The sequence below is a fragment of the Oryza brachyantha genome, chromosome 8 (genome assembly GCF_000231095.2).
Source record: "Oryza brachyantha chromosome 8, ObraRS2, whole genome shotgun sequence".
Lineage (NCBI taxonomy): Eukaryota > Viridiplantae > Streptophyta > Magnoliopsida > Poales > Poaceae > Oryza > Oryza brachyantha.
In genome coordinates, this window is record NC_023170.2 from 17,308,246 (window position 1) to 17,426,846 (window position 118,601).

At 41.9% G+C, this 118,601-nt stretch overlaps 15 protein-coding genes, 1 long non-coding RNA gene and 1 pseudogene across 19 annotated transcripts; 5 read left to right on the plus strand and 12 right to left on the minus strand.

Annotated features, from left to right (window-relative positions):
• Positions 1–2,314: 2,314 nt before the first annotated feature.
• LOC102720454 (ABC transporter G family member 45) lies at positions 2,315–13,248 on the plus strand. The gene is made up of 22 exons (XM_015840457.2): positions 2,315–2,500; positions 2,646–2,766; positions 6,097–6,185; positions 6,415–6,499; positions 6,599–6,758; positions 6,970–7,046; positions 7,131–7,181; positions 7,257–7,347; positions 7,816–8,117; positions 8,305–8,900; positions 9,003–9,163; positions 9,277–9,380; positions 9,487–9,646; positions 9,734–9,897; positions 10,010–10,342; positions 10,442–10,732; positions 11,083–11,166; positions 11,239–11,372; positions 11,478–11,705; positions 11,796–11,967; positions 12,061–12,315; positions 12,550–13,248. The coding sequence occupies exons 1-22, from the start codon at positions 2,376–2,378 to the stop codon at positions 12,817–12,819; spliced, it is 4,053 nt and encodes a 1,350-aa protein (XP_015695943.2). The 5' UTR covers positions 2,315–2,375; the 3' UTR covers positions 12,820–13,248.
• LOC107304828 lies at positions 4,166–12,599 on the minus strand. Of its 2 annotated transcripts, XR_005812327.1 has the most exons (7): positions 12,524–12,599; positions 9,256–9,325; positions 8,400–8,920; positions 7,785–8,138; positions 6,377–6,456; positions 5,044–5,555; positions 4,166–4,868 (listed from the first exon to the last, which is right to left on the minus strand). It is a non-coding gene; the product is annotated as an uncharacterized LOC107304828 (long non-coding RNA). The 2 variants fall into 2 exon arrangements; XR_001550878.2 differs by having other exon boundaries at positions 8,400–9,325.
• Positions 13,249–13,263: 15 nt separating the features above from the next.
• Positions 13,264–25,812, minus strand: LOC102709104 (probable protein NAP1). The gene is made up of 24 exons (XM_006659588.3): positions 25,659–25,812; positions 24,634–25,020; positions 24,482–24,556; positions 23,354–23,434; positions 23,188–23,268; positions 23,000–23,082; positions 22,481–22,565; positions 21,648–21,773; positions 21,410–21,517; positions 21,198–21,242; positions 20,971–21,113; positions 20,330–20,462; positions 19,883–19,987; positions 19,723–19,801; positions 19,145–19,338; positions 18,544–18,689; positions 18,039–18,120; positions 17,828–17,938; positions 17,192–17,317; positions 17,005–17,120; positions 16,825–16,921; positions 15,454–16,451; positions 14,646–14,855; positions 13,264–14,058 (listed from the first exon to the last, which is right to left on the minus strand). Exons 2-24 carry the CDS (start codon positions 25,000–25,002, stop codon positions 13,578–13,580), a joined length of 4,074 nt encoding a protein of 1,357 aa, XP_006659651.1. The 5' UTR covers positions 25,003–25,020; positions 25,659–25,812; the 3' UTR covers positions 13,264–13,577.
• A 5,979-nt stretch (positions 25,813–31,791) lies between these two features.
• LOC102709392 (transcription factor PCF2) lies at positions 31,792–33,347 on the minus strand. Its single transcript, XM_006659589.3, has one exon. The coding sequence runs from the start codon at positions 33,252–33,254 to the stop codon at positions 32,139–32,141; it is 1,116 nt and encodes a 371-aa protein (XP_006659652.2). The 5' UTR covers positions 33,255–33,347; the 3' UTR covers positions 31,792–32,138.
• A 2,187-nt stretch (positions 33,348–35,534) lies between these two features.
• LOC102709671 (hydroxymethylglutaryl-CoA synthase-like) lies at positions 35,535–39,643 on the plus strand. Its single transcript, XM_006659590.2, has 12 exons — positions 35,535–35,790; positions 36,386–36,492; positions 36,670–36,802; positions 37,026–37,169; positions 37,271–37,429; positions 37,565–37,638; positions 37,730–37,805; positions 37,923–37,978; positions 38,151–38,238; positions 38,320–38,460; positions 38,541–38,690; positions 39,206–39,643. Exons 1-12 carry the CDS (start codon positions 35,722–35,724, stop codon positions 39,410–39,412), a joined length of 1,404 nt encoding a protein of 467 aa, XP_006659653.1. The 5' UTR covers positions 35,535–35,721; the 3' UTR covers positions 39,413–39,643.
• A 152-nt stretch (positions 39,644–39,795) lies between these two features.
• On the minus strand, positions 39,796–42,446 carry LOC102720733 (molybdenum cofactor sulfurase). Its single transcript, XM_040526587.1, has one exon. The coding sequence runs from the start codon at positions 42,120–42,122 to the stop codon at positions 40,116–40,118; it is 2,007 nt and encodes a 668-aa protein (XP_040382521.1). The 5' UTR covers positions 42,123–42,446; the 3' UTR covers positions 39,796–40,115.
• A 6,383-nt stretch (positions 42,447–48,829) lies between these two features.
• Positions 48,830–51,139, plus strand: LOC102721014 (sorbitol dehydrogenase). The gene is made up of 4 exons (XM_040526900.1): positions 48,830–49,069; positions 49,783–49,850; positions 49,953–50,189; positions 50,274–51,139. The coding sequence occupies exons 1-4, from the start codon at positions 48,943–48,945 to the stop codon at positions 50,943–50,945; spliced, it is 1,104 nt and encodes a 367-aa protein (XP_040382834.1). The 5' UTR covers positions 48,830–48,942; the 3' UTR covers positions 50,946–51,139.
• A 2,309-nt stretch (positions 51,140–53,448) lies between these two features.
• LOC121055217 (dehydration-responsive element-binding protein 1J-like) lies at positions 53,449–54,165 on the minus strand. The gene has a single exon (XM_040527194.1). It carries the CDS (start codon positions 54,163–54,165, stop codon positions 53,449–53,451), a length of 717 nt encoding a protein of 238 aa, XP_040383128.1.
• A 3,328-nt stretch (positions 54,166–57,493) lies between these two features.
• LOC121055180 (dehydration-responsive element-binding protein 1I-like) lies at positions 57,494–58,521 on the minus strand. Its single transcript, XM_040527047.1, has one exon. It carries the CDS (start codon positions 58,519–58,521, stop codon positions 57,772–57,774), a length of 750 nt encoding a protein of 249 aa, XP_040382981.1. The 3' UTR covers positions 57,494–57,771.
• A 4,084-nt stretch (positions 58,522–62,605) lies between these two features.
• LOC102721301 (traB domain-containing protein) lies at positions 62,606–64,728 on the plus strand. Of its 2 annotated transcripts, none has more exons than XM_040526993.1 (7): positions 62,606–63,010; positions 63,093–63,220; positions 63,313–63,401; positions 63,499–63,573; positions 63,673–63,765; positions 63,871–63,966; positions 64,140–64,728. In XM_040526993.1, exons 1-7 carry the CDS (start codon positions 62,664–62,666, stop codon positions 64,392–64,394), a joined length of 1,083 nt encoding a protein of 360 aa, XP_040382927.1. In that variant the 5' UTR covers positions 62,606–62,663; the 3' UTR covers positions 64,395–64,728. The 2 variants fall into 2 exon arrangements, with proteins under 2 accessions (XP_040382927.1, XP_006660355.2); XM_006660292.3 differs by having other exon boundaries at positions 62,609–63,010; positions 63,868–63,966.
• Positions 64,729–75,790: 11,062 nt separating this feature from the next.
• LOC102721577 (protein DETOXIFICATION 49-like) lies at positions 75,791–77,880 on the minus strand. Its single transcript, XM_040527123.1, has one exon. The coding sequence runs from the start codon at positions 77,772–77,774 to the stop codon at positions 76,179–76,181; it is 1,596 nt and encodes a 531-aa protein (XP_040383057.1). The 5' UTR covers positions 77,775–77,880; the 3' UTR covers positions 75,791–76,178.
• Positions 77,881–90,364: 12,484 nt separating this feature from the next.
• On the minus strand, positions 90,365–91,725 carry LOC102721860 (BAG family molecular chaperone regulator 3). The gene is made up of 2 exons (XM_040527005.1): positions 91,214–91,725; positions 90,365–91,125 (listed from the first exon to the last, which is right to left on the minus strand). The coding sequence occupies exons 1-2, from the start codon at positions 91,703–91,705 to the stop codon at positions 90,643–90,645; spliced, it is 975 nt and encodes a 324-aa protein (XP_040382939.1). The 5' UTR covers positions 91,706–91,725; the 3' UTR covers positions 90,365–90,642.
• A 4,665-nt stretch (positions 91,726–96,390) lies between these two features.
• LOC102722142 (non-specific lipid-transfer protein C4) lies at positions 96,391–97,063 on the plus strand. The gene is made up of 2 exons (XM_006660294.3): positions 96,391–96,745; positions 96,849–97,063. Exons 1-2 carry the CDS (start codon positions 96,463–96,465, stop codon positions 96,854–96,856), a joined length of 291 nt encoding a protein of 96 aa, XP_006660357.2. The 5' UTR covers positions 96,391–96,462; the 3' UTR covers positions 96,857–97,063.
• Positions 97,064–97,187: 124 nt separating this feature from the next.
• Positions 97,188–101,870, minus strand: LOC102709952 (plant UBX domain-containing protein 8-like). 2 transcript variants are annotated; one of them, XM_006659591.3, is made up of 11 exons: positions 101,527–101,796; positions 100,607–100,668; positions 100,033–100,504; positions 99,871–99,951; positions 99,691–99,797; positions 99,136–99,376; positions 98,855–99,043; positions 98,603–98,767; positions 98,333–98,476; positions 98,197–98,253; positions 97,188–97,527 (listed from the first exon to the last, which is right to left on the minus strand). In XM_006659591.3, the coding sequence occupies exons 1-11, from the start codon at positions 101,608–101,610 to the stop codon at positions 97,414–97,416; spliced, it is 1,716 nt and encodes a 571-aa protein (XP_006659654.1). In that variant the 5' UTR covers positions 101,611–101,796; the 3' UTR covers positions 97,188–97,413. The 2 variants fall into 2 exon arrangements, with proteins under 2 accessions (XP_006659654.1, XP_015696188.1); XM_015840702.2 differs by lacking the exons at positions 97,188–97,527; positions 98,197–98,253 and having other exon boundaries at positions 98,394–98,485; positions 101,527–101,870.
• A 948-nt stretch (positions 101,871–102,818) lies between these two features.
• LOC102710231 (RHOMBOID-like protein 2) lies at positions 102,819–105,841 on the minus strand. Its single transcript, XM_006659592.3, has 5 exons — positions 105,437–105,841; positions 104,516–104,679; positions 103,839–104,005; positions 103,343–103,590; positions 102,819–103,142 (listed from the first exon to the last, which is right to left on the minus strand). The coding sequence occupies exons 1-5, from the start codon at positions 105,724–105,726 to the stop codon at positions 103,031–103,033; spliced, it is 981 nt and encodes a 326-aa protein (XP_006659655.1). The 5' UTR covers positions 105,727–105,841; the 3' UTR covers positions 102,819–103,030.
• Positions 105,842–106,559: 718 nt separating this feature from the next.
• LOC121055218 lies at positions 106,560–108,683 on the minus strand (annotated as a pseudogene).
• A 2,018-nt stretch (positions 108,684–110,701) lies between these two features.
• On the minus strand, positions 110,702–112,438 carry LOC102710519 (heat stress transcription factor B-2b-like). Its single transcript, XM_006659593.3, has 2 exons — positions 111,907–112,438; positions 110,702–111,825 (listed from the first exon to the last, which is right to left on the minus strand). Exons 1-2 carry the CDS (start codon positions 112,201–112,203, stop codon positions 111,007–111,009), a joined length of 1,116 nt encoding a protein of 371 aa, XP_006659656.1. The 5' UTR covers positions 112,204–112,438; the 3' UTR covers positions 110,702–111,006.
• Between the last annotated feature and the right edge of the window lie 6,163 nt (positions 112,439–118,601).

A 118,601-nucleotide genomic window follows, 5' to 3' on the forward strand; every position in this document is an offset into this window, starting at 1 on the left:
TCTAAGTTGATCGACCGTCTGTACAGTATAAAGTTAGAAAAAAGAAAGAGAAGAAAATAAATAAGATAAGGATTGTTTTCTTTTTATAACATAGTAACACTGGTATTGTGTCCGTGCTAATGCTACGGTATTATAATATGTTTGATAATATATTATAGAAGAATAATGCTTAAGGTATTATTTTTAAATACAAAGTGATCAATTATGAAATATAATTTAGCATGAATAACTCGTAAAACAGTACATGAGTGATTATTAGCAAGAGTAACACAAATAACTATCTAGTTGTGATAATGAAAAATATGATAGCTATAATCTTATTTTCTACTAAACAATATATGTCATGAGATGCCACAATTATTTATAATATACTATAATCATCGGATTTATAACAAATATCACTCACTTATTTATAACATACTATAATAATCAGATTTATAATAAATGTAACAAACGTGACCATATGTTTCAGATAACTCAAACTTTCCTAAATATCAAGTATATTTAATTTTAAAATAATATTAAATATTAAATTCACATAAGTCACCTGTTTTTCTAACATCAACTTTTAATTTGAGTTCCAGACAAAAAAAAAGTAAGCAAGTACATGTTTAGAAAAAAACAATGAAATTATATTATGAATTTGGAGTTATCTTTTACCAATTTTAAATCAATGAAGATATGATTGGTAATCCACTGTTGTGGTTGTTACATCAACAATAGTTCAAGAATTTATCTATTCGCTGGCTTGGCCTTGTTGCAACTACAGTCGTCCTATCGGGTGCTTTCTACGGCTGAGTAAGAGATCAATATGATTTTAGATGGAAGCGTTAGTCACGATCCAATTAGACTTAAAACGGACATGTACTCTAATACATGAACTGGACGATCAATAAATTCCAATTAGACTTCTAAAGCGGGAATGGACTCTAATACACGAACTGCATGATCAATAATTAGACTTATTTACTTTTCTTTTATATAACAAATCTAGACTAGAAGACTCCAGTTTGTTTCCATGGGCTAGAAAATCCTATATTAATCAAGAGAAAATAAAAAAATACAGTAGGACTTGAAAACAAACATTTTTTTTTTTGGAAAAGAATCAAAAGAAGTCAGGACTCTCCGACCGGAGATTGTTAGGTGCATGATCACATCCCACAGGTCCAAAAAATCATGTTCTAATATCCTCGTAGTGATCGGACGAAAGCAGAGCCGATTAAAAAAATTGATTTTTTCCTTTTCCTTATCCGATTGTAAAAAAATATTATCTTTCCTTTTTCATCTCTTATTTACTTTCGATTGCTCTATAAAAAAACTGATTTTTTCTCTTTCCTTTGATGGCAGTAGCGCCAATTCAAAAAAAACCTGATTTTTTACCTTACCTAATCTGATTAAAAAACATTATTTTTATCTCTTATTTTCACTCGATCAAAAAAACCGTTTTTTTTCTTTCCTGGTCTGATCTAAAATAAATCATTATCTTTTTTTTATTCAAAAAAATAAATGATTGGATTCATATGAAAACATTTGTTTTGTACCGAATAAATTATAGCGTGCATGTTAGCATGTAGGGGGTGTGTTTGTTTGTTCCTTTTCACAGTGATGATTAATCTGTTTGAAGCCGATGCAATGGGATCCGGAATTGAGTAACTCGGATTGTATTGGATTCCAACACTAGCTTGCTCTTGCCTTGCATTACTTGTGCTCGACCCGGTCGCATGCACGGGCAAAATCAGCGACGATATCTCGTTTAGGATTCTGATATTAGCCCACAAGGCCCTGATTTTTTTCCTTTCAGTGTCCGAAAAAAACATTATCTTTTTTTCTATTATTTTCTCTCGATTAATGAGAATTTCTAGCCCGTGAGAGACAACGTGGAGACTTTTTTTCTATTATATAGATAGGAAAAGTCTATATATAAATATAATTTAGACATATCTAAAATTTTGGTTAAAATAGGAAAAAATTAAGAGAAAGAGTAAACATACAAATACAATTTAGAAGTATCTAAAATCTGAATTACAAATTAAATATTATGTATAAAAGAGTTGATATACAAGTACATTACAGTTTTAAATAAGGTTCCATATAAAAATATATAATTCAAATTGACAATTAAAAAGTAATTATTATCGAGATAAATGACTATATAAATAAAATTTATGACAATGCTTACGGAGGGACTCCACTATATATACATCATATCTCTGCCATCCCTGCCCACGTTCTCTTGAGCTCTTGAGCTCTTGGTAGATATATATATATATATAACCTCCTTCTTCACTTTTTCTTGTACTAGACAAGTTGATAGCCGAACGGATAGTGTTTTGCCGTCCGTCTTCCAAGTCGACAGTCGACGTCGCCGGTCGGCGATGGCGGCGGTGGAGCTCACCGGCGATGGAGGCGCCACGGCGGCGGAGACGAGGTGGCAGTCGCCGCCGCTCACCCACGACGACAACCGTGGCTTCCTCCAGATGCTCCGGGAGAAGAAGGAAAGGTAATTAACATATATATGATCTATGGGATTAGTATCAATACAACTATATGTATATATACACAAAGAATCAAATCAATTATTAAGATGATGATGAGGAGGAGACTGATGAATCAATGGCAAAATTTGTGTGTCGATCTAAATCAAGGTTGGGAGTTGGGGCGGCGAAGGTGGAGGTGAGGATGGAGAAGCTGACGGTGGAGGCGGACGTGCGAGTCGGCCGCCGCACCGTGCCGACGCTGCTCAACTGCGCCGTCAACGCCGCTCAGGTACGCCACAAATCCAGACAGACACCTTTAACCTAATTTCTACCTTAAAACATATCAACATACTGTCTTTTTCTGGCCATAATCTGCAATTTGCTAAGTAGTAATCAGATGTTTCTTTGTTCCAACTGAAAGCTAGCCTGAAAGGGCTTTCTTCTCTTTCTTCTTCCTCCTTTTCTTTGGTTCTTGCATGCGTGGATGACATGGAATGCATTGCTAATTAGCCTCGAAAGTGTCGAGAGAGATGTTGAAAGTTAGAGATGTGATCGAAGGGTTTGTTTGTGGTCGATCCGTAGATCAGTTGAACTCTGAATGAGTGTGCTTGGGCATTAGAGTGTGTGCCTCCTAATTTTGGGTGGTTTGTTCATCCGGAAAACCAGCTAGTGGTTAATACATAGCCTCCTACTGGCAACCTAGTGGTAGCACAACACATGCATGCAAATGGATCACTAGGAGTATTCTATCGCTTGCATGTGTTTAGTTATACATACTTGTTGAAAGTCGATTGAGATGGTGACTACCAAGAGTATTCTAGTATACTTAGAACAAGGACAGTAGGGTGGCTCTCAAACACATATTTTATTTCAAGAATAACTATGCCATAAATCGGCATAAACCTGTCCTACACAAAACCACAGGCTACCGTTTACTGAAAGCTACAGCTAGTTTATCATGTTGAAATCCCAGTGTAGATTTTGGAAATCTTTCAATTGCACATATATTTTTCCAAGTACCTTAGCTAAGACAAACAAATCTTTGGACATTTTGAATATAAGAAAACAATCCTTAATTATCAAAAATATATCTCTTTCTATTTATAAGGCACTTCGTAATACACCAATATAGGAGTGACAATGGGCCAAGACCATTGAGTTCTTTCACAATCATATTTAATTCTTAAAAATTTTTAGCTCATAACTCAATTTTATTTTTAGCTTATTTTAGACTCAACCCTTAAATTTTATAGAAAAAAAAGTTAGGTCCATTACCACCTGCTGGATTAAAATATATATTGGCCCATGATTTAGGCCAGTCTTATTCTATAACCTACTCCCTCTATCCCAAATTAACAATATTTCTAGATTCCCAAGAAACAGTATTGGTGAGTATGTGCATCCGGCGAACTAAAGGGATAAATCTCCCCAATTTAATGATAGGTAAGAAGTTAGAAATTAGCTCCTTTTGGAACAAAATTTAAACTACCAATTTTTTTTCTGAAACAGAGAAAATAGTATATACGTGAGCATTTTTTTATCCTTAAGAAGTACCTTGATATATCAAAAATTTTAGCAAATTCAAATAACTTAAGGTATATTATATTAAATTTTTATACTGAAGAATATAGTAGCTCATGATATTTTTTAAGGAGGATAAAAAAAGCTCTATATACTATTTTGGCTATGACCTTCTCCATTACAATGTTCTCATACGCAGGAATACCCCCGTTAGCCGGCTTTTGTAGCAAATTCTATTTGTTCTTCGCCGCTTTGGGTTGTGGGGCTTACTTCCTAGCCCCAGTGGGAGTAGTGACTAGCGTTATAGGTCGTTGGGCGGCCGGAAGGTTGCCATGAGTAAGGTTGGGAGACCGAAGGCAGTTTTCCGTGCACCGGACACGTAGCTTACCGAATCAGTTGCAACACAGATGGGAATGCATGCTACGAAAGACAGGGTCGAGTCTGATACATCAACCGTCGACTCCATATCCTTGTACGAGTCCACAATCACTACACGAGATGAACCTGGGTTTGGTGAATGGAAGTTGGCCTTAGGTGTAATAGGACTCCCAGTTACTGCGCGCCGTTATATCCACACCATCATGTCTGCAATACCATGGACTATTTTCTCCCAACCGGCAACAGATCATTCAAAACCTGATGATATTCCCAGTATTTAAGCCAGCAGGCACTGCGCTACACAGGTCAATGCACGGTAATAAATTCAGAGGTAGCAGTACCACAGATCCAACCTGGCATTTCCTCGAGCTACAGCTCCAGCAGCCTGAACAGTGGCGTCGATGACGGCAGCGGCGGGGACGACGATGGTATCTGCATTAATTGTAAGCTTGTCCGTTCTCCGTTGCCCCGGGCTGCTGCTTGTTCCTTTCCCTGACGAGAGAAAAAAAAAAACAGATCAGAAAACTGGCCATGCACGCCTCTTGGATCATCATCCATAAATTCCAAGTTCAAATACATCAGATTCCTATGGTGCTGTACAATAGCTACAGCTACCTACTACCAGCATATACTCCATCTAAGAAAAGAGATCATAAGGAGTACTAACCTAGTAACCAGAACTGTTGGAGACTCTTTCCTGTTTGCAATCGTACCAAGTTCTCGCTGTGGTGTTGTGAGTGTTGGCAAACACCCAAAATACAGAGAACAGACCAGATGTCCTAGATACTTGGAGGCATAAAAGTTTTTAGTACTGTCACATCTTTGATCATATCTGTGGACATTCTGGCAAGCATGGCAAGCTTTGACTTCAGGCCTGTTCAGCTGCTCTGCTTATTCTTTTCTCCGCATGCATAAAGACCACCTCCTTATCAGCAGCTGATCCTGTTCAGCTGCTTATTCTTCTCCTTACATGCATTTCACACCACCTCCTTATCAGCGGATCAGCAGTTGATCATTTATGTGATCCTTCTGGCGGTTTGGCAGGTCAATTTTCTTCCGTTTTCAGAAAGTACAGCACTGGCCAACGTGTCCAGCATATCCCACGAAAGCTCGCAACACGTGTGTGCATGCGAGCCTGAACATCACGAGCCTAACACAGCCAAAATAATCCCAGATTACCTGCACATTAGGTCAGAAGTTTGGCAAAATGTGATGAAAAACGACAAATAGACGAATTACGTGCAAGCCACAGCATAAGGCAATTGGAAAAATATCGAAAACCTACCGTAGTCCATAACTACAAGTGCAGAACTACATGTGGAAAAATAAAAGCTAGTCGACACAGCAGGTCTGTATCTGAGCACAGTAAAAATTAAATGCACGCGAAATCTCTTTCCAGGACAAAAACTGATGGCGTCATTTGCTATGCATATTAGGGGTGATAGGAAATTAGGAATAAGTCAAACGGTATATTTGCAAATAAAAAATAATTTTGTAAATAAAAATTTTTATATACTTGATCTTAGTTATCTAAAACTTAAAGCTGTAAAATAAACTACGGTAAATAACTCCAAAATCTACTGCAAATTTAATGTTAAAAATTTAAATTTTAGCTCGTAAGCATAATTAAAAGCAAAAAAGGTGGGGCTGTTACTCTGTCGTGAGTCAATTTAAAAGTCAGAACCATCTTTCTAAAAGAACATTTCAATTTGATGTGCAGGAATTAGCAGCATGTGCGCACATGTGCACCACAAGGAAAAGGCCCATGAAAATTATAAACGAAGCAAGCGGGACGATTCGACCATCAAGGTAAGGCTCTACTATTTACTACCACGAGAGTGAAGACAGAGTATTTTATCTGAAAATTAACTCCTATCAAATATTTACTATTAAACTTGCATATATTCTTAAAGTACACAAATAACAAGTTCATTATTAACAAATTTTAAATAAAAAGGAATTATGATCCATCGTTTTAATTATTGCACTAATTGTCTTACCTGAGCTAATGAAATCTTGCAACCCGTTCTGCAATCAGGATGACACTTCTTCTTGGAGCACCAGGTTCAGGGAAGACAACCTTATTAAAAGCATTGGCGGGAAAGTTAGATCCTTCGTTGAAGGTAAAGTGAACTGTGTGCATTCCATTGGAAGCACTTAATATAATTTGCAGCATTGACTAACAAAAGAATGCATTTTCCTTCACAACAACATCTCAATAGATGAAAGGAAAGGTCACATATAATGGAGAAGGAGTGAATTCCTCGACACCTCAGTATCTGCATGCTTATGTCAGCCAGTATGATCTTCACCATGCTGAAATGACAGTAAGAGAAACTATTGACTTCTCATCCAAGATGTTGGGAACCAATAATGAATTTGGTAAGAGACCCTCTTATATATGGTATGGTATCTTATTCAATTCACACATAAGATATGGCTTTTGTGTAGCGTATTTTAATGCACAACTTAAGAACATTGGATGCTGCATTGCTGTAACTCATGAAATAAGTTTCATGGGCATACTTAAGGTCATTTTAATTTTTGTATGACATGAAGACTAACTCATTCCTGTTTCGAATGACCACCTTAGAGATGCTGGGAGAAGCAATTAGAAGAAAAAAAGGTGTCATCAATAGAGTGGACCAAGAACTTGACTCATTTATTAAGGTGGTTAAACTTGTTTCGATTTTTCTCACAGAACCCATTTTCTTATTTTAGTTATTTAATCACTTAAAGAGCTATTTTACACAGGCTACAACCTTTGGAGAAGGAAGCAACCTTACAACAAACTATATTATCAAGGTTAGTTTGATGTTTCTTCAATTCATTGTTGTTTTGATGCAGAGCCATAACAATCGAGTGATTGAGTGCATGCAGATACTTGGTCTATCCGAATGTGCTGACACCCTAGTGGGAGACGAGATGCGAAGAGGCATATCAGGAGGACAAAAGAAAAGAGCTACGATCGGTAAGCATTGTCTTTATTTTGTTTGCCTCATCATCCTCCATTATCTAAGTAATTTTATCTTTTTCCTGCTCCGAATTCTGCTCCTATCATACTCTTCTACTATCACTTCTTACAGTACAATCAATCATTATTTCTCTTTTAGTTTTTGTGGATTTCCCTTCCCTGTTTCCTCCCTCCCCCCGTACCCTGTTCTTTTGTTTTGCTGAGCTTTATTCCTCTTAATACAAAAATACGCGAGTCTGGCGCATATTCCAGAAAAAAGATTACAATCAATCAGTATGGAATAGGAAAGCAAAATTATTGCATGAAAGAAAATTAAATACCTTAACATCACAGAAATTTGCATGGTGCAATGCTTCTAGGTTCTAGCTATCGAGCCAGATGGCAGAAAGTAGTTATAGAAAGAGCAGGACCAGAGTAAAGACAGACTTGCTTACTGGGGAACTAAGCTGTACTTCCTTGATGCAGGCGAGATGCTAGTTGGTCTTGCAAGATGCTTCTTTATGGATGATATATCAACTGGTCTAGATAGCTCCACCACATTTGAGATCATGAAGTTTCTGCAACAAATGGCTCATTTGATGGATCTCACAATGGTTATTTCATTGCTACAACCACCACCTGAGACATTGGAGTTATTTGATGACATAATCCTTTTATGTGAGGGCCAGATTGTATATCATGGTCCTCGAGAAAATGCAACAGATTTCTTTCAAACTATGGGATTCAAATGCCCCAACAGGAAGAATGTAGCAGATTTCCTTCAAGAGGTACTCCGTTATCAATTACTCCTATCATAAAGAGAAACTTTCAAATAAAACAACATTGCTAGAAGCTGACCTCCTTAAAGAGTACTTGTGTGTTTTTGTGGTTCTCTGAATCGATTATTCTGTAATATGTACTTGTGCATAAGAGTAACAACAGAACATAATAACGGTAACTTTCTTATTTGTTCAGGTGACCTCGAAAATGGACCAAAAACAATACTGGATAGGAGACACAAATAAGTATCAATACCATTCAGTAGAAAAATTTGCAGAGTCCTTCCGTACCTCGTATCTCCCTCGACTCGTCGAAAATGATCAGTTGAAGTCAACAAATGCTGGAAGGAGCAAGGAGGTAAAAACAAGCACAAGTCGCAGGATCTCCAGGTGGAATATTTTCAAGGCATGCTTTTCAAGGGAAGTGCTGCTTTTAAAAAGAAACTCTCCAGTGCATTTATTCAAGACCATACAGATAACTGTTCTCGCTTTAGTGATTTCAACTCTTTTTCTTCGGACAAACATGAGTCACGATACTGTACTTGATGGCAATAAGTACATGGGAGCACTCTTTATGGCTGTTGTGATAGTAAACTTCAATGGTATGACTGAAATTGCGATGACAATAAAGCGGCTCCCAATATTTTACAAGCAAAGAGAAGTACTAGCATTGCCAGGATGGGCACTCCTTTCTTCAGTATTCCTCATTAGTCTGCCAATGTCACTTGTAGAGACAGGTCTATGGACCAGCTTAACGTACTATGTGATCGGCTACGCACCTTCCCCTGTCAGGTACCTCCTCCACACAAGTTCTGTATTTAAACAATAAGTATAAGGATTGTCTTACTTGAATAGATCGAAGTAATGGAAAGAATTTTCTCTTGCTTCTGACAGATTTATCCAGCAGTTCGTGGTGCTTTTTGCCATGCATCAAATGTCAATGGCTCTGTATCGCTTCTTGGCAGCCATAGGAAGGACACAAGTAATGGCTAACATGCTGGGGACTGCAGCTCTTATAGCAATCTACATACTTGGAGGTTTTGTCATATCAAAAGGTTAGATGATTTTGTTCAGACTAACTTTGGAAGTATGGCAACTCTGTAGTACAGGAAACAACTTAAGACTTATGTGCAGCAATGATACTCACCAGTTTGTAATACTTGTCCAGATTCCCTCCAACCATGGTTGCGCTGGGGATATTGGACATCCCCATTCACCTATGCACAGAATGCAGTTGCCCTAAATGAGTTCCTTGACGACAGATGGGCTACGGTAAGCATTTATATCAACACTTGAGATAGCTAACCCAAAAGTACACTGAAATTCTTGATCAAAGCTGTTTAGCAATTCCTAGTGATGATCATTCTGATGCTTATAGGAATTTCATTACGCAAATGCAAATACTGTTGGTGAAACAATCCTCAAGGTACGGGGGCTGCTCACAGAGTGGCACTGGTACTGGATTTGTGTGAGCATTTTGTTTGGATTCTCGCTGGTGTTCAACATCCTCAGCATATTTGCACTACAGTTCATGAGATGTATGTATGCTAAGCTACACTAAACCTAATAGATGTTCAAATAGAAATATGCAGATTCCACTCATCTTCTTTGGTTGTCATCTGCAGCTCCACACAAGCATCAGGTTAACATCAATGCCAAGAAGATGAAAGTATTGTGCAACAGCCAGATAGTTGGAAATGGCAGTGCATCAACTGACCAAGTCATCCTCCCATTTCGGCCTCTCTCACTTGTATTTGATCACATCAATTATTTTGTTGACATGCCTAAGGTAAAATCTTGACCACCTTAGACCTTACCAAATAGATTTAGTTTACTCTTTTTAACCACATCCAGTCTGCTGCTCCACTCTTATCTTCATGAACTGTGAATATCTTTGACAGGAGATGGTAAAATATGGAGTAACGGATAAAAAGCTTCAGCTGCTACAAGATGTCAGTGGTGCTTTCAGGCCAGGGGTGCTAACAGCTCTGATGGGGATCACTGGTGCTGGAAAGACAACACTGCTGGATGTTTTGGCTGGAAGAAAAACTGGAGGATACATTGAAGGGACCATAAAGATAGCTGGCTACCCAAAGAAGCAGGAGACTTTCTCAAGGATCTCAGGCTACTGTGAACAGAGTGATATTCACTCACCTAATCTTACTGTCTATGAGTCACTGCAGTTCTCTGCATGGCTTCGCCTTCCTTCAAATGTTACATCTCACCAGAGAAACGTATGTGTATCGACTCACCTCTTACCCTTTTTCTCCTCATAGCTGGAAGCTCACATAAAACATAGGAATTCATGATATTTATGTTCAAACATATTTCAGATGTTTATAGATGAAGTCATGGACCTAGTTGAGTTGACTGGATTGAAGAATGCCATGGTGGGTGTAGCAGGAGCGACTGGTTTATCAGCAGAGCAGCGGAAAAGACTTACAATAGCTGTTGAGCTGGTAGCCAGTCCTTCCATTATATTTATGGATGAGCCAACCACTGGTTTGGATGCCCGTGCAGCAGCAATTGTAATGAGAACAGTAAGAAAGACAGTAGACACTGGACGAACTGTTGTCTGCACAATTCATCAGCCGAGCATTGAGATATTTGAATCCTTTGATGAGGTATGAGTAAGTCTATAAATGAGTCAAATATTTTCCACTGTACAATCAAGAAAGGAGAAGAATAGTCGATTAGTGGCAGCTGTGAATGACTCAGTATCAAACACAGCACCAAAAGTAGTGTTTGTTATCAAATCGAACAGCTAAACTGAGTAACCTTCAGATGTGATGTTCCCTTTTTTCAGTAGTAGAACACATAGAAATGTTGTTTTTTTCTAACACGAGCATCCATTGACGCATTAACTATAGTGTTGACAAGTACAATATTTGAGGAAACACAGCTGAATTCACCTTTTGTATGAGCAACTACATAATCATCTTTCTGAATTTGATTTTAATCTGACTAATTGCAGCTTCTACTTATGAAAAGAGGAGGTCAGCTAATATACAGCGGTTCATTAGGCCCCCTATCTAGCAACATGATAAAGTATTTTGAGGTAAGATTGACTAAGACTGTGTGCTTGTTCAAAAAATGTTGAGAAGAGGTAATAAAAGTTGCTTTGTCGCAGGCTATACCTGGTGTTCCTAGAATAAAAGAGGGGCAAAACCCAGCAGCATGGATGCTAGATATAAGTTCACGTACAGCAGAATATGAGATTGGGGTGGACTACGCAGAAATTTATCAGCGTTCATCCCTATACCGGTAAGTCAATATAATCATAAAGCTAAAATTACTATTTTGCTAGCTTGATTAAACAATAAGGGAAAGGATAAAGATGAATGATGAAATTACACAATATTTCTGCAGGGAGAATAGGCAACTAATTGATGACCTGGGAAAACCAGAAATAAACACAGAGGATCTACATTTTCCCCCCAGATATTGGCAAGACTTTAGGGCGCAATGCATGGCTTGCCTTTGGAAGCAAAATTGTGCTTATTGGAAAAATTCAGAACACAATGTTGTCCGATTCATAAACACATTTGCTGTGTCAATCATGTTCGGCATTGTATTCTGGAAAATTGGCTCAAACATGTAAGTAGGAACAGTAAATATCTGAATATTTTATTTCATGTCACTTATAATGCTTCGGTTAAATGATAACTTTGCTTTCTTGTGAAACAGCAAGGATGAGCAAGATGTATTCAACATACTAGGAATTGTGTATGGGTCAGCACTGTTTCTGGGTTTCATGAACTGCAGCATCTTACAACCAGTTGTGGGAATGGAAAGAATTGTCCTTTACAGAGAGAAGGCGGCAGGCATGTACTCCACAATGGCATACGCCATTGCTCAGGTAATTAATATACGGATCTGTAAAAAACAATTAGTCTGAAAATAGTGGGTTTGACATGAACTCTAAACACCAATGCTGGATTCTTGTGTGCAGGTGGCGGTTGAATTGCCTTACATGTTTGTCCAAGTATTCATCTTCTCAGCAATTGTGTACCCGATGATTGGGTTCCAGATGACTGCCACCAAGTTCTTTTGGTTTGCCCTCTATATGGTGCTAAGTTTTCTGTACTTCACACTCTATGGGATGATGACGGTAGCACTAACACCTAACATTGAGATAGCAGCCGGGTTGTCCTTCCTCATATTCATCTTTTGGAACGTCTTCTCTGGCTTCATCATTGGGCGAGAGGTACTACTACCCTCTTCTGTTGTATCAAGTCCTCCATTTTTTTTTTGAGTACTTAAATTATCTAAGGATAAAACCTTGGTAGATACCTACCTTAATAAAATTGATATAAATAGTGTCCCCTTGATACCCCAAATTTAACAGGCAGAGATTGTTCTTTTGATTTCGAACTGAATATTCGTGTGTGTGAAGAAGAAAATTTTTGACTTACCTGATGAACAAGAACTCTGGATGCAGATGATCCCGGTGTGGTGGAGATGGGTGTACTGGGCGAACCCGGCGGCGTGGACGGTGTACGGGCTCATGTTCTCGCAGCTGGGAGACAGGACGGAGCTGATCCAGGTGCCGGGGCAGCCGGAGCAGACGGTGAAGGAGTTCCTGGAGGGCTACCTTGGCCTCCAGGACCGCTACTTCAACCTCGTCACCAGCCTGCACGTCGCCATCATCGCCCTCTTCGCCTTCCTCTTCTTCCTCGCCATCAAGCACCTCAAATTCCAGAGGCGGTAGCAGTAGTACAGATTGATGCGTGCAAACCTGCAAATACACTAATCACCAATCACTTAACTGTACAAATGTAAAGAAAAATACCCAAAAACAATGCACCAGATGAGAAGGACTTTGTTACAAAAGCACATATGTAGTAAAATGTAAGGGGTTTGCATGTGTAGCGCTAGCAGTATAGAAATTTGTTGTTACATCAGGGTCGATAAATAAACCAAAGAAGGCAAGTGTATATGCTTGGAAGAATTTGTAAAGATTGTAGTGTTATTCGTAGATTGCTTGCCATGCAGATCTCAATAGTAGTTATAGACTTATATTGAATCGATGTAACAGGCAGCTTACCGAGATGGGCGAAGGCTCCCGTCAGACCAGACCCATGAAAGGAATGCAACTGTATTCAGAACTTTAGGAAACCATTGTTGCATAAATTTTTCTGAGCAGCTGATACGTTTATGGTCGTTCGTTACATCTGGGTTAGGTGATTGTACAATCCATTTGCATTAACACACATACAGCTAGCACATTAATATTACACAAACTGCAAAGTTCTCTACCGAAATTCCAGCTTACAGGAGGGATTACTTACAAGTGCACTAGGTACGTAAATACAGCTACAATACATATTACTCTATCTTGATGTGAAGGAGCTAAATAACACATGCTCGGATGATCTACAAAGTCGAAAGGGGGCATTGGCAGGAGTCCACTCAAATACAAATTGCTAGATACTGATTGCCAGCAGATTAGTGTTGTTTATCGTAGTCTTATTTGTAAGAAAGGGGGCCAGATCTTGACACAGCAAATCTCTGCAATGAGCCACCACCATGGCTTGCAGAGCTTGAACCCTCCACAAACTTCACTTTCCTGCTTCCAGTGTAATCTAGTGGCCCTGATCGCCTCATACTGCGCAGTTGCCTCTCTCCAGTTCTTCTATCCCCTTCATAGCTTTCGTCGTACTGGGACCCAGATGAACTATGGTATCCCAGGTCGAAAGTATGAGATCTGGGTGTTGTATCAGCTCGATTTGGCTTCATTGATGGTGATGCATGTGCCAGAGATATCAGAGGGGACTGCCTTGGTGATGGCTCCATTGGTTCTGAGGCCATCAGTGAAGCTCCATATAACTGATGGTAGATTGAACGGAGAATGGTGTAAGGTATGTGAACTTCTAAGGTGCTCCTTGGGAGGTAGGGGGACATCTCACAGAGTTGATCGAGGAATATTAGCTTTGGAACAATGTGTGGCCTGTAAGAAAATTGCAACCAACACGGACCACAAAACCATTAGCACACCAAGATCCTTACTGATTTACCAAAGTATTTGAAATAAGATACTACATCCATCCCAAAATAAGTGATATCTCCTAGTTAAAATTTAAACTGAAAGAGAGCACTTGTTTTGGGACAGAGGGAACAGTGAATAATTTCCTGGCCACGTATCCATTTGGTTTTTGTTATTGCTTAAATGGTTTTACTGGGACTTTTTTTCCACAAAAGTTATACTGAGAATTAGGCAAACAAGAAATGGCGATTAACGGATTAAGTGGATCACTGGCATGCTGGGGCAAATGGCAGCATATGCAGCACCAAACTTTAAGCAGTATCTGGTGTTACACCTAGTATCTGTGATTCTGTGCCACATCAGTAAACTGTCTAACATCGCAAAGCAACCTATCCATGCAAATAGACTGGGATCGAGTGCTGCTATGAAAAAACCTAGACAACCAAGATTATATGTGCACTACCTAATATGCAGGAACATAAGCACAAGAATGCATATACCTTTTACATAGGAATGACTTAGAAACAAATTGGACAAACATAGTACTGTACCTGCTAGTGTCATTCCACGAATCCAGGACTAACCCTGCAGACAATTTGACATAGAGTTGCATAGCAGATTTAATATTTGCTTCAGCTGAGACATGGCTCAGTAATTCAGACTCTTGAAGCTCATCCATATGCCCATTTGAAAGAGAACTTCTCCGACGTTCCCTTTCCATCCTAGTGTACTCACTTCCTCCAACCACAGCACTTACACACCTGTGAAAACGCAAAGAGCAGTTACATGAAACCCATTATCCAATATTAGCCTTAACACCCTCTACTGTCATAACAATAGCCTGTGATATTGCAAATATAGATGCCAGGAGAAGCTTTAGGAACTTGGTTGTTCATAATATCTGTGCATAATAGCTGTGCCTTTAAGTTCGTTATTATCTCCTCCAAACTTATATTAACACTACCATGCACTACGTTCAATATCTGGACTCCTGAAATTGGCAAGGAGTTCTTCAAAAACACATTGATACATACTGCAAAATACTCGTTTTGCAATGAATTTCAAAAAACACAACATAAGTTCAAAATTTGAAAACTTATATATTTCTCATGGAAAAAATATATGACACTTAAGCAAACATCAAAGCATAGATAGCCAAACCACATGCACAAAAGATCTATCTGTTCATACTTAGAAGATCTCACAAACTATAGAGGTTGTGGTAGAATGGTAGACTCACCGCCCCCAATAATTTTTTCTCTTTTTGTTATATTAAGGAAACCATTAGGGTTTTTTATACTCCTATGAGACATCAGTGGAGAGAGGAGAGAGAGAAACAGATAGGTAGCAAATTCTCACCTTGCTAAGCAATGCAAATTGTTACCGAATCCACCTGTATTGACATCATAAACAGCAGTGCTCCAAACATTGGACACCATAAATGCAGCACAAAGATATGGAAGTAAGGTCCAAGAATTATCATTAGCAGAACCTAATTCTGTCAGAATAGAATGGACCCACTCGGCATCATGTTTGTCACCGACACCAACACTGCTAGCGACCCTTCTTAGTCTAATGATCTCATTTCCATCAGGTAGCTCATCTGGCAACTGCATAGCTAATCCCTTCAGCAGGGAATATATGAGAGGTACCTTCTCTTCAAGGACAGCCCCAACAGCTTCTACCAATAACCGTCGAAAAGTTATTGCCTGGCCTGCCTGGATACAGAAGTCAGCCAATGTTTCGATGTCAATTATCTGCTTTAGATTTGCATCTCTTTCAATCCTATCACCGGAGTTTACACTTCCAGCAAGGCCCTCTAAGGGATCACGGTTTGACCTAAGAGCTGAGTCGATGCAATTTAGTAGAGCAGATGTATGTTCCCTTAACAACTTATCCAACCTATCTATTCCATAACCACCAAATAGACGAACAAGTGCTTTGAGTTCTCTTTTATCTGTGAATGCTTCCGCTAAATATCCACCACCAATAGGCTGTGAGCTCCTAAAGCAATTCTGAGTTGCATCAAAAATAACTCCAGCGCGAGATGCATCCTTTACGAAATTCTCAATGTACCAATTAGATATTATGTCTATGGCAGATCCTCCTCCCTGTGTTTCTGCTGGTGTCTCAAATACTTGCAGGTTGGGAAATGGCCCAGTAAAACTCTCTGCAAGTAGCACTTCCCGTATACCTTCAGTAAGGTCCATACTGATATGCTGTTCTGCCAGATGGATGATGCTCAGGTGTCTTCTTAGAAGAGATTCTATGACTGATGGTCGCTGAAGGCAGTTATCAGTTCTAATCATGCTGTGAAATCTTCTCCTAAAATTACCTATGATGCAGTCCCTCATGTACTGTGAAAAATATAGTATCTAAGTAAGTCAAGCAAGAATATTTTCATACCCAGTTTCAGAAACAAACATGCACAAATCCAAAAAATAATACTACACAACCCATTAAGATGAAAACTTAACTGCTCTAGTTGGAAAAAATGGTCTAGTCGTCTTTCCAGAGAGCAACTTTCTATTTTCTTTTTGTTTGTGTACAAGAAAATAATAAATTTAGCAAGACACCATCTTAATAGTCACGAATCACTATCAATATTAGCATTGCCACAATACCTAATATATCCATTCACTGCTTATGATAAAATAAATGAAGTGCGTGGAATAACTCAAATAACGTCTTGACATAAAAGATAGGTGGTGGTCTTTGTTGTCACTCTACCTCTCGGAGAATAAAAACATGATTGAGAACACAAATAGGCTCCATGTCATTTAGAACAGAACATAGACTTGTCAACCTTTGCATGGCAGCTTCCAGCCTGTTTTTTTCATACATCCACAATTAGAGCAATGGAACCTCAATAGTCTTTAAGCAGTGCCAGGAAGTAGAAAATTGACTGACATCTTAACTGAAGAACTATTATCAGGATAGCTCTCATGCCCTGGTGCTAACAAGCCTGAAACAGTTTTCGCTCTTGTTGCATTATTCAATCGAATAGCTGCTTGCTCTGGCGAAAGCTGAAAGATTTGAAAGTGAGGGCATTAACTATATAAACGATAGAACAGCTATGAGTTTAGAAATTATGTACCTGCATCTCTAGTGAACCAAATCCACCTTCCGAATCTAGAATATTTATCAAACCTTCCAATCCACCCATTATAGACTCGATAAGGGACTCAACATATGAGATGGAATCTCTACTAATCTTGTTAACCTACATGGTAAACAGAGAAGCATTCACTAATAAATATTTCAAATAAGGAATAGATACATCACACTAATATGGATGACTTGTGCTTGAAAAAAAAGAACTAAATATTATTGATGGGACTGTAAAAGGTTGGTTTAATAGGTTTTTCCCGGTCAGATGACAGAACTAGATGCATGCAGGTTTTTCAGTTGCAAGAGAACATATGCGTGTAATAAAGGTCTAAGACTAATGGGTTTACACGGGTAGAGAAAACTGTTTTCTACAGCCTGATTATTGAGCTTCATGATGGTCCAGAGTTTTCCATGCTGCAAAGGTGTAGGCAGCTCTGTTTCTTTTGAATCAACTATCGAAGCATTGGAGGCCTATCAGGTTGAGTAAAGACCAATATTGAATTAATGATGCGTCACCTTATCCTATTCACAAAGCTAACCATTTTGCAAAAGCATGTCTTCAGGATGCTGTGTACATCAAAACAATGCTCGAACTTTAAGACAAGTGAGTTCAAAGATGCACCTCTTCAGGAATAATTGAAGAAGCACATTCTGGAAAACAGCAAGCTGCTCCAAGCCATGCACAGCAATGTTGGGGACGGCCTTCTGGACCAAACATTGTGTTTCTGAAGACCTGCAAATTTCAAGTATAATTGAGCGTGTTAACACCAAGAAAACGCTAGTATTAGATAAAAAGGAAATGAAACTATGAGAATGAGATAAATTGGAGTCACCGTTGTAAGATGCTGATGATAAAAGTAAAGTGTTTTAAGGCTTCCATGTTTGGAAAGCTGACCCTCAAGTTCATCCACACATCTGGGATAAAAGAACAGTGAGGATACATGATTCAAGAGTTCATTAAAAAAGGCACATGATTCTGGGAAAAACATAGATCACAAATTCTATGTTTGGTTAGAGCTAACAGAAAATCATGATATTAAAGCTGAGTGAACATTTTCATAGGTACTCCCTGAAATCCAATTTAAGTCTAATAGTAGCAAATGCTCACCAGAAATGCAGAAAAGGACAACACATATGACAAAAATCTATGTTCTAGAATCTACCATACTTATCTGATGCTATCAAACTATCACCATGACAGAAGTATTTGTTTAAAAAAAAATAGCATCTCTGTACAGTTCCATTAATTATCATGGTTATTACTGCATTCATAAGCTAGGAAAAAATGTTGTATCTGTTTCATGATATTGAACTAATCAATTGGAAACAATTTCCCACCTAGACCAATTGTAAGCAGCATTGCCTTCTGAGACCAGACCCTCCTTCCCAGTAGACACAGTAGCCTTCTCCAAATGTCTAATATTTACGGATGATCGTGAAGATGTGACAATCATCAATATGGATAGCCAGTGCTTCCGCAAATCCTGCACCATCAGAATATGTGTTTATCAATCCCTAAAATTAAATTGTATCGAAGAATTAACATATGTATATACACAGTTAATCAATATACTTGGTTGCTTCATTGCTATACTTAGTTGCTTCATTGTTATATGTTAATTGCATATGTGCAAATTGCAACGACCAGTATATAATCGTAATTGATTTCATCAGGAATTTACTTTACAAGGAAAAAATGATGTGTTCATGAGAAAAAGACCCTCAATCACAAGTGTGCAAATAAATAAGAGGCACCAATAACAAAAAAAAATGATAAAGATCATCTGAGACTGAATTAGCACTACTAGAAAATCATGTGCAGGTGTTTTCTGTATCTATGTTGCATGCCCATCAATGATATGAGTTGAGTATTATTATGGCTAACTCATCTTCTAAACCTGGTGTTTCTTTTTGTAAATGACAATAGGGGAACTCTTACAGTTAAGTCACAAGTAATAGCAGGGACATTTTCCCCCTGAGGTTTCGGAATGTTTTCCAGGCAATGGAGGACTTGCTGGAACAGGCCCTTCAGGGTGGCATCTAAGTCAAGAGCAACCATGCCTGGAGTACCAAGCAAGAACCGTATTCTTCTAGCACAAGATGACAAGTATGATAATGCATAACCTTTTATTGCTGCAAAAATAACATAGCAAATAATGAGTTAGGCATCATTGTTTCCTATCAACAAGTTATGGCATATATTCTCATTCTCAAAATGTAAATGAGTGTCAGCAGAAGAAAAAATAAGCAAACTCCTTGATAGTGTATATGAATTTAGCTGAACTTCCTGAACTGTGCAGTGAAATAATTTAATTTTTATGCTAGACTATAGTAATTTAGATTATTTAAAATAACATATGAAATATGTTGATATTCAGCACAGAAGATGCAAAAACATAGGTCCATCTGACATTGCATTACTAATGTATTAGGCTCAATGCATGAACAAGGCAATGCTTAGACAATGCACTAGAAAATGAAAATAAAACCCGAATAAGGCAACAGGTCAGGAAGAACCTGCTGTATATTTGCGAACCAGGCAACAAAGTTTGCCCATTCCATCTAATAGGAATCCAATAGTTGGGTCTGCTGCATCCTAATATTAATCATGACCAAGTCAGAATGGAAGGAAACATGGATTGAAGATATTCAAGGGAAAATGAGCTAATTTACTAACAATGTCAAAAGTTCTCCCTCGACTAGATTTTGATGATGCGATCCCCACATGCTGGAAGTACCAAACCACCTCGCATTGAGCCAAAGCAAGAGCAGAAAATACCATCTGCAAGAAGTTATAAATGTTATCTATGCCATGCAATTTTGTAATCACAATGTATTGGGCAGACAGTTGGGCTGCATTTGGCTAACATTTTATGTATCCCCTTTATCAATAACTATTACTTATAAGTCCCATCATCCCCCGGAAAAGTTTCTTTTTTTTCTTCTTGGAGCCATTACGATATATAGATGTTAATATCAGAAAGGACAACTGAGGTAGCATAAAACTAGCATCAAAATGTTAAGGCCATAAATATGGTAGGTACTAGAATGGCATTGTGGGGATGTTTGTGGCAATACCAAAAAAAAGGGTAATAATACAAAAATGTGAAATATTGTAGCAGACCTGAATATTAGGAGCTAGAAGACTAGGTTGATCTGTGAAAAACAAAACCATCCTTCCAATTTCCTGTTTCAGAAGAATTCTCCTTTCATGATGTAAAGCATCAGCTGACACCAATGCTTGTTCATGTACTTCCCTGCAGGAGGAATAATATGCATGAAGGAGGGAACAATTTTTTGAGAATAATTGAACAATTCCCATTTTGAAGTAAGGTCGTAACAAACAATAAAACATAATTTGCCTCTTTGCAAAGCAGATCAGTAGTCCCCCCAAAAATGGAATATACCAGAAGCTTTTGATAAATTATTCAAATAAACAACAAGTTTCTCAATTTTTACTGAAAAGGCCAAGGTCCCTTTTCACATGAGCTATTTTAGGTTAGGGCTCCCATCATTTCGCAGTTGCAACCGCTTATAAGCCAAAATTTGAATTTTAAAACTTAATTTTGGGCTTGATTTTGTGGTTTTTTCATCATGGTTTGTTTTACAACTTTTGCTTTTGAGTCATTATGGATATGTATATAAAAGCTTTACCTTCAAATTATTTTTCGTTAGCAAAAACGTGTTTTCGCTTTTTCTTCTAAAAATCGAAACGATTGGAGCTTAGATATCAAAGTAGGGGAGAAGAGGTTGTGAGGGACATACATTAACATTTTCTCAACCTGCTTTGCAACATTGTATTCCAGATCAGCTTCCTTTTGCTTAGTACGTCCAGATTTAGCCATTCTCTTTGATTCTAAAACTTTTGGAAGGACATAGAGCTGATAGTTCTCGTGAAGTAAGATGTACTGCATAAAAAACCAAGGCTAAATTAGTATGAAAAACAAAACAAAAAAAACACTATGGACACCACATGAGATTTTAATCTTTACCTCATCTCTGAACAGGGAGAGTACTAAATTTTCTTTCAGAACAACCTGAAAAGGCACTAACAACAAGTAAAATACAGGGCACTAACTGACAGACATAGCTATCTGAGAAAACAAGAGGATATATGTGCCGGTGTATGGGTCTGTATAAGGAATAGTTCACCTGATTGAATACATTTCAGGAAACAAATACCAAAGGGGAAGCACATACATACCATCGCAACATCTATACTGGTCACTCGAAGTAGTTCATCCGGACAAACAAGATATCCAAGAAGAACCCATTCACGATATGATGTTACATTAGCCAGGTCTTGGGCCCTCTGAGAAGAAACAGAAAATGGATAATACTCTAAATGTTAATACCTCTCAATATTATATGGTATCGGTACAACAATGAAATTTCTATGATGATAATTCACCACTAGTTAGTGAAATAATCAAATAGCTAACCATAGGATGAGCAGAGTTTGTAAGGATGTCCGGATAACGTGGATGAAATGGGCTAAGGAACCCTTCATTTCTTAACTTTTTTGTATCAGTTGAAAGAAAGATAATTGGACCAACAGCCTCCAGGACCTGAGTAACAAAATATTACGGTCAAAGCACATAAGATAGAGTTATGAAATTGAAGTCATAGCTAACATGAATGGATCATACAAAGAACCTAAGCAAAACAGATCATACATCAAAAAATTCCTTATTTGCTAACATGAATTGATCATACATAGAAACTAAGCAAAACAGGTCATATATCAAAAAATTCCTTATTTGCTATACAATTGACTCCTGCAGCAATATTCTCATTATTCCATATAGACTTTTAAGTAACCAACAGATGAAACTCAATAAAGTATTGGATACCAGATTTGAATACATAAGATGTGTTTTAATTATGCATCTTTTATTGAAACGATGCAAGTTTGTAAAACTGTATGCACTATCTATAAAAGGACACATTTTCTGTGGCACTCTGAAAATTACAAGTGGTCTAAGAATCCATTTGCATGTGCTGGTATTAGCAGTATGAATCATCCATGAACCCCACAGCAAAGTGTAGCTTGATAAGACTAGTTGACACTGGTACCACAGATATATTCCAGACTAGTGACACTCTTAAGCATCAATAATGCAATCTCTTTTGTCATAGTTGTAGGATAGTTGCATTGAGTGATGAGAGCAAGCAGACTCGCATAATCTCAATTCACAAACTTAGGGTTAACACTTTGTTATAGTTGAGGAAGTTTTAAATCCCAGTTAGTGCTTCTGAAGGAGATGGGCATCACCTCTCCAATACGTGGGCTCACAAAATTTAGATCTTCGTGCAACCCCTTGACTGGTGGATCATATAAGTCCACAAATTGAACCAATCTGTGTATGGTAAAACACAAAAGTTAGTGGAGAAACAAGTGACAAAAAAATTCCATAAAGGAATCTAAAGGTAAGTGTGATAATTTGTGAGGTCATTGGTCTTCGCAACAGATACACAGGGATGCAGTTGAAAAGCAGGCGCATAGGTAATTATTGCAATTAATAATTAAAAACCTAATATTTTAAAAACATGCATACCTTATAATAAATGAGATATTTGAATTCTCATAGTTATAAATAAGTAATGGAAGTGTCGAAAATGAAAAGTCACTAAGTCAGACAGTCAGTATGATCTGGCCTACAAATTTTAACTATGTTTTTGCTGCCTAGTTGCTTTCTTTTTTCTCAGGGAAACCAATAATCATCAATACATACATTAGTACCTGTGTTACTCAGATGCTTTTTTTTCTATAACAACACCCTTACAGTCTTACCTATGATAAAATTCACAATCACGGCCACCCTTTAGCATGATGTGCAAGAGGTTGTAAACTTGAAGGATCATCTTTCTAGGTATCTGTAAATTAGAAATTCAGGGTGGATAATGTGTTAGTACAAAAGATTATCAAAACCAGGTAATTGAGTAGAGTATTTTAAAGTATGAGACAAAAGAAATGATTACCTTGTCAGAGAAAAGACTAACTCGCACAAAAGAGCAAAAAAGATCCATGAAGGCATGAAGAATTAAAGAGTTCTGATGTGGCTGTGAAAAAAAAAAGTACAAATGCCATTATTTACAGATAGAAAAAAATTTAGCGGTTATGTCACCCAAGGCTGAGTTTCCATACCAGTAATGTTATGACTGTGCTGCTCAGGTCTAAAATAAGCCGCAGAGCTTGCTCACGGAATTCCAGCAAATCAAGAAGCAACTGATGAGATGAAATTTTAAAGAAAATTAATCAAATGTGAAAATAAAGAAGCATAACTTTTAAAGGTAAAATGTATTGGATTGAATTATTGTACAAAGGCTAGTTGCTTCCGGACATAATATACTCAAGTAGAATAGTTAATAGAATACACTCAAATGTAGTTTTGTAGAGTATGTCATTCCAGTTATGGTAGCAAATTACACTATTTTGATAGTGTTATATACGAATCACCAACAAAATTTATTTATTTTTATTCTGGTTCACAGGCCAGCTGATTGATGATCAAGTAGATTTAGGGCAACATAGTTATACACTTAGCACCCAAAATAAAACATGCTATAGCCAGGAGATGTGGACAAGCCATTGATGCTGGTGCAACAAAGTCGAGTCAGTCGAATCAGGCATGGCAGCAAGCAAAGATGGCTGAGGTATACTATTTGGCTAGGAGCCTAGGAGATGCGTTTCCTAGTCCCCATGTAACTATTTATAGTTAGTTAGTTAGTTAGTTACTATTTCCTAGTTTCTTTCCAGATGAGTTTGGTTCCTACTTCTAGGTATCATTGTTTTCCTAATGCAGAGGTACCTTAATCTATAAAGGCAGCCTACCATTGTATTAGGAGTTCAAGCAAGTTAAGGGCTCACCAACCTATCCACCAATCAGAGCATTGTTATGCATGGGCTTAGGTCCATGTGCATGCCCAGGACCAATTTTGCCTCTGTGCCTTCTATTTTCTACTTTTCCCAAACCCTAAACAGAGTAACTAGAGTTGGTATCATTCCTGGTCAAAATATGCTTTAAAGTGTTTCACATGAACGCACAAATGTGAAGTATGGGGGTGCTCGATTACAGATATGCAGAAAACAGTATAAAAAATTAGGTCAATGTAATGCCATTTTTAACAATTCAGAGCACCCTTGGGTTATGTACAAAGCAAAATTTCTCCAGCAGATTGCAAAACATAATCAATTAGACAATAGAATGAACTTGTTTCCCTTGTGTAGGTTACAATTAATTGAAAAGCTTGTTAATTGGTAGTTGGCACGTACCATGATCCATTGCTCAAGATTTTGCATGTAACCTTCTGCGTTTTCATTCAAAGCATCAAGAGCAAACTTATCTACCTGCAAAGCAGAGTTACCACAAGGTTCGATGCATTCAGGAGGAAAAAAGTCATGTGCACGGTTCAATAAATTCTTACCTTTTCAAGCTGCAGCTTGTTAGGATGTTCAGGAAATTTCTTTGATAGTGTAATGCAAATTTTTGGGAAATTTGGCATAACACCAGCTTTCCAAAATGCTTCTGAAAATGTGTGCATATTTGGATCAGGATAGTCCAAGATGCTATTCAGCCTATACATTTTGGCCAACAATCCTTCAGCGACCTTTGACAGTTGGACGACTGGCTCCATCTGAAGATGTTTCTGTCCACTTGCAGAACCTTGAGGACCATCAACACCCATAGTCCTCCAACTTACTGATGCTGAGGGGGGTGACTCTTCAGTGCTTAGGTACTTCGACCAGCGGGACATGCTGTCAGCTTCCTTGGATTTGAACGAAACATGGGCCATGTTTTGAGTACAGAACAACTGCATGGACAATTCAACCAGTGAGAGTGAGGAATTAATATAATCACATCCACATTACCGAAAGGCCAAATTGAAAGAAACATTGGAGTAAACTGATCAAAAATATCCAGTAATGAAACGAGAACCATCAAACTCCAGGAGGGCAGAGCAGAAGCACCGGTAAGCGGAAGGCATCTAGATTGCGTGGAATTTGTCATTTCATACCTCAAAACGTTCACTATAGCAACATTTGTAGGCGCGATCTACTCTGACACAGCCACACAGGAGGAGGAAGATGGGGCGCTTAATCCACTAAAATCTCCCGAAATTGACGCTAGTTACCAAATTCGTCTCATACGACAACTCGGAGGCTTAGCTTAACAACGAATTTAACCAAATCGACGGCGGCGCCAGTGTAGTAGCCTCCCCAAATCGACGATGCCGCCTCCCCAAATCGCCGCCGCCAACCGTTGCTGCAGGTACGTTGCCACTACTTCCTAGGTCTCCTACTCGGCCGAGGCGAGCACCGGGCCCGCATCTCCGGCAACGCCGTCACCGGCAAGCCCGATCGAGCGACGCTCCAGGTCGTCACCAACCAACCAACCAACCGCCCCCGAAACCCACGAGGTAGAGCAGCGAGTGGGTAAAACCGAGCTCACCTAGGGGGACGCCGCGCGTGCAGGTAGCAGCAGGGGGGGCGTAGCCTTCAGCGGCGGCGAGATCTCGCTGCCATTGCGGAGGAGGGAGGGAGCTCGCTCTCTCGCGCGGAGGTGGAGCAGTGGTGGTGGTAGTACCAGCCGAGCCAGCTGCGGAGGAGAGTACTACTTTTTCGGTGGACGTGGGTTTTGGATTCGTCTTTACTCCTACGCATGACTCCGTTGGGCCCACGTCCCGGACGGTTTGGTGGGCGCGCAGTGGCCGGTGGGCCAAGGCCTGGCTTGGCTCGGCTTGGCACGGTTTTTGTGGCCGCCGGGCTGGGCTTGGTGGGCCAACGCCGCAAGCTGCTGGATTCGTGGGCTATCTGTCTCTTGTGTCTCACGTGGGCTCTGGTATCATTCTTTTGTTTTTAGAAAGGTATTGTTTACTGGTATGTACGTTCAACCCGATATATATGCAGCCTTAAATTAATAATTTATCCTCTTAAATAACTCGATTTAAAATTTTCTAAACTTGAAATTAAAACGTTAGGTTCACTACAACCTCTAGATTAGGTGCCCTTCAACTCAGGACGTGGACTCTGGTACATGGTGAGGTAATTCCGTTGAGATTAGATTATATAATCTGGTGCATGGTTCTTGTTGTCTCTTAAGTTGTTTTTTTACACATAAACGATATATTCCTAACAGTAAAACAACAAAATATGGTGATCATACTGTAGTAGTTTTAAATTTGGATGCTCGTAAATAATTTTGCTTATACGTGTATGTTTTAATATGAATTTAGAGTGGTCAAATGTTTGTTGTTGATTTATCATCTTAATCTTTTCGCTTATGATTATATTTATAAGATAATATTTAAATGTTCAACTTTAAATTTAGAGTTGTTTTTAAGGTTTTTTATCATAGGTTATTTTTTAGACTTGGCTTTTAGACGGATAAGAACACATATAAAAGTTTTATTTATAAAAATATTGTTCGTCGGTAATATGTACGTTGATTTTTTTTTCCAAAAAAGACGAAAGATCATCCACGTCTCTCATGGTGTTCTCTCATGAAGATGTTTCAGATGACGTGTTCGTGGAGACGTGGATACGTATGTATGTGCATAATTTCAAGCAATCGAAAAGGTAAAACATATGTAATGAATAAAGTATTGTTTTTCTCTTTAAAAATATACCTAGGCGAAGAAAATGAAGTGATGGACAGTTCCTAAATTTAATTTCTTATTAGGTTGATTAGTACTCTACACGTTTGTTTTATGCTTAAAAAATGCACGTACGTTTGTTTTGAACACGCCACTTCTGCTCGTACTACACTGCTGCCAAAGGCATAGGAGAGAGTTGACATACGTGAGAGCGAAACTTGAAATCGAGTAGAGACTTGCAGCCTAATCTTTTTAGGGGCTCTTGGTTTCACGGGAATTTTAGAAATTTTAGAGAAAATAGTTTAATTTCTCCAGTTTTTTCTTTAAAAATTATTTGAAACAAAAAGTCCTGAGTTGTTTTGAGTAATACATGTATATATAACCCTGTAGGAAAAGCTATAAAATAATCTGTTATGAGAAAGCTCTAAATAACTTCAAATTTATAAGCATAGTCTGCCGTTGACCGGAACAACGATTGGATACGTGCAGAGTACTGCAGTATGCTGTACTACTATATCCGATGAAACTGGAAGGAATTGGCACAGTGATTGGTACAGTACATGCACTGTCAGTGATGACGGGACGGGCAAGTGCATGGGTTTTATCACACGTGCTCGCGCTGTGGTTTCTGCTCGCCCGTCTAGTTCTGGCCTATTTTTTTTTTTCAAAAATCTTACATCAAATCTTTAACATCTAAATAAAACATTAAACATAGATAAATTAAAAAACTAATTACACAGTTAAGGAAAAATCTTGGGACAAATTTTTTGAGCATAATTAGAAAGTCATTAGTCATAAGTGCTACAGTAACCAACATATGCTAATGACGGATTAATTAGGCTAAAAAAATTGACTCGCGGTTTCCAGCAGGAATCTAAAATTTGCTTTGTAATTAAACTACGTTTAATACTTCAAATATGTATCCAAAAACTTGATGTGATAGCTTTGTAAAAAAATTTTGCAAACTAAACACCACCTAAGGCCTTGTTTAGTTCCCAAAAAAATTTTCTAAAAACATCATATCGAATTTTTAGACACCTAAATAAAGTATTAAATATAGATGAACCAAAAAACTAATTACACAGCTATAAAAGAAATCTTGAGACGAATCTTTTGAGCCTAATTAGCCCATGATTAGCCATAAGTGCTACAGTAACCAACATGTGCTAATGACGGATTAATTAGACTCAAAATATTCGTCTCGTGGTTTATAGTTTAGCTGTGAAATTCGTTCTTTCGTTCATATCCGAAAATCTCTTCTATTATTCGGTCAAACATTTCGACGTGACACTTCTGCAAAAATTGTTGTGCTAACATTTAAATTTTTAATCTTAATTTAGAGTTTATTTTGAGGTTTTTCATCGGATTTTATTTTTCAACGTTTACTTTTAGATCGCTCAGAATATGTATATATACATTTTATTTATAAATTATTTTTCGTTTAGAAATATGCTATTTGACTTTTTTTTCTATAAAAAGCCAACAATCACCCTTAAGGCTTGTTCGGTTAGTTGGAAATTAATCCCCAAGAGAAATATATCCTGAGGAAGATTGGGTGAACCCCTCCCATGTCAGTCAATCCCTGTGTGGGGTTTTAATCCCTAACTTTCCTATAATCGCTTCCATAAAACATTCGTTCGTTTTGACAGAGATTTACAGAAAACAACATGTTGTGATTTTACACATTATCTCACAAGATGACGGGATTTTTTTCACACCACCGATGAAGAGGATTAATTCTCCGGCCAAGACAATAGAAAAATTCCGGAATAGGCCGGGCTAGAACCCCGACTGGCTTAACCGAACAACACTTTTTTTGGGCCAGGATTTATTCCGCGGGGGAGAAATTCATAGGGTTTGTGGCCCAATCATGCTCAATCCCGCTCCAAGCAAACAATGCCTAACCAAGAATAAAAATGGTTTGTTTTTTAATTTATATGAATAGTAAAAAATATACATATCTATAATTACAATCACCTCCATGATTCGGTTTTCTCCTTTTGGCTACCCCATCCGGCTAGAGCATGTGTGATTCAGCAGATTAAGACATCTAACCCAAGACTGTGAAATTGTGCATCGTGCCGATGGAACACACATGTAAAATTTTGCGAAAACATTACGTCAAGTTTTTGAACACATTTAAAGTATTAAACATAGTTTAATTATAAAACAAATTTCAGATTTCGGCTGTAAACCGCGGGACGAATCTTTTGATGGTTACTGTAGCACTTATGTCTAATCATACACTAAGTATCTTAAAAAATTCGTCTCGCGATTTCTTACATAACTGTGCAATTAGTTTTTTGATTCATCTATGTTTAATGATTTATTTAGATATCCAAAAATTCAATACGATGTTTTTGAGAAACTTTTTAGCAACTAAACAAGTCCTCACTGTATGCTGGTGTACTTGTAGCACTGTACAGACGAGGCGAATCATTGCAGAGTCGTTATCGGATTATTGGAATTGATCGGTGTCTGATGATTACAAAGGCGCACTTCTCACAGCTATGGTGAAATTAAACCACGCATGTGTAACTGTATATAGATGATGCTAGTATCGCACATCAATATATGCAAGATGCGTCCATTACAGCACGGATTTAAGCGCCGTACGCGAAAAACCCACACGCGTTTTTCAAGCTCAGCTCTTTCACTAGTTTCTGTCTTTTGAAAAAACATATAGGTTGTAATCTTATTTTTTCTGAAGTAGGTACTTAGATCGATCGAGATTCCTCATCTACAAATCGACCCCGTGCACGTTTCTTCCGTGATAAGAAAACCATAATTAGCTAGCGTCATATATATACGTATACGTATGTAGTAGCACCACGCACAACACAATTCACAAAATATATAAAAAAAGTTCATTTTACTCGATTATCATCAGATTATTTCTCGGTTTGTATGTACACATTACCAAACTGTTAAATGATATGTTTTTAAAAAGTTTTAATAAAAAGGTTTATCATATCCTATTTCTAAAGCAGACTTTTAACATTGTAGTAGTTAATTTTATCGTTCCTACTGTTACATAGCTTTAAAAAATTAGATAATATCTTATCTTTTATCATCGAAAGATCACAACCATATACACTACTTGACGCCGCCATATAAAAGCTTACATGATGAGCAAGCACAACTATAGATCTTGCTGCTGCTCGCTCTGTCTCTCCTCTCTACGATGAGCCGGGACGGATCCAGCAGTGAGGCCCCAACCCCTCCATGTGGGACTTTTATAGAAAATAAGGGATTTGGAGGGGGAGATGTGGCTTAAGAAAGAAAAGGTTAGAGCATCCCCAATAGCTATTTTATCTTATCATCTATCAAAAAAATATAGGATGGAGGGTAAAATAGTGTTCTAACAGAATATCTATTCCATCCTCTATTTTTAGATATCCTCTATATCAGGAGAGAACATCTAAATATATATATTCTCTCTCCATCATCTAAAACTCAAATGTCCCCCACTTTAGCCACTATAAAACATAAAATAAATACATGATAGTTACATGCATCAATTAAATATAATAGACTAGAATATAGATGCTATAATATAGATGATCTGTTGGAGCACACAAATACATAGAGAATAAATCTGTTTTAGATGACCAATATAGATGTTAGAATGCTCTTAACCATCCTCCTCACCGTTTACATGGATGACGACTTGACGAGCGCATGATGACCAACAAGGCAAACCAGGCAGCAGTCAGCCATGGCGTACGTGCCTACGTAGGCAGCAGAGAGATCGAGCGGCCGGCGCCATGATTAAACGAGCCAAATTAAAAGAGCATCCCATCCGGCGGCCGGCCGGCGGTGGCAGTGTGCTCCGATGCTGCTTTTGCGCAAAGCACCACGAACCTCGATCGATCGTCCTCACGGCGCACGGCACACAACATCACCCACCCAGGGAGAACGCATATAGCCTTTTTAGTTTTCTTTTAGCCTCCTTCCTATAGGAAAGTGCAAGAGAAAGACGGACACTTTCTGCGCTCGCTCCTCTTTACGCTCGTAGCAGCACAGTAATATATCCTGGAATAACTTTATCTTCATGTAGAAATACAAAGATAGAAAGATTATATTACCCACCACTTTATCAATTAACAATATACTTGTACCGTATGATAAATTTTTAGTTGACGACATGTATATAAAAAAATTTATTCATAAATTATTTTTCGTTTGCATATATAACTCTTCCATAAAAAATTGAAATGATGGCCAGCTTATTCATCCTCTTACTCTTGACTGACAGCACAGTCCTAGACAAGTAACGGCATCGCAGGAAAAATGTACTTGGTGTTAACCGATCCAGTTGGAGATACATTTGCACCGGTAAATCCGATCTCCTTTCTTCCCCCGATGAGTACTTCCTGTGGTTGGCCAGTAAAAGTGGACGGTAATGCTGTAGTTAACTTGCAACGGGCAGAGCGGTAATAATTAACTAATTAAGCGGGTAATGACAGTAGCTGTCTGTATCACTCACTGTCTTTGATCCGGTAATCCGAGTCGGGGGATCCCGCGTGCGAGCTGCGGATATTCGCGGGGTCCATGTTCACCGCCACCCACGCCACGGGCCCACATGACCAGGTCCCCACCCACCCATAGGGGGAAAGAGAGAGACGATGCGAACGGGGCCCACCGTCCCCACCACCCGCGTCCCAACACGTGTCGACGCGGTGCCCACGCACTTGGACCCCACCTACCGCCCCCACCACGCGTAAGGGCCCCGCCCCATCAGTCACGTGACGGCTCGCGCCGCACGGTCCGCGAGGGCGCCCTTTGACCCACCACCACCACCACTTTGCCTCCGGCCCCCACACCCGAACCACCACCACCACCGGTTCGGCCCCACCGCCGGCCGTGTGCGTTAAAAGCGCCCATGGCCCCACCGCACGCACGTGCCGGCCGCTCTCCATCCCCTCGCCTCCCCCTCCCAGAAACCCAAATCAGAGCGAACAAGCACATCACACGCACTGTCACGGCGGTAACAAAAACATGATGATTAGACTTAAAACTTGTGTCAATTTGTCAACATCTTCTTCTCGTGGTTGGGTTAACTTCATCTGCGCCTGCTCATTTGCATGCTAAATCTTGTGCACTAACACTAACACAACAGTGAGCTTAGTAGTAGTACCAGCGCTACACAACACGCGGGAGTAATTACTAGTTCATGATGACGATGACGAGGAGGAGGAGGGAATAATTGTGCGAAAAAGAAACGGAGCAAAAGAGAGGGAAAAAGGATTGAATTGGAGGGAAAAGGATCCTAAGCTTTGTGAGAGGGTTTGGACTTTTTGGCGTCCAGTGCGAGTGGGCTCTGTGACTCTGTGTTACTCTTCCGGGCTGGAGTCGGAGACGGGCTCGTCGTCGTCGTCGTCTTCGTCCTCCTCGGGGTGGTCCACGCCGCTGCCTTCCTTCCGCCCGCGCCGCTGCTGCTCGTGCGAGTCGGCGCCGGAGAACTGCACGTGAACCGGGTGCTCGCCAGAGTTGCTGTGCTGGACGATGGTTGTTGACACCGGGTGCTGCGGTTGCTGTTGTTGCTGGAAGTCGGCGATGTTAATCGCCGTCGGGAACTGCGCGCCGGCGAAGTTGACGAGCTGGGGAGCGGATTGTATGGCCCAGAACTGCGTCGGCTGGTTACCCGCGCCCGCGGCTCCTGCAGGCTGCGGGACCATCCATACGGCCGTGGCTTGAGGGATCATGCGGTTGCCGCCGGCGACCGCGGGGCTGCCAGTGGCCGGGACGGCGAAGACAGGCACGAGGCCTTGGGGAGCGCCGGCGGCGGTGATTGGAGCGAGGCCGCTCTGAACTGAAATCGCCGCGCCAGCGCTACCCTGGAGGAGAGGGTCACCGATGACCGGGTAGTAGGCCGCGGGCGCCGCCGTTGCCAGTGGAGACGCACCAGCGACCGCGCGCGTGGGCTGCAGCTTGCGGCGTCGCTTGGCCGAGGACTCCTCACCGTCGACCACAGCGGAGGACGCCGGGCCAGAGGACGACGACGACTGCGTCGGGATGCGGAGCACGCCATCGACGGTGGTCGCGATCGCCGGCACGGTTCCCGTGCCGGTGGCCGCGATGATGGCCGGCTCCGACTGCTGCAGCAACCACCGAATGGTCTCGCCGTCGGACTTGTGCCCTAGCTCCCGCGTGAGCTGGAAGATCCTTGCCGCGCACGCCGCCGGCATGCGGATCCGCCTCCCGCGGCCCTCCACCTTGGTGTGCCGGTCGCGGTTCCTCGGCGGCGGCTTGCGTACCACGGCCATCCCGCCGAAGAACTCCACCGGTTCGGGCTTGGGCACGAGCCAGCTGTTCATGGGGATGGCGCCCACCGCCATAGCCGCCGCCGCCCCACCACCACCTCCTCCCCCGACCGCGCCCACCTGCGCGTGTGGCCGCGTGCCCTCCTCCTCCCCCTCCTCCGCCTTGTCCTGCGCCTGCGCCTCCATCGTCGAGATTGGATTGGTTGGGTTCGGGAGGAGGAAGAGGAGACGGGAAAGCTCGGGCTTGTTTCCGCCTCGCCTCTCCTCTCGCGTGTTCACTTGCCCTGCGCGTGCGAAGGAATGGGTGAGTTGGATTTATCAAGTGGTCTCACTTGGCGGTGGGGTCCGCCGCGCGATCGATGTGGCCCGGGGCCACCGCCCAACCGGGTCGTGGTGGGGACCCGGATGACCTGTACCGGGCCCCGCCGCATTAATCCTCGCGCCGGTGCGGATCCGACGGCCCAGGACGCGTTGTCGTTTCCCTAACCCACCCCCACCTCTTCCTGACCGGTGGGACCCCCTCACCCACATACGAGTGGTCAAATTTGCGACGCAATTAATGAGTAATTAAGCCCGTATTACGAGTGACCATTAGCGTAGTTAAGCATCCGTGCGTGACTCGTGACTTCCCATCTGCTGCTGCTGCTGCTGCTGCTACTCCCAGACCTTTGAAAAGATTTGGACCCGTAATAAATAAATAAATAAAAATTAGCGTTGATAGTAGTAGCAGTAACATGGGTAGTATAGATGACAGGTGGGGCCCGGTAAGCACGGTGGGGGCCGGTAGTGGTGGGGAGGGCCCACCGGCGGCAAGTAAGGAGGGACCACCACGGGAGGTGGACACGCGGCGACGGAGGAGTGGGGAGGGGTGTGGGACCCGTGGTTGGCCCAGCTGGATCCAACGCGAGATGTGGGGACCACCTACTCCTTACGGAGATCTGGGCCCGTGTCTCCAGAGATATCGTGCGGGATCCGCTGCGCAGTGGGGGATCGCTCTACGGTTTTGTGTTAAACTGCTCTGTAACTTTCGCTTGCTCCTTTTGCTTGAATTTTTTTTTGGTTAGTTCTTTTTTTGGGGGGAGAAATGTTTTTCTGTTAGAGCAAGTTAATAGTATAGCTTCAATTCATCTATAGTTAATCTAATAGTTAATTCATATAATAGTTAGCTACAAAACATCAATATATGGTCCTACATGTTATACATATATTTTGTCTTAGAGCGCACGTGCAGCTGGCTATAAATTAGTAGCTCGTCTCTTTTCTCTCTTTCCTCTTATCTCTTTAAAATATGCTTATAGTTGACTTATAGACTGCTATTATACTTGTTCTTAGCTGTTGCGCGAACCATATAAATGGGCCTAATGTCGAAAGCCTACGTGGCTCGTAACTGTCCAAGCCCAACAGGAATGGGCCGTTCGGCATGTCCTAAGGCCGTAGTTTGTGTAGATTTTGCTTGCTAAAAATTTAGCATAACATCATTCCTTTTATATTTGAACTTCAGTTTGACGTCATTCCTGCCAGCAATCAGTTAGCAGGCTATAAGCCAGCTATAAACAAATTTTAAAGAGATAAGAGAGGAAGCGAAGAAAAGTGGTCTACTAATTTGTAGCCAGCTGCACACGGGCTTTAAGACAAAAATATGTCTATGACATGTAAGACCATATATTGATATTTTGTAGGTAATTGACTATTAGAGTAATTAGAGTAATTATAGATGAATTGAAACGAGTAGTTGGCTATACTGTTGAACTTCCTTTTATTTGATGTCAACAGGAGCGGTAGAAACAAACCTCGAAACCAACAAAATAAAACACTGCCTAGTACTGTCGTCAGTCCTAACATGTGTGTCTCCGTTTTCCTAGATTTTTCCTAGATTGTAGGTGCACTCTTTCCATGCTAATAAATACTCCGTAGTATGTTTACTTTAAAAACATATATAAAAATTTATAACCGCACATTTTCAAAATTTTAATTTTATAATAGGAGTGGTTAATTCTATTATTTATACTACTAATTAGTTACTACCCCCGTCCTATAATAAATTCACTTTTCAATTTCTGTGTTCAAAGTTTAATCATTCGTCTTATTTTAAATATTTATAGAAAAACTTAAAAAAATAGTCACGCGTAAAATATTATTTATATTTTACCGTCCGGTAACAATAAAAATATTAATTATAAAAAATTTTAAATAAGACGAAGAGTTAGATATCTAAAATTAAAAAATAAACTTAACCGGAGGGAGGCAGTAGTATAAAAAGCGTTCCCTATTTCACCAACAAAAGAGTATCAAACAATTATCAAGTTGCAATCTCAAAAAGGAAAAAAAATCTCAAGTTGTAAAAAATATTTTATTTCCCCCCGTCGTGGGCCAGCGGGGCATCGTGGCAAGCAGCCGTAGCTGAACGGGAGTCACAGACACAGCTCAGCCACGGGCCACAAAGACCGGTTCCACGACAAGGGGAGCTGAGGCCGCGAGCGAGATCCGTATATGAGATGTAAGATCAGAGGAGACGGCTCCTCATCCCACTCCCACGCGACGTGCTCCGCCGCCGTCGAGCTCCCCCTAGTACGCCACCTCGCTCCTCTCCTCTCCTCTCCGCTTCGCGCTTCACACCACCCAGCCGCCCGCGGGACAGCGGAGATCGCGCGCGATGGAGGACCGCAAGGACGTCGGGATCCTCGCCATCGACATCTACTTCCCTCCGACCTGCGTCCAGCAGGTGGCCGCTTCTCCCCCCTCGACTTTTTTTTTTGTTTTTGATTTTTTCGATTTGGTTGTGTTTTTTTTCTGTTCTCTCCTGCTGCGGTGTGATGCTGTCGATCCGAGGAGATCGTGGATGGATTGGTTGTTTTCGTCAAATTTCGGCAGTTTTGTTTCCGGGGGGAAATTGCCGGAAACTTGGTTTAGATGAGGGAGCTAAGATCGGCAGGAGTGAGGTGGTCGTAAGAATTTTGGGACCATGATTCGCAATGCTCTCGCTTCGTTAGATTTGTGGATCATTAGCGCGACCGTTGTTCTCCCCACAATGGGCAATAGGATGTGTGAAATCAGCTCAACTCCAGTACACCTGGTGCATCTATCAGTATTCAGTCATGTCAGATGTTGCATCGGCCTGGTATTCAGAGAATGTCATTTGATGTTTGCATTAGAGAGGGTTCTCGGATGGGTGTACTAAAGAATGCATGATAGTTCTATTAATAAATACTAATATGCTGTGTTGGTTCAATATTATTATTTGTTATAGCTGATTACTCTTAACACGACATTGTCAAAACTTAGAGTTGAATGTTCACGTGTTGAACAAATTGCTGCAGGAAGCTCTCGAAGCCCATGATGGAGCCAGCAAGGGTAAGTACACAATTGGTCTTGGGCAGGACTGCATGGCCTACTGCAGTGAGGTGGAAGATGTTATCTCTATGAGGTATATCCTTGTCAACTTACTTGAACAACTAAAATTCCTTTATTTTATTTGAATTGGGTTTCATACTGGATCGAACTCAGGAAGCAATAATTATGAGGACATATCACTATTTCTTTTTTCATGCAATTTTCTCTAGTTGGTACTGTATGTGAATGCTCAGAATGAATGCTGTTTCAGCTTGACGGTTGTTGCATCACTGCTGAAAAACTACAACATTGATGCCAAGTCAATTGGCCGCCTGGAAGTTGGTAGTGAGACAGTGATAGACAAAAGCAAATCTATCAAAACATGGTTGATGCAAATTTTCGAGGTTTGTTATTTTTTTTCACCTAACTTAAAATAGAACCCCACCTAACCCATACATTATTTTTCTCTCTGCCTTGAACCAGATATTCAATTACCATAGCAATTGATATATTTTTGTCTACTAGCAGAATCCTTGATAAATTGGAACTGCCTTTTCAGCTTATTTGTTTCATTAGCTCCATTTTGAGAGACCAATGATTCATTATTGTTATTTACCTCTAATGTAGGAGAGTGGCAATACTGACCTCGAAGGGGTCGACTCAAGTAATGCATGCTATGGTGGAACAGCTGCCCTATTGAATTGTGTAAATTGGGTGGAAAGTAAATCCTGGGATGGGCGCTACGGTCTTGTTGTTTGCACAGATAGTGCGGTCTGTTACCCAATATCACGTTCTAGTTGTTTATTAAGTTATATCTTCTGTCCTTGTGTAGCTCTCATTCACTGGCTCATTTATGCAACTATTATGATCAGGTTTATGCAGAAGGGCCAGCTCGTCCTACAGGTGGCGCTGCTGCTATTGCAATGCTCATTGGTCCAAATGCTCCTATTTCCTTTGAAAGTAAATATAGGGCTTCACACATGGCCCATGTTTACGATTTCTACAAGCCTGATCTTGCAAGTGAATATCCGGTTAGAATTCTATCCTTGCACGTGCTTCTTTTTGGGATGTCAATGGACACTTTTATCAATCCTACACTATGCTGTTGGTTATTCATTTTATAGTATTGTATCCTTACAACACTTCTGCATCTGGATGTACTGTAGGTTGTTGATGGAAAACTTTCTCAGACATGCTATCTGATGGCTCTCGATTCATGCTACAGAAAATATTGTACCAAGTGAGTCTATTGCCGTTATCCTCCCTGAATTATACTATGCTATCCTTCTCGAAGCAATAACAACATGCACTATGGTAACGGTTGAGATTAGGTATGAAAAGCTAGTGGGGGAACAATTCTCAATTTCTGATGCAGATTACTGTGTCTTCCATTCTCCATATAATAAGGTATGATGACTGAATACCTCTCCAAAGAGAGAGTATTTTGCAGTTTAGTTCTGCTTATCCTGTTCTTCATCTTGCAGAGAGTGCTAACCGTTTCTTTTGTATTATGTTTTATGACAGCTTGTACAAAAGAGTTTCGCCCGACTTTACTTCAATGATTTCATGCGCAATTGCAGGTCTGTAACATCCATGCTGTCTCTTTCTATCACTGCTTAAGATGTAGTCTTTTGATCCATGGGTCAAAAACTGTTCTGTGGCTCCTTTTTGGGTGATGCACATCCCTTCTTATTTGACATGGCTTGGCCCTCAGTTGATGTTTCTTGTTCCTTTTCTTTTCTTGAACATTAGCTCGGTTGATAATGATGCTAAAGAGAAGCTTCAGCCTTTTGCAAATTTGACTAGCGAGGAAAGCTACCAGAGTCGTGACTTGGAGAAGGTTCATTCTTATTTGTTGGACGATACTTCTTGAAGTGCCTTGATTGATGTAAACGTGAACTCAATTGTACCAAATTTTCAGGCCTCTCAGCAAGTTGCAAAGCATCTGTATGACATCAAAGTTCAACCATCAACTTTACTTCCAAAACAGATTGGTAATATGTACACTGCATCTCTATACGCTGCATTGGCATCTGTGATCTACAACAAGCATGACAGTCTGGTGAGCTTAATATATTTACTATTCATGGTATGCCTCATCATCCTTGATAATTCCTCGTAGCTAACTTGTTTCTTTTACAGGGTGGCCAGCGGATTCTCATGTTTTCTTATGGTAGTGGCTTGACATCCACCATGTTTTCGTTGAGACTACATGATGGTCAGCATCCCTTTAGCTTAAAGAGCATTGCTTCTGTTCTTGATGTGACGACAAAGCTTGAGTCAAGACATGCGGTATGGTCTTCCATTCTCAACACTAGCCATCTGCTAACGTAGACTTGCAGATTAAAACTATTATAGGACCATGCACTAAAGTATATTATGCTGTACATTTGTCGTATACATGTGGTATGATCCTACATGGTCTTGGAATTCATTTTGATTGTAGCCCCTTTTAGCATGTTGCTGTTTAGTGCTATAGCTTCCAGCTGATTGATGGCTGGAAATGGTCAAATGCAGTTATGAAAATATCTTGTATCACTAAACCTGCCACCAGGGAAAGAAAGGGCAGGGGCTGTCACTAATGGATTTGTTTACCTCAAGAAAATTGGGATTTTATTAGTTCTTCCAACCATTTTAAAATTGCCTTTGTCAAGGATAACTACGTATCACTAGTCAATTTATCCATCAAAAATGGGTGTTGCTTGCTAAGTTGCTGTTGCAAATGTTCCCCATAGTCATTTCTGAATAGTCCATTCCTCACGTAATTTCTCTACAGCAAACTGACTTGTTCCTTTACATGTTAACAGACCTCACCCGAGAAGTTCATCGAGTCATTGAAGCTGATGGAGCACCGCTATGGAGCAAAAGATTTTGATACAAGCAAAGACACCAGCTTGTTGCCGCTAGGAACATTCTATCTTACAAAAGTTGATTCTATGTACAGGAGGTTCTATGAGAAGAAAGCCGTCGAGGGAAAAATCAAGGGCTGCAACGGTATTGCAAACGGTCACTGATTGGGTGCCAACAATGCTGTGAGCTCACGCGCATTATTTAGCTAGTATCTGTTCAGTTTGACGTATCTATTCTTAGAATTCTCAGTCTAGCTATCTTCCAATAATCCATTGTTCCCAGCGTGTCCCTCAGCCTGTTTTTACATTGAGCTGGACAATAAAACCTTTGTGTAGTACTAGGTCCTACTAGTATCCTTGTTTTACCTAGCTTTAATTGTTTCATTGTTATTAGCTCTAGCTAATTCCCGCCTAATGCTGTGCTGTTCAATGTCTTGCAAAACTTTTGGTCGTCTGAGAATCCTATGATGCAGAGGCCGGATATGTAATTTTGTGTTATCTAAGAAATCCAGTTACGTCTTGTGAGCAATGAGTAAAATTGGCTGGATATGTAATTTGATGTTACCTAAGAAACTCAGTTACCTCTTGTGAGCATTGAGTAAAAATAGCTGTATTTCTCATTTGACCAACAAAGATGTACTGCAGGATGGCAACTGTTGAGTACTCCTATAGGAGTAGCAAACATGTAATCGACCCATCTTTTTCTAAGGAAGAAGACACTACAGTTTACAGGGAACGATGAACACTATAGCCCCTCTCGCACAAAGAATGGACGGAGCAGCTCGACAGCTGAGCTGATCCCAAAAGAATGGTGGACAGTGGCAGTGAAGTGATCTGTACCAATGGCGATGGTGGATTGATTCGTCGTCTACACCTCCACCGTCTTCTGGTTGAGCGCGGTGTACCTCCAGCGCTCCTTCTCGACGAAGTCGGCGTCCAAGAACTTGGCCACGAACGCCCACAGCCTGTAGGCGTCCTCGAAGTTGCTCAAGAACCCCAGCGACGCGTTCACCACGTAGATCCCCATCTCGCCGCCGCCGCCGGTGTCCTTCCTCTTGCCGCCGCCGCCGCCCATGTGCTCGAGGTGGGCGGCCCTGTCGGCGTCGTACCTGTCGGCGAACCAGATGTTGCGGAGGAAGCCGCAGGTGAGGGAGATGTTGTGGCGGTCGGCGAGCTTCTGCACCAGCGCCGGCGCCACCTTCTCCCCCTTCCAGTCGTACACGTTGAACGCCACCGACGGGCCCCGCTCGAACTTCACGCGGGGCCCGTACACGCGCACCAGCGGCTTGCCGTGCTCCGACTGCGGGTGCCGCAGCTTCTGCATCGCCACCACCAGCCAGTTGCTGATGCACCGCAGCCGGTTGCCGATGGCGATCAGCCCCAGCGCGTCCGCGTGGTCCAGTCCCCTGCACTCCACCTCCATCTCCTTCTCTTCAGCTGGCGGCGGCGGAGGCATCGGGTGTTTGTCGGTCGCCGGCGGCGAATCGGCCTCGCGGATCTCCGGCGTGTGGCCGTTCTCCTCCGCCGCGTCCATCTCCGGCACGTTCCTGAGACTGAGCGCGATGAGGGTGCCGCTGAGCGGGCCGGAGAAGGAGCTGGTGAGGTCGAGGTCTTCCGCCGGGTCGGCGAAGCTGCGCGAGTGGTCGAGCTCGGTGGAGTAGCCGGCGTCGTGGAGCGACCAGCGGCGGGCGGGCACGATGCTGACGACGCCGATGCTGCGCGCGATGACGGAGCGCTCGAGGGCGGCGAGGCTGGCCTTCTTGACGAAGAGGCCCGCGAAGCCGGAGGGGTTCTCGCCGAACACCTTGAAGAAGTTGCAGACGATGAAGTCCGGGCGGAGGAGGGAGAGGCCGAGCGTGTCGAGGTCCTTGGTGCCGAGCGCGCAGGCATCGAGCGCGACGTGCCACCCATGCTCCTGCGCCGCGCTCATCCACAGGTACGGGTACCTCGCGCCGGTCATCCGCGACACCAGCGGGAAGACGAAGAGCCCCCGGTGGCCGCGCCGCCGCCCGCGGACCAGCTTCTTGCGGAGGTCGCCGGCGTGGACGCGCATGCCCGGCCACGCGAACGTCGCCGACATCACCTCCGCGCCGCGGCGGCGCGCGCTCTCGGCCATCGCCCCCGCCGCCTCGCTCTCGTAGTCGTACACGGTGAGCAGCCGCTTGCCGTGGCTGTGGAAGGAGTAGGACTCCGCCAGCAGCCGGAACGCGGTGGTCCGGTTCGCCGTGCACACCATGGCGTACTCGTCCTCGGGGATGTTCAGCGACGCCATCACGCGCCTCGTCACGGCGCCGCCGATCCCGCCCTCGCCGCTCGCCGAGGCGACGTCCCCGCATTGCACCTGCGACCGCAGGCTCGTGGACTTGTACGCGATGTCGAAGAAGGGAGGCTGCCACGCGCCGGACGAACCCGGCGGCGAGGCCGACGTGGACGGCACCGACGAGTTCATCTGCGCGTGGGAGAAGAGGTTGATGCCGGTGTAGTCGAGGCACACGTGGCGGTCGAGGTGCTGGTACTCGCCGTCCCTGATGGCGTCGGCCTGGGCGAGCCCGGCGTACTGCGGGAACGCGGCGGCGAACTCCGAGTACGCCTCTTCCAGCGCCGGGAGCGACTCGTGGTTGGTGAACTGCGCGCCGGGGAAGAGCCCGGACGCCGCCGACTTGACGAAATTGTGCCGCGACGTCCTCGCCGTGGTGGTGATCGTCGTCGTGGCAATAACCGGCGCCCTCTTGACGCGCACCGGCACGCAGCCGGAGATGCACATGTAGTCTCGCTCGCGCTCCGCCCCGTTCGCCGGCGGCGTAGGCATCTCCCCGTCGTCGCCGGCTGCCGGGTTCTTGCTCCTGGACAGGTACTTGTTGATGAGCACGAGCATGGTTGCCTCATGGATAGGGTTGCCTTGTTAATCCTCGTGAGGTTCAGATGATGCTGTCACGACGACGCGAACTGGTCGGACAGCGACCGGATGGCCGCCCAGTGGCCGCATGCGACTGCTTCTCCCTCGTGGCCGGCCGCCGTCGCCTCCTCCTCCTGGTCTTTCTCTTCCTCTTCCTCTTCCTCTTCCTCTTCTTCTTCTTGTTTGCTTGCCCTGCTGGTGATCGAAGTGGTGATCGCCGTGCGCGCCAGTGGCTGTCCTGCAGCTGAGAAATAAAAAACCTTTTTTTTTTCTTTGGTTCATTCAGGGAGCCAAAGCCAAGTAGCCCACAGGCTCACAGTGAGTGAAAGCAACATACTCTCCATCACCATCTGGGATATGCTGCTAGCTCGTTTTTAAAATATAAATATTTTTAATTTATATATTATGGATTAAAGTTAAAAAAGAAAAGACTATAATATCTCTCGATAAAAAGGATTGGATAGATATAGAGTAATAAAGAGAATTAAATGATTGGTGATTTATAAGAAAAAATATTACAAATAATGTTGAATTTTTTTTATTTTTAATGAGATTAAAATATTAGAAATACTTATATTTTGATATGGAGGGAATATTACACTCCTACTAACAGTATCCAGTCAATGGCATCTGATGAGTGATGACTGAAAATGATCATATAGGATAGGATTTTTATTTTAGTAACAGAAATAGGGATATTTTTATTTGAAAAGAACCTATTTTTTGATTAGGTGTGAAAGCCCCCAACCTCCAGATATTCTCTAATTTGGTCAGAAACCAAAGCAAGTTGCTTGCTCTTCTTCCCCAGCATTCACGCCTTGTCTTGTACTCTTGTGTTGCTCTTGCTCCCCAATTTGCGGTGCCGGCTCTGACCACCCTAATTAGCTTTTATGCCTGTGAACTCCATACTAAATTTCGGCTCACCGTTCATCGTTTTCGACATGGCCACAGTCTATTCTGTTATCTCATAATTATCCTGTTATTGCTGGTGTAATCAACACCGAAGACCGAAGATGTAAATCATTTTTATAATCTTCCAAAAAAAAGTTTCACCCTAGTTAAGAAAATAACTAGAGTTATTAGGTTTTTAATGCAAACTTTCGGTATATATCTATATCACTATATACTATAATATAATAATAAGACTTTTAAAAAGATCATTAAGCTCCCCATACGTTCTTCTTCCTTAAAAAACATTCCTTTTCTCTACTACTTCAAACATACAATTGGGTGTCCTTCTCTTCATCCCACCTCATATAAAAACCATCCTTTAAAAAACACATAAAGAAGTGGCTTCTCTAAGAAAAACCATTTATTTTCTCTGTGGCATACAGTCCATCGCCATTTGTATGTACTATTTTTTTCTCTACGAACCTATGCAGTCCATAATTAGTTTGATGAATATGTAGTAATGTACGGTTATATTTCATCCTTTTTAGAGGTTTTTTGGGAAGAAAGAGTGCGGTAAACTTACATGTCAGCGATAGGTCTTGGTGTGATCGCAACCGATTCACTATGTAGTGAAGAACAAATAGATTCAGACACGAAAAAGATTCACGAGAGTAAAATAGTTGACAGCAACCTGGGAGGGCAGCCAGTAAGGGAGGGGGGACCTCACACACTGATGGATGGCAACCCCAACTTTGGGAGGCCGTAGGCTGCAGTCAATTGCTTTGACCATTTCAAACCCTAGCCAGTGTCGCCATTGCAACGTAGTACGTGGCGACGCCATTACGGGGAACCCAGAGAGAAACAGATCGATGCCACGAGACAAGACTGCCACTGCTGCTGCACCTGCGTTTGATTGCCTATACTCATGCGATGAGCGACCCGGTGCCATGTGATGTTAACTGAGTGAGGCCTCGTCAGGGCCCTAGTGCAAAACTAAATATAGAGATATTTATCATAATATATATATATATATACTTTATATATAAATTTAAGTTATTTTTAGAAATAATATTTATGAAGAAAATATTGTATAGATTATCTCAAAAAGTTAGAAGTGGATACCCTCAAGATTTGGGGGCCAGAGCGGCCATACTTTATCGTGCTTCTAAACAATACGTTTTATGCTAAAATTTTTTATTAAGAAGTTTCTGGTTTAATATTACTAAAATAAAGCTTGAAAAACCGAGAAAAGAAAACGGGGAATAAAGAATGCAGCCACAATTCTTTAATCTCCGGTGTACTGGAAAGATGGTTGGAAACGAGTGTGGAGGGAGCATGGGATTGAAAGCATGGGATTGAGAAGAAGAGTGTACTGTAGTGGGGAGTGTTTGTGTTTGACCATCCTAGCTTTCCTTCCTTCAGCTCGGATGCTACTAGTACGAGCAGCTCATTGACCATGTTTTTGCTTTCTTCTCTTCATCCCCATCAAATCTTCAATGACAGTGGGCCCTGGGACAACCTCTCCAATACTATCCAATGGTAGGGTTTGCAGTTTCGACCAAAAAACATCAAAAGAATTTAAGATTTCGACGTAAGATCAAGGCTGATTTTGAGTGAAATTTTGAATGGTTCTCGATTGAAACAGTAAATTTGAGGGGGTGATAGTTTGATTTTTTTTAATATACAAACGACATATTTACGAACGAAAAAAATAATTTATGAATGAAACTTATATATTCCTATTTCTAGCAATCCAAAAGTTAAGATTGAAAAATAAACTTCGGTGAAAACCCTAAAATTAACTTTAAATTTAAAGTTAAAATTTAAATTTTAACTTATAAATATAAGGAGAAGAAAAATGATGGGTGCGTAGATTTCATTGAATTCAGCGAAAACAGTCTCATGATTCAGCGCTTAATCGGAAAGGTGAGTCTGATCAAAAGGTATTATAGCTCATCAGAATTTGTTGCTTGGATCGTTTTGAGCTATAGCTAATAAACTACGAAAAATAAGCATAATAACATAAATAATTTATGGGTATATTTTTATATATAAACTATGAAGTTACTCGTGCTTTACAACGAATATAATATCGATTATTTGATAAATCCATTAGAAATTAGTAGGTATATCAGGTAGGAAACAAAAATTGTTTGTCTGTTTTGTAATTTTGTAAACACGATCTAGCACTTGCGAGAAAGCAACTGTTTCTTTTTTTCGGATCTCTCTATATGAAAGTGCGCAGAGACACTTTTTAAAATGGTAAAGAAAATAAGTTTTATACCGTTAAAATTGTGGCTAGGCAAATAAACTCAGGTCAATAGCAAAAGAGCTGGAGCGTACCGTTCGAATAGGCAGGTGCCATGTGGAAGAGTGACGGCCGGATTGCTGCTGGACAACCCAGGAAAAAAAGAAGATAAAGCACCACACCACACGAACGCCACGGATTGCAGACCGGTTCAACGACATGGACGTGGCCGGAATTCATCCCATGCTGTGCCGCCGCTCGCCGACGATGACGACCCTCCTCTCCTCACCCACGCGGTTTCTCTCCGGATTTTTCGTTTTTCTTATACTTATAAGTTAATTTTTTGTTTTTAAATTTTAAATTCAGAGTTGATTTTAAAATATTTTATTATAATTATTTTCTAGCATTGGTTTTTAGGTCACTAATACACATATTAAAAGTTTTATTCAATTATTCATTTGTGACATCGTAACTCATTATTTTTCATGTCTTTTATTTGATGTCTTTATTTGATGGTTTGTTTTTTTAAAAAAATGTACAAGTTTGCGAAACTTAAAATGTTTTTAATATAAATCAAATCATAAAAGCATAATTAATAATTATATAGATTTTTTCAACGAAATAAATGATCAATTCTAGACTTATCAAAAGGTTAACGGCGTGAAATTGAAAAAAAAATAGAGCAACGGTGTGAAGCGGCGACCGGTCGGTAATTGCGGCTGGATTTTTGTACCGACAGGTGAAAATGAGAGAGAGAGAGTCGGTGGTGATGGTCATTTCTGATAGGTGTCGGCGTTGAGTCTCTCTCTTTTTACTGTGTACGCTGCATTCAGGTTTGGAAGTTTTTAGCCTACACAACAAAATCCGCCATTTTCCCTGACGGCGATGCATTGACTAATTCTATTGGATAGATTTCTTTAATTACCTGTGTTTATGTTAATGTATAATCTCGTCATCTTCAACCATGTGTCCATGTGGGCTTGGCTTATATATGGCCCCTGCTGCATTAAGACCGTGACATTATCCTTTCGTACACGTACATTGATCTTGTCTTAATCAGTTGTTATTATGAGTAAATATACTGTATAATCCTACTCTTTAACAGATCACCATCCTCGTCGTCCTACTTATGCTTGTCTTTTAAACTAAAATTTAAATTTTCAGAACTTCATTTTGATATTGAATTTGTCGGTTTTTATTGCAAGACAACATTAACCTTTGAATTGTTACCAACATGTATATAAAAGTTTTATCTATAAATTATTTTTATTTCTAAAAATTAATAATTCCATCCATCCTATAAAGAGTATATTTTATACTTTTTATGTTGTTCGTTTGTCTTATTAAAAAATATGACTAGTATTTTTATTATTGTTAGATGATAAACATGAATAATAATACTTCATGTGTGGCTTTTTTTAATATTTTAATTATTTTTCAGATAAAATGAACGGTCGAACGTTGGACACCGAAATTCATACATACAGTTAAATTAAAATGAATGTTATATATATATAAATAAGCATAACTATAAATAAAATGAAATGATGGAACTGAAATACGATTAACGTTGGGCCGTACACGATGATGAGCTAATGACGTCCATATCAGGTCACGCTAAAGAAGAAAACATGTCGCTGTTCTCTGATGCAAGGACGCAACAAACAGCTCACCAACACTATACTGTTCTATATGTACGCATCATTCAGAATTCCATCTCTAATAATGTGATACTATAATGACGTGTTCGATCGGTCATGCCTCAAACGTGCCTTTCTTGTCCAATCAAAACTCTCTTTCTTTTTTAATGTCACAATAATAACCCAATTATTATTTACGCTTCTCTCACTGTCTGTTTTTTGGGCCGTCAATGTCGTTGTTAATAGCAGCACTGCCGATTTCTTGCTAATGCGGCCCGGCCCGACGTAGCCCAAACGGCCCATTTTAAATGGGCCTTTTGATCGGTTCGTCCGAGATTTAAGATTTTTTTTAGAGTAGTGATTTTTTTTAGGTAGGTATGACATACTAATCACGTGATGCCGTATATTCATCGTCATACGTCTCTGTTTGCTGAAGTTAGTGTCTCATCTTTTCTTCCGTCTATACTTATCGGTGTAAACTTAAATTTTAAATTTAGAGCTTTTATCGTATTTATTTTTCAGCAGTTTCTTTTGGATGGTTAGAAACACATATGTAAATTTTTTATTCAAAAATTATTTTTCGTTTACATGTCCTTTAGCTTCTTTAAAGAAAAAGCAAAATGATAACCCCATAATTCACTAGATTATTAAAACATATTATTTGTTCTGCCTGTCTAGTAATATAATTTTTAAAAACATTCTACTGTACTGATTATATCATTTGTTCTAAGTTATTTATCAAATTATTTCCTAAATATTAAATTTATCTCCACAATTAAGTAGATAAATCTTCGAAAGCTACTGTCATCGTCAAACCGTCGCCGGTCGCCGTCCTGTCCAGGGAGAATAATAAAATCCGTGGTCCAAACATGACCGATTCGTGGATTTGATCCCCAGATTGCAAGAATCTCTCCCCTATTTCGTGACACTTCCATGATCACGAAGCAGATACGAAATGTTTGTTACCTCTTTTTCTGAAAGAACCAAATGTTGTTGTCTAACCCAGAAGCGTAAAGTGCAGCGCTTGCTCTTTTGATCACACACACTTTGGCTTTGCTCCTGACAAAACCTTGAAGGTTTTCTACTGATTTTTTTTTGTCCCCAATCCTTTCTTGATTGATTGCAAGATTAGTATAGCAAAAGGTGCGTCACTGCGTGGTGGCGACAAGTGATGACGGATGAGAAGCGATCGAGCTGGAGTAGTCCAGACCAAACAAAACACAAAAATATCATCTCGCGCTGTCATCACAGTCACACTGTCCTTTTCTCCGGTTGCTTCTGTCCTCTTTTCGTTTTTCACTTAGTGAAATGAAAATCTCGAGCTGGGGTGTTTACTAAGGGAAATGAAAATTTTTCGATATCACGTAAGACGTTTGATCGGATATCAAAAGGTGTTTTTGGACATTAATGAAAAAATGAATTTCACGGCTGGCCTGTAAACCACGAGATGAATCTTTTGAGCCTAATTAGTCCGTCATTAGCGCATGTGGGTTACTGTAGCACTTATGACTAATTACGTACTAATTAGGCTAAAAAATCGTCTCATGATTTCTCATATAACTGTGTAATTAGTTTTTTGTTTTATCTATGTTTAATATTCTATTTAGGTGTCTAAAGATTCGATTCGATATTTTTGCGCGAAAATTTTTGGGAACTAAACAGCCTCTTATACTTCTCAAGTAAAATTTAATTTTTTTCCCAAGATTTGAATTTATTTTAGGATTTTTCATCGAGTTTATTTTTTTAAATTTAATTTTTAATAAAAACATGTATATAAAATTTTTATTTATAAATTATTTTTTTTTCGTAAGTATCTTGCAAGCATCATCTCGTCTGTCGCGTATGGCGATAAGCATCGCGGTGGCTAAGAATAGCCGGCGGCGGAGTTGGCTGCATCTGTGTGCCATTGCTCCCCTATTTAATCGCCACATCACTCATCATCACTTGCTCTCTGCATTAGCAGTATTCACTACTACTGGTTAGTGACTGAGACTGAGAGTGGGTGTGCTGGGCGAGGAAGATGGGGAAGGGAGGGAAAGGAACCGAGGGGGCGGCGGCGGCCGGAGCCGGCGAGGAGGAGAACATGGCGGCGTGGCTGGTGGCGAAGAACACACTCAAGATCATGCCCTTCAAGCTTCCGCCAGTTGGTCTGTCGCCTCTTTGTCTTTTTTTTTCTCCTTCTTTGATGAACATGTTATCCTGATCTGTGCCCAGTGTGCTGGAGTACTACTAGCCTGAACATATTAGCCTAATCTCTTGCTGCTGTATTGTCTTTCAAGAGAAAAGTTTGGTCGGTTCTTGTGGTAAATAGATTTCCTGGGAATAGTTCAGAATCCAGGTGTAGTGGTTCAGAAATCCCCTGGAGTAGTACTGACTTGTTAGTTCTGAAAAAACAGTGCTGGTTTGGTTATCCAATCTTTCTGAGAACTTGATTAGTTGCTGTGCTTGTTTATCCCAAATATCTAGGCAGCTCTGACAGTCTCCTCAAGTTTTTACATTATCCTGACTGGTATAATAATGTAAAGCATGTTTTCAATTTCCTGTAAAGATAAGAATTGTCAGGCAGAAACAGGAAATGTCACTTTCCTGTTTCTGCACTGTTATTGTTGTTTAGTGATTTATTCTTCCCATCTTATGTGAGACTGCTACTTGGCTATGCAATCAACATGCCTAATCATGCCATGCTCGAGTCTCAAAATCTCAACTCCTGAATTATGATATCTTGTTTCTTCACAAGGGTCAAGCGTTTGCATTCAGCTACTGAATTTGGCTGCAATACAGTGTGGGGGTGAATTCGGTGAAATGTTGTTGCAGAAAAAATGTTGGATGAAACAAAACTGAAACTGATGAACTTTTTCAGGGCCGTATGATGTCCGGGTCCGGATGAAGGCAGTGGGGATCTGCGGTAGCGACGTGCATTACCTCAGGGTGATCTTACTGACTTACTGTTCATCGTCATCATCATCACAAAACACAAAGAATTGAAAGGAAAAACTTAATGTGGCGTGTATATGTGTGCTGGAGTTGCAGGAGATGCGCATTGCGCATTTCGTGGTGAATGAGCCGATGGTGATCGGGCACGAGTGCGCCGGCGTGGTCGAGGAAGTCGGCAGCGGCGTGAAGCACCTCGCCGTCGGCGACCGCGTGGCGCTGGAGCCCGGCATCAGCTGCTGGCGCTGCAGGCACTGCAAGGGCGGCCGCTACAACCTCTGCGAGGACATGAAGTTCTTCGCCACCCCTCCTGTCCATGGATCTCTCGCCAACCAGGCAAGCAAGCAAGCAAGCAGATTTCGGTTGCTCTCGATGAAAAAAGAGATGATCTTGATGTATGATGATGATGTCGTCGTGCAGATCGTGCACCCGGGCGACCTGTGCTTCAAGCTGCCGGAGAACGTGAGCCTGGAGGAGGGCGCCATGTGCGAGCCGCTGAGCGTGGGCGTGCACGCGTGCCGGCGCGCCGACGTCGGGGCGGAGAAGCGGGTGCTGATCATGGGCGCGGGGCCGATCGGGCTGGTGACCCTGCTGGCGGCGCGGGCGTTCGGCGCGGCGCGCGTGGTGATCGTGGACGTGGACGAACACCGGCTGTCGGTGGCGACGTCGCTGGGCGCGGACGCCGCCGTGAGGGTGTCGACGAGGGCCGAGGACGTCGGCGACGAGGTGGAGAGGATCAGGGCGGCGATGGGCGGCGACATCGACGTGAGCCTGGACTGCGCCGGGTTTAGCAAGACGATGTCGACGGCGCTGGAGGCGACGCGCGCCGGCGGGAAGGTGTGCCTGGTGGGGATGGGGCACAACGAGATGACGGTGCCGCTGACGTCGGCGGCGATCCGGGAGGTGGACGTGGTGGGGATATTCCGGTACAAGGAGACGTGGCCGCTGTGCCTGGAGTTCCTCCGCGCCGGCAAGATCGACGTGAAGCCGCTGATCACGCACCGCTTCGGGTTCTCGCAGGCGGAGGTGGAGGAGGCCTTCGAGGTCAGCGCCCGCGGCCGCGACGCCATCAAGGTCATGTTCAACCTGTGAGAACAACTCGCTCAAGATGCACTCGATCTTGTACCTCCCTCCCTTCCTCCGGCTCCGGTCACAAATAAAAGGAGGTGCGGTTTGGAACGTGTCGTCGTCGTCGATCGGTTTGTGAGCTCGGGCAAATGTATGTTTTGCTAGCTGCCGTGTCTGTCTCTGCTGGAATAAAGGGCAGCGTTTATGCCGGGGACTAATTTGGCTGCGTTCTTTTCGGTGAGATTATCTGATTCATGACAGCTATTTCATGACATAAACAATAGAGTTGGTTTATATAAAGTTTAAAAATAAGATGATCAATTTTTATATAAAAACTTTTTTAAAAAATATACTGTTTAACCGTTCGAGAACTGTTCGAGAAGTGTATCCAAAAACTAAGCAATAATCTGTGTAAAAAGAACACACCCTAAAACATGCATTTTTGCCACTTTACATTTCTACTTGTCGAGTTTGTTGGAGTATGTTCAGGTCAGAAGACTCAGAACTTGGACAGCTTTGGCAGAATTTACAAAGACATGAGCTATTCTTAACAAGAAAATTCTAAAAATTACCATTGACGGAACGTCTAAGTTTAAAATATTATTGACGAGCGTGGGTTCTAATAAAAGTCATTGTAAAAACAAATTTGTCTAAGATCGTCGTTAGGATTTCGTCTATTTTGTTCATATTACAGCACTTAACAAAAAATACTAACGGAACCCTACTTGCGATGATATTTATTAGACAAATTCGTTTGTATGGTGATATTTTGTAAAATTCACACTTATCGATGGTATTTCTTAGAATTAATATTTGTTAGATTTTTCTCATTTGTAACAGACTAGTCAGACCGGCGGCGTGAAGGCGTTTTGTTTGACACAAGCCCAACGGTGTGTTCGCCAGAGTATGAGACGGACTCAGTTTTTTAGCATATGGGTGGACATCCGTTGCTTGTATGTCATCTAAATAGTCATCAAAAATATGAAAAAAATTTGATAAGATAGATTAATATGAGTTATATCACTCCACAAACATGCAAGTTTAAATTTGACTTCTACACGTGGTAACAAAAATAATTATGAATGTGCATATACTAATTTCAGTCTATTTTTATTTTTTTGCTACAACTTGTAAAAGATGAATTTAAACTTGCATTTTATGGAGTGATATAACTCATATTCATATATATTTTCGAATTTTTTCATATTTTTTACTGACTATTTAGATGACATGTAAGCACATGCGTGAATCCACCCGTGTGCTGGAAACAGTTTCCCAGCATGAGACTGGCTCCAACTGACATCTTTTTCGTTTTCCTACGATCTGAATTAATTCATTTCTGAGACCTAATATGATGCGAGGAAGGCTCTGGCGTCACAAGCCCAACCCCTTTATAAATTGGGCCGAAATGGAGCCCAGTAGCGTGTCGAATGCTGCGAGCCCGTAAAGCGTTCGCGGTCGTGGCCCGCCCGCTCGCACGCACGCAGCGGCAGCCTCCGCGAGATTTCGGGGTTTCGCCATGCCGACGCCGACGAAGCGAGGCCAACTCCGGCGGCGCCGACGCCGACGCGTGTGGCGCCCGGAGCATGTCGTTTCAATGCCGGCGGGTCACGACAACGAACGCCTTTTCTTCTTCTTCATCATCATCCTCCCGGATTCGATTCGGTCAACCGATCAGAGGACCAAACGCTCTTGCCCGCTTCGCCGTCTGACTTAGGGCCTAAGACAACGACGCCATCCATCCAATCTGATCTGATCCGTCAGAGATGATCTTTGCAGATTAAATGCGCAATATTTATGATGACGGCCGTGCGGAGTCGATCGACATACATAAACAAAATTCGTATTCTTCTTAAAAATATCAAATCTTGTGGTGATGCCGACGCTGCCGTCTGCAGCTTTTCGTCCACGTCGTCGTCGTCGTCTTCTTCTTCTCTCGCATGCCAACCTCCAGCCTCCCATGGCGAAGGTTGCTATCACTAGCTAGCCACTAGTACCCATCTGATGGGAGAGACGAAGCAGAGTTCCATTATTAACTCTCTCCGAACAGTTACTGTTAGCTAGTATTCCGCAATTAACATGTACAGCGTCGTCTGGGTTTAATTAAGATCGGTCTCTGTTTCCAATTGTAGCCACATGCACAGTGCAAGTGTTTGACTTTGGATCTTGTCGACATCGATCGGAGTTTATATACATACGTGGCTGCTGCATTGCGCTGACTCCGGTAAACTTAACCTGCTAACAAGGTGATCTTTTGGTGTGTTATCCTGATTTTATAGATGTCAGACTTGATTTTTTTTTTTGACAATCATCGATATATATGAACGATTCATTGGTAAATATGATGTAATCAACCAAAAAGAAAGAATTGTACAAAGTTTGATACCATGAAAAATGAGACGTTCTTCGATTGCGGGCATAACGATCTTTTGTTCTGCTACTAGTGAGATAATATAAGTTTTGGACGACACTAACGCATTCAACATGCTAGTGAAGGAAGGAAAATTTGTTCGGTTTTGGGTGCGAGCTAGCTCCACAGCTCCATTTCAGCGCCGCCGGATCCTTCGTCGTCGCAGCACTCCACGCCGGCCGGCGGCGGCGGCGGCTCCATGAGCAGCCCCTGCGCCAAGCTCGCGTAGTACAGGTCGGCGCGCATATCGCCGAACATGTCGCCGTTAAGCATGCCGTTGTCCAGCGTAGCCGCAGCGGAAGCGGCGCCTGTCACGACTGTCGGCGCAGAAGTCACCGGCGATGAGGACGGAGGGGCACTACTGGCGGGCTCCGAGGGAGGAGCGCTCGACGCGGCGGCGCGCCCCTGGGCGCCCCGGCGCAGGAACTCCGCCACGGCCTCGCTGGCCGCGCGCTGCACGTCGGGCAGCTGGCCCTGGGCGCCGCCGGAGGCGGGCGGGACGTGGAGCAGCCAGGCGGAGTCGGGGAAGTTGAGGCTGGCCGACTCCCCGCAGAGCGCGAGCATGGCGGCGTCGTGCGCGCGCGCGGCCTCGTCGGCGGTGTCGAACGTGCCGACCCAGAGGCGGTCGCCGCGGCTGCCCGGGACGCGCACCTCGCACACCCACCTCCCGGCGCGCCCCCGCCGCCGCACCCCGCGGAACACCGGGTGCCGCGTCTCCTGGAACTTGGTCCGCCCCGCCGGCCGCTTCGGCGACGAAGGCCCCGCCGCGGACGAGGAGGAGGAGGAGGAGGAGGAGCTCGTGCGCATGAGGTGGCCGCTGGTGCTCTTGTCCATGGCCGGGGCGGGCGAGGTGTGTGTTGGTGGCGGCAACTTGAGTGTGCGATTATATATAGGTATGGTGGCTGCGGCGCGGGAAAATTTGTGGATTTGTGAGGCTTTAAAACGGAGGAAGGAAATCAAAGGAGGAAATCCAGGCGGCGTTGGTTTGAGCGGCGAAAGCGTAGTCGGCGTTGTTATTGCGCTTGCGCCATCGTGACGGACGGGCTGATTGTAGCAACTATACCCAGGGCTCCATGTTCCCGATTTTTTCTAATTCGTATTTCACGTGTACGCTTTCTTAACGATTAAATATATTTTTTTATAAAAAATAATTTTAATGAGTATATTAATATATTTTTATGTTTTGAGCTCAAAATTCATTATTACGTTTTACATGTTAGGGGATGTTTCCTAACCCTTCTAAATAAAAAAACATAATAACACAATTAACAAATCATTATTATGTTTTACATGTTAGAAGATGTTTCCTAACCCTTCTAAACGAACATACCCAACACAATGATGCGACTAACCATCACAAGTTCACAACTTGTTGGAGTTGACGAAACTTTGGTCTTGCGAGGCTCTGGGGTGCTGCACTGTTTCAAGCACGTCTTTGGTACCCTAGATGAACCACAGTTTGTGTGAGATACAATTATAATGCGAACTTGTTTCTTAGCCTAACTAAGAGCCCGTTGGGTTGAGAGTTGTGTAGTATACTAGTGGTTTCGTGAGTCGAGACTGCTAGTTGAGGCTTCCTCCTTGGGTTAGAGACAACATATATCTTTGAGGAAAATATCAGCATGTAGTTTATACTGTCTCTATTTTATAATATAAGGTATTTGACTTTTTTATTATAACGTTTGACTATTCGTCTTATTCAAAAATTTAGTATAAATATAAAAAATAATAAGTTGTGCTTAAAGTTATTTTAATAATAAAGTAAGTCACAAGCAAAATAAATGATACTTCTATAGATTTTTAAATAGGACAAATAGCTAAACCTTGCAAGAAAAAAAGTCAAACATCTTACATTATGAAATAGATAGAATATTTCACGAGTTAGTCAATTTATGACAATCAAACGTAGGAGTAGTAAACATAAAGTGCAATCGTATCATAGAGGAGCAGTGCAACACTAAATCTCCGCTTATGATTTTATGCTTTATATAGGTTAAAATTTGATTTTTAGTACTTAATTTTGAAGATTTTTTTATCACAAACTATTTTCCAGTTTTTTTTGCTTTTAAATATCAGAAATATATATATATAAGTTTTATATATGAAATTTGTTTTGTTTATAGTTAGTTTTAAGGAAACAACGGTGGAATGGACACTCACGTGGCGACAAGAGGGTTTGCTTAGCCGTATCTAGTTTGGCCCCATGGTTTGGTTTCCATGGGAAGGCATGGCACCGGCTACTTTACCATATCGAGTGTAGAAAATCAATGGATGCAGACCTCATGTCCGTGATGGCAGAAAAGGGAAAAAAAAAATCCGAGGTTGGTTTCCATTTCTGGTATTGAGCCACACCCATGGGCGCCAAGCCTGCTGCTGCTGCTGCTGCTGCTGTTTCCCCCACTTCTCTAGAGTACATGCTAGATTGATGTGGCCACCGGAGTACGGACAAGCTCAACTATTCTACTCTTGTACGGACTACTAGAAATAGTTCTTTACTAAATTAATTATTTTTAGGTTGAGGTAGTAGTCCTATTGTTTTGTGCTGGAAGTCCTTTTTGTCGCCCCCTAAATTAATTATTTTTATGTTGATCCACATTTTTAGGTGAAATTACTAAAATCGGAAACACCAAATTAGTTTTGGTAAATTCGTAATTAGATATTTGTTAAAGTATGTTTATTTCGTGGTAAAATGTTGCTATATTTTTATAGGGATTTTTTAAAGTTTGAAGACATTTGATTTGGAATTACCTAAAATTAACTACCTCCGTTTCATATCGTAAGACTTTCTAGCCTTTCATAAATTCATTAATTGATGAATGTATATAATTTATATATATGACTAAATTCATTAGCATACATATGAATCTAATCAAGATTAGAAAGTCTTTCATTATGAACTGAGGGAGTATTATTTTTCCCGGAAGACCAGCTTAGGCGACCGGTGTTCTATTTATCTTGCAAGGAGCAAAATATTAAATATAGGTTGCCAAAAAGGCGGTAAGAGAGCTATTCTTTCTACACCCATGGCGGCAAAAAAAAAAAAAAAAGCTTGCCGTCATTTCAACGATGTTCTCGTGAGATCCTTGGCACATTTCGTGCTCCAAAGTTTTCTCTCGTTTAGAAGTACTGTAATATAACATAAAACGAATGGAGTAGTATTTGTAAGATCATATACTATATATCTGTCGTGTTAACATGGTTGATCAAGAGAGATAATGCACGTTTATATAAGCTGAGACGATGTATCAAAGTCCATAAATTTGATGATTTCTCGTGGAAGGCATTTTGGTTTGCTATGCATCTAGGCACGGCCGTACAAAACATTGAAATCACAAGTGGAAGAGGTAGACGATTAATTAGAGTAGTAGGTGATGTAACGAAACTAATTGTAAACGAAGGTAAATCGGTCATTTTAAGTTTACCATATGGGGGCATATGGGGAGGTTCGTTTGTTATCACAAAATTGCTTAGCAGCTCAATCGTGGCCTCCACTATATCACCGGATCGAAGTACCGTGCAGTCGTCATTTTCATCGATGCTTCCAATTAGAGCAATTTTTTTATCATTAGGGAGTTAACATAAACTAACACTATTTTCTATATAAAATTTGATACCTTTTGATTTGATACCTTTTGTATCTTAAATATTAGAAGTTATCAAATTTTACATATAAAACAGTGGTACCTCCTTAGTACTTAGAATATAAAAAATATTCTTCCAATTATGGGTTCATTTTTTGGGCTTTTAAAAGGGAATACTAAACAGCGAATTTGCAAACGGAAAATAATTTATGAATAATTTTTTATCGGTAAAATTTGTAAAAAAATAATGTATTGGTAGTTATTGGACAATTTTTTTAAAAAAATAATAATTGGATGCAGACAAACTAATGGTAATTAAAAAATAAAAATCATGTAAATTCATATATTTTGTGCTGAGAACCGCCCAAGGTCAAATTTGCAGAAACCAAAATCATTTTGAGTAAGGAAGATATAACTAAAATATAGGAAGGAACTTTGAATTTAATTCATTTTTTCTGGGTCAAAGAACGTCTTGTGGCGTGCTAAAGCTTTAAAAGAGGACCAATGAGCTGGTTTTGAGTAGAAACCGGTGGTGAGTTTGAGCAATTTTGGATTAAACTGTAAAATTTGTCTTTCTACACTGTTAATGAAATCTAGCGGCACACAAACAAAGTTCTCTTACAATATTTAATTTGGTATTCCCTACTCTTTGACTATGCATGGCATTTTTTTTATTTCACTCCCAATCATCCAAAACATGAAGAAATGAGTAAACCACACCCAGGAATCATAGATTCCAGAGGCAGGAAAATCAGTAAATGTTCAGCCATCAACAAAAAACAACTCCTATATACAAGGCCGTACATGCTCAGCTGCTGTTAGGTCACCATTTTTATGTACACGAATGAAGCGTGCCTGCTTAGTAGCTCCACAGAGACACGTCAGCGATCTCACATGAGTCGCCGTCGCCGTCGTCGTCGTCGGACGATGCGCCGGAAGCCGGCGGCTCCATGAGGAGGCCCTCCGCTAAGCTCGCGTAGTACAAGCTCCAGCCCATGTCGCTCAGCACGTCCAGCTCGAACGGGGAAGCCTCCTCGTCGTCGACGTCGACGTCGCTCGTGCTGCTGCTGGTGACGGCGTCGTCGTCGCTCGTGGCGGACGGCTCGGACGTGGCAGACATGGCGTCCTCGGCGGCGAGTGGCGCCACGGACTCGCGCTGCTGGAAGTCCTCCAGAGCCTGCGCGACGGCGTGCTGGACGTCGCGGGCGCTGCGGAGCGTGGCCGGCGGGGGCACGGCGAGCAGCCAGGCGGAGTCGGCGAAGTTGAGGCACGCGGCGCGGCCGCGGAGTGCGAGCATGGCGGCGTCGTGCGCGCGGGCCGCCGCCTCGGGGGCGTCGAACGTGCCGAGCCAGAGCCTGCAGCCGCGGCGGCCCGGCACGCGGACCTCGCACACCCACCGCCCCGCGCGCCCCCGGCGGCGCACGCCGCGGAACACCGGGTGGCGGGTCTCGTGGAACTTGGTGCGCCCCGCGGGGCGCTTGGGCGGGGAGGAGCGGCGCAGCTGGCCGTGTCCCTGCCCCGGCACCGGCGTCGCCGAGGACGACGTCGTGGAGGCACGGAACGCCGGCGACTCGCCGGTCATCTCCTTGAGTAATTTCGTCGTAAACATTGTGGGTGTACGGATTACGTTGCTTGGAGGTGTTTGTTTGGTGGGAAAAAATGGCGGTTTTGCGCGGGAGTATTTGTAAGCGCGCGGCTCCTGACCACGAAGGTGGGCCCCGGCTTGGTTTGGTTTGGTTCGGTTCAGTGGGCGGCGATGAAGAGAAAGAGGCGTCTAGTATTCCGGATGGTCGCAGTGCCTGACGGCGTGCGCAAGTCGCACTCGCTCCCGTAAAACCTTAAACGGAATGAATATTCTGTTGTGTCTCGTTATTTAATTTTAAAATGTATCTTTGGTTTCTCACGAATTTTCAGCAATATACCGTTTTTAATGAAAATTCAAAATACCCTTATCTATATAACCATGTGTTATGTAACAATAGGGCATCTATAGAACCGAAGTGTTTTTCTGCCCGAATCTACTATAACTATCTTTTGGCTTTTGGTTATGTTTATAAGATAAAATTTTGATTTTCTAACCTTAAAGTTAAAGTTCTCTCATGAACATGTATGTAAAAGTTTTATTCGTAAAATATTTTCTATTTACAAATATATTGTTTAACATTTAAAAAAAACCATAAGATGACAAGCAATGAGCCAAATGCGTATATTTCTAATTTGTTTTAAAAAATAAATATAAATATATGTTTTTTAAAAAATGTGAGGTAAAAGTATATTTTGAAAACAATCTGTTTGCTTCAGTTGCGATCGGCCCGTTCCGTTACTGGTTGCTGTCATCCGATGGATACAATCCAAATCGATCAATGATCAGGAGCAAGCATCAATCAGTCCATAAACCCACAACTTGCAGCAAAACCATAAGATGCCTTAAACGGAAACAAGATTAGGAAGCAACTAGTTTTAAATTCGAACGAAAGTAACCAAATCATGCAGCTGCTATACCTTTAGCAGGATAAACATAGCGTTCGTCAGAGCGAAATAAAGAAACGGACACTACCCGTTTTGGGTCCGTGGGGCGTCCGGTTTTCCGGCCGCCGGTATGCGAAAGGAGGCAGCAGCAGCAGGAATGGACTCAAAACACATGCAAATCCTGCGTGCTGCAACCCGCCGTCCCCCCGGCGCCCCCGCTTGCTGGGGGGTGGGGCCAAAAGCGCATGGTTTTTTAAGGAAAAAAAGCGCAAAAGCGCAGCTACTTGCTGCGCCAGCGACTGACGTGCGGAGTTTATCCATCCAGCCACACACGTAACGTACGTGTGGTCATCACATTTTCGTTGCCTGCGCTAACTTTTCGCCTATACTTATATATTAAATTTTAATTAAAATTAATTCTATTTTTTATCGTAATTTTTTTTTCGGTATTTGGTTTTATATCAATATATATATAAGTTTTGTCTATAAATTATTATTTAATTGTTAATAGGTTATTCGCTTGTGCTTATTTTAAGCGAAAAGCTGAGCTTTTGAAGCTGGAAGCTGCTGCTTTTAAGAAAGACCATTGGCCATGTGTAGCAGAGATGACATCTCCGAGTTTGAATTAATTAATTAATGGTCTGCTGAAACGTTGAACGGATCATGTCCATGTATTCCTACCGCTACAGGTATTTCTTGGCCGAATAAGCATGTTTAGTGGAATTGAGGGACCAGGATTCTAGTAGGATGGCCCCCTCCTACTACTCTTAACTATGAGAAAAGGGAGATGTCAACAGTGTCTCGTTCTTGTCGTGGCTTCTAATGACATCATGCCTTACATAATTTCGTTGCAGATTTGCGAATTGGATGGTCAGTTTGGTCATCGCCACTCTGCACCAGGTAGGCTCAACACTCTTTCAGCTGCAGTTTTCAATTTAAAAGTACTATTTACAGTGTAAAAATATAAGAATACAAGGGTATAAATTTATATAGATTCATGTCCTTCATGTCTTTATATTCTTGGCCGGAGGAAGTAGAGAAATACTCCAACCCTAGCTATTCAGTGATAGGCACGCCACATGTAGCTTGCCTTTAATCAGGAAAACTAGGGGTCGATCGTTTGAGTTTTTTAATGAAAAAATAAAACAACATATTTGTAAACGAAAAATATTTTATAAATAAAACATTTATATTATATATATTCTTGATGATTTAAATATTAATGTCAATAAATAAACTCTGGTTAAAAAACCCCATAAATTTAAATTTAAAATTAAAACAAAAAATTTAAATTTTGTGAAACAATCGTGAGATGCAACATTATCCACCGTGTTGCATGATACTAGCCCACGTCAGCCATCGCGCTAAATCGCTCGTTCCTCGTGGAGAAAAGTCCTGTCAAGAGGCTAATCCTAGCCGAGCCAAACACCATCGTAAGTGGTTCAAAATTTCGAAATTTGGGGAATTGACCTTCCACTGGTAATTAAGACTCAGTGGGTCTTTTCATACCCTACTTAGCACTTACATATTTTAAACTCAAACTAAAAATTGCACATTCGTTACACCGGACCAAGTTAATTTTAATTGTATAAATTAGAGTAAGTTTTGAAAATATTTAATTTTAAGCCATGTGCAGTGACCGCTACTAAGAACCTTTTAATTTCTATTTTTTTAAACTTTTTTTGTTACAGTGAATGCTGATGAGTGGTGGTGTTGGTAAAGGGTTAGGACTAAAATTCGATAGGGATGTGAATTCCATATCCTATTCAGACAAAATATATGCTCACTATTTTTAAAAAATAGAAATAGAATTATAGCACTATTCTAATTTCTTTTTTTGTTGTTAATTATATTTCTACTTGGATTCTTTCTAAAAAAACTAAAGGTAAATCACATCCCAATTTACTTGTTGTAGATTTGTATTGGATATAAAAGGAAAAAGAAAATAAATCATGGTATAAAAGATAAAATATCAAAACAGGAAGTTAAAAGTCTTATTAGGGCCTCTTCGGAATGCGGGATAGGAAAATCGTTGGAATAGAAAAGGAATTTAGGTGAAAACAGAGGATTAGAAAATACATGAATACATAAGATAAATCGTTCGGGTGTACACGGAAAAGGCATAGGAAAGGGCAAAGGAAATGAAACATTATCTTGGACTGGATGTATTCTTTCCTATTATTTTCCCATGGAATTGATAGTATAAAATTTTTTCTTGTGATTGGTTTTTGTAATTTGAACCGTAGGAAAAGGAAAAAAAATCTCATGAACAATATTCCTTCAAAATCCTATAAAACCCTATAATCCGAATGAGCCCTCAGTATAAAAGACAAAAAGAAATAAATCAGAGTATGGAAGGAAACGAGCAATAAATCAAAAATACACCGACAGTGTGCAGGTAAAAGAGGATTTATAGTCCAACAACTTATCCAATGGGAGTACTATTTACCGAGCGTGAGTCGTATTGAATCAACGCTATGCGGTCATTACGATTTGGATAGGTGGATGACGGAAATCACTCTAAATTTATAAAGATAAAATACGCATCTCACTTTACTAATGATTAATCAGAAAATAAAATAAAAAGAGATGTATAAAATAAAGTCATTTTGAGACGGCGAGAGTAAATATTATGCAGAACCATTGTGATCTGGGTCAAAGACAGGCAATGCTGATGCTACGGAATTGGACAACGTATAATAACTGATGAGGAAAGCAGTTTTTACTTTTATAATAGTAGAGAAAAAAACTATTGAATTTTAGCTCACTTCTTTTTAAACTTACCCCTAAACTTTGTATGACATAATAAATAGACATTACCACCCTTTACTCAAACCTCCGTATAAAACTATTTCACTCGCAACTTTTACTGGGAGTCTTTTTTTTTTAAGTCAAATGACATATTTATAAACAAACAATAGTTAATGAATAAAATGTTTATATTAATGTTTTTAGCCATCTAAAAACACATACCGGAAAATAAACTACGATGAGAAAAACTTAAAATCAACTCTAAATTTAATTAAAAAAAATTAAATTTTAGCTTATAAGTATAAGCAGAAACAAAAAGATTAGACCCTCGTATGTTTTTTGGTTTTTTAAAATTTGGCAAAACTTTTTCTAATTTTATCAAACATCGGACGGAAATATTTCGAGATTTCCCGCGCCAAGCAACGCCATCGAGAGGCGGCAAAGCCATCTACGTCATCCACCGCGCGCTCACCTCAGCTATCGGCATCGCCTTCCTATCCAGGAGACCAGGACGACGCAGCCGAGCCAACCATGGCAGCGGGGCCCACCCCATCCACCGCGGCGTCGTTCCGGCCGCCGCTCCCGCCGCCGCCGCCGTGCTTCGACTACAGGGAGGCCATGCTGGGCCACACGCGGGCGGCCGCCGTGACCGCCGCGGACCCGGCGCTGGCCGCGCTGGTCGAGTCCGGCGCGCTGGTGCGCGTGCCCCGGCGCCGGTTCGGGCCCGTGCCGGCGTGGCGCCCGCCGGACTTCGTCGAGCCAGAGGACGTCTGGATCCTCGGGACGTCCCACCTCTCCGAGCAGTCCGTCGCCGACGTCGAGCGGGTGCTCCTCGCCGTCCGCCCGGACAACGTCGTCGTCGAGCTCTGCCGGAGCAGGCAAGACCACGACTAGTCAGTCAGTCAGTCAGTCACGCATCCCATGGCCATTTCATTCTTGAGCTAAGTGGCGCCATTGCAGAGCTGGAATCATGTACGCGGCCACCGCCGATTCTTCCGCCGGCGACGGCGAGCCGCTCCTCAAATCCAACATGTTCTCCCTCGGCGGCTCCAAGTTCTTCGGAGCCATCAACCGGAGCATCAATCTGGGTAATCGAATTCTTCTCTTCCTCTGCAAATCACGACATGACTTTCTTGTAATCTCACTGCCAATCAACTGAAATTACGATCGATGGATGCAGGTGGACAGACTGCACTTGCTCTGCGTCTGCTCCTGGCCGTTTTCTCCTCAAAGATCTCTTCTGGTGCAAACCGTCCCTTCGGAGAAGAGGTGTCGATTACTCATGCCATTAGTATTCAGTTCTTCTGACGATTTAATTCAACTAATTTCAACGGCTTAAATTGTTTCCCTCTTTTGAATTTGCTAGTTCCGAGCTGCTAGGAAGGTGTCTGAAGATCTTGGTGCTCAACTCGTTCTTGGGGATCGTCCAATTGAAATAACTGTATACAGCCATCCTTGCAAACACTTTCTTGATTAGCAGCTGAGCAGAACATGCATAAATGATAGGATTTCTGGAGCTCATGCCAAGTTGTTGTTGCAGCTTGAACGGGCTTGGAAATCCCTTAGCTGGGATGAAAAGACTAAATTGGTAGCCTCATTGTTCCGAGGAATTACATCTACTACTGACACACCTGTGAGTACAGAGTCCTAATATTTATGTTGTCAAAAATGTTGTTTATTAATTGTACTCATGTAAATCATTCGATAGCTAAACATAATTTGTCTGGCAATGCAGCAGGATGAGAAAGCTGCAGGCAGCCCATACGAATTGTATGAAAAACTGAGCATCTCATATCCCTCACTGCTGCAACCGCTGATACATGAGCGTGACATGGTATGATCGTCAGTAACTTGTATGATGTTTTCAACCATTACAGCAGAAAGATAAAAACATTGAGAAAACCATGTGCACAAAGTTACCTTAATGCTTCCAAGTGCTTAATTACAGTCTTACTTCACTACTGATCTGATAACCACTCTGTCTGAACCTTTCTTGTTTGTTTACAGTTCCTTGCATGGTCCCTGAAGAGGAGTAAAGCTGTGAACAAGAGCAAGACAGTTGTTGGGATAGTAGGAAAAGGACATATGAATGGTGTGGTGTATGCACTGATCTCTGATCAAGGAGACTTGAGATTTCGTGACCTTGTTGGTAGAGCATCATCTGACACTTGGGCAAGCTCACTTATCAAAGGACTGGTCAGAGATACAATAATAGGCATTGTACTCTGGGCGCTATATGAACAGTTGCAGGCTGTTATCTAAGTTGAAATGAAAGCTCTAACATGGTAACCTTCTTTTACGGGGCAATTAATTTTTCTCCACTAGTATCACGTTTACATATTTATCGCTTCATGATTATGACATATGGGTCTACGAGTGGAGGCCCAAGATCTAACAGTTGCCTCGCTAACGAGCCCAGAAGAGGCTCCGTAGCCATGTATGATTTTAAGGGCACCTCCATTGAGGTGCTAAATAGATGTGCTTAAATATGTTTTTAAGTATAGTGCTGAGCTAACGCTGCTTTTAAGCATATTCTTAAGCACTTAGCATTGTAAGTGCCCTAAGGAAAAAAAATATCAAGGATGATTTACAGCAAAACCGCTCGAAGAAACATGCCAGTGTTTTGCAGAATTAATTATTTCTTGAAAATGGTAGAGAATTACTTTATCCCTTAAGGGCACAGTAAAAATTAGGGCAACGCTTCGGTGCATATTACTTATAATATAATACTGTCTGTAGAACTAATCTCGTCCATTAATTTAAAAAGGTATTTTCGTACTTTGAATAATATTAGATTTTTATTTATTATTTTTTTATCATATTATGCACGGATAAAAAAAAGCCCAATAAGACCCACTTACTATCCTATCATAGCAAAAAGACGATATTGCCCTCTCAAAATTCTACTACACCTAAAATTATTGGTAGTATAATTTAATCACAACCGTCTAACAATTAGATCAGTGGTCTGGATTAAATTATGCAACAAGTAATATGCACCGGAGTCGGCCTCTAAAAATTAATGCTTTCGCTTGAAAACAACTGGTTTCTGGTAAATTGCATGCGGATTTAAAAACAAAATTGCATTGATAATTAAACAGAATGTACGTATTGATAAGGGATGGGCAGTTTGGCTATACCCTCCACACTGTTTTTGATGGATAACTTTAACACAGCAATTAGAAACGACTTGCTAATTCATAATCCAACGAGCACGAACGCAGTATATCTCTATGTAGCCTGTGACGGCAAATGAAAAGCCAGCTGCACAAGGCAGATATATGATGGGCCGCCACAAAAGATAGTTGGGCCTCCAGTTGACCCATCAACAGAAGCGATTAGGCCCAACAATTTGCATGGCCCTCAATTGGTCTCGAAAAATGACTCTCGATGCCTTCGTAGTTCTCACCATCCCCATTCCTCATCTTTTATTATTCCCCATACAGTTCTAAATTTTATTATTACTTTAAGAGCATGTTCAGTAGAGCTCCAGCTCCCAACTCCTAACTCCAAACTCTAACTCCAGTGGGAGCTAGCTCCACTAGGAGCTAAAGGTGGTCTGAAAGTGTGGCTACTTGCTCAGCTCCAGAAATCCTGAAAGAGAGGATAGGAGATAGATAGACAATGTTACCCTTGTGTTTTTTCACTGTTGGCTTTATGTAGTATTAAATATGTACTTTTTTATCAAAATTTCAGCACAGTGGCTTATTCTAAAATAATCTTTTTTCCCAGCGTGCAAACCTGTCATCCACTCACTCACACCAATCTTTTTTTCAATACTAACATATATCATATGTTCAAATTTACTACTTAACATACATCATAGTTAATACCCATATATGACATGAGCAGAAATTAAAGGGATACAAATCAGTTTATTTTGCATGATAACGTGAGCTAGCAGCATGAAAGTAACATGAGCAAAAAATGAAATGTACAAATTCATACATATGTCTGGTGTACTACAGCCATAATAATATATTGTCATTCTCCCATGATTTTAACAAACAATCAAGCAATCAATCCCCAGAAAAATTAACCAAAGTTGAGCAATCAATCACCAGCAAGCAATCAATCCTTTGCAGCTAGAGTCTTTCAAGCTCTCTATCTAAAGCAGTAAAATTACATTAAGGTTGCAATTGAACTAAAGGCAAAACAAATTACAGAGAGCCCTCCAAGCCTCAAAACCAGATGACATTTAGGTCCTTATGGTTGTAATAATCCTTGTGCTTCAACACTAACAAAAGACAATATTTTTTAGGACCTTGTGACATACAAGGGTGGTAAAGAACAACAACAGAGGCTCAAAAATGAGACAATATTTTTTCTTCTCTTTTGGTTTAAACGTAGCACATCAGTAGCACCAGTACTCTCTCACAAGTCTCTCATACACTAGTTTCAGTGATAAGTATGAACTTTCAGTCATATACAAAAACCAAGACATATGTATTTTCATATGCTAAATTTGAATGAAAGTGGTTTGCTAGGTTTTGGGGATACCTTGCATACAGATCTGGAGAAATACCGTAGCAGCTGCCATGGTCCAAACTGTGGGGCTCTCACCCTGGTCCCGTCCACACCGAAAGCTACCGTCGTCGTCGCCTGCAGATCGAAAGGGAATGTCACTTGCGCTGCCGCGAGAGGAAGCAACTATGCTGTCATGCGCTGGCAGGAGAAGGGAGGGAGGCCGAGAGGAGAAGGGAGGGAGCAGCTCTGCCATGCACCGAAAGGAGAAGGGATAGAGGCCGAGAGGCGAAGGGAGGGAGCACCGGAGCAGCTGTACGTACCGCTGTGCGCCGAGAGGAGGACGGAGGGAGGGAGCAGCTCTGCCGCCGGTGCCGTCGCAGTCGCCGCGGCACGCCGTCCCTATCGCCGCCGCCTCGCTTGTTCCCTCTCTCCGCGATACGACTGGATAGGAATGCCCGTACCGGTTCAGCTGGACAGGGGTAGTGCGGTGGCATTTTGCTGTAATTTCGGTGAAAGGGGATAGGTGGCGCTGTAATTATTTGCAGAGTGGAGTTGTGGAGCCACGTTTTGGCCGCTCCACCTCATTAGTACAAAACGCTGGAGCGATTCACCCCGCTCCGCTCCAACTTTTGGTGAATCTAGACCGTTTGGCCAACTCCAGCTCTAGATAAGTTAGAGTTGGGAGCTAGAGCTGTGTCAAACAGGCCCTCTAATAATTACCAAAACAATATCTTAAGTTCGATTTCTTGACAGGATTACTGCACTGAACATCTAACATGTAGATCCTTTTAGTACTGTATGCTACTAGATTTAATCACTAGCTTCACAAGCGAGGAGGAGATATATGTGGGAATGAGATCCTCTGACTTTGCTTCCCCACAAGACCATTGACATAGAGGCTGACATGTGGGTCTATAGCCATCAGACCCACATGTCAGCCATCAAGTCAGGGAGAAGTTACGGGAGCTTCATCCATGCATGTGACCGATTTATGTCAAGCTATGGACAAGGGTTCAGATCCTACAAAATCATACAGAACCAGTAAATCATGTTCCGATATGCTCAACTTGACAATATAGATATATAGATAGGAGATCTGTCACCATTATTAAACTATAGGCACATGATCTGAATATATATGCAAATGTTGAGAATCCTCGTACTGATGATGATCAATCTCGATCGACACGCCTTCTGATCTTTACTTTTTAGGCCAAATCTCAAAGAGCTTTAGTTTATCAATCCAACAGAGTTCGGAACTCCAGATTACATTACCATCAATGCCAGTTACAGGGGATCTTGTTCATATATTCGATCAACCTCCTATTGATTAATTAACCTACTAATTATATATTATGGCATCGGCTTGTGACCAAGTTAGTTCTTGGAATCAATGGAGGCCAAACGCAACATATTGACTTAAATTAACAGATGTGGAGATTAAGCTCTGACAAGATCAGATTTGCATAATTGTTCATCTAGCCAAGTAGCCATATGGTTCTTTTTAGTACTAGTAACCTGATCGACTATATCTGTACCGGCTCATCACCAATGCAATTGTGCTGATCCACATTTACCAGTTAATGCCACTCTAGCAATTACGTCTACCTACAATCATAGAGCACACTACATGATTATATTAGTAACAAATTGTAGCCAATTAACTTACTTGTTTGAATGGAATTAGTCATGAATTCATGTCCCAAGAGAAACAGTTTGGAGATTAATTATATACCACGATAAGGCGATAACTAATTAACATCAATACATCACGGATGATGCAATGTTTGAAGCTAGCTGTTGGTCGAAAGCTAAGGATACTGCCCAATTGTCAAGTATCTAAGATACTAAGAGCATCCCCAACAACTCATTTATCCCATCATCTATTCTGAAAATAGAGGATGAAGCCTAAAAATTAAGCTCTAACAGGACGGCTATCCTATCATCTTTCTTAGATGTCATCCATATTAGGAGAGAGAACCTTTATTTTTGGATGATCTCTCTCCATTCTCTAAAGAAATATAGAGGATGCCATATATGAATGATCTAGTGGAGTACAAAGAGATATGAAGAAACTAGTTTAGATGATCATCCAAATAAAGATATAGATGACTAAATTTAGATGAGCTGTTAGGGATGCTATAAGAGGTACCAACCTCCTGACACCTTCTCAAAAATAGTAAAATTGCTCATTCATCTACGATGATACGTTAGCTGATTGGTCAGCTTCACATATGTATTATACACACCCAGTGTCGCACGATGCATGGTTGAATATATGTAATTTGTACGAGAATCATGCGTGCAGAACGTACTGACGTATAAATTTCAGAGAAAATATTTCATGCATATCTACAAGTACTCAAAAATAAATAGAGTCAATACAATCAGTCTATCATTGATCATGTGTGTTTGAAGAACAAAAGAGACGAGTTCCAGAGCAGGCGAAGGGCCATTTTTAGCTAGCTGTATATTTGCTCACGGCATCTATCATATTTATACTACTATATATTCAGTACAATAAATTAGATAGGTGAACATATAGCAGAAAATCAAATTTATCGTGGGTGTATTCAAATCACAGTTACCCGACCCGATGGATATGAGTATGCGTTTAATTTTTGCCTGTGGGCACATTCACCCGTGGCCCAAAAACCTAACTGATGGCAGCTGAGTTTTATATTTTACCCATAGTAGTATAACCCTCGCTTAACCCGATACAATATAGAGGTCGATTTTCATACCTTACTTTCATTGGCCCATTATAGTCATGAACTTTGATGAAATTATGCTAGCTCGATAATATTTATATTACTCTTTTGAACTATTGGTAATAATTTTATAATTTATCACCATGCACCACGGGATCTAGCCTCTCCTCACCATGCACCACAGGATCTAGCCTCCTAAAGGTCGGAGGCTGCTACATCCGGTCGTCGGGAGGTCGGGTGCCACCGGATCCGACCAACTCTGACCTCACCACCCTACGTCCCTACGCCACCCTCCACCGCCGACTACCTTCTTGATGTCCCTACCATCCTCATGGCCACTATGGCGCTGTATGTGCCAGGGATTCATACGACCCTTGTTTACAACGACTAATGCACTAGCGGCGTCTTCTTTAAGTATGAGCCATGCTGTAACATGTGTTTTGCTTGAAATTGTTTGTCGATTCTTTAATCTTTTTCATCGGTTCGATGAACTTGCATGCTATCTATTGATATTTATTAATGAGTCATGTTTGACTTGATATGTTGTTGATTTGTGATGTGATATATTCTTAATGTTGATCTTGATTTGGATATGCCTTATTTATATTGGGGGATCTCAGGAAATATGTGGTATGGATGACTACTCAAAGAATTGGCTCGATAAATTAATTGATTCATCTAGTTGTCTACTCCTTTTTTTTTGTTTCGTGAGTAACATCCGTGTTGGTTTGTAACCTAACACTGATCACTTCCATCTTGTCAGTGCCGAAAGAATAGCGTCGGTTGCTAATTCAACACCGATAAAGCCTTTCCAAAATGATAATATCTCAAAGTTTTTATAAGTTATAATAAGGTGAGTTTCACTTGACTCTCTGACTGTTATGTGAGTGTGAGTCATAGATGTATGTCTTCGATTATTTTTTATTCTATGTTTGACCGTATTTCCAACCGGTATTATTGAGATTTTTCAGCAGTAGTGAGAGCCGGTAAATATAGCTACACGACGGCCACTTGCATGTAGCCTACACTAGCTAAGACGCTGCATATATGTATATGCACGCACAAATGAACGGTTGTGAAATAGTACGTACTCCGTCCGTTTGCCAATGATTGATTTGCACATATATGTATGGTAACGTTATCATGCTTGATAAATAACATGAGGTATAACTATTTTCTATATAAAATTTAGTATCTCTTAATGCCTTAGATACTAAAAGTTATTAAATTTTATATAAAAAATAATGATATCTCATGCTACGTACTTAAGCATGGTTGCATGTGTACGTCTCTCTTTGGGTCTCATGCACACATAGGAGTGTATATGTGTATACGTGTTGTGGACCTTGTGGTACATAATAAGGGCCAGAGATAGCAACGCAGCGCTAACTACTCCTAGCTACATGCACATATATCCTAACATGCATGGATAAGCCACCTACATTATAGTGTATATATTTTCTATCCAAGTACATAAGAGATATAAAAGATTAAAAATAAGAAGAAATGGCTAGTATATTTTTATACAAATGAGCGGTATATAGTTAGTATGATCGAACAGTTGAGGGATACGATAAAAAGAAATATAAACAAAGGGGTTTTTTACCATCTTTAAAAAAGTATTTCAAGGTACCAAATTTTTTATATAAATTTTTGGTATCTCAAATTACAATGTATCTCAAGTTACTATATTTTTTACTCTAAAAAGGGTGTTACCTTGAGGTATTTTTTTAAGAAACTCTTAAATAAAAGATAAGTACGTACTTTATATTTAAGTATATTTAAAATCCTTTATGTAAATAGACGGAGCTGAGTATACACGTGTGTGGTGACGGCAGGTTGTGCTGATTTCTTCGTCTCCGGCCGGCCGGCCGGCCTACCCCGGTGGTAGCTGGCTAGGTAGGCCGGCGATCGACGAGAGGCGGCGGCGATGGCGCGTGTGGTAGCCGCTATAATGCACGTCGGACAGACAGATTATTGGTGGTGGTCCATGCGATGCGATGGCGATGCTATATATGACGCACGTTTGTTTCTGCTCTCGCCAGCCAACGGCATCATCGATCTCGCCTCAACTACGTACTGTGCCACTCGTGTGCGACAGGGACGCCCCATCTAACAAACAAACCCACTCACTCTACAGCAGCAGCAACGTCATCAACTTTATTTTAAAACAATTATATTACGTACATCGGAGTTAATTTACAAAAAAAATATGAAACAATAAATGTACTGAAAATATATAGACCAACTATATACGTTAAGGATTTAATAAAGTAAAGAATAATATTTTATTTTAGTATTGGTACATGCAAAAAATAATGAAAGTTATTTTAAAATAGATGCACGCACACCGGCGCCCCACACTAGGCAGGTACCTAACTAGTTTCTAAAAAGCTTTTCGAAAAACATCAAATCGAATTTTTAGACATCTAAATAGAACATTAAATATACATGAACATTAAAACTAATTATATAGTTATGGAGAAAATTATAAGACGAATCTTTTATAATTAGTATGTGATTAGTCATAAGTGCTACAGTAACCTACATGTGCTAATGACGGATTAATTAGGCTCAAAAGATTCGTCTCAAGGTATCTTGGCGGAATCTGTAATTTCTTTATAATTAGATTACGTTTAATAGTTTAAATATGTATCCGTATATCTGATGTGATGTTTTTTTTAAAAAAAATTACAAGAACAAGGCCTAGGTAGTACCACCGTACGTAATTCGATCGGTCCCCTGAGTGAGTTGGCTAACGTGCATTGAACAGAGGCTAAAAAACAGCCCTCCTGCATATGCGCGCAGTGCAGCTTGCATAATTAGATCATCTTCGTTTCGTCATCGATCGACTGCTGGCTACTGCCAGTACATGCAAGTGTACAATCACATGAGACCACAAGCTAGGTAGCTATAATGGCCCACATCGATCAGTTTCAATTCTCTCGCATGTTTTATATATACGGAGTACATGCATATGATATGTATATATATGTATATGCTAATTAAGTAGGAGTATATATATGCAAGTTCTCGATCATATGTATACATGTCCAATCGTTTATTGCATGCTATCTAAATAGTCATTAAAAAATTTAAATTTTTTTGTGAAAATAGATTAATATAAGATATATCAGTGCACAAACATGCAAGTTGAAATATGACTTCTATAATCTATAACAAAAATAACAAATATGACTGTGAGTACATGTATACTTTTCAGAATTCAATTTTTTAATTTTTGTTATGAATTGTAGAAGTCATATCTGAACTTGCATGTTTGTGTAGTGATATATCTTATATTAAACTATCTTTATAATTTTTTTTAAAATTTTTTGATAACTATTTGGGTAGCATGCAATAGATGAGGGGATATCCCCTCGAGAGTTTAGAATACTTTCCGGTGTCTCAGAATACATGGATGTATGTTTGAATGTTTCCCTTTGCGTGAATTGAAAGATTAATTAATGTCAGAAGAATGCAGGCTACACATGGTTCAATTCTCTGCAGGGATATTGCAGCTGGAACGATCGACGCAGACAGGCATGAATATATACATACACCTGCGTCTCTGCATGCATGCTGCCGTTGGAGTAGATCGACAAGCTAGCGATCGATCGATCGATCCATCGCCATCGCCGCCTTACTAATTAACACAGCATCATGCATGCATAGCACTAACTGTAGCACACTTCAATTAGCTCCAGATTATATTAACCACTGGCACCCATGCACATGCCCACTTGCATCATCATATATATCTCTGCAAATATATGCAGGCCGGCCTCTTCGATCGATCGATTGATCTCATCTCTCCTCTCTCGTGTGTTCAATTCGTTAATCCTTCATCAGTCATCGCCATCGTGGGGATCCATGGCGTGCATTTTGTGCATGCACACAGAGGGGATCGATCGATGCCCGCCTCTTTTTTGTTGCGACTTTTTTTAACGTCTTTTAAAAAGTATCTTGAGACTTGATGTCATATTTTTCAGCATAAAATTTTGGTACCTCGAGATATCATAATTTTGCACTAAAACTTTTTGATACCTTAAAGTATTTTTTTAAAGATGATAAAAAACTCCTTTCGTAAAGTTTTATCAGCTGCCAATCGATCTCGATTGTTAGCTAGCAGCTGCAGCATGCATGCACCAGTGATCTGTTTATTACTTTGGTTAGTTACTTAGTTAACAAATTGTATGGCTCTAGTACTGTTCAGCCATTTAATTATATATGGTCCAGTGAAATTAACTATGCCAGCCGCCAGTTCAGTCCCTGCACTGCTCTGAGCTGTGCCATGCTCGTGCGTAAGTACGTTTTAGAGTATTTCATATACTCCATTTGCTCTTAAAAGAATAAAATATTTTAAAATTATTTTGAATAAATTAAGGTTACGAAGAAAATACGATCGTGTACCCTACCAAACAAGAAATAAATGTATTTGGAAGGGCATGTGTGGATAAAATAAAAAGAATTTTAAGTGAAATTAATTGAATAGTAATGTAAATAATGTCAAAAATTTTTATATTGTATGATAAGATTTAGATCCTACAAATATGCTTACATTTTAGATTGGACTGAGAACATTATATATATTCAGGGTCCAACAATGAATCTAATTTTTTTTTATTCAGGACCTTTTGGTTGGTCTTACAGCTATAGCCAATCTAATTCTAAATTGTCCATCCACGAAGGAGAAAGGACACTTCACAACACTACAAGTATGTGCTACCGGTACAGTTTTCGGACAATTTTATGTTACATTATTGGAAACTGCGGCTAGCTCTTGGATATCATGAGAGGACCACTACCAATTAATTTATTTGTTTATCGTTACCAAAGGCAACACTTAGCTACCTGTCTAATACTGTAGATCGAGAACCTTATGTGTAATCAAGTGCTTAAAAAACTCCATAGATTAATATATATAGTACATGCTGCCATGTTGCCTACGTGGATTACAAACAATGCACAGTTTTCTGTTCGAGATTTGCTTCAGTCCAATAAAAAGTAACAAAAAATACCTTGAGATACTAGTAACTCGTGGTATCAAACCGTTTCTAATTGTTGGATCTAACAGTGCATATCCTACACTCAGCTAGAACCAATGGTAAAAAACGATTTGATACCTCGAGTTACTTTTTGTTAGACCGGAGCAAATCTCTTTCTCTTTTACACACACAGCTGGGCCCTAGAGTACATATATCATATCTGCATCTATGGCTAATCTAGTTGTAAACTTTAATTATTTGATCAAATTAATTAGATGGCACCCGTGCAAGCACTTTTCCAAGCATGGTTTTTTTTAACAATATCTGACAAAAGCTAATGTAATGCATATTGTGTCCTGACTAGGTTTAAAGGCAAGACGTAGATCGATCGGCTTTGTTGGAACTTGGAGAGGAATCTCTGCCTTTGTTATATGCACTGCCGCTTTCAGTGAAACAGCCTAGGTGTGTGTTTGTTGTGTCATTAACTAAACCAAGTGAGCTACAGCTAAGCAAAAGAAACTGAGCTGAACTGAACTGAATTAAGCACATATTTAGTGGTAATTGGTCTCTGACCTAGCACTACCACTTTTGCTCCAAGCCAGTCCAGTTTCTATATCATTTGATCAGGACAAGAACTAGCTAAAAGGTAGCACAGTACAGTAGAAAAGCAATAAGGCAAGAAAAAAAAAAGGCTTAACCATGTGTCTGTACATGTTGGTGTGATTGATGTTATAATATGCTTCAATCAGCAGAGGATTTTGAGCTGTCTCCTGATGAGGAATCCCAAACAGCGTTTTGTGCAGGCTCCAATCAGCAAACCTCTAGCTCTTCCCTGTTCTGCTGACAGGGATAGCTAGCTAGCTAACTAGTTAGCTAGTACATTTAAATCACCTTTAAAAAAAAATCTTTGACAAGGCAGTGGTGATCAGCCTTAACGACTGTACTTTGACGCACATAATTCGTCTGACTGAAGAGGACGAAAATAGTTTTGCATGTGTTGTGATCAGAGAGCTCATTTCCACACCGACAAGAAACGGATTTGCCTGTCGGATTTGGCATAATCATTCAGCAAAATAATTGGTGATGTAAATGATCAGACTGAAATGTACTTCAAACTCGGTTGCGTCTTTAACTCATAGATTAGATTACCCTGGCCATGCATAGATGCAAAAGACACACGGGTCATTCCAAATCAAAAGGTGATTAGCCATGGAGGTTGCATGCATGCAATGCACACTAAAAAGATGATGATGAATGTCAAACAATCCTGTCACAGGCAATAGTATAGGTCTGAGAGTTTCATAAACAATAGATAGATTTTTGATTAAATGAGTTTTATGAGATAAAACCTTGTATGCACAGTTACCTAGACAGCTTGTGTCTTACTTGTAACCTAGAAAACAACAATAGATGAAACTATGCATTGAGAAATGAATATTTTATCTTAGTTTCAAAGATTTTTAGATGACATATCACTTTAGATAATCGTGTCTACAAAACTTAGATTGAGATGGCCTAATCACTATATACAATAGTTAATTTGGCCTCAAAAATAGTACTAGCTAGCCAGATTTGGCCAAAATACTGTGAGGGCGCCACGTGTGATGAACACTGAACACAGTCACATCACTGTGCTCCTGATCTGTGCAACTCACTGCTCATAGCTCACAGTACACAACAATCTTAGCTTGGCCAGAAAATTTTCTCAGCTCTCTATGTACATAATTCGAAGAGGAAAAAAAATTAATTAATAGGATGCATCATCCAAATATCCATGGTTTCAATACCTAAATATTCCAATGGATGCTCAAAAGAAAACCAAAAGGTAAAACGAATTTTAAGGAGTCAAGAATACTCCATGAATGATTAATGTGGTGCAATCAACTTAGCACTGTCACCACGAGGAAGCCACTGTCTGCGTTTGCTTTGGCTGGCTCTGCATGGTCGCTTTTGATGACGTCGCCATCGCCAACGACAACGGCGGCGATGGCGACGGCGCCGGTGAGCTCGCGCGCGCGGACGGCCTGTTCGTCCCAGTCGGTGCGCCGCACGGCGAGCAGCATCAGCGCCGCGCACACCAGCTGCGCAGCGAGCATGCCGGCCCACATGCCCCGGAAGTCGAGCCGCGCCGGCCAGAACGCCAGCGCCAGCGCGGCCGGCATGCCGACGCCGTAGAAGGCCGAGGCGTTGATCCTCGCCGCCTTCCCCGGCCGCGCGCTGCCGCGGAGCACGCCGCAGCCGGCCGTCTGCGGGCAGTTGCCGAGCTCGGCCGCGCCGAGAATGGGCAGCGCCGACGACGCCAGCCGCAGGATGGCGGCGTCGGTGGTGAACACCCGCGCCCAGACGCCTCTCAGGGACGCCGCGAACGCGCACGCCACGACGCCGAGCGCGGCGCCGCAGACGAGCCCGACGCGGGCCACGAGGCGCGCGCGCTCCGGCCGCCCCGCGCCGAGCTCGTGGCCGACGCGCGTCGACACGGCGCAGCTGAGGGAGTGCGGGAAGATGTACACCAGAGACGTGGTCTGTATCATTATCCCCATCGCCGCCACCGCCGCCTTCGGGTCGGCGAGCACGCCGCAGAGAAGCACCATGATCTCGTACCACCACCACTCCAAGCACACCGACATGCAGCTGTGCATGGACAGCGTCACCAAGCACCGCCACTCCATCGTCGTCGCGCCGCCCTCCTCGCCGGCCGTCACCACGCATGCGGCCGGTTCGCCATTGCCGTCGCTATGAATCAGACCGGAGAAGTAGGCGTACGCCACGAGGAAGAGCAAGAAGTTGAGGTTGGTCCAGACGGCGGCGAGCGCGACGCCGCGGATCCCAAGGTCGAGGCTTTGCACGAGGAGGACGTTGACCGGGACGTGGAGCACGAGCGCTGCGGCGGCGGCGTACGTGAGCGGGAGCGTGATGGACTGCGCGCGGAGGTACACGCGGAGCGGGTGGAGGAAGGACTGCACGGCGAGGTCCGGGAGCGAGCAGAGGATGAACTCGTAGGCGCAGGCGGCAATGTCGGGGTCCTGGCCGGTGGCGACGAGGACGCGGCGCATGGCGAGCCAGAGCACGCTGATGGGCGCGGACGCGGCGAGGAGCAGCATGACCGTGCGCCGGAGCGCCGCCGTCAGCACAGACGTGCGCCCGGCGCCGAACGCCTGGCCGCAGACGGGATCCATGCCGGCGGCGAGCCCAGACAGCACCGAGTACCCCGTGATATTAGCGAAGCCGAGCGCGAGGGAGCCGCCGGCGAGCGGCAGACTGCCAAGCCGGCCAAGAAAGAGCATGGACACCATCGAACGCATATACATGAGCAGGCCAGCTCCGACCATCGGCATCGCGAGCCGCACAATCGACGCCACCTCGCCGATCGCGCCGCCGCCGCGCGCTGACCTCGGCCGGTCATGCAGAGCCGGGCATGCCTCCGGTGGCGGGAGCAGCGGCTGGTGGCACTGCGCCACCTTGGAGCAGTGACACATTGTATGTATGTAAATGCAATGCTGGTGGTGGTGTACAGCTAATGGCCGTTAGCTCAGAAGCTGCTTGCTTACCCTATCAATGGCGTTTTGTTTGCTGCAAATGGTTAAGGATGTTATGGAGGAGTGATGCTTGGGAAGTTGAGAGCTTTGGAAGTATTTATAGTTGCGGCCATCAAGTGGGTTCTCCTAGATTTCTATTTTTATAATTATTTATTGGTTAAAATTCAAATTTTTTATTTGAAAAAAAGGAGAGGTTTTAAGTCTCTTAACTGGTATTCCCTCTGTTTCAGGTATAAGTCACTCCAAGTTTGGCTAAATCTGTAGACAAATACAACAACATATACAACACCAAATTAGTTTCATTAAATCTATAATTGAATATCTTTCATAATATATGTGTCTTGGGTTGTAAATGTTACTACTTTTTGTATAAACTTAGTCAAACTTAAAGTAGTTTGACTTTGATCAAAGTCAAAACAACTTGTAACCTAAAACGGAGGGAGTAATAAATTAGATTGATGATTTTCGTCAGGTTATACATGTTCTGTTCCCTGGGAGTAGATAAAATGTTTTCATTTGAAGTCCCCATGTCCTTCTCTTCAGGTATGTTGTGCCGCCAATGGTGAGGTGATGATTGAAAGAGTAGATTAATTGCTCCATAGATCATTAAACTTTCCCCGTTTGGATTGGATTAATCTATTTGGATGATAGTAACATGTAAGTTGCTTCCTGCTGATAAATTCAGTTGAAGATTCTGCATTTTCAGATGGACTTGTTTGGGACAGGAGCACTGTCTATGTAGGAACCAAGCCATGATAGGTGGATATGAAATTCTTGCGGAATTTTAATCACGTCTAAGTTTGACACCTTTCCCTCAAGTAACAAATGATTTTCAATTTAGTTGTTTTACACTGCTCTCCACTAGTAGTATAAGTAGAACTAATTTAGCCGGGTTAGCATAAGATCGGCCAAGCCAAATTTCATTAAGATGTTGGGGAAAAAGGGACAAAATACAACAGAGAACACAACACAAGGGAAAAAACGAATCAACAGAAGCCGTTTGAAGCTGGCCGAGGCTGAACTAGAACTAATTTAAACCGCTTATTTTTTTTCTAATCTAATAGACTAGATCTATTTATGCCATCACATTAATCAGTACTAGACATACTTATATTTTGGGACGAAGGGATCAGAAGCCATGAACAAAAGCTGGAGCTGTCAATTGATTACTCATTGCCACTTTGCCAGCCAGCCAAGATCCTTCTGTGTACAGTTAACCTGAATCTGAATTCTGAAATCTGTATTTGTACTTGGATACATTGCTCCAGTTCCTGATCAACAATTATAGCTCTTTTACAAAGAGTTGATGTCTTTTCTGGCATCTGAATGTTGCCTTTACCTGAACCTGTCATAGGACCTTTACTGTGCCAGCGTTGTATTTCAGAACTTTTGGTATGCTTTCTAATAAAGTGGGTTTCATAACCTTTTGGTTACAAAATATGCAATATATTTTGTAGAATTTGTTTCAGTGGTTTTTTTAGCACTTGAGCATAATTCCATTTCCGGGACAGAGACATTTCATCATATACAAATGAATACATCAAACATTTTTCTACAGAAAAAGTATACTATGTAGCCATGTTTGCTCAAATCCTATAGCGTGCAACTAGATGGCCGGATCCATGTTTACATGAGGACTTCTGCAATACAATTAGAGACACCTGAACCAATTTATGCTAGTCAACCATCCAGGCAGAGCTAACAAAAGTATGTGAAAAATCCGGAAACATATTCAGAAATTGTCATGCAGGGTACTTCTTTTTTCAGAGTCAGCATAGAGATACCTTGGAGCAAGAAACATGATCATTAGAGGAATTGGGATCAAACAAAAAGATGAGGCAGCCAACAAGCTAGGTTTGCATCATTTCAGTGTGACTGGTGACGGGAAACGAACACACAGCCATTATTATGCTCTCTGCTTTTCCTCAAGTATACAGTTTGTAGTTCTTTCCTTTCATGGTACTGTCAAAATACCAAGTGACTGTCTTCTGATATGTTGTGGATTGAATCTATTGGACTCCATGATAGCAATGCACACCGAACATACGGTACTTGTCATGAAAATGTCAGATACCATTGGGCTGCAGACTGATTGAACATCTCTTAATCTGAAAGAGCTGTTTGGAAACGTGCGAATTTTCAGTGAATCCTATGCCTGGTTAGTTTGCATCTTCTATTCGGGGGAAGGCCAATTAGGCCCGGTGAGGAGGTCTCCATGTGAAGTTACCTGAGCCAAGATTATTGCCAGTTTGATAGGCTGATAGCAGCCTGAAGATTCCTCTCAAGCAGGTAATGCCACTATATTGCTTCAGATGACTGAAAATGACATGAATGACAGTGTAGTAGTAGGTGCTAAATTTTGTATAGCATGATCTCTGCGTACACAATTTATGAGGCCCATGCTGCATGCAGTATTTGTTAAGACAGCAAGCCCAGTAGGAAAAACAGTTTAGCAAAGTGTAGATGTATGATGATGTGAGACAGAGAGCTTTCAGTCTTTGTCACTAGTAAGTATGACATGCTGTAAGGCAAAGGATCTGCATAAGTTGTTCCTCCACTAGGATTTGGGATCGATGCACACATGGACTGGACCGGTGGTTGCACAGCTTTCTTATCCTCTCTTTTCAGTGACAACCTTCATCGATCTTTGCCTGGATCGGGCTGTGCATTCGGTACAGAAAAAATGGCGCAGAGATACAATGGGGATGAGACACGCAGGCTAGCTATGTTCCCATGAAATGGGAGAGTCTGCTGGATAGCCATGCCCCAGCACTGACTGAACTTTCTTTTTCCCCATCAGAGTCCACTCCAGTCCACTACCTACCTGCCTGCCAGCCAGCTGATTCCTGATCTCATTTCTGAATTATCTGCAAGATGGCATTCAGTGAACACTGGCTGTCATATTTTCAGTGAGCAATAGTGCTGTCCTGCCTTCTGATGATGATGATTATGAATATGGAAGTACAGAACTGTCAGAACTGAAGAATGGAGTGTTCTTGCTGATTGCGTTCTTAACAGCAGGTTATAAGTCGCAACCAAATACAAGTTAAAAGTAATATCGCTTTTTTTATGTTCACCGTAATATGTTTTTCATTCTTGAATTTTAAACCACCAAGAGTACACTATAAAAGTCGTGCTCTAAATTAAGAGGTGTTATATGCTATTATAAAATCAATCTAAACTGTTTTTTTTCTAATTTAATGGATTGTATTTGTTTATATTACAATATCAAATACTATTAATTTAATATTTTTACTAACAGTATAACTCATAAATTAGCGGTGGGCTCCCCGTTCACGATAATACTAATCTTAGCAGTAATACTGCAAGTAAGCACCGGTAGTTTTTTTTGGCTTACACCAAAAAAAAACTCAGCCAAGCAAATTCTAAATATCTTACTACGAGTTTTACTCTCATCCTTTATTTTGTACCTCGAGATACCAGTACCTTGAGGTATTAAATCGTTTTTCACCATTGAATCTAGCTAAGTAGGATGTGTATTATTGGATCCAACGATCAGAAATAATTTAGTATCGCGAGGTACCGGTATCTCGAGATACAAAAGAAAGGATAGGAGTAAAAGTCATCTCACTATAGTGGTCAGTAAGTTCTTTAAAAAAAGATAGCAGTAATGTTATCCATGTCGATCTCGATTGAGGAAAGGCTGCTTTCTTTTTCTCCATAGATAGATCTACCTCCTCTTATCCCTCGTGCGGTGGCACCCAATTTGCAGGTTGTTAGGAGTTAGGACGAGCTAGAACAGTGTAGGTGAGCCCTGTCTATATGTTGCTGTGGCTCATATGTCTAATCCAACTGAATTTGTCACGTTGGTACTAATATTATTGTACACTACTACATGCGTAGCAAGGCCAAGCTAGCTATAATGTTGATGATACAACACAGGTAGGTATGTCCTAAGCCCAACAATAATAGCGTCAGGTTCATGGTTTACCATACTGACATAGTGACTGACAGGCTTCTAATAGTTTGGCATGGAAGTTTTCCATGCTACTGTGTACTCCGAGTTGTTAGGCCTAAAGTGTATCTTTTACAGTTTAGTCTTTTTTGAGAACTTATTTTATAAATATATCCTTGAAAAACTTATCCCAGAAATGAACTTTTTTTATGAGCGCCGGCATCATTAACGTCGACATACAATTTCTCGATGCCAATGATGGTGGCACCGACACCCTCACCCCATGGCTACTAACATGAAGGGGGTTGGCGTCAATCTTATTGGTGTTGAAGAGCTATTTGTAAATGAATTATTTTATAAATAGGCCATGGGTGATCACAATATTTTTGGCACCGAGGACTAATTTGTAAATAAATTATTTATAAATAGTTTCTCAACGTCAGCCTCTTTGGCGCCGACCCCTCCACTTCATCACTTAGCTTCCACGAGAGTTGAGGGTGTCAACGTAGCGTTAATGGTCCTGAAACGTTCGAACCTCGGCACCAGTATTACCTAGGTGTTGAGAAAAGGGTTTATTAAACTAAGTTTTTTTTAAGAATCTATTTACAAAATAAGTTTTGAAAAGGATCACAACGTAAATGATACGGTAGATGTGAACCCAAGAATGACATGATAATTTAGTTTGACAGCCCAATCTTCGTCAAGGTCATTTCAATCATATAGAAAAAATTCCTATTTGGCCATCTGAAACAAAGGACCGTGACTCAAAAGATCCTATGGATTTCCTTTGAAATGGCTCGGGAGTGAGATTTGGAGCTAGTATGAGGTCCAACTTCTTGAAAACTTTCCGTTGAGGCATTACTCTTCGCTGAGTGTTGTGTTTTTATGTGATCCAATTAGATAGTTATTCTTGTATTTTTTCTATATTTTCCAATCATTTGTGTACATTTCTATCGAAATTCTACTTTTTATTGTTTCTACTGAATCATGTGTTTCAAAAAAGAACTTTTTTATCAGAAATCTCCCTAGAAAGCGCTTTGAATTACATGATTGGCCTTGAGTTTCTTTTTTCCAGAAAGGTATTGCTTCCAATATGTTTACAAGACATTTCTTTTGCCGGTGCTTTATTTTATTTAAGAAGTCCCAGTCAAATATACTGTTCCAATAGTCATGTTCTTTAAAAATTCTTGCAAACATCCTATTGATCAGTATATACCCAAATACTTGCTCAAGGCGATAATAGAGAGAGAGTAGCTCTTTTGGCTAAAACATTCTTAGTTGCGATAGGATTGCACATGTCATGACCTGCAATAATGCATTGTTGATTTTCCATATATATCCTCTAAGGCCCTTAAGGGGATGTCTGGAACAAGGGACTAAACTTTACTCTCTGGTATTATCGGATGTTTGGATACTTAGACTATTAATAAAACTCATCCATAATCTTGAACTAATTCGCGAGACGAATCTATTAAGCCTAATTAATCCATGATTAGCATATGTGATACTACAGTAAACATGCTCTAATTATGGATTAATTAGGCTTAAAAAATTTGTCACGCAAATTAGCTCTTATTTTATAATTAGTTTTATAATTAGTCTACGTTTAATATTTATAATAAGTGTCCAAACATCCGATGTGACATAGGGCTAAAAATTTTAGCCCCATCTAAACACCCATGTCCTCTTACGATGAAGCTGCCTATACTTGAAAGTGAGACGGTACGAGATACTAGCTGGCTTCACTTGCAAATTAATTTGACTTCTTGCGGGGGATAGGAGCTATGAACATACGGTTTGCACTGGAGGAGCGAGAGGCTGTGGTCCAATTGATATACTACTGCATCAGTTCTCTTTTACCTGATATTTTGGACATCGACATAGTTTTTAATGTATATGTTTCATTGTTACTTTTTCTCGTTATATGTGTATATAACTTATTAGAAATAGCTTTTTCTATTATCTCTAAAAAGTTACTTGAATGTACCATATTTTCTATTATAAAAACTTAAAATGTGTTTGGTGAGCTTTAGATTCTGAAAAGTAGTCAGTGAGAATACAACTTTTAGAATTTTTTGCTGTAGTTTCTTGCTTTTGATGTCTTAAGATTCTGTGAAAAATTGCAGTTGTCAGAAGCATCCTAAACATGGCCCTAGTAGCTCCCTCCATTTATTCGAATAATTTTACTATAAAAATTTTATGTATTTTCTAAAAGACCGTAAAATTTTCAAGTTAAAAATATAACCAAATGAAAGTATGTTTTATGATAATCCTAACTTATTTAATCTACATACAAATGATTTAACAGTTTGGGGTTTGAGTGTACGTATTTTAGTTGGTCATCCATTGAAGAGCGGAGGCCGGTAAGGCATGCATGCATCTGGCCATGGTGACGATCGATGTGGTCTGAATCGCTGGGTGCTGGTCTGCTACCACATCTGATGCTACAATCGCCTTTGTCCGTTTGTCGATCTCTGCGCATGAATGATGCTAACGCGAGCTGCAGATGCAGTTACACCAACAGGAGGTGAATGCCTGCCCATTTATATGATTAAATGTTTCTTCCATCTAGAAAAAAAAAAGCAAACATGCATGGCCTCCTCCTCGATCGATCTTCTTAGACTGACGAACAATCTGATATGCAGAAATCGGCCTTGATTTAATCCCCGGTTCATTGCACGATGGAGAGAGAGAGAGAGCATGATTAATTAGGCTCTTGATAAGCTAGCTAGCTACCGCTGATGATATGTGAATGCTGTGCCAAGTGATGCAGAATTAAAGGCGATGTGATGTGCAATCCCATGGCGGTAATCAGTCACTTTGTCATCACATTTTTGTTTTGGTTATGGATCCCTGCACTGTTTGGGTAATTGTTCAGTTAGGTGCGTCTAATCCGGGCGGCATATTCGTGGCGTGCGTGGGCGCAATGCAAGTGCAAGTGCAAGGCCCGGCCTCTGTCCACATCTGATCGATCAATCAGAGTTTGCCAAGTGAAGTGAAACGTAATTGTGTTCTTTGTTCAGTCCAAAAACTAATTAAAGGTGATCCCTTTCTTGTTAGTCGGTCTCCTCACTTTAATTTATCTCTGCACGCATGCATGGCCATGGATCGATGAATTCTGATAGATCTGGCTGTTGCCTAGTAGCCCACCTCGTTTGAGAAAGTTGGAGATGGATCGAGCAGCAGCAGCAGTTAGCAGCAATGATCAAGTCCAGGACGCAAGAAATGATTGCTGCATGCATGCTTCCTTCGTCCTTGCCCGATTGACCGATGAGGTGACGGACCAGCAAAAGTTCACTGTGACAAAAAGGCCAGCAAATAGTCGCTGCTTTGGATCACTCTGAATATGTCGATCTTAGCTGCAGATCGATCATTCATTCAGAATGGATATCATGAGCTTTAATTTACTTTCATGGTTGGTGTTCTTCTTGCGACATCCAAATTAGATCAAGATAGCCAGAATTTTCGTCATATCCGTTTTTCTTTTCCAAATTTCTGCACAAGTTATGAGCAAATATAGGCTAGTCTCCCATGTTGAGTGCATGGCGTTGTAATAAATCTTTGCATGATCAGAAGAAGGCAAGCTCACGTCAGATAAACGATGCAGCACAAGATGTAAGCAGAGCAGACAGTCGGTAGGAGGGCACGGAAAGAGAGAGAGGCCCATGATAACAAGCTGGCCTCTGATGGATGAACAGGCCTGGTTAGTTAGAGAAGCTGCTTTTCTGGAGGCACATGCATGATGGCCTTCCTGATCAGACTGAACAGAATGCTTGCATTGCGTCCATCCATGCACACTGCACTGCACTGCAATGTGCAAATCAGAAAGAAGCAGCCAGCAGCTAGGCCGATCGATCGAGAGACCTGCTCGCAATTGCATTGGCAAATTGGCATGATCATGCACGGTGCATGTTGATGCAAACAGGCGATCCTGCCGGCGGAATCAGGCTAGGGCAGTGCAGTGTTTGGACGCATCGATCGGCATCGCAGTACTCGACCAGATCTGAGCCCCATGACCATGGCTTTGGTTCAATTTGTTGGGTGTCTGTCGCCTCTGTTGCAGCATGATTCGTAACAAGATTGGTCACGCATTGCATCATTCAGAAGGTGGTATTTTAGGCTTTTGACAATGAGCTATATATCCAATCCACTCGCTAGCTGCATCCAACCTTTTTGTTCAATTTTCTTGGGCTCAAGGAGAAATGGCCACAGTGTAGGGCTACATGGCAACGATGTGTGGTACTGGTCCACATGCCACCATGCACCACTGATCGACCACCAGCCATTAGCCATTTGTGCATGTTTGTGTGCAGGCAGCTGCCACTGTTTCACCAAGATTGCTGCACAAATGGGACACTTGAAGCAGCAGTGCTACTGCTGTCTGCATAGTGCACACACCTGGAAGTGGAAGCTAGAAGTTGCGAGGTGAAGCACTCAGTGGCCGATCCTATATACACTTGGACCCCGGATAAATTATCCTATTCTTACTAAATTATATCATATTAATTAGTGTACAAATATATAAATTAGATAATTAGTACGTATTGTATCTCTGCTAATTTTTGTTTTGAATTCGCCACTGGAAGCACTGAAGCCAAACAAGAGCTGAGGGATGTGCATGTGGCTAACACGGCCCGAGAGAATGGGCCAGCGATGACTTCATGGGCTGAAATAACTCATTCCTCTGTTTGGGTGGGCTATGATTCTAGTTTGGAAAAAAAGTTCACTTTAAATCCCTTTGAGTTTCATTTGTGTCCCCCCACCGCAAAATCGGGTATAACATGTGTCTCTCGACTTCTAATACTATTGCAAATCAAGTTTCTCGATAGTATTGAGAGCGGTTTAGGATGGTGTGGCAGCTACATGGCTTGTTTGACTTATGGCAATAGAAGAAATAAAAGACTAAGACAAAAATATGTGGGGGGGGGGGCATACGTCAGTCACACAAAAAGACAAAAATATGTGGAGAGCACACGTCAGTCACATAAAAAGATAAAAAATACAATAGGTCCCATCCCTTCACCTTACCTTCTCTCCCAGGCTAACGCCTCCTCAAAATCATGCCAAGATTCAACCCACCCCATCACTACAATCTTTGTCACCCCTCATGACTGCCCTTAACACATACGATGTTGGTTTGCAATTTGATCGCCACTTGCCTCGCTAGAATAGAAGGTGACGAAGAGAAAGAAGGGAGAGAAGGGGGGATACAGGAGGCAGAGGAGATGACATGTGAGTCCCACATATTTCTTTTTAGTTTTTAAATTTTTCTTTCCGACGTCACATAAGCACCAAGATCAACGCCACATAGGATATAGACCAAGTTAAACAAGCCATATTGGTCCAAATAATTCTCAATACTATCAAGGGACTCGATTTGTGCTAGTTTTAGAAATTTGGAATGCTCTTCACACAGTTTAGTGATTGACGGATAGAGGGATGCGAATTAAACTCGATACATAGTTGGTGGACCTTTTCCTACCAGTGTTGTTTTGCTGGTGTTCATAGACGGGCCCAGGAATGATCCACAGATAAAAAAAAAACAGGTAGGCCAGAAACAGCCGGTCTACACATAGGGTGCCACTTGGTCTGGGCCAAACTGACAGAAAATTGCATGGTGCAGGGCCCAAGTCAGTTACAGCTAAAATTGGTCCATGGGAAGCCGACACCAGCAAGCTCGTCGAGATGTTGGAGTCGTCAACAACTGGTGCTTCCTCTGTTACAACGGGGGTGATTGCTTTATTTAGAAAAAAATGTTAAATCATATATTTGCAGATAAAAAATAATTTGTTAATAAAACTATTATATATGTGTTCTTAGGGATTTAAAAATCAATGTTGAAAAAAAAACTACAATTGAAAAGTTCTCAAAAGATACTTCAAATTTAATGTTGAAAATTCAAATTTTGACATATAAAAAATAAAACCACATAATTGTAATAAAAAGTTGTTAATAAAACTTATATATATATATATGTGTGTGTGTTCTTAGTGATATAAAAATTAAGGCTGAAAAATAAATTACGATGAAAAAAATCTTAAAATCTATTTCAATTTTAAGGTTAAAAATTTAAATGTTAACATATAAACATAATTAAAAGTGAAAAGTGAAAAGATAGGAGCTTGCTGCAGCCTGTCCGCACAATGGAGAGTCCACAAAGCACTCGATGGCTGAAGGCAATCCAGTGATCTATACTCCACTGTTCGTATCATGTGGAGAGCAACTGCAGCCTGCAACGTGTGGCTAACACCAACACCATCCTTAGTCAATTTCTAGCTTGCTATGTATGTACAGATAGCAGAATTCGGATCATGGATGACAGACAGCCATTAGCTAGCCCCTCCCATCTTCATCACTCTCGTTGTCCAGGTCCTCCTCAATTTAATCAGTATTCAGTAGTACAATTTTCTGCCTCTGCATCTACGATGCACAGTCAAAATCGCATGCTTCTCTGTCACTGAATACATTGTATGATATGGAATATGCTAGTACAATTCTTGGCTTGCAAAGTTGCAATGCATCTGACGACTGACTGACTACTACAGTACTCCTATAGATGGCAGAAGATCTGTCAAAAATCCAAAACAAAGACACTGCAGAAGATGACTGAATCTGCATGTGTTAGCTCTGAACAGTGAATATAATTACAGGAAGATTCATACGTTGACAATGCATTTCCATCATGCAGCCATCGTATTTGCTCCAAAACTTGACTTGAGTATTTGTATACATCAAATGGTTCGCCCTTCACATGCTGCAAGGGCAAATGGTACTGTTAATCACCATTGACTAGCTGCAGGGCTGCAGCTAGTAGTGGGTGCGTTTTAGTTTTTCCTGCCAGTGATGAACAAGCCTGATTAATTAGCAGAAACTTCACACATCAGTGGCAGGTAAAGCAGGCCAGCCAGTGCACACAGATCTCATCTAATCTAAAGGCCAAAAGGAATGACCAGCTTCACAAGTCAAATGCGACGTTTCCTCTCACACACCTACCGAGCTGTTGAGACGCCACCGACTACTATACTCCATCCTCACCCCAAAATATATATATATATATATATATATATATTCAGAAACGCTTGCAGCGGCAGGTGTGTGTGCGTGTGTTCAGGACGAAAGTTGGTTGCTTTTGATCTGCACGAAAATGTGCAAGCAAAGGAAGGCACAGGGAGGAGCCGCCCGTACTTGACGACTAAACTGACGCTATTGATCTGATTTGTTCTTATATTCAGAGGCGAGATTTCGATGTCAAATTTATAAGTTGCATTGTCGCCGTCGACAGCCAGCCATTGGTGTCAAGTTTACGAGCAGATTCGGCCGCGGACAGCGACCACGCATCTGCAAACGAATTGATGGCGGAAGTACAACGTGAAGCCGATACGATTATGCTACTATAGGTTACAAGCAACTTCTTTTTTTCTTTAGTAATAATTTTTGTCGTACCAAATTGAGCTGCTGCTGCTAGTACTAATACTCTTTCCTAGGGAGATCCTGGCCTAGCTGGGCATCAAATGAAGCTTCCAACTCACCCTGCCTTTCTTTCTGTGCCTTCTCTGAAGAAAGGTATCGATCTCTGCTGCCTCTGCATGACTGAAAACCTCAGGAGTCAGGACAACACCAATTACTGCTTGTGCACACAGGTACACAATGCACACCAACCCAAGTAGATTGTCCAAAAGGAGCTCATGATGCAAATGTTGAGCTCCTCGTTTTTGGCTTGCTCCCTCTCAACACTACTGTTGTACTTAGCTGCTGCAAAATATAAGCATTTCTGAAGATGCATTTCGTTTAGGTAAACATAGCCTAAAAATGCTTATACTGTTTTGGAACGGAGGGATGGGCTAGCATGGAACAAACACAAATTTAAGTTATGCAGTGATCATGTCATTGGTGCCAGCTGAAAAGAAGGGACAGAAAGATCATACTCTTAACAAGAGTACACTAGTATAGCAGGATTGTTGTTGTTGTTGCTGCTGCTGCTGCACCACTCAACTGCTCAACTGACAATTGATAGGCTGATCTGGCCATCACATGAATGAAAGTATGCATCCAACTTTACACAAACCCCACAAGCTCAGTATTATTGGCGTCTCCTGTCTCTTTGCCCACCGCTCTGTTTTATGAACAACAACAACAACAACTCCTACTACTGAATACTACCTGTCATGCTGACCAAACAGAGCTGCTAAACAAGTGCAGAGATAGAGCCTTTTGAGCCATGGAACGTACACTAATCCGGCCGGTCCAAAGCATGGAGGAGAGAGCACATAGTTTTATGCAGGCGAGTGCATCCAAATTGCTAACTACCCTTCCCTGGCAGATGGCTAATAATTGGCCCCCAATTATTCAGCCAATCAATCAGAAATTCAGAGCTGTGATGCATATGCACTTGCATTTTCAGACAGCTGACATTCTCTCACTCCCCATCTACTGAATATACCAGCAATGCAGTAGTAGTAGTAGTAGAAGAAGTAGCATTGTTTGTACAATGTAGGAAGTGATGATACATACAGTGTAGATGATGAATGAGACAGGCAACATACGCTGACCAATGATGTACACTAGTAGTAGTAGAGTATACAGTACTGTACATATATTGTCATGGAAAAATTCCTTTTTGATCATCTCATCTCAAAGGCCACCACTTATTTGCAGAGCATGGATCATGGTTGGATGTTGTCTTCTTCATGAGGATCACACTCACTGGACATTTTTTGCCTTTTCTTGTAGAGATCCATATACACTCAGAATTCAGCAAGAAAGAAAAAAAAGAATTGGGAGAGAGAGAGAGGAAAGGAACAATGACAATTGACATGCACCATGACCAAGATGAACAAGAAAGGTACCGGCCAATGAACGTGTACACACATGCGGCAGGGGGGCCCACATCATCTAGAAGAGCTCCCACTCGAACCTCGGGGACGGCGAGGTGGTGGTGGTGGTCGCCGGCGCCATGGTGGTCACCGGGGCCGAGGACGTGGACGGCACAGACGAGAGCAGGTCGAACGACTCCCAGTTGGCTGTCGCGGTCTGTGGCGCGGGCGCGGTCGCCGTCGCGGGCGCCGGCGGCTGGAACTGCCGGCGCTGCTGCTGCTGCGCCGGGGGCGGCCGCGGCGGCAGGTGCGGCGGCCGGGCCTTGGCGTGACCGTTGGCCTTGGGCGCCGCTGCGTTCTTGGTCTTGGCACGGATGGCGTCGAGGGCCTCGACGTACTTCTGCACCCGCTTCTCCTGCACTCGCCGCTGCTCCTTGACCTCGCCGTCCGCGGCAATGTAGTCCAGCTTGACCAGCTCGTTCATCAGCGCCTCGGTGAGCGCCACCACGTCGGCATCAACGACCCTCCCGCCCTTGCCCACGATCGTCTCCAGCGCCGACACCTGCACGAACAATCAAGTCAGCCGCCGCCGCCGCCGGGAACCGCACCGGAGAAGAGAAAACCTGCTCAGCTGGTGGGCACTGCACTACCTTGGAGGCGAGCTTGTCGACGTCGAGGGCGACGCGGGAGATGGACTTGGCGGCGCGCTCGGCCTTGCTATGGCGGCGCTCCTCGAGGAGGCGCTTGGCCTGGGCGGTGGGGTCCTCGAGGAGCACCATCTTGGAGCGGTCCTTGACGCCGGCCATGTCCAAGAACGCCTTGGAGTCCCTCTCCTTGTCCTTGTAGACCACCTTCTGGTCGTCGGGGTGGAGCCCCGTCTTCTCGGAGAGGAGCTTCTTGAGCTCGCCGAAGGACGCCTGCGAGTTGATGTAGATCTCGTGGTAGACGCCATTGAACTTGACCTTGACGCGGATGGTCGGCACGGGGGCGCCGCCGGGGGGCGGGTCGGAGTCCGGGCTCCGCTTCTGCACCAGCATGCCGCCCGGCCGCACCTCCCACACCTCCTCCTTCACCGCCGCCGCCGCCGTCTCCTTCTTCATCGCCGGAAATGCCGCTGCTTTCTGATCCTTCCCGCGCATCATCTTCTCATGTACGGTCCCAACTAACTATCCTCTCTCTATATACGTATTTGCACACAAACCCAGGAGCTAAAAAAATTTGCTTCTTCTGATCAAATTAAGATCGCCCAGAGAGACTAACAATCTACTAACTAGCTATTTTAGCTTAATTAGCTTCCTCTGCTCTATGTATCCTTTGCTGCACCAGAACGGGCCCCGAGACAACCAAACCCAAAAATGCGATTTTGAGCTAGCAAGAAAGCTGCTTGCTGCAATTGTGAGCTCTCCAATTGGAGAAATCAACTGGAGAATGAGATGAGGAGGAGGAGGAGGAGGAAGGAGGAGGAGGAGAAGGAAGAAAAAGACAGGGTACAACTAAGGGACAGGGTAGCAGAATATTTATACTGATAAAACGAAGCAATGCAAGTTGCAAGCAACCCCAATGGTGGCCACCTTGCAAATAGACAAGTGTGGGGCAAACAACTCCAATGGCATCATCTTCTTCTACTACTGCATGCAGAAAAAAAATCAAAATCAAAACCAAGATCAGTTTTTTTTTCTTTTTTCACGGTGAAGCTGTAGACTGTATCGCTGGTATTTAACCTGCTTTGTGATGCTATCGTACGGTGGCGTCGACGCGCGTCGGTTTGGGTTGGTGAGCGAGCGTGGGGGATGGATGGTGGTTTGGTTCGTTCGATCGGTTGGTGGTTGGTTGCAAGGCTGCTTGCTTGCGACGGCTCGAGACCTAGCTTCTTCCTCCTCCTCCGCGTTGCCGGCCTTCGCCTCCAAGCAAAGCCCAGATCATCAGATAGCTGTTTCTCAAGCTTTCTTCTCTCTTGCTGCTGCGGCACAGTTATTTCTCTTGGGCCTGACAAATTATGTGCTTCGTGTATGCACTTCTGCAAAGTTAATTCTGATCTCCCAGAAGAACCAGCAGTTGGGGTGTCCAAGTGTCAGGTTCTGATACAACCGGCAGGAGAACAGTAGTGCTCATTGCTAGTCTGATCGTTTACCTCTTTTTCCTTTGGGAAATACTCGTGCTCATCCCCTAATCATGGCTTGGGACATTTTCGTTACTCAATCGGTCGTGTATGCAGTGCCAATCTTGATGATAATTTAGGAGTATATGATATGATGGGAAGCAAGTAAGTACTACTACTGCATGGACATGTGAGTACCTGTTTTCAGCACTAAGTACAGTGAGTAGTAGTAAGAAAGCCTCCATTTGCAAATGATTAGTAGTGGAGGACAAATTAAAGCCTAAGGAAAGTGTGTTCCGGGATGGTCCTGAAAGTTGCAGCAGCAGCTGCTGCATTACACTTGTACGCCTACATCTGATGCTTCATCATGTCGCATTTCTGCAACCATCGGTCGATCTATCGGCAGATGGCATCTTCTTTTAGTTTCAGATATCTTACATTGCTCCTGCCTATCATCTGCTTGCATGCACTGTATAACAAATTGCTCATCAAATCGGTAAAGTAATAGCAGTATTAGTACTAACTAAAGTTGCTAGCTTTGCCCCCACAACTCGAGAATGTGTTGAAGCCTGAACCCACAGAACTCTGCCTTGTTTGGTGAACAGGAACAGAAAACATGTCCATGCTAGCAGAAGCAGACATGCATTGGGTCGAGCTGCAATGCAACAAAAACAGTACAAAATGTTCAGACAGGTAAACAAAACCTGAATCCTGCATGCCAATCAGATTTAGAAAAAAGGGTGAACTGAATAATTGGCCCTTCTACTGTTGTTCGTCTCCACGTGGTGATCCAGAGAAGCTCGAGACGAAAATGTACCACCATTCCGTACTGCCAGGTCGGATCGGCAGGAGCAGTAAAAAAAGGCGTCACCGACAGGTGGGGCCATTTGGTCAGAGAGAGAGGCCAGTGTCTTCTTCCCCGGCAAGCGAGGCCACCGACAGCCGGCGAAACGTGGAAGGCGGCGAGCCGTCCACGTCGGCGCGCACCGCCCCGTCCATCACAGGATTCTTCGCTTCGCGAGCGGATCGCGCGTACGTGATCGGAAAGTGACGGCGTAACCTACGGCCGTCTCTCTCCGACGAGACGATCGCGACGGCCCCACCCTCGCCGCCGACGCGGCAACCACCGCCGCCGCCCACCGGCCGGCATGCCGCCGGGCGCCTCTCTGCCGCCGGGCGCGCGTACGTACGTACGTACGTGCTCGTACGGCACGCACCTTCGTGGCACCCGCGCGTGCGTGTACAATACAAGCACATGACGGAGTAGACGAAGACGACGAAACAAGAAGAGCAGAGCTTCAAGAAAGGTGTCACCTTTGGACGCGCAAGTCGGACCTACCGCTACACTGTACCTGCATTTCGTTTTCGTTGTCAATCGCAACGCTGCATCAATCCTCCTCTCTTTCGATCAAAAGGTTCAGAGTTTTACGCTTTTACTGATCAAGTCTCTTTTAACTTTTTCTTTCACCATTGATCCACTCGGCGAGAGCTGTATTAATTTGACCGATTTCCGTTCTGTTGTTTGGGAAATATTATACTGATCATTGAAACAAAACAGTTGTGGCTCTACCAGAAAACAGTACCGATACATTGATTAAATTCAGTTCGCTTGCTGATCTGAAAGTCTGAACTCTGAAGGATGTTGCTGTTCCTTCCACTGTTCATCGGTTTGGTGTGTATCTGGTGGTAGCGGCACAGACTACAGAGATCGAGGACCAGGAGAAAAAACCGCACCAAATAGATCGTTTTCGTTGCGATTTCGATTGGTGAAATCGTGAAAGCATCAGAGGCACCTACCAGGTTAACTCCACACGGTACCGCGGCTATAGCTTCTTCAGACAGATTCCAGATTACTGTGGTCAGTAGTTATTCAGGAGTTAATTGAGTTGCGATATCAACTCCTATATAGCTAGATGAAGTTGAAGGATCAACTGACAAGAGCGACAAATGAGCTGTGTGACGATATCATTGATTTGTGCTCCTAGGTGCCCACCCAATTATACATGCTCATAGGAGAGCCTTGCATCGCTAGCTAGCAGTATCATAGGAAAAAGATTTCAGATCGTTACACTGTTCATGGTCATGTAATGGCATCGGAATAAAGTTCATATCTTTGCCGACTGGCCTGTTCTTTATCACAAAAAAGACTGGATTAGTGTGCATATTTTGTAATGCTTACATGCTCATATTTATGGTCTAAAGTGGAGCAAGTTGGCCATGGCAAACAAGCATGTATGTGTGGACCATAAAGGAAAACAAAAGAGAAGGGAAAAAACCCTCCAATTATTCAGTGATCACAGATTTGCCGCATTGATCTGCTTTATGAGATACCCCTGTTTAGTTGTGTACCTAGCTGATGCAGCCAAAATTTAAATTTTCAACCTTAAATTTAAGGTGATTTTGGAAGGTTTTCATTGAATTTTTTTTCAACCTCTACTTTTAGATCACTAATAATATGTATATAAAAATTTTATTTATAATTTATCTTCGGTTTAGAAATATGTCGTTTAACTTTTTCCAAACAATCACCCGTTCACAAGTGCGATTCCGAATAGATTATATCTACTAGTTGTGACCTGCTTTGGTGAAGGTTTTTCAGTACTGCAGTGCATAACCAGAGTGATGTTTTTTGGTTCGCTCTAATGGGCCGAAATAATAGGGTGATAATACCTGGCTATCTAATCAAGTTTGACGTCCTGATGCGTGATGCCAGCTGATTCTTGAGTCCTAATTAACCTATATGAAATTAGTCCCTCGTGTTGCATGATGCGGATCGAGTGGTCAGCCAGCCAGCCAGCCCACATGGGGAATTTCTTTCCGGGAAAGATGAATTCAGACCGCTGGTTGCATAATATTCAGAGAGTTGATCGGTGGACGATGCAGAGAAAGAGGATGCCAAAGCTCGGGATTCTTCTGCAGAGATGCGTGTGTTCTAGCTTGCTTAGAAAATCAAATAATTGCATGGCACATTGCAAAGCCAGCCACTTGTTACTGTCAGCTGGAGACCCACTGGATTTGTACAGTACACATTGAGTTACACGTTATACATGCATATACTGTGGTATTACATTGAGCTGCGCACGTGTACCACCCTCATATTTTTCACTTATATGCTTATAAGTTAAAATTTAAAATTTTAACCTTAAATTAGAGTTGATTTTGATTTTTTTCATCTTAGTTTATTTTTTAGTCTTGGCTTTTATATCGCTCAAAATAGTATATAAAAGTTTTACTTATAAATTATTTTTTATTTATAAATATATCGTTTCACTTTTTTCAAAGAATAAGCCAAAGATAGGCTCGCAGAGTGAGTGCAGGAGGTGATGGAGAATAACCGGGCCAAATAGCTGGTTAGGCCGGGCCCAGAAAACCAACCAAAGAAGAGGGACTACTTGGGCCCGGCTAATATGGCCCATAATCACGAGAAGGCCTGGAGGCCCAAGAAGCAGGCGCTCTCCCTCTCCCTCTCCCTCTCCGACACCGGCCGGCCGAGACGCACGCACGGCGGAGGAAGAAGCTCAACAGTGCAAGAACGTGACGCGCCCACGCATGCAGTCACGCTCACGGGGGTGTTCGGTACAGCACGCAGAAACCGCCGCGCTCGGCTGGCCTGGAGCTCACCGGCTTGCGTGCGTTGCGCCATTGTCGTCGTAGGTGAGCCATGCAAAGATCGCCGCCGAGCCGGCCGCGCTGAGCGAGCTCCGGCGACGCCTATAAAAGCCGCGGCTCCTCGCAGCCACTGGAAGCGCCAGACCGGAAGAATAACATTCGCATCTGAAGAGAAGCAGTGGAGAGAGATCGATGGCGGCGAGCAAGAGGAATGCGGTGGTTGCGGCGGCGGCGTGGTGCGTGCTCGTCGTGCTGGCCGTGGGCGCGGAGGCGCAGGGCGGCGGCGGCGGCGGGGAGTGCGTGCCGCAGCTGAACCGGCTGCTGGCGTGCCGCGCGTACGCGGTGCCGGGCGCCGGGGACCCGAGCGCCGAGTGCTGCAGCGCGCTCAGCTCCATCTCGCAGGGCTGCGCCTGCAGCGCCATCAGCATCATGAACAGCTTGCCTTCCAGATGCCACCTCGCCCAAGTCAACTGCTGTAATAACCCCCTTTATTTTTTTGACTTTATAAGTTGCTGCTCTACCCATGTCATTAGTCATTTTAATTGCCTCTAATCTTGATGATTCCTTTTGCTGTGCAGCGGCCTGATACAAGATAAGAGTTGAATAATCAAGGAGGTGTTGATGAAGCGGAAGCCATCGTCTTCGTTTTCTCCTTTACTAAAATGCTCAGAATTATAGTGCTGCAGCTGCTGTTGATGTCTGACATGAATAACAAGGGGAACAATTGTGTAACGCCCGGTTGCTGGTTTATTACTAAACGATGACTCTTTCCCTTATCTCTATTTTTGTCGAACCAAATGCGAGTTCTTGCAAGAATCTACTCTACGTCTCAATACATCTCAGCACAGGAAATGTAAGTTTTGGTCAGCGATAAAAGGGAGATAATGCAATCCGAGAACAATGAGCAAGTAAAATCTGACTAATGAATTGATGAATTGCTGTAGCTCTGAAAGCAGCAGTATATGTACATTCTGACTGCATGTTCAAATATGGACGCTGAGTTATCACAAAAGAATGAGACCTTAACGCCAGGTTTCATGCAAACCTTGCTAACATTTTCATGAACATATGCCAGGTAGAAGTAAAAACATAAAAAATTCTGTGAATCCCTGTTGGATGTTAATTTCAATTTACTCTGTCCCTCTATCCTGAAATTTGCTCGAGAAACAATGCTTCCTGCTTGCTGTTGAAGCCGAGATCACCTAAAGGTATCTGACTCTCAGCATCACTGAATGGACGCCTGGGGTAAGATCTCACCTGCATATTGTAGAGTTTCCTTAATACCTAACATTCAGTTACGATCAAACTATTCAATTAGCGGCATCCAAAAATGCTACAAACAGTATCAACATGAAATCTCCCATGAGGTCAGTGATATAGAGTAACTAGTTTTTACCATCCAACTATCATAGCATGGCAAAACCCACAAGCTATGTGTACAATATTCAGACAAGACCCTAAGTCTTAGGGACCCAACGGGAGGAAGAAAAAATGTGCCCCTAAATTTTGTGTAAGTGCTCAAAATAGCTGGTGCTGCAGTTTGAATGTAATCCATAACCATAGTCTACCAAGCAACAAGAGTATTATCCTGACCTAACTCAACTCAATGCGTACCCGGACCATCAGCCTCCAATATTGATGTTACATGTTTAGCATTACATAGTTCAGAAATTGATCTACTCTAGGAACGTAAGCATCATTGAGTGTCACATGATAGTTGATAACACTAGAAGCAAAATAAACTCATCTACAGCGACATGTAAAAGCAGGCATAATCATAGTATACAATCCAGCTTGTGCTGGCGTAAATAACCAGCTTGTGCTAGTATACAATCCAGTTCCAACAGGTATTGGTAGCAGCAATGATTTCTCTCTAAAATATTTGTGGAACTCCAAGAAAATAATTGAAAAGGTTAACAAAGTTACCAGCCTATAGGTTCCTGGTTTGAAAGTCCTGGAGATGTCTATGAAATCAAAAAGGACCTGCAAGAACTCCAGAAATTTGTTGAGGGAATACTGGTGTGTCTCATTAAGCATTCTGGCAACTAACAGACTATGTTACCTGAAGGTTGTCAGATTTCAAAAAACGTCTTCCCTGACGACGACCATCAGGCATGCGAACTACAACTGTGATGGCCCCCTCGTCACCTGGCAATGGCTCCTTTGGCAATGATGCTTGTTTGCCTGTAAGTTTGGACTCCAATTCCTATTTTCACTTGCCCATAAATAACATAATCAATATACCACTGTGTGGTAAATTAACAAGCTATGGAAAATGGATAGTAGACGAGTTCTAGAGGGAATGCATAAGAAAGCTAGAATACTCAATTACCTCTTCCTCAAGTTGTTTTCTTCGCTTTTCTTCTTCCTCTTGTTTTTGCTTTGCAATAGCAGCTTCTCTTTCAGCAGCTGCTTCCAATCTGCGGACCTCAGCCTCCTGCTCTGCCTTCAATTCTTTTTCTCGGTCAGCTCGGAGAGATGCTAGATACTCATCGTCCTACAATTCAAACACCAGGTGTTAAATCCAGCAGTTGTTGTGCTATTATCCTTATCCCACAGATAAGTACTACTCCAAAGTCCATACCTGCTGCTCCCTTAACAGCCGCTGTGCAGTTAATGCTGGTGAGGGAGGATGAGTAACTGAGTGGTAGCGACGTGAGTTTCTATGAGACGGGAGAGAAAATGGATATGCTGCTCTTTCCGGAATTCCACCAAACATTGCAGCCTCAAGCATAACAGCCTCATCATGCTCTTCGGAAGAAATGCCACCCCACTTTGCAACAAAAATTAACAGGTTTGTAAGCTGAGCGGAAGCTGAAGTATGGTTAAATTTTATTTTATTACAGGTGTGATGGATTAGAATACCTCCTCTGAAGGGAAAACCCCACTGAACTGGCGATTGTTTTGAATGTTACCAGGTGGCAGACTTGATGGATGACTGTTAGCCCTTTGCAGCACTTCTGTTGATTCAGCATTTCCAGGTGGTACACGCCTAGAGCGTTGTCTAACTAAAGACTGTTCCTCGTCATGTTCAATATCCTCCTGGAAATTCTCTTCACTTACTAATTGATCAGACGTTCCAACTTTCCCTGAAGTTGGTCCTTGCCTAAAACAAGATACAATATGCAGGAGGAATCAGTTGCAACTAGATAGAAGACAGTTAAAGCAAGATTACACTGGGAACACATTTCTCATGTTTAGCTAATCACAACAAATTCAATAACACAAAAATATCTAAAGAATATAGTAGGTGCAGCTGCAAGAAAGCATTGCTTTGTAAAGCTGAAACAATTAAGCAAACTCAATATCCATGGAGCAATTGTCATTATCTGGAAACCTAGCAAACATTGCTATATAAATAACCAAATATAATAAAAAAATAAGACATGCATAGATTGTTAAACAATATTTGATTGTCACCTTTCAACTGTCCCAGTTGCTCCTTCAACGTCTTCCTTATCAGATAAATTCGAATGATCAACCACATGCACTCCCTCTTGCCGTAGAACACTCTCTTGCTCTGCTGCCTAAATAGTCACACAAAAAATAAGTCAACATAGAGTTAAAGGCACAAAACAGAACTGTGTGTTTAATAACTACCTGTAAGGACATAGAAACTGCTCGAGCAATCTCATCATCATCTCTGCCACATGATGCATTTTCACGTTCCCCACTAAGACCCTACATAGTGCAAAATGGTTTCATAAAAAAGATGTATAAATTCTAAATTTCTAAAAAGAGAGATCAGATAATCAGTATTACATTTGTCAGTCCATCAGCATCCCTTTTTGATGCTTCTATTGCAGCACGAACCATCTCCTCTTCTATGTCATTGTTACCATCACTAATAGCAACCATTGGAGGAGCACTTGGTACAGAATAGTTTGCGCTTGAAGTATTGCTTCGGAGATGAGGATCTTGAGCAGATGGCAAATAATCATGATCATCTTCATCACTCAGAACAGTCCCACGAATCTCTGGCCCATGTGAAGACTCAGGTCCAGTAACATCTTCAAAAATAGAACCACGACCAGAACGCCTCACCCCCCTAGGGTATGTAACCTGAGGTCCCCCACCAAACACTGCAGCAGCAGCTCGTTCTAAAAAACCTTGATCCAGAACTGGAAAAGGATTGCCAGAAGGCATGTGAAATGTAGGGCTGGGACCAAATGGTTCATCCAACTCCATCATGTCATCATGACCGGCAGGTATAGGATTTTGATTGGCTCTGGTGCTGAAAATCATATAGCTCAGTTAAATATAATGACGGGAACAGCATGGTATCAGGTCAATAAATGTACACAACAAGGCAACTGCTAGGAGAAACAAAAAATACCTGGCTCTATCTCCTTCATTGAAATAGGCATTCACGGCTTCATTTAGGTCACCATGATGTTCCTGGTTAGCATTTGATTAGTCAGTCAGAAGTTCGCTTTGAAATATCGACTTGTGTAAGGACTTTGTCTGTCCCTCTGTGTGTTGTAGCATGCATTCAAGGGAAACAGGGATAGATAAATCGATGTTCAATAAAATTACAGAAAACAGATCTGCAACATTGACTAAAACCATTCAGTAACAACAGCAGTCCAACCACACAAAGGTCAAACCAAACATTCAAATAGAAATTATTCCCTCTACCTCTTACTCCAAGTAGAACCAACTATGATTGTGTCGTTTCTCCCTACAGAACTTCCAGAAAATAAACAAAGTTGGTTGTGATTCCCCCTAACTCTTACTCAAGTAACCAACTACTATGATGGTGTCATTTTTCCTACAGAACTTCCAGAACATAAACAAAGTCGGTCGTCTTACTACAGGAGTGAACAAATCACAATCACAATCATAGATCTTCATGGTGTCCACACCATGCAGTGTTCAGCATTGTTGACGGCGCAAGCTGAAGTGAAAATTAAGAGCATGCATCCATGATACCACCAAACCTGAAAATTCGCAGGCATTTCAACACACAATCCCCAATCCGCCCCATGTACTCGACTCTAAACTAAAACACCCTAGAACCCCACCCCACCCCACCCCCATGTTCTCATCAACTCACAGCTCAAAATCGCGCATCACACGCGCACCACACACATCCCCAAACCGCGGCGCATCGCCATCTAAACACCAAGCAGAAAATGAAAAAAATACGCCAACCCTAACCCCGCATTCGACGTATCCATGCGCACAAGTTCGAGGCTGCGCAGAATGGCGACGGTGAACGGAGGAGCAGGGGGAGGGGAGCGGGTCGGCGTTCACCTCGAGCTTGCGGGCGGCGGCGGCCTCATCGGCGCCGGTGATGCCGACGAAGGTGTCGATCGCGTCCCGCGTGGGCCTCACCATGGCGGCGGCGGCAGCAGCGCAGGCCTGGGTGTCCGCGCTCCCCGGCGGCGAGACGACGCGACGGCAGAGAGGTGGAAGCCGGAGAGCGGAGGAGGAGGAGGAGTCGCGAAGAAAGGGAGCCGTGCGAATTAGTACTTCAACAAGCTGTGACGATTTCTATTTTTTTTAGGGTATTTTCATTCTTTTATTACCAGTTTCTCTTGTTTGTTTATTATACTAGTAATAGGTTTGCTTGCTGGGCCGTGGGCCGTGGGCTGCTTTGGCCCACTGATGTAGTGCATTTCCGGTCTTACCCTCTAGATGGGTAGGTAGGAGAAGACGCACGGCATGTTCGGTTAAGATTAGATTTAAGGTAAGTTACCCGGTACGAAAAATATAGTAATACATTAATATATTATTAATTAATTATTAATTATTGTAAAAAAACATTGTTTAACGAAGACGTGCGTATGAAAAAAATCTAGATAAGTTATAAAAACAGCCGAATGCGGCGGCCTTTCCACAGTGATGGGAGAGGGGGCATGGAGGTAAAGTAGTTTCCACCGTCTTGTGGAACAAGTATGTATGTATGCTTTGTCGACAAGCTGCCCTCTACCAAGCAAAAACAAAGAACATGAAAGCACTTTTGCTGCCACTGCCGACTAGTGGATACCTTGCCTTCTCCGAGGAGGGTGGATGTTCGTTGCTCCGTGCCGGCGTGTTGCCAACTGTCCAGTTTCATTTGAAGTTGCCAATCCTAAATCCTACGTAGGGATGGGCGATTCGACTTATGAATAATCCGTGGTAGGCTTTGGTTAACTAATACTGCAAACCAGCTCAAAAGAAATAATGACGTGAAAAAGAAAATTTAAACAAAACCAAAAGGAAAATTTGATAAAAAGGATACATGCACCTCATTTTTTCGCTTACACTCATACTTGTAAGTCATTTTTTGAACTTTTAACCTTAAATTTAAAGTATATTTGGTGTTTTTAAATCATAGATTATTTTTTAACATTGACTTTTAAATCGCTAAGAATATATATATAAAAATTTTATACATAAATTATTTTTCATTTATAAATATAATATTTTTTCTCACGAATAAACCAAACCATCAACCCTATACTGGTTGACAACCAGTAGTAACCAAACAATTTCCCAATGCAAGAAATAATAAGGTAAGGTAAAGTAGGCCACATAATCAAATATTTTATGATAGAATACAGTTGAACAGTGCAAACTTTTGAAGCGAACCAATATAGCGTTGCCTGAAATAAACGTCTGTTACAAGCTCAAATAACAAGCAGAAAGGATTGTACTCAGAATTCAACTCTGGTGGCAAATTTCTTGTCGATATCTACAAGCACACAAGCTAGAAAATCGTTCCCAAAAGAATATGTATGTAATTTGGAGAAAAGCTAACTGAGTGCTGAAGCATCTAGGTACTGCACTTCCATCTGGATGTTGGAATGCAGTTCAGATAGTGGCACCAGTGGCAACCATCATTTCCATTCTTGCCCTTGAAAAGCATCACCAAGGCAATCACAAATCTGCATAGTAAGTCACTTTCGTCAGGTTTATACTTTCTTAATGATGCATTGACGAATTATTGCTCATTCAAGCTACTATGGCAGTTTATAGCATCGTATATCTTGACAAAATCACTTTGCTACTACAAAAGTGAGATGTGACGTGGAACAATTATTAACTACACACACACCGTGCTTTTAGATGAAGTGGACAGACTTACCCAACTAGCAGCAAGAAGATGGCAACAATCCACAAAACATACTGGTATGCTTTGTACTTTCGAGGTTGATTAGTCTGTGGCAACTCGTGTCGTTCCATCCAACCAAACTGAGGTCTTGCCAGCAGGACAAACCCAAGAAGGAATCCAGTCACAAATCCACCAATATGTGCAAAGTTATCAGCATGCGGCAGTATGCCGATTGCCAAATTGATTGCAATTATAAACAGCAGAGTTATGATTGCCGCTGCCTGCAAGAGCAACCGAACAGAAACTTGCATGGAACAACTAAATTGGAGTAAACAATATGAGCATTTTTTCCATTCTTGAGAAGGTACCATGAGGTATCACTGTTTTCTATGTAAAATTTAATACCCTCTAGTATGTAAGGTATCAAGAGGTACCAAATTTTATATAGAAAACAGTTGTACCTCCTGGTATCTTCTCAAGGATGGTAAAATTACTCAAATAATATAGGTATGGTCTCTGTTCTGCTGACCTTGTTAGAATAAATAGTCCAATTCATTATAAGCTCAGAGAGCATAGACCCAAGTAAGCCAAACAAAGCTCCAGAGGCACCGACGGAAATGTAGTTATTACGCAAAAATAGCACAGACAGCACGCTACCACCAAAGCCAGATAGCAGGTAGATGATCCCAATACGCACTTGTAATCAAGGAAACTGATGTCAGTGTATTTAAACTTGCAAATGAGAAATGGGCCCACATTGACATGAAAATTATGGGTCCAATATTTACAATATAGACATACGTAAATTGACTAAATTGTTAGTATTTGAATGCCAAAAGACAAAGTCAGTCTCACATTTATGAACAAAATAGCCTTGCATTGTAAGTAATGCCTACGAAACGATAACATGGCAAGCTAACCAGTTAAGTGGTTTCAACAATGGTAATGCATTGATTTGAGCCTGTATTACGAATAATGGGTAATATAAGGTCTGACAAGTGCTAGAAGTGCCAAGTCAGACTAGTTCAGAGAACACCTATGCTGTATAAAGGGTGATGTATATAGTTAGACTAGCTCAGCTAAAAGGAGAGGGTACTTCAAGACAAAACGATTGATGTATAAAGATATTAAAGCAAGGTGCTTCAACCAGATTTGCCTTGCTGTGATGATGGTAAAATGACCGATTTTGCACTTATAAAAGCTTACCAAACCCAAATTGCTGCTCAAGGCGGAGTCCAATGAATAGTAAGCTTAGCATGTTGACAATCAGGTGGATTAGACCAGCATGCAGCCAGATACAACTGATGAGACGCCATGCTTGGTGCTGATGAACAACTTTCGCCCAGTCTAGAGCTCCCATCTTCTCCAAACTGGCCAATGGAGCAAACAATTAGCACTAAGAGTCCCCTTGTTCTTAACACTACCAAAATAAATAAACTGAACAATGTATCAAAAAGGATCAGATAATGTAGTCCTCACAAAGCTTCCCATGTGATGAAATTCACAAAAATCGCTTTTTTAACATGGGTTAAAATATTACCATCCCTTCATAATCCTGGATTGCAAGGGTAGGACAGATACAAAAGCCAACCGAGCAACATAGACCAGTCACCTAACTGCGAATTATAATTGATAAAAAGTACTCATATAATATGCATGACATGGTTGTATTTGGAAAACCTGCAAGTGACGTAAACACTATAAGACAAATCTTATAAGAATATAATATTTCCCTGCCAATCGAATTGTTCCAGGACTTTGGGTTGCTCCACGCTACAAAGGCACAAAGCTACTAAATTTTACTCCGTATTATTTTACTCTACTTCAGTACCAATAAAGATCTAACGAGTCGCCAATCGAATTGTTCCTGGAATGAGAATCTAATAATCTTAATGCAATACTGATAATAAAGGTTTTGTTTTTCAGACACAGGTAGTTGAAAAGATCTAACTAGTCGCCATCGCAGGGGTCTCTCCCATCTCCTACACACCTGGAGCGGAAAAAGGAAAGGGAAATTCCCCGGTAACGACAAGACGCCACCTTCACACCACTAAAATTCCCCACATTTCAAGCCCAGATGACCGAATCGCGCATGGAATCGGAGTAAGCGGAAGCATAGAGGCGTACGTGGCGGAGGAGGGGCCGAGCAGCGGGTTCTCCCGGAGCGGCTGGAAGGCGAACTGGTGGAGGAAGCCGGCGACGCAGGTCTCGCCGCGGAGGGGGCTCCCGTGGCGGGGGCAGTTGTTGACGAACATCTCGACGAGGAACACCACGATGCAGGCCACGAGCACGGTGGGCACGAGCCACGGCCACCACCGCCGCTCCTCGTCGTAGTACCCGCCGTACGACGCATACTGGTACCCAGGGCCGCCGCCGCCGCCGGCGGCAGCCTTCCCCTCGCTGCTGCTGCTCGCCATACTGCACAGCGGTTAGGGTTCAGCAGTGCAGCTCGTAATTATAGCAGCAGCTCGGGTAGAATTGAGGGGAAGGGGAAGCAAGCAAGCAAGCAAGCGTTTGCTGGGGTGGTAGTGGGAGTGCGAGTGTGTGTGGGAGTAGTGGAGTGGTGGTTGGGCTTGTGGAGCTTTTTGGCTTGGCTTGGAAGCGAGGAGGGAGGCGAGGACGAGGGAGTGAGGTGGCCGACGGCGACGGCTGCGGTCGCCGGCGTGTGGGGGAGGGGGCTGCGAGGCTGGACGGCGGGACCATCGGCCGGTGACAGAACTTTTTGATGGGCATTCATTTCACTAGTTTTTAATGATAAGAGTGTTTAATTAATTAAAAGGTGTTTAAGTTAGCTACTCCCAAAATAAGACTGGCCAAAATTTTAGTGAATGCAATTACCAAATCATTTAACATGGTACTAGCTAGCACAGTCAAAATAGGTACAAAACTGTAATTTTCTGATGGGTTATTTTACTTTTGTAGAAAATTCGAACAATGATTTAAGATTTCTTCGTCTTTTCGGTTTTAAAAGAGAAATCCAAACAATATATTTGCAAACGGGAAATAGTTTGTGAATAAAACTTTTATATACGTGTCCATGGCAAGCTAAAAGTCAAAACTGAAAAATAAACTATAATATAAAAAACATTAAAATCAACTCTAAATTTAAAATTAAATTTAAATTTTAGCTTATAAATATATAAGCAAAAGCCAAGAGATGAGGATGCAATTCATCTCAACGTCGTCCCTTCGTAAAATCATTCATAGGTCAAGACTGACTTTCTATATTATTAGTGTCATGCCCGTACATTATAACGAATGGTTTTACGGGTTGTTTTCTCTTTCTGTTTTTAAGTAAAATGACCGAGAAGAAGAACAACTCTATTTTTAAGATGCAGAGATATAACGCATGCTGCAGCAATCAGGCTTGAAATTTTGGACAAATCATAGAAAATACTATCACCTGAATGCTGAATCTCACTCAAAAACAATGTGCTTCTATGACCTATCTTGCTCAACGTAATGCCCTAGAAAAAAAATGAAAAATCCACCATTTCAATTAATTTTCTTCCGTCCCTCTCCATGGCTCTGATCTCAGAGCAACATAACTCCTCGAATTTGTTCAGTACTCGACTCTTCGTCGTCGGCTTCTTGCTCGAGATGAACAATGGCGGCCGGGGCTGGGCTGGGGCTGGGGCTTGGTGCATGGCCCATGGATGTGTGCATCCCCTGCACGTTGCTCATCTGCGCGCCGCATGGAGTCTGGCCACAGCTGAGGTTGATCTGGTCGAGGCGCACCCTGCTGCACGGCCGGCTCTCGCTGCACAGCAACCGCACCGCCTCCCTGCTGCTCGACGTGCCACTGATCCTCTCGTACCTCACGTCGCTGATCTGCACCAGCGATGGCTGCATGTATGCAAACAATAACAACGGCGGCAATGGCGATGTGCCGGCAAATGTGTCTGAGCTGCTTGCTGATCATCAATGGAGAGAGATGGCCGGACGTACGTACCTTGGCGATGTCAGAGCACTGGCCATGGGGGCAGTAGTGCTGGTCGACGATGATGGGGTTGTTGACGTCGGCCATGGCGATGTCCTGGAAGGTGATGTTGTAGGCGCGGCTCGGCGGCGAGCCGGGCCACGTCTTGACGCGCAGCCCGTTGGTGGTGGCGCTCACCGTGCAGTTCTTGACGACCACCCCGCGGACGTCCGCCTCGCCGGCGGCCTTCCCCAGGCTGCCGATGCTGATCCCGTGGCCGGGGCTGCAGGTGACGCCGCTGACGACGACGTCGGTGGAGCCGGGGCCGAGGGAGACGCAGTCGTCGCCGGTGGCCACGGAGGTGTTGGAGATGGTGACGTGGTCGGAGAGCCCGACGTGGACGCCGTCCGTGTTCCGGCTCGTCGCCGGCGCCTGGATGTGGAGGCCCTCCGCCGTGACGTAGCTGCTCCGGTGGAAGTTGACGTGGAATCCTCGGCTGTTGACCAGCCTCAGGCCCCTCACCACCGTGTTCGTCACGCCTTCCAACTTCAGAGTCTACACCAAACGCCACGTCATCAATTCGATATATCAATTACTTGTAAAAACCAAATGACATATTTTAAAATAAAAATAATTTGTTAATAAAATATATATAAGTGTTTTTAATAATTTAAGACTAAATACTGAAAAATAAATGATGACAAAAAAAACTTAAATTAAATTCATATTTAAGATTAAAAATTAAAATTTTGGTTTATAAATATAAGTATAAGCGAAAAGACGAGGATGCACGCTTGAAAGAAAATTAAAAGAAACATCCGAGCCAATCTTGAATCTTGATAAGGTTAATGGTCACCGTGGTGATTGGCTTGCGCTGGTAGCAGTAGTCGTCGTCGGTTCCGTCGCCGCCCTGGCCGTCGAGGGTGCCGGCGCCGGTGACGAGGAGGTTGTTGACGCCGGCGAACGTGATCCAGGCATCGTCATTGGAGACACCACCAGGAGGCTGCAGCACGCCGTCGATGACCACGGCGGTCGCGCCGCCGCTCTCGCACGGCCCGCGGAACTTGACGGTGCCGACGACGAAGGTGCCATTGGGGATCAGCAGCGTCGCGTTGCCGGCCGCCGAGCCGCACGCCGCGCTCCATGCAGCCAAGAAAGCCTGCACATATATATACAGATCTCATTTCGGACACATGAATAAATGATTCAGAAATCACAACACCACAAAGCTGCTGCATTTCGTCAGGATCAACCAATCAAATGGGTTTGAGAATTCGGACAAGACACAGAGGAAGGAATAAACGAGAGTGCTCTGCTCACATCCTTGTTGTCCTCGTTGCTCGGCTTGGCTCCATAGTTTGTAACATCGTACACCTTACGCATGCAGGCTTGCCCAGCATGAAGCACAAAAAACAAGTGCAAGATAACTACGAGTACATTGAGGATGGCAACCATGGCTCCCTTAGATGTAAGTAATGTAAACTTGTGGAGAAAAAAAAAAGTAATGTGGGGAAGAAGATCCACAGGTCAAAAATATAACAATGATGTGTGGTTAGAATGGTTATTAAGTACTCAAACAAAAAGAGTAGTTTCTCACTGCATGTAATTCATTTCCTTGGTTTGAAATTAGAATTGTGTCATAAGTAACTGGAAATTGCAAAACGGTACAAGATTATCAGATAGCCACAACACCGTTAATTTAGAAAATAGTTCACTCTCAATACTGAGTGTTGTTGGATTAGAATAAGAAAGATTTTATTATATCCTGCATTTAGAGATATTCACTCCTATGTTTGGAATCAAGAGGCTCAATTTATTAAGAATCTAAGTTCAAATGTATTTACTTGTATCTAAATTCAAAAGTGGCAGTTTTAGATTATAATAAAAAAAATATTTACTAGTATTTTTCATTCACAGATATTCGGTATGTGTTTGGAATTAAGGGGCAGGCTTTATTGAGATTCTAACTTCAGAGGTATTTTCCCTTTTGTGTTGCTTTAGTAGTACTTAGATAACAAACGCGGTAGTGTTATAACAGAATAAAAACACTTTACTTATGCTCTACAATTGGAGCTATTCCATCTTAAATATTGGAATCAATAGACTTTATTAAGCCTCTAAATTTAAGAGGTTTTCACATTTATAGTTTATATTGCTAAGTACTCACTCCAATTCTATATATAATTATAGTTGTTTCGAACAAGCATGTATTTAAACTTATAAAAGTTTACTTATTGATAACTTCTAAAATATTTAATTTAAAAACACTAGAATATGTGTAGACAAGTCATAAAATATTTTTAATAAAACTAATTTTTTATTTATTTTATGTAATTTAATATAAAATCATAGTTAAAGAGATATTTAAAAGATCATGTTATTGTCCAAAGCCAAAACGGTAAGAATCATCCAACTTTAGGGAGGAGTACTCTATATAAGAAAAGAGATAGTTAAGACTTAAATAGTCTGTTAATATTTTTTTATTTGACATAGTTAATTTTTATGGATAAGTTTGATCATTCATCTTATTTAAAAGTTTATATAATTATTAATTATTTTTATAAGTTTATATAATTATTACTTATTTTTATGATTTAATTCATTACTAAAGAAATTTTAAACGTGGCTTATAATTTTACATATTTACATAAATTTAAGAATAAAAAGAATGATCAAATATCGAAACACAAGTCAAAGATGTTAATATAAAAAACCGGAGGGTGCCTTATTTTACACGTAGACCTCTTGATTCCAATGTTTAGAGTCAGGAGATTTTATTACAAGATTAGAGGTATTTAACTCAATCTTGATTAAGAAATAACAATTAATGTTCTATTAGGCTAACATAATTTTAACCAGGTCATTAAAAAATGATATTTTGTCAACATTTTGGACCAACTGACTGCACAATTATAGACTTTCTCCCACCAAAAAATAAAAAGAAAAACTGAACTGGTAAACGAAATTACCATGGTAACATACTGCCTACGTCTCATAATAATCTTATTTTTCGTTTTCCCGTATTCAACGTTTAACTATTTATCTTATTTAAAAATTTTGTACAAAATCTTAAAAAAATAGTCACGTATAAATAATATTTATATTTTATCATCTAGTAATAATAAAAATATTAATCGAAAAAATTTTTAAATAAGACAAATAATTAAACGTTAGACACGAAAAAAAATAAGATTATTATGGACGTTTAGACAGAAAAAAGAAAAATAGCGACAATAGCAAAAAAAATAGGAAACAAATAGCGACAATAGAATTCCGTGGGCTGGGTCGTTGGCACGACAGGTCACTGTCCAGATCGCAATCAAATCAAGGGGAGCCCCGACTTGGCTTGGAAGAAAAGCGGCTTTCCGCACCTTCTAGTAGTCGCGCCGTGTGGGCAAGATATTTTCCTCGTTAGACAAAACGCCCATCACTCACTAATACTCTCGAGAATTTCTTGATCTGAAGCCCAAATAAATCCACATACCCCCAATCTCACATTCCCCTCACCAACACAAAAGCCAGAAACAGCAGGCGTACTTGGAACTCTGATCTTAATTAATTTACCTTCTCACTGGTAGTAGTATGTACAAAGGATAATAATATATGGAAAGAAATACTAGTAGAGATAAAAGAAAAGGAAAATCAGTAGAGTAGTTCTAGTAAAGAACACTACAAAGACATTGGGATCATGTAAATCCCAAGGTTGATTGCCATTTTTTTATCTTGTAAGGAGTATAGTAGTAGTTAATTTGATGATGAGACGGGTCTAACACACAACTTAGCTAGAGTTGGAGCCGTCTTGGTCGTCGTAGTCGTACCCGTTGCAGGCCCGGATGGGCTGGTAGACGGGCCTGGGCCGGTAAATGGGCCAGACCTGCGTCTCCGCCGAGTGGTCGTCCTCCTTGGCGTGCGGCCGACCGTCCATCGGCTCCGCCTTCACCTCCGCCGCGCGGTCGTCGCCGTCGCGTCGCATTCGCTTCCGGCCGATGGAGACGCCGAAGAGCTTCGCGCTCATCGCTTCCTCGTCGGTGTCCGGTGCGGGCGTGGCGGCGACGGCGAGAGCGGCCGCGCAGGACGGCATGAGGTCGAGGACCGCGGGGGGTGGGAGCGGCGTGGCGGCTGCTTCGGCGGACTCGCCGGAGCAGTTCCCGCCTGCGGCGTTGGCCGCGTCGAGCTGCTGGGTTGAGGCGTACTTGGACATAAGGAGGAGGATGTTGTTGCAGAGCTTCTTCATCTGGCTGAGCTCCCGCGCGAGCTGCGCGTTCTCCCGCCGCAGCCGGTCGTTCTCCTCGCCCATGTCGCCGGACGCGACGCAGCCGGAGCCGGAGCCGGACGGCGCCTGCGGCAGCAGGAACGGAGGCTCGGGGGACGAGCTGGAGGATATAACCTGCTCCTCGCCGGACAGTACGGGAGAGCCATCCCGCGTCACCGGCAGCGCCATCGGGATCGTGGCCGCAACCGTGACCGCCCCCGTCGTCGCTGCCGGCGCGGGCGGCGTGACCTTCCGGCGGTGTATCTCGCAGAGCAGCCGCCTCTCCCCTCGCCGGAAGCAGTCGTTGGCGAACTCCCATCTGTCCGGGACAATCTTCCTGAATCCCTGCAAGGAATCAGCTCCGATGAGGCGATGAAATCGAACGGTGAGAGGCGAAGGAAAGACGAAAACGAAAAACGAACGTACGTAGGTGTTGAGCTGGCGAACGAAGCTGGAGAAGTTGTTGTGCTTGAAGTACTTGGGGAGGAGGTCGCGGGCGAACTCGGCGGGGCGCCACACCACGAAGGTGGAACCGTCGTCGTTCCAGGAGATGACGTCGTCGACGGCGGGGTCGTCCACCAGCTGGTACGTCTTGGTCAGGAACGGCGTGGGCACGGACCTCTGCTGCCCCGCCTCCGCAGCCGGCGCCGGCGGGGGCGGAGATGGAGATGGCTCCCCCGGTGCCGCCGCTGCGGCGACGGCGGCGGCGCCCTTCTCAGCCATGGCACCGCCGCCGCCGCCGGCGGGCGCGCAGATCTGGCCCGGGTACACCGTTGCGGCTCCGGAGAAACGAAACGCAGACTCCGCGGGGGGGCTTCTGGAAGCTTCCGGTAGCGTGGACAGAGACGGTGGAGAGGCGATAAACGAAGGGCGAGCCACGACGAGGTCGGTCGGTCGGTCTCCGGCGAGTGGGGGGGATGGGCGGGAGGGAGGGAGAGGGTAGCGTGAGGGAGATGGAGGGTGGGGGTGGGGCTAGGGGAAGGTGCGAGAAGTTTCCGCGCCTTTTTTATGGGGGATGGTTTGTTCTCGAAGGTTCAAGTCGGAATCCGGGACACGTTTCGCGCCTCCACTGGTGGGCCCCCACACCACGGAACCCGCGGCCAGTCACGTACTCCTCTCCTACTGCTGGGAATGGAATAGCTGGGACAACGTTTTCATACTTGTGTGCTCTATTGAGGTGGATAACGTTTTCTCCAGACTCGTTGTAGCACCAGCAACGATATTTGCTCCCTCCGTCACATGACATAAGCTGTAAATGTCCATAAAAATTAAAAATTAAGAAATAGTTATAAACATCTTCTCATTTAGATTAACTAGATATATACCTATGGTCGAACGTTTTGACGATTTAGAAAAAATATATGTACTAGTTAATGCATGCGCACGTGCACATATTATATGAGACAGAGAAAAAAAACAGTTATATAGATGGAGGACTATAAACCATAATTTAAATTTTAGAATGTATGTTGAAAGTTGGTTTATGGTTTTTTTATCATATTTTTTCCTACAGCTATATTTTTTATTATGCTTATAAATTAAATTTTAAATTTCAATCTTAAGTTTCTAATAGATTTTAAGATGTATTTATTGATATTATTTTTAAATTTAGTTTTTTATCGCTAAGAATATATATATATATATATACTTTTTATTTATAAATATGTCATCTGGTTTTTTCATTAAAAAGGTGAAAAAACCAAACAATCACCCCTACTTTTTTGCTTGTAGATCGTCTCTTTTTTTTATTTGATGTTATTAAATTTTTAATCTAAGTTTGACATAACAATAATTTTAAACCTATCATTTTATCGTATTTTAACATAACAATGGACACAGATAATAAAGAACACACTGTAATGTTGCTTGAAAATGCATCAATATAATTTTTAAAGAAACTCTTATATATATTTTTCAAAATTATTATTTATTAGATTGAAAAACATACTCATGATAAACGAGAGTTTTCTTCTTTTCATTGTCCAAAGTCCAAACCAATGCAAAAAAAACAATTGGGATGTGACTTAGTCATGGTAGCATGTAATTTTCATCATCATCTTCTTGTTTGAGGTAAAATTTGCTATAAAGGTAAATAATCTGAACAGACCGAGTACTCTATATTTTTTTAGATAATTGATCTGGTCTCTATATCCATGCAACCAGAGTACTCTCAACACGCTACTTTTCGTTCTATAAATACTGAGGCGATGGTGTTAATGGTTATACAAATATTCATTAACTTTGAATGAGGAATAACTATTAGGATAGCTGGTTGAATAAGATGTATATTTCTTTTTATTGATGTGCTATAAACTTGTCATCTCATCATCTTCTGATTTTATCTGCTTAATCAAATGTTGATCACATGACTTTGTAATAAACGGTCGTCTTCAAATAGGGTTACTATCCATTATGTGGAAATAAAAAGGACTTGGACTTCAGCCATATAGAGGCCCTGGACTTGTGTTTGTGCCTGATGAGATATTTTTGTGTAGGCAGAACAAGAAGAAGTCGAACGGCTGATCTGAAGAAGATGCGCCTGATCTTGAATTCTTGATCACATACGTTCATTTTTCTCTTGTGACTGATATTTTGGCCCTGCACCAAGACGATTGCTGGATAGGAATTGGCTAGCAGCATATGTTCTATTTAATCTTCATCCTATCTTAACGAGCATGCATGCTGCAACAGAGTACCAACAATGGTTGTTGATTGAATTTAATTAGACCTACTAGGTCCATCGGTTGGCCCATGGAGCAACCAAAAATATTTTTAAACATTTTATATCTCCTCGTTGATTGGCGTAAAGGATAGATCTGGATAAAGACTATTGATGGAAAGAAAATCCAAGAAACCAACTCTAAAATTAAGTTTAAAATTTTTAAGTTTTGTCGAGGCCAATAAGCAAACACGAAGTTGGCTCTGGTTGTTTAACTTGCAACTTAAAGATAAACAAAATATTTAATAATTTATGAGGAAAACTTTTACTTCTGCCCATGAAGAAAGCATTAAATAATCTGCCACCACCATGACTATTAAGTTAGTCATCGTATCAATTATATCAGCACACCATCCGTGTGAATGTCTAATTATTTCTAGTTTTACAACTTAATTTTCAAATTTCAAGTATGGTATTTTGTTTTTTCAGATGAAAGGTTTTTTATTTTTTAAAGATATATAACACAGAGACAATCTTGTCTCAATCAATTAAAAATATTATTTTTAACAAAACTTATTTTTTTGCTATTTCTTAATAACCTATTACATCGTACGGGCATTTTTCTAGTAACTTTTAAAAAACAGAATCAACTTCAAAACTAGATTTCAAAATTTCACATTTTGTCTATGGCTAATAAGCTACAACAGACAATAAGGACGGGGGTTAAGAAACATTCATGCAAAATGAGCCTCTCCCTCCTGAAAAATGAGAAAGGCTTTTGTAATGTACATCAGGTCGTGTGATTAATCATAGGAAGTTTAATGTCCGAATAATCGGTGCTCACTGGCCACTAAATAGACCGTTTGTGCAGTGCAGCTTTGAGTTTGGACCAGATAAGATAACCTTTCCTAATTAAGCATAGTCCCGTGGAGGACCAGATTATCCTCGTGTTTCCCGGAGATCTAAACAAGTGTTAGTAGTAATCAGTTTGAACATGTAGACCGAAATGTCAACAAAAAGAAACGGAAAAAGAAATCCAGCGTTCTTCTACATGTGCCAGGTTTTCAACCCTCTGGCCTGGATAGGATGGTGCCTGTTGTGCTGCGTTGGTTGGTTCACTTTGGTCACTGCCAAACGATATATTTATAAATAAAAATAATTTATAAATAATATTTTTAATGATCTTAAAATTATATCATAGATGAAAAATAAACTTCGATAAAACCTCAAAGTTGCGGAACCAGAAGGACGAGGAGTTCGACTTGACCATGCAGCAGCTCTAGGAAGCAAAGCAATGCATGTGGCTGCGACTGGAGCGGTCAAGCGATGCTGTCTCGAAGCTTGCTGAGCAGCAATCCAGGATGGGTTTGGGTTGTGCTTTCTCCGTTTGACGGCTTGCTGCAGATTGGAACCTGACGCTACCTGCTTTCTTTCCGCCCGCCTTGCCATAAAGCCTCCTTTTTTCTTTCGGGGCATGTCAGTCTGTTGCCCAAATAAACTTTATCATTAAGATATATAGATTGTATTTATTAATATTCTGGCATTGCCAAAGTCTTGACGAAATTTTGACAAGGTTAAGATATATAGATTGTATTTATTTTGATACTTTTCCAAAATCTGATATAGTTTTGCGAATGAAACTTTCTCAAATTACCGATTATTAGTAATGTTACGATGGTCAGGATAGTTTAGTTGTTACCTACCAAAATTTTGACAAATGTTAATATTTGGCACCAACAATGCACCTACGTGTACTACACAGTAAATTTCTCCTTGTGTAAATTTCTCCTTTCGCTTCTTGCTGTACTATCCGCGCATGGACAATATATAGAGAACATGTAGTATATTGGAACCCATCATGTATATATGGCACTAGTTGTGCTAAACTCTATAATGGTTAAAGATAGAGTAGAAAACAGTGTGTACCAAATATAAAAAATATGAGAGCGTTTATTCTTATGAACAACTTATATGACTATGTACTGTTTTAGCTATTAATGTTACATAGACAACATTCATCACAATGTATAACCCATATTGAGAATGTTTATTGTATAATTACTTGCTTAATAGTACATTGTGGATGCCCACCTTCCCTCTCCCAGCATAGAATTATGGTCCACATTTTTGCTTCTTATCCGTACAAGCTAAAATTTAAATTTAAAGTATATTCATTATTTTTTTTTTAATATTTATTTTTAATTACTAAACACACCTATATAAATTTTTTATTCATAAATTATTTTTCGTTTATAAATACTTCGTTTGATTTTTTATTTGGAAAAGCACTCGGTGTACAATACAACACAGTCAGCTGGTGAGTACTCTTTGTCAACACCTCCTATGTGTTGTTTGGCTCACATATCAAAATAAGCAGTATGACCGAGAAGATCTCATTTTATACTCTAGATCTGTGGGCGTAGCATTTCTAAAAAAATACTATCCTGTATTATCTACTTGAATATATAGATAGACTAAATATCTTTAAAACAAACTTAACAAAGTTTAAAATAAGTTTTCCATACAAAGTAGGCTAAAATAAGTGGTTTAAACAATACAACCCAAGGCATGTTTTTTAAAGCGTGGAGCGAACAATGGTTGGTTTTATAATCCAGGGAATAAGCTGAAAGTAACGTGCATTTGCTTCGTTGCTTACATAGGTTCCAAAGTATAATTACTTATAAGATTTAAATGTTTCATAAAAATATAAATAATTCTAGTACTATTCATAGATTTGTCTCATCGATCACTTTCTATTCAAAATTATTTTCATTTTATTCCTATATATCCTCCTACCCTTATCCGTTCCTTATTTAGTAACCGATATTATAGTTTTTTATTAACCTTAATCTCTGCAAAATAACCTATAAAACAGGCCCGGCCTGCTAACCTTCTCCACATCGGAGTGCCGTCAAGATTTCTGCCAGCAACAGAACAGCCGAGATGGGCTGCCATCGTTATAGGCCCAAACTGTCCCCTTCACTCAAACTAGCACATGATTATACGACTCTTGTCTAGGCCATGATCACATGGGCTTATTTCAGTTCATCATTATAAGCCACATATACTCCTATCTATTTCTTCTTTTAGTTTGTCTAAAAAATCAAATTCCTTTTGTCCACCTTTATATTTTTTTTGTTTGTTCTGAGTGCCCTTTGAGTTGGGAAAAATATACTCCCTCAAAAAAAAACAACTTCTAGTGATGAATCGTGGCATTTACTCGTCCAAATTTATTCAAGGAAGTTGTTTTTTTGGGATGGAGAGAGTAGAGAATATGTAGGATTTGAATTGTATAGAAAATTTTCTCATTTGGACCTTTGTAGGAAAGTATCTAGGCTTCAGCAATCTTATAAAGTTCATATGAAATGTATCAAGGTAAGGAGTTTTTGAAGGAAAGTTAGCATGTGGTACCTCATGGAACTTCCCTTTGATCTATTTCTATCCTTTAATGTAATTCTTGTGTTTTATTGGTCCATTTAAACACTCATTTCAGTATCTTTTTCTTTCAGTTATTTATTTTACACATACAGTCATGTCAAATTTTCATATATTTTTTTCATTCATATGCTTCAAAGGAGTCTAAAACACAAGGGAATCAGAGGCTACCGACATCCTCCAGACCTCCACCGTGAATGAATCCTGAAACAATTTTCTCATTGGCCACATGGATCCCCATACATCTCTGCTGCTCCTTGTTCTTAGACCCCTGCAATAATAATAATATTAGTAGTAGAAAAAAAATGGCAATGAATTGCAGCACCTGCAGCTGTGCAGCATACACACAGTGATGTGCACAACCTTTTAGGAACAGAGGCGACCTGCATTGCTCTTGTTGTTTTCTCCTTGGCCATCATCGATTTATCTACTACTCCAGTACAAGCTCACCTCTCTCTCTCTCGCTTCATCGCCATTGCTCCAACTTTACAGCGTTTCTCTCTTCCTCTTCTTCTTCTTCACCTACCTACCCCAATGCAAACAGATGAAAACAAGAACTGCTACACCTAGACGAGGGAGCAGTTTGAGGCGAATGAAGCAACCACTTCCTAATCACATGCTCTCCAAGAACTCCAATCTAATTATGCAGTTCTATCCGTGCCTTGACTGAATTTTTGTCTGCAATACAATTCACACTCCATGTCTTGATGCACTGACACAAATTCAGGCAAAGAGATTTTTCTGTATTCTAGCCTGTTAATAACAACTCTGTAACTTGTGTGTACTGCATTTGCCTGCAGAGAATATTTCTGCTTACCAGTCTGTAACCGGTACTTTTCTGTCTGGCTCAACCCAGATCTCACAACGTGGCCAGCCTTTTTATTTACTGACGAGAGGGTCTACGAAACCAATCATTAGAGGCAGAAGAAAGAAGAACACAAGGGAAAGAAAAAAAGTTCTGGGGCACCCAAGTGTAATTTCAGAAGAAACAACAGACGTCTTTACCATGTTCTTCCTCTTCCTCATC

What these genes read in the sequence shown, in the direction of transcription:
- LOC102710519 (XM_006659593.3), bottom strand. Translation starts at nt 112,203, where the DNA reads ATGGCTGAGAAGGGCGCCGCCGCCGTCGCCGCAGCGGCGGCACCGGGG. An exon ending in TTCGCCAGCTCAACACCTAC is followed by an intron (nt 111,826 to 111,906) that starts GTACGTTCGTTT and finishes GATTCCTTGCAG; the next exon opens with GGATTCAGGAAGATTGTCCC.
- LOC102721301 (XM_006660292.3), top strand. Translation starts at nt 62,664, where the DNA reads ATGGCAGCGGGGCCCACCCCATCCACCGCGGCGTCGTTCCGGCCGCCG. An exon ending in ACCGTCCCTTCGGAGAAGAG is followed by an intron (nt 63,402 to 63,498) that starts GTGTCGATTACT and finishes TGAATTTGCTAG; the next exon opens with TTCCGAGCTGCTAGGAAGGT. An exon ending in CATCTACTACTGACACACCT is followed by an intron (nt 63,766 to 63,867) that starts GTGAGTACAGAG and finishes CTGGCAATGCAG; the next exon opens with CAGGATGAGAAAGCTGCAGG.
- LOC121055217 (XM_040527194.1), bottom strand. Translation starts at nt 54,165, where the DNA reads ATGGACAAGAGCACCAGCGGCCACCTCATGCGCACGAGCTCCTCCTCC.
- LOC102709671 (XM_006659590.2), top strand. Translation starts at nt 35,722, where the DNA reads ATGGAGGACCGCAAGGACGTCGGGATCCTCGCCATCGACATCTACTTC. An exon ending in AGAGTCGTGACTTGGAGAAG is followed by an intron (nt 38,239 to 38,319) that starts GTTCATTCTTAT and finishes CCAAATTTTCAG; the next exon opens with GCCTCTCAGCAAGTTGCAAA. An exon ending in AGCTTGAGTCAAGACATGCG is followed by an intron (nt 38,691 to 39,205) that starts GTATGGTCTTCC and finishes ACATGTTAACAG; the next exon opens with ACCTCACCCGAGAAGTTCAT.
- LOC102720733 (XM_040526587.1), bottom strand. Translation starts at nt 42,122, where the DNA reads ATGCTCGTGCTCATCAACAAGTACCTGTCCAGGAGCAAGAACCCGGCA.
- LOC102709392 (XM_006659589.3), bottom strand. Translation starts at nt 33,254, where the DNA reads ATGGAGGCGCAGGCGCAGGACAAGGCGGAGGAGGGGGAGGAGGAGGGC.
- LOC102722142 (XM_006660294.3), top strand. Translation starts at nt 96,463, where the DNA reads ATGGCGGCGAGCAAGAGGAATGCGGTGGTTGCGGCGGCGGCGTGGTGC.
- LOC102720454 (XM_015840457.2), top strand. Translation starts at nt 2,376, where the DNA reads ATGGCGGCGGTGGAGCTCACCGGCGATGGAGGCGCCACGGCGGCGGAG. An exon ending in TTGACGACAGATGGGCTACG is followed by an intron (nt 9,381 to 9,486) that starts GTAAGCATTTAT and finishes TGATGCTTATAG; the next exon opens with GAATTTCATTACGCAAATGC. An exon ending in TGGCATACGCCATTGCTCAG is followed by an intron (nt 11,968 to 12,060) that starts GTAATTAATATA and finishes TCTTGTGTGCAG; the next exon opens with GTGGCGGTTGAATTGCCTTA.
- LOC102709952 (XM_006659591.3), bottom strand. Translation starts at nt 101,610, where the DNA reads ATGGTGAGGCCCACGCGGGACGCGATCGACACCTTCGTCGGCATCACC. An exon ending in CCGCCGCCCGCAAGCTCGAG is followed by an intron (nt 100,669 to 101,526) that starts GTGAACGCCGAC and finishes AATGCTAACCAG; the next exon opens with GAACATCATGGTGACCTAAA. An exon ending in GAAAACAACTTGAGGAAGAG is followed by an intron (nt 98,477 to 98,602) that starts GTAATTGAGTAT and finishes AAGTGAAAATAG; the next exon opens with GAATTGGAGTCCAAACTTAC.
- LOC102721577 (XM_040527123.1), bottom strand. Translation starts at nt 77,774, where the DNA reads ATGTGTCACTGCTCCAAGGTGGCGCAGTGCCACCAGCCGCTGCTCCCG.
- LOC102721014 (XM_040526900.1), top strand. Translation starts at nt 48,943, where the DNA reads ATGGGGAAGGGAGGGAAAGGAACCGAGGGGGCGGCGGCGGCCGGAGCC. An exon ending in CTTCAAGCTTCCGCCAGTTG is followed by an intron (nt 49,070 to 49,782) that starts GTCTGTCGCCTC and finishes GAACTTTTTCAG; the next exon opens with GGCCGTATGATGTCCGGGTC. An exon ending in ATGGATCTCTCGCCAACCAG is followed by an intron (nt 50,190 to 50,273) that starts GCAAGCAAGCAA and finishes GTCGTCGTGCAG; the next exon opens with ATCGTGCACCCGGGCGACCT.
- LOC121055180 (XM_040527047.1), bottom strand. Translation starts at nt 58,521, where the DNA reads ATGTTTACGACGAAATTACTCAAGGAGATGACCGGCGAGTCGCCGGCG.
- LOC102710231 (XM_006659592.3), bottom strand. Translation starts at nt 105,726, where the DNA reads ATGGCGAGCAGCAGCAGCGAGGGGAAGGCTGCCGCCGGCGGCGGCGGC. An exon ending in TGAGCAGCAATTTGGGTTTG is followed by an intron (nt 104,006 to 104,515) that starts GTAAGCTTTTAT and finishes CTTGATTACAAG; the next exon opens with TGCGTATTGGGATCATCTAC. An exon ending in ATCTTCTTGCTGCTAGTTGG is followed by an intron (nt 103,143 to 103,342) that starts GTAAGTCTGTCC and finishes CTTACTATGCAG; the next exon opens with ATTTGTGATTGCCTTGGTGA.
- LOC102709104 (XM_006659588.3), bottom strand. Translation starts at nt 25,002, where the DNA reads ATGGCCCATGTTTCGTTCAAATCCAAGGAAGCTGACAGCATGTCCCGC. An exon ending in TTAGTCTTTTCTCTGACAAG is followed by an intron (nt 23,083 to 23,187) that starts GTAATCATTTCT and finishes TCTAATTTACAG; the next exon opens with ATACCTAGAAAGATGATCCT. An exon ending in AATTTGCATTGCTTAGCAAG is followed by an intron (nt 14,856 to 15,453) that starts GTGAGAATTTGC and finishes GCGTTTTCACAG; the next exon opens with GTGTGTAAGTGCTGTGGTTG.
- LOC102721860 (XM_040527005.1), bottom strand. Translation starts at nt 91,705, where the DNA reads ATGATGCGCGGGAAGGATCAGAAAGCAGCGGCATTTCCGGCGATGAAG. An exon ending in TCGACAAGCTCGCCTCCAAG is followed by an intron (nt 91,126 to 91,213) that starts GTAGTGCAGTGC and finishes TTGTTCGTGCAG; the next exon opens with GTGTCGGCGCTGGAGACGAT.